We start from the raw sequence: 139751 nt of genomic DNA, 5'->3' as shown, positions 1-139751 counted from the left end.
TTCAAATTATCATTTGAACGATTTCGTTGAACATCGATTTCACCATTTTGTTGAAAATCATGAGTGAAGAAAAATTTTAATAAAATATATTTCGTTCTATCTTATTTGATGTATCATCCCTTTAATTGAGTTATGCATGCAGCATTATCTTCATATATACTATTAAAACCCCTTTTCTAATGGAAGACCACATGTTTCTTGGATGTGTTTGGTTATTGATCTCAACCAAACACATTTTCAACTTGCTTCATTAATTATTGTTATCTTTGCATAATTTGAAAATGTAGTAGCTATAATATATTGTGTTGAGTACCATGAAATATTTATACTTCCACTAGTATATAACTAACATGTTTGAGATCTAGTTTTATATGGATCAGATAAATATTCTGCATCTGTATAACAAATAAATTGATTCCACATTTTTTGATAAAATAACTCCATATCAATAGTTCCCCGAATATATCAAAATATATGTTTAACATCCTTACAATGTCTTCATATTAGAGAATAATTGAATCTTGCTAATAGACTTTAAAAAAATGCCATACTCGGTCATGCACATTGGTGTCATAATTGCACTTACATATGATACTTTTAGGACAAAGAAGTTATTCATTGTTTTCATGGGAATTAAAATGGAACTTTCTTTATGTTGAGTGATTTCATAATCATTGGGAACTCAATAGATGTATTTTATCTATATAAAATCACTTCAAAGCATTTTCTATGTAAATTGATTAATGAACGAATATTTTATTTGTCAAATATTTAATTTGCAAGCCAAGACAAAACTTTGTCTTTACAAAATCTTTCTTTTCAAATTCTTCAAATAATCTACTGCTTTTGAAAGCTCTTTAGAAGTTCCGATTATATTTACGTTGTCAACATGTACATTTATTATGACAAAGTTAGATATATATATATCTTTTAATAAAGAGAAAAAGGTAAATTAGGTCATTTTTATACACTTCCTTCAATAAATATTTACTAAAATGATTATACTAGATATACTTTGATTACTTTAATCCATATAATGATCTTTGAAGTCTTATTGAACAAATTTTTCCAAAATTCTTATGTGCTTCAGGTATTTTGAATTCTTTTGGGAATTTCATATAAATTTCATACTCGAGTAAGTCATATAAATAGGGTATAATAATATCCATTAGACGTATATCAAATTTTTAATGTACTGCCAGACTACTAAGATATCTGAAAGTGATTGCATCCACTATAAAAGAATATGTTTCCATATAATCAGTGCAAAACCTTTGCAAAAACCCTTGTGCCACAATCTCACAATTTCATTTTTTTTTCATTTTATATTTGCCAAAAAACCAATTTGTGTCCCACTAGCTTTTCATCTTCAGGTATTTGGACTATAGGTCCAAAAACTTTATTTTTTTTCAAACGAATTCAATTCTGTTTGAATTACATCTTTCTATTTTGGCCAATAGATTTAGATTCAAGGTCCTCATCTTGTTTCATTATTTCAACAATAACATTGTACACAAAAATGTTGTCGACAACTATAATTTTTTTGTTCCACCTTTTTCCTATAGCAACATAATTAATAAAGATCTCTTCACTTTTATTATTTTCAAATACCTGAACCTCTTCTAGGATTTTATAAAAAATCATGTCTTTTGAATTTTCATGAGCAATTGTTTCCATTCTATGACCATCTTGATAATTTTGTCTTTTTTTTTTTCTAGAATTTTTATCCATACAACCGATTGATCTTCTATTTTTCAAATGTCATTCTGGGACATTAGCCCGAATTGGAGCATTTGCAACTAGAATATGAAATTCAATAACTCTTAGCAGGTTAATAAATCTAGCAATTGATTTGTAATACTTTATAAAGACATTATTTTTTGAACTTCGGATTCACATTGTTTAGTGCAAGGATCTGAATAAGATAATGATAATGCATTTTAATCAATCTCTTTTTCAACTATTTATTCTCTCCCCCTTCCCCCCTCATGTTAGAAAGTTAATCCATCAAAATGATAATCAACAAGTCTTACTTTAAATAAATCTCCAGTTATTAGTAGGCTATTGAATTATAGAAGATTCATATCTAACATATATTCCCAATAGTTTTTGGAAACTTATCTTTGTGCACTTTGGTTGACCATGAACCAATTGTAATGAGAAGTATTTATGACAACTTGTTGGTTCTAATGTATACAAATGATGCTGCATATAAAGTAATATATTGTCATATCCACCCAGCCGGTACCCTAATTGCGATACCCGAGTGTGTTCCACAGCCCTGAAGATTAGTTCATGATAAGCATCCTCCCACATACACAATAATATAATCAAGAACAAGACTAAAATAATGTATAAATTTTATTAAGGAAATAATCAAGTAATGGTTCTCAGAAGGATTACAAATTTAAAATTAGAGTGTGTAAAATATAATATCAACGGAATAATCAGAGTATAGAGAATAGTGGAAAATCACTCTATAGTTACAGTGGAAAAGTAGATCAAAACTCATTGGAAAATACAACTGGATAAAAGAATATTATGATTTGTTCTAATACTAATCAAAACACATCTTTGTATCAAACAAATTATGTCTAAACTCAAAAACTTCCATAGTCAATTCCATAATGGGACTAATCAAGGTACGAACACTCATCACATTGGAACTCTTCACCGTGATGTTTGTAATAGCCAACACCTTGAAAACCATATGAGTCATCCATCACAACATCGTTGTCCTGATTCTCGAAGTCATCAGTATTTGCAGTAAGATCTAACAAACATTGTCCCCAAAGGATGAGCTCAAAATAACTCAGCTAGTAGTTCATTCACAAATAACACTTACAATGATTCAAAACAAGCAAGATAAATGAGACAGAAATGCAAGTATACTACTAACTCTATACATGCTAGTCTTTAATGGTAGACAAGCTTTAAGATAGAACACCATACTCCTCTGGGTAGCCTAGTCACTCTTCCCTCAACCATCTCGGTATCTTGGGTTCTTCGCATTAAATAGGGTCAAGGCATCCTTCTTGGACATTTTGTGGATGGGGTTATTGTCAACACTATCATCACCACCATTGGTATGAGTATTGACGCATGTCAAGGTTAAACATAGCCCAATACAAGTCATCTATTGGGTCATATCAACTTAGGGTCAAATACATCCCTTCTATGCACTAGACAATCTGTTCCGGTATCATAACCTCCCTTCCGTGCCTAGGCAGTCCATTCCAATACCTCCCCCTAAAGTCATCGTATCCTATGGCTCTGACCCACTCGAACTACGAACTCTTAACCCTATTGGCCATCCACAAATAATAAACGGGATGCTCTCATGTCCTCTCACGGGTTAGTTACCGGTCTTAAGCACCCATGAGCCCAAGTTTATTAAGTATGACCCTACCAATGAATGGCCCCCACAATGTGATTTGTGTCCTCTCACGGGTTGGTTACCGGTCTTGAGTGCCCACAAACACCCATTACTGCCACAAGTCACTCAATATTAATTCCCCTCCGATAAGGTCAAATATGACAGGGTTTTCTTAGCCAAACTCTGCTAGACATGCCCTAAGTATGTCAACCAGTAATTAGGGAAAGCGCCAAAGGGCACCATAGGAAAGCGTCCCATACCACCTCCAATGGTGTCCAAAGACAAAAACACCAAAAGGGCATTCCCCATTCCCCGGTCACAACTTAGGCAATCACATCGCAATCTAATCATTCATATTCAAAATGGATAAGCGATTCACATAAGAAATATCAAACTGTAATTACAACAGTGTTGCAATTATAAAACAAGTTCTAAGAACAGTAGTAAGATCATGCATATCAATTCCAAACATAAGTAAGAAAGTAAACTAGGTTATTAGCAAATGAACATCCATACCTTAACTTGAATCCCAAAGGATTGGAGATGAAACCAGACCAAAATAGTGATAGTTGTTGTCACTGACTCCGTTGGTCGCTTAAAGCAACCAATCTTGCTGTGTACGGAAAGCAAGCCCTAATTTTGGTCGATAACTCATCATCTAGGATTCAAAACACTCCGAAATTAAAAGGGAAGATCAATAACAGTAAAAGAAGACTATCTAGAATGATCTAAGCATCTTATATGGTCAACGGAAAAGAAATTCGATCGTATCATAAAATAGGCTTTTACTGATATCAGCCCGCGGATTTCACGGAAAGACTAGAGTGAATGGGAATTCACTTTAGGAAAGAGGGAACAGTAGATCATGGTTGAAAACTATCCTAAGAATAGCTCTAGCATGAAGTAGAAATCAGATTCTTCGAATGAATATACATTCGTGAAGATTACACTAAACTTCCTTTCAAAATCATCCTGTGTAGTTCTCGAAATGAATAAAGTGAATGGGGATTCACCCTAAGACTATGAGGATTGAAGGATAGGTCAGTAGCATGAGACCTTCCTCATAATCACTAAGGTGGGTAGAAACAAAGGAGAGAGTAGATTTAGAGAGAGTGGAGAGCGATCTCTAACCTTGAAGAAGAAGGTTCGACAGAAGGAACTTTAGTGAATGCTTAAGGATCTTCCTTGGCTTCGATGAGAGGGCTCAGAGGTGCTTCACACATTCTCGATGGCTTTAGAATATTATGAGACGAATTAGAACGAAAATTGAATATATAGGGCTTCAAAAGCCTAAATCTCCAAGGAGTGACCAAACTGTCCTTAGGAGGGTTGGTCACTTAAAGCAACCAAGGCTAAGCAACCAAGCTTGACAGTAAGGCCAAAATCAGATTTTTGGTCTCTGAAAGCCACAAGCTCCATTGGGTCCTTTTCCAGCTTACCAAAGGGTCTTACCTAGCATTGTAGGACCTTTCCAAAAGTATCAAACTTGAACTCAAGTTTGCTATTCAAACTCAACACCAACAAGCTACAAACTTGTTCTCAAAGTCAAACAGGGTCTCCGTAGAAGAAACTCCATCATCAATCTCCATTGGCTCTGGATCAGACTCAATGGGTTCAACTGAAATGGCCCACAACTATCTTCTACCTTCACTTCCGGTCTTCAAACCTACAATATAGATTTTAGGGTTAGGGTTTGAGCGGGATTTCACATATATTCTCATGCCGACATAAGAGGTTTTGTTCTCAATGTTTATTGACATATGCTATTGCTACATGATTCAAGATTGGTGCTCCCTTTCAAATTTATTCTTATTGGGTAGGCTGGAGTTTGCTTTGTGTATACTCCAACTTGATGAGGACTGTTGAATATACACTAGTTTTGGGTTGTTTTACTATTCATATGAACAATATTATGCCAGTGATGCTACTTTACTTTCTAATTCTAATGTAGGAATCTTACTACACAAGTTTTGGGAACTTTACAAAACATAGTTTTTATTTTTTGTTTACTAATTTCAGAACTTATTTTCTTCAATACTTTCTATTTTAGTCGACTTTAAGAGTTAGAAGACTAGAAAATAATGTCCATAAGTTGTACCATTTGTTTCCTTTTATAGAAGGCAAGATGGTTTGCTTCTCAAGTTGTAATCTAGACTATTGATATATATATATATATATAAGAGACTGCGATTCTAGGAGTATTCTACTAGAATTGCAAGTTTATGTGATTCCTATCGATTCTTCTTCTTCTTCTTCTTCTTTTTTGTTCTCAGTTATTCTCGTTATTGCACTATTTTAGTTGATTAAAGTTTACTTTTCTAACAATATAGCAAAATTCCTACATTAGAAATAGAAAGTAGAGTAACATCATTGGCATAATATTATTCATGTGAATAGTAAAACAACCCAAAACTTGTGTATATTTCAACAAAACCATTTTTGGTATGAACATAAGTAATAGACCATTCAACTATGATTTCAGTTGTTATATAGTAATCATTAAAAGACTTAAATGTAAATTCACCAGCATTATCAAGATAAATTGTCTTTATTTTATAATCCATAAATTGTGCTCTAGGTCTAACTATTTGAGCAAGCAATCTCGCAAATACCGAATTACAAGTTAATAAATATACATGTGACTATCTTATAGATGTCACTAATAAAATAATATATTATCTGAATAATCCACATAATTGTTGAATAGGCCCACATATTTCACCCTATATATGGTCCAAAAAACGCAGAGGATTCAATCCTAATTTTTAGCTAGTGATGATTTGTTCACTTGAGAACAAGCAACACAAGAAAATTATTGAATTGAAAAGTCTTCTAGTTCTTCAATAGATAACCATATGAATTTTCAATAATTTTTTGCATCATATTTGATCTGGGATGGTCTAACCAATCATGTCAAATAATAAAGCTATCGAAACCAATATTCTTTTAATTTACCAAAACATGTATTTCAAATAATTTTTCAAAATTGTGGTATCAATATAATTGACATTTTGGCAAATATCTTTGAAATGTAATAAAAAGAAAATTAGGCTTACTGTAACAACCCTCGTATTTCTAACCCGAAATCCGTATTACAAGTCCGATAACCTAAAGATCAAACCAGAATAGGTTGTGGAATATCCAACTTGAAGTCCATGATCCATATCTTGAGTCCATGGATCTGGATTCTCTTGATGAAGAACATGCCTTATTGGGAAAGTGGATCATTAGTAGGAGTCAAGAGATGTTTGAAGATGTCCGGATTGAAGGTAAGACATCCCCCACATGTTGATTAGGGTTAGGTTGGAGTTGGAGATCAACCCCTTGAGCAAAGCACCGCCAGATATGCTTGCGGGAGTTTTACCCTAATTTGCCCTCTGTTCCATAGATATAGCACACCCCAACCTTTTTATTCATTATTTTACTCGGGATTGCTGTTGTGGAGGGTTAGGAGGCAGAGAACACGTGCTGGAAGGTGAGAGAAGCGTGGATTGTGAAGTAGAACCAATCCTCCGTCTGTTTTGCAAATCTAGAAGAGGTAAGTGATCCTCACTCACTCCATTCTCTTCCCTCATCTTTAGAATGGTTTGGATCTATTCCCCTTTTGTTGGTAGTGACTAAATTGTATTGGTTCTATTCCCTATCAATGATTTTGAGAAGATCCTGTGCGAAAACCAATCATTGCATTCGAATAAATGATGGATCTAATCAAAGGAGATGAATTGAATTATGAATCTCTGAAATCGGATTAAATTGGATGACCGAAGGGGAAAAGGGAGGAAAAGGGGGAGAGAAAGGGGGGGGCGAAAAACCACCAACCAACCGCCCCAAGTGACTTAGCCTGAAAATGGTCTTTGCTCTGATTTGATTCATGTCTTCTATATATTCTTGCAACTCTATGTTTAGGTATTCTCTGAGTTTACTGAAAGTGTTGTGGGTGAAGTTCTTTTGCTTTCTAGTAAGCTTTTACATAATTACAGGTGAGGATGCACTTTCTTATTTCTATATGATGACATGCTATTAATTCTTACATTATTCATTGATCATGTAAATTTCTATAGTTGTATAAGTCATTAAATTATAGTTGAATGTATGCTGAAAATGATATTTTTATATATTTTTATATACTTTATCACTTTGTTATATAGATTGATCGATTATGCTACAATGGTTGATGATGTGATGTAGTTGTGATGGAAGGATATCCATTTGGGTATCCATTGCTTAGGATATCAGAGGGCTGTGGTATGTGACACATGCTCACTGATGCCCCCTACACTACCATGACTATTGGATGACATACCTAGGGAGTCTAGATTGCATGGCTAGGTACCCTTACATGCTACTACCCTTTCGGTGGGGAATTGAAGTCGAATGACCTATGATAATAGTGACATGATTCTGTTTCATCCTACAACGGTAACCAGTCCGTGCGGAGACTCAGTGGTCCACTGTTGGTCATGTATTGATAGGGTTGCATATGTTAGGGTTTGGGCTCATGAACATCCAAAGAGCGGCCGGGAGTCGTGAGGGGTCATGAGAGCATCCACCCCAACAATATGTGGATGACCATAGGGTTAGGGAATGGAGTTCAACAGTGGTAGCCAGTTCGTGGGTGTTCTTTTGATTCCTAGGTAGACAACGATACGGAACCGAGTTGGTTGGTGCCATAGGGGAAGTATCTGGACTTCATATAGTATGTTACCGTATAACCTTGCATTGGTTTTGAAACCCCGATATGCACTAGTACTCATACCAATGGTCGTGGTAAGAGAATGTTGACCTAAACCCCAGCAATGGTTGATTGACGAGGACTGAACCCCTTTACCGGGGATCCCAACAGAGGTAACCAGTCCTGAGGGATCAAAGTGACTAGACCTACCCAGAGGAGGGCTGGTGTTATATCTTAAAGCATATCAACTATCTAGAGACTTGCATAGTTAGATCTTAGTAACATTCATATACTTGCATATCATTCATTTCATATATGCATATCTAGATATGTTGTCATATGTATGTGAGATGTGTTACCCTTACTAAGTTTGTTAGAACTCATTCCTTTCTTTGTATGTTAAACTATATTGTACAGATGGTAGTGTGACGGAATCAAGAGAAATTCCGCGTGAGTGGAACAACCTCTATGAAGAAGATGTGGTACCATCAGTGGGAGACGGAAAAGTATTCCATGACGCCTCTTGCGGATGCTTGGAATGCGCTTATAGCACCCATTGACGGCAGAAGAAGACAAATTGTCAGACATTTTGAGAAGTCTTTGGAGAAGAAGTTGGAGAACCCCCTTTATTGCAAGATTAGAAGTGTAGTTTCCGGCTCAAGAGCGAGCTACTGGAAAGAAACTAATTTAGTTTATTTTATTGTTTCCACTAAACTCGATAATTTTTTAAACTTGATTACTTTAATTTGATTCTTTTCTTTGTTTCATTCTTGGAGTATTTGGACTCATGTAATCCTTTTTTATTAATTAATTGAACTTACTCCTGCTCCTGCTCTTGATTTCTATTTCTTGCATTTATTATTATTAATGGTAAGACCATGGATCTTGTGACGGATCGCACCCACGGGTTGTCGGGTGTAACCGATATCACGGGTGGAGTGTGACACTTATTATAAAATAACACATCATTTATAGCCAACTTGGTCTCCAAGTTATAGTTGATTAGTTCTTTCATAACCTTACAATTAACTTTATACTACCGATTATTGAATGAGCGTTGGCTTCCCCATCTTCAAATAAGAGATAATATGTGTCATAGCACATTAGAGAATATCCATATTCTTTTTTTGAAATGAAATAAATATATGAAAAAAATATGTGGAAAATCAACAAAAAGAAAGAAATAAAACTAAAAGGAAAAAAAATTACATTTAAAAGAAATAAACTAACAAAAAATCAAATTTATTTTTATTTAAACTCCAGTAATATAACCAAATTTTTAATTATTATCTTCAAATGACTCTACAACATACAAATGTGTAGTATTTGTGAGGCCATCTAAATCATCTATAAGCAAAATTTGTTTCAGTGTCATTAATTTGAAAAATTAAATTCATCTTCACATTATTTTTATTCATTTAATTGAAGTTTGACAAAGCTTAACAAAATATTGCGGAGTACGATAGATACGTGCCCAATGACTTTTTATATCACATCAATGACAAATATTTTCTTTACTCATTGAAGATTTACATTGAAAATCCTCAATATTCTCTTATTTGATTCTATTATAATGATGGTAATTACTATATCTTTTGCTTCATCTACATCCATAGTCATAGCCACAATTATAATTTTGTCTTCTTTTATACTTATCATAAATTGTTGTATTCACTTTAAATAATAGAGTAGAACTGATAGGACGAGCTTCATGATTTTTATTAATAGTCATTATTTTGTTCAGCCACAAAGATGTATGATATCATTTAGAGCATTTTTTAAAACCATTTTCACAATATTGTTGTTGGAACAACAAATTTGAAGCATGAAAGTGTTTTTCTCAGTAAGTCCCTCACTAATAGTATTTTTTTCATATAATTTCAATTGAAGACTAGTTTTAAAAACTGCAAAATTGTACTCATTTGCAGGTTTAAAATCTTTCAACTTTAAAGTGCATCCAACAATATTTGTGGTGTAAAAATAACAATCATTGTGTTAATGCAACTTATAAAGGGATGAATATGTTAAACTAGTAGATTTACCCAATTTTCAGTTTAACTATAAATACAAAATTAAGTATGCAAATTTAAATATAATTGAATAAATTGAACAAACACAAATTTACAAACACACAATCCACAACACTAGGATTTTATTGTGGTTCGATTATGCAAGTCAACATCCACTCCTCTCTTAACCTCAATAGAGATTTCTACTAATGATTTTTTTTTCTTCAATTCGATGGGTAAAGAATGAAACCCTTACAATCTTTATTACTGAGCAAGAATACCCTTTCCAATTTTTGTTCATAGGCAAGAGCATTTTCAATAGTCTTTGTTCATAGGCAAGAGCATTGTAAATCAATTCTAATCTATCTAGACTTAGAATTGAAAACAACAAGATACAAGAGATGAAATGATATTACCTAATAAGGGGTGTGACACTTTATCCTTTGTGTGAGTATGATGCAATAAGAGTTGTATGCTCAAATAATATGATATGTATCATCAATGATTTTCCAACAATAACCTTCAATCACCTCAAGCTTAGCTTCCACAAGCTTTTCTTAAAGGACTCTTAGTATGTTCTTCAAGAGTGAACTAAGGGTGAGAGAAAAAACACAATTGATCTCCTATAGTTTAGGAGCTTAAGAGTAGTGAGGGAGTAAGCGGTTAATTAGCAAAGTTGTTTCTCTCAAATTCGGTATTAGGCTTATATGGATGGCCTTCAAGTGCCTTAGCCCAACCCCTAACGGATAGAAATTTCTATGAAATTTTAGTCCAAACGAATCACCGACTGATTCAAACAAACGTCCGTAAAAAAATAGTTGTTAAAAAATATAGCCTTTGTAGCTATTTTAATCAGACAAATCTTTGTCTGCTCAGAAGAAAAATTCATATGAGCTTCTATGATCAAATAGATCTCTGTTTGCAGCCCAGAGGCACAAAATATGACTTTTAAGGGATTTTAAGTATTTTTAAGGTCTTATAACCAACCCTATGCCCTCATACACACTCTTAACATGTCGTAGGTCAATCTAACAACATGATGCAAATAAGTGCAATTATATATAAATGTATGTGAAGGTGTTCTAGGTCCTAATTTGCTAAGTTTTCTTTCTTGACTTGAGTTAATGTTTTGAATCTTCTTGGACTCCATTCTTCATGTTCATCTTGACTTAGTCTTCATATTCATATTGGCTTGGTCTTGGACTTGGCTTAGGTTTGGGCATCCAAAGATGAGTTGGATTTAATCCACTTGCTCTAGACATACACAATTCAATATAGCCATTATGTTTGTTATCATTAAAACTAATGGAGGCTAATGTGATAATGTTGACATAACAAATTTCCAACAATCTCCCCTTTTTTTATGAAGACAAACACATAAATGATGAAAAATATGAATCCTCATTAATAACAAGAATTCATTATTCGTATGCATGTCATCATATGTTTTCCATGAATTACCTAATTTTAATTCACACACTCACTCAATACAACCTAAAGGGGAGTGAATAGGTTACAACTAGTGGATTTTTCCAAATTTTTTGTTTGATTGCAAACACAAGATTAAGTATGCAAATTTAAATATAATTGAGCAAAATAAATTGAAAATAAACAAATTTGCAAACACAGAATCCACAATACACGGGTCTTATAGTGGTTCAACTTTACAAGTCTACGTCTATTACTCTTTTGGCCTTAAGAGAGATTTTTACTGGTGATTCTCTTTCAATACGGCTGATAGAGAATCAAACCCTTAGAATCTTTGTTATGGGACAAGAGTACCTCTTATCCCTTTTACAATATTTTTTTCACTAGCAAGAACATCCGCTACAATATTTGTTCATGGGCAAAAGTACACTCTACAATCTTTGTTCAATAGGGCAATAGCACCCAAAACCAATTCTAGTCTACCTAAAATTGAAAACAACCAAATATAATAGATGATTAATTACCCCTTGTGTAAAAGTGATGCAAATGGAGTTGGATGCCCAAATAGAGATGATATGCACCACCAATGACCTTTTAACAAAAGCCTTAATTTATGTTCTTCAAGGGTGGATTAAGGGTGAGAGAAAAATAAGTGATTTTTTGTAATTTGAGAGCTTGAGAGTATTTGGGGAGTGGTTTATCAATTTTTAAGGTTGTTGCTCTCAAATGTGGTGGTTGGGCTTATATGGATGGTCTTCAAGTGCCTTAGCCTAACATTCAATGGATATAAATTTATGTAAAATTTCAGTCCAAACGGACGTCCGTTTGAAAAATAACCGTTAAAAATATAGCCAATGAAGCTATTTTAACCAAACGGATCTCTGTCTACCCAGATGAAAAATACATATCTATAGCCTAAAGGCACAGAATCCCTAGCAAATTTCAGTCAACAATCATGCGAATTGCCGATGGATCTCCAACTATCGTCGATAAAAAATCTAGATCAAACTTAACTGAATAAACATTATTTTTGTTTTTTAAATCAAATTTGATTAGAAAGTAGACTTGCTTTTTCAAAATCAACTTTTTCATAACGTCTTCTATTATAAAACTTCCTTTTCAAGTTACGTTTCCTAAGGGTTACTAGAAAAAATTACATTTCCCAAGGAAAAAATTGATAATTAGAAATTGTGTATGACACTTTTTCTAACATATCACATCATTGCATAATACTTTCAATAAGTTACCCAAAAAAAAAATCATTCAAAAAGGACTATTTCTTCTTAATAGATTGAGGTCTTATGTTTTAAAGAAAAGATAAAAAAATAAAAAATAAAGAGAGAGAGAGAGAGAGAGAGAGAGAGAGAGAGAGAGAGAGAGAGAGAGAGAGAGAAAAGATTAAAAAAAAAAAAAAAAAAAGAAAGAAGGAAAACAAACTTCCTTTCTAAAACCTCTTTCTGCACATTCTACGAAAAAGAAAAATAAGACTGCACATCATTGATGTCTTTACCAAGAACAAAGAAAAAAAATATTATCTATATATATCTTTATCGTATTTTTGTTTGGATTTAATTTTTATGGTTCAAGAAAGAAAGGAAAAAAAAGTTTGCATTTATACATTACATCATTGTAGCCCTTGTTTTTAAAAAAAATCCATGTATGACTAACATGAATAAGATATAGCTTATAAAAAATAATCATATAACCAATCAAATTGATTCTAATTTTATATGGGACAGCTCTGATACCAATTGTAATAATAACCTTAGATTTTTCTCAAAACCCTAATCAAATCTCCATACAATAATTATAACACAATATAATATTTAATGAGGATCATACATACCTTATACCAGTGTCTATTGAAGAAGATTAATCCAAACCTTGAATGCCAAATCTAAAGAGTAATGAAACCTTCTCCAATCTTCTCATTTTTTCTATTGTATCTCTTTCTTGTGGAGAGAGAAGAGAACAAAAAATTTAAGTAATTAGGGAAACCCTATCACAACTATTTATAATAGCAATCACAAACCCTAGTCCACTTCCACAATGCACCGGTTTGGCCCATCTCAAACTAATAGGAATGCATCAGCCCAATGTGTTAAGACCGCTTAACCTTAGTAATTAATCCAAGCCCACATATTATTTAGGATAAACTTAATAATAAAATCATCATGTTGAAGTTGGTTAATGATAAATCACAATTATCAAAGCAACTCAATGTGTTACATGTCCGCATAGGGTACTATAAATAATAAAATATTATAATTTTATATGATTACGCTTATAAGTAATATAGATTCTATACCAATAAATATTGAATATTATATTAATTCAGATCTAATAGAATGGAATCAAACACATAATAAAATAAAGTATGAGATGTCAATGTAGGGTTGGTAGAGTGGTAAAATCCATATTTCTCAGTGGAGAGGTCATGGGTTCGACTATTGCAGAAGACAAAGCACCTCTCTGAGGATGTAATCAAGGTGCGTGTAAGCTGGCCCGGATAAACCTCAAATACTAAAATAAAATAAAAAATAAAAAAAATAAAGCATGAGATATAAAATATATGTTGAAACACATACACACACAATTAATAATTACTATGATATTTAATTTAATTACCAAAACAATGTGTCTAGAAACAGAAAAGAAAATATAAGAAATGATACTTGCTACAGAAAAATCTAAAAATTAAAACCTTGAATCATATGTCATATCTAATGAATTTTTTATTATCACATTGAAAATTTATACACTTTCAGCATACCACAAAAATAAAAATTTTAAACACATTATCAATAAAAACCTTAAATCATAAATAATAATAATAATAATGATAGTCACCAATCAACTAACTAAATAAAAAATAAAATAAAAAAAGATTCATGCAAGTGTCATAATATTTCATTTTTTTTTCAATTGATTCAGATATTAATAAAATTCTTAAAGAAATATAATTATACTAATAAAACTTAATAACTTAATAACTCATCATTTGTTTGACTCTACGATTTAATAGATCATCATAATTATGATGCATTTACATTGCAAGATTGAGAAGATGAACTCCATTGTTTTCAGAAAGCAAGCACATAAAGGTTGATCTTCCTTTTCACAATGGAATATAAAGCATAATAGTAAATAATATGTTGTCTTTCTTCTCAACATGCAATTACTTTGGGTGGAGTTGTACTAATAATGTGTTATAAAATTAAGAAGAAATATTAAAGACAAGCAAGAAAATTAAAACAATAAAAATCAAATTCAAGGCCTCTTTGTCGGTGATTGTGGGGTTTTTTTTTTTTTTTTGGTAAACTAAATTATATATTTTTAGTAATATTATCTTCGTTGATATGGAAATATCAAAATTTACAAGAAAATATAATATATGATTATTGCACAAAATAAAATGCTTTTGGTATGGAATGATAGATAGTTATGATCTTCAGTTAATATGAGAATGTGAATAGTTAAGATTGTACACCGAGGTGGTTAGATTTTCATTTGAAAATTACAATTTTTTATATTACCTTTTTGGGAGTGATGGACATCCATAATCAGTATCATTTATACATTTTGAACCATTATTAATAAATCTAATATGATAATATCTTACTTACATGTATAGCACAAAAAGGGGGGAAAAAAAAAATTTCCATACTCTTACTTGTTAAATGTAAAGAATTTGATATAAAAAGATAAAGAAAGAAAAGTAGAAAGAAAAAAATCTCATAAATAAACAAAATAACTTCCAAGTTGCAATTACTATCTAGGCCTTAATTTGTTAAATCTAATATGAACAATTTCTCAATTAAATGCTCATAAAAAATAGAACCTTCATAATCTAACCGTTGTTAAATTTGCATCTGATATACATTAAAAATAAATAACTAAAGAAGCAATAAAACTTCCAAGATGCTATTAAATATGATATTAAAAATAAAAATATCTTAAGTAAAAATAAATATAAAATGCACAAAAGTATAAAATGATTCAAATTCTATATTGTTTTCTTGTCCATAAAACAATAAAATAATTTATAGATCCATATTATTGTCTTAACCACAAAAATTAGAGTTAAAATTAGGGACAATATTAGGATTAGGATCAAGGCCAAAATCAAGGATAGGTCGGGACAGGTCAAGCGAGACAACACTAATCCTAGGCCTATCATTGGCCCTAATTCAAAGCCAAAATATATAATCCTTGATCCATCCTTAGTGTCACATCCCGCTAGCCGATACCCTATCTAAAATACCAGAGGTATGATTCACAGCCCCGAAGATCAAGTCTCAACAATCATCCTCCCACAAGCACAATAGTATAATAGTGAGCAAAAATAAATCATTGTATTAATGTAGTTAAACAAACAATCAAATAATGGATCTCAAAAGGATCTTTAAAGAATAATCAAAGTGCGGAAAAATGATATTAATGTATAATCAGAGGATTGAGTATAGGAGAAATAAACTTTAAAATCAATGCAAAATGTAGATCGAATTTAATGAATTTCAACTGAAGGAATAAAGAAGACTATCAAAACCAATCTATAACTTATAAAGGTTGTCTGCTTCTAACTTCGCCTTCTACACCTATGGCTTGTACTCTTGTAACTTAGGATCAATGTCAAGCTCCTAGTCCCATCAGCGGGCAAGGCATATTCTACCATTGTTGCCGTAATAGTACTCCTTACCGGTTCAAGGATCATACCACATGCTACCCTCAACTCCTATTGGCTCCTCAGTTATATCATTTAAGAAAGGGATCTCTGAACAGGAGCTCAGGATCTCTTTATCACCTGCAAAACCATCTAAAGCAAGCATTGTCCCCGAGGGGTGAGCTCAAAACAACTTAGCAAGTAGTTCAATCACAAATAACAACTACAAATAGTTCAGAACAAGCATGATGCAATATGATATGAGACAATATGTAAGTGTGCAACTAACTCTAATAGATGCTAGTCTCTAGTGGTGGACACGCATTAAGATAGAACACCATACTCCTCTGGGTAGTCTCAGTCTCTCTCTCTCTCTCACGGCTCTCCCTCCCCCCCCCCCGCACGTCTCTCTGGGTCTCGGCTCTTGCAAAGCTTTTGGGTTCTCCGCAGCAGTTGGGTCCTGGCATCCTTCTTGGACTTTTCATGGTTGTGGTTTAGGTCACCACTCTCTCACTCCACCATTGGTATGAGTACTAGCGCATGTTAGGGTTATACCTAGCCCAATGCACATCATCTGCTGAGTCACATTCACTTTAGGGTCGAATACTTCCATTCCTCACCTCTCGTGATCCTTTATGGTATCTTTCCCCCTAGAGTCATCATCTCTTTCTCGGACTACATTGACTCTTAACCTTATTGGTCATCCACATATAACAAATGGAAAGCTCTCGTGTCCCCTCATGCTTTTTGCATTCTTGGGCACCTATGAGCCTAGGTTTATTATGTGCGACCCTACCAATGAATGGCCCCCACGGCAATGTTGCGTGTCTCTTCATGCTTCTCGCATTCTTTGGCACCCACCAACCACTAGAGTGTGATATGATGGATTTTCTTAGCCAAAAACTTCTAGACAAGTCCTACGTATGTCAACTAGTAATCGTGGAAAGCACCAAGGGGCACCATAGGATGCGTCCCATACCACCTCCACTGGTGTCCAATGACAGAAATGCCAAAAGGACATTCCCCATTCCACAACCACAATGTAGGCAATCATATCACAACATAATTCCAAATATAACATCACATCTGAATCCATTCACAATCCATTCATTCACATTCATAATCAATATGCATATCATATAATGAATCACATACTACAATTACAGAGATATATCAATCATAAACAAGTCCTAAAAAATAGTAATAAGATCATGCATATAAGTTCCAATAGAAGTAAGAAAGTAATCTAGGTTATTTGTAAGTGAACGTCCTCATCTTAAACTCGATTCGTAAACTCCGAAGAAAGAGATTAGAGGGTAGGTCCAAAATCACCAAAGAAACCATAAACAAATAAAGTTTTGATCATAAGGAACAAACCCTAAAGGATCAGAGTCAAAATGGGGTCAAATAGGGAAAGTTGCTGTCACTACACACCCTTGGTCGCTTGGGGCGACCAAGGCAATCGACCAAGTAGAAAACCTAAGTTTTGATTGGAAACTCCGTTCGAGTTCTAATCACTCCGAAATTAATAGGAAAACTTTGAAATAATATAAGGCGACAATCTAACATGATTTAGACATCAATTATGGCTGAATGAGTGAAACGAATGCTATATTAGGTTTCTTTCGAAATCGATTGGTAGATTTCACAGATTGACTAAAGTGAATGGAGATCCACTCTAGGACTAAGAAAATATTAGATCTAGGTCAAAGAATAACTAAGGAACAGATCTAGCATAGATTAGAAGTTCACTCATTCAAGTGAGAATAAGATCATGAAGATTCTACAAGGCTTTTACCGAAATCACACCGTGTTGTTCACGGGAAGAATAGAGTGAATGGGGGTTCACTTTAAGACTATGATGATGAAGGAGAATAGGTACTTACAACAAGCATAGACCTTGAAGAAGGTCTACATAGTAGGTAGAAACAAGAGAGAAAGAGAACTAGAAAGAAGAGAGCGAATGCTAACCTTTTAGAAGAAGAATCAATGGACATAAACTCCGATGGATGCTTGGGGCTTCCTTGGCTTTGGAGAGGGAGCTCTAGGGTTCTTCTCACGTTCTCCAATGACTTTAAAACAATATGACAAGAATTAGAACGAAAATCACTTAAATAGGGCTTTAAAAACCTAATTTTCCAAAAAGTGACAATTATGCCCTGGATTGGTTGGTCGCTTGGGGTGACCAAGGCAAGCTGCCAACCTTAACTCCTTTTGACAAAAATGAGATTTTGGTTCCCAAAAGCCCTAAATTCCTCTTGGGTACTTTTCCAATTTATAAGAGGGTCTTATCTGGTTTTATAGGACCTTCCAATTGTGTCAATACTGCAATCATGGTCCATCTCCCCAATCCATCATCATTCAAGTTACATCTTCTTTAAAGTCAGACAGGGTATCCAATAAATCATCATCATCATCTACTTCCACTAGTTCCAAGTCAGATCCAATGGGTTCAATTGTGATGGCCCACAGCTGCCTTCTACCCTTGCACTCTATTTTTTCGGACCTGCTATATGGATTTCCGGATTAGGGTTAGGTGGGATTTCACACTTAGGGCCAAAGTCTTAGCCTAGGCCTTGAAAAGCTCAAGGTGGGATGAAGCAGGTCAAAACCACCGGGACCAAACTTGCACCCCCTAACAACAATTATATTCTAGCTTAATGTTTTCTTTATAACTTTAAAAGTGTTTCTCTTCATAGATTGAAAGAGTCGAGTAAGGATTCCCCCCACCCCTCTAGGGAGAAGGTAGCCTGAATAATATAAGAACAAGAGATACGATTTACATTCTGTAGTATAATTTTCCAAAAGCATCATTTCTAACAATCATCGCCAAAATGGGAGGGATTCCTCTAAGGTCAAATAAAACTCACCACCTATTTGGCTAAAGCCCGCAAGGAAGTCATCTCTATAATTTAGTTCACGAACATGGTGCATGATAATATAATCTTGATAACACCTCTCTGGGGCCCTAATGTCATCAACTACTCTAACGTACCGGGGTTCGACTCCTCTCCATTTGAGAGAATCTCCAAGGAGTGCCCAATGACTCACTAGATTCAGCCAAATGTCTTATGTTGATCCAACGGCTTGGACAAGATATCAACTTTTACCCACTAAAACCCGTCTTCTGTGAAACTCAGAAGAGACTTCCATTTAAACCTCAAACTTGATGGAAATGAAGATTAAAGCTCATTTATCTTCCTCAATCTAGGTTTTTATCCTTTTTCTTCTTGCAATAATGGTTTTTATCTTTTATCTTTCTGCAATCAGGTTCTTTATGTAGATTAGAGATGGAACCAAGAACATGAGCTGACCATAGAATCCTCCTACAACAACTGCTCAAGAGCATCAACCAACTTCTTATTATTTTGGTCTTGAACAATATCTAGCAAGGATCATTAATAGTCTCTTTCTTAAGCTGAAAAGGTAAGAAAGGAAGCACTTTCAACAAATTATCAAAAAAAGCTTATGGATGGAACAACAAAATCAACCCACTGAAGTTGATGGAGAACAAGCATGTGCGCATCAACCTCAAGTGAGAACATCCAAAGAGGCTCTTCAGGTTCAACTTGGATTGAACTTCAGACTCTTCCTCTTTGCCATCAATCTTCATATTTTTTGATAGCTTCGGCTTGCTTCTAAAAAACATTGTTCCCTCTTTTCTTTTTTCTTATCCAAGGAGAGTTACTAGTTCATGTAGGCCAAGAATAGAGAAGAAGAAAACCCTAATTGCGGGAAGATAAAGAGAAAAATCTAGATTTGGGAAGATGAAATTTTTATATTCAGTTCCATGAACGGAAGTCTCCTCTGAGTTTCACCGAAGATGGGTTCAGTGGGTAAAAGTGGGTAACTTGTCTTAGCCATTAGATCAGTACCCGACACGTGGCTAAATCCAATGAGTCACTAGGTGTCACATCCATCCATCCGGTATCACATCCACTTGAATACCCTAGGGTGTGATCCATAGCCCCACAGATCAGGTCTTAGACAAACACCAACCATTCCATACAATAGACCAATCATTAGCAAGAATAAATCAATGTAATAATGTTAATAAAAAAATATATTAAGTAATAAGGATCTCAAAACCAAATCAGAGTGCGGAAGTGATGGCAAAACTGAAGTAAACAACTAGAAGGAATAAAGAAAAGTCAAAAATTTCCTTAGTGTTCTAATGTTTTGCCTTCTTCTCTAATAGTTTGTACACCTGCAACTTAGGATCAATTTTTAGCTCATAGTCCCACAGGTGAATGAGGCTTCTCCTATCATTGTTGATCGGAGCCATAATAGTGATCCATACTGGTACTAGGATCATACCATGAGATACTGTCAGTTCCCATTGCTTCTTTAGCTATATAATAAATGGAAAGTATCTCCGAACCGGAGCTTGGGATCTCTTCTTCACCTACATAGTCATTTAAAACAACAATTCCCCAAAAGGTGAGCTTAAAAGAACTCAGCGAGTAGTTTACAAACAAATAACCAATATCACAGTCCAAATAAATACATCACATAGTGCAATATGACATGAGGTGAAATGCAAGAATGCAATTATACTCTAACAGATGCTAGTCTCTAATGGTATACACACATTGAGATAGTACACCAGCCTCCTCTAGGTAGGTCTCGTCACTCTGATCTCTCATGGGTTAGTTACCAGTCTTGAGATCCTGGGTAAGGGGTCAAGGCATCCCTCTCAGACTATCAGCATGGCTAGGGTTTAGGTCACCACTCTCTCACCACACCATTGGTATAAGTACTAGTGTGTGTCAAGGTTATACATAGCCCAATGCAAGTCAACTACTCTATCACATCAACCTAGGTTCAGATACCTCCCCTCATGCATCTCACACTCTTGGTTCAATATCCTCCCCTACTAGAGTCAACGTATCCTATGGTACCAACCAACTCGGACTATGCCTTTTCTTAACCCTATTGGTCATCCACATATAATGGATGGGAAGCTCTCAAGTCCTCTCACAGGTTGGCTACCAATTTTGAGCGCCCATGAGCCCAAGTCTATTATATGCAACCCTACCAATGAATGACCCCAACAATGTGGTTGTGTTCTCTTACATGTTGGTTACTATGTCTTGAGCGCCCACAACCCCACACTACTGCCATGGGTCACTCAGCATCAATACCCACACCGATAGGGTGTGATATGATGGGGTATCTAACCAAAATCCACTAGACATCCTAGTCATGACATCCAGTAATGGTGAAAAGTGTTGAGGGGCATCATAGGATTGTGTCCCATACCACATCCACTGATGTCACAAGACAAAAACACCTAGATAGGTATTCTCCAATTCAAAAACACAACTCACATTCACGTAACAAGAATGTTCAATCACATTCTCAATTCATAAATCAATCTAAGTCTATAAAGTCACTATTGATCCATATATCAATAGCATCATTAAATACTTATATTCTGTAATTTCAGAGTCATAATCATCACTCCTAAACCCTAAAACAACAACATATAAAAATATAAACAAGTTTCATAATAACCAAAAAAGTAACAATGGTTATGTGCAAGTGAACGTCCTCACCTTGCTATTGATTTGCAACCTTGTAAAATAAGTCAAAGAGTATGTTCACACTTACCAAAAAGTCCTAATAACATGTTTGTTCAAAGTTAGAAATAACCCTAGGTTTGACATTGAAAAGAGAAACAAACGACCAACACTGCAGGGTGTGGTTGGTCGAGTTGGTTGCCTAGGGCAACCAAGGAATCGACCAAGGCAAAGGCTGGTCGCTCAAGTGGATAGCCAAGGGCAACCAGGGTATTCAACCACCTTACAAGTACGGACATAATCTACTCAAATCGACAAAAGGCTTTCCAAAAGGGTTTGTGGGCGCTCAAGGCGGGGGGCCCCCCCGGGGGGGGGGGGGGGGGTCGGGGGGGGGGGGGGGTTGGGGGGGGGGGGGGGGGGGGGGGGGGGGGGGGGGGGGCGCGCGCCCCACCCCCACCCGGGGGGGGGGGGGCGGGCGCCCCCCTTTCTTGCCTGGGGGCCAGCCGCTCAAGCGCAGCGGTAAGGCCAAGGCGCGGAAGAGGACATGGATCACATTGTGGGCTAGGCTTAACCGTCATTCATCAAACGCCATGTGTGGAGGGTTGACTACCCTTAGTAGACCGGAGGGGTGGGACCCAATGGGCGCCCAAGTACCAAGATGGTTGGGGAGAGTGATTTGAGACCAACCCAAAGTGAGAAGGACTTATAAGCAGCTTCCAACAACATAGAGTTGGATTCATACATGCATTGTTTGTCTCATATCATATTGCATCTGTTATGTGTTGCCATCATGTTTGCTATGTTGTCATGAAATAACTTGCCTTGTTGTTCTTTTGAACTCACTCCTTTTTGCAAATATCTTTGTTAGACTATCCTGTAGGTACTGATGACTATGAAGCCAATACTATGAAGCACAAGCGGGTGATGCATACTACTCCCAAGGTGTTGGCTACGATGATTACGAAAGTGAAGAATTCTTGGGTGAAGACGTATCGCGTCAGGATTAGTCGTATCCACGTGCTTGTTACGTGTTATCCGAATTTTGAGAATTTTACTTTTAGAAGTTGTATTTATAAGCTAGAAGAGACCTTAGCTTAGTTTTGATTACTTCTTTTCTATTCCTTTTATTTTTGGAATCGGTTGTCAGTCTTTCTTCTGACTTTCGATCTACTTTTCCATTGTGATTGTGGAGTGACTTTTTCCGCTACACTCTACAATGATTATTATAATGGTATCATTTTCCGCACTCTGATTATATTGTTATTCTTTGAATCTTATCTTGATCTCTATGTTAATGTAATATAACATTGATTTAGTCTTGTTCTTGATTATGTTATCGTTAATGTGGGAGGTTGGTTTCCTTGATACTAATCTTCGGGGCTATGGATCACACACTCGAGAATGACAAGATAGGGTATCGGCTGGGTGGATGTGACATACTTGATCCATCTACCAAGTCTGTCAACGTCCTAGTTAGATCTCCTTCCAAATTCTGACAGAACTCCCAGCTCAACATCATCTACTCCACCTAATTCCATTGGTTTATAATCCAATCCAATGGTCTTTATCTGGATGGCCCATAGTTTCCTTTTTCCCACACTCTGGGTTTTCAGACCTACTTCCTATTCCATAGTATAGAAGAGTCCTACTTGATTTTCCGGGACCTTCTACATGTGTCATCATAGTATACTTGATCCCATCTACTAAGTTCGTCAATGTCTGAGTTAGATCTCCTTCCAAATTCTGACAGAACTCCAAGCTTTGCCCTAATTCCTATTCCATAGTATAGATGAGTCATATTTCGGGACCTTCTATACGTGTCATCACAATATACTTGATCCATCTACCAAGTTCGTCAACATCCAAGTTAGATCTCCTTCCAAATTCTGATAGAACTCCCAACTCAACATCATCTCCATCCAATTCCATTGGTTCATAATTCAATCCAATGGTCTTTACCTGGAAGGCCCATAGTTGTCTTCTTCCCGCACTTTGGGTTTTCGGACCTACAATAAGGATTTTGGGGGATTTCACACTAGGCACTTCTTGGGAGATTCTCTCCATGGAGAGGAGCCAAACCTAATGTACCAGGGGTCTTGTAAATTCCCAATGTCATCAACATAACCTCATGAAAGTTAGACCTAACCTGAATCTTTCGATTGTCTAGGCTATAAGCCTTTTGCAAGCCCTTTTGAAGAGTAGTATGCTCAACTATGAAGACTCGATTATCCTCAAAAGCACCAACAATGGAAAACATGACCTCACCTTTGTAGTTCTAGCCAATGCATCCATAACCTACAAACTCATGCCTAACAAAACTATCATAGTTCAAACACAATCAACTCGCATGTGGGAAGTTGAAGCTTGAGGACAACTTCAATCTTCCAGTTACCAAAGAAAGCACGACTACAGGGGTTGTCAAGGACATGTTTCTGCACATTAGAAAATCGATGGCGAGTGTCCACAATATTCCTCTAGATGAACTAAGAGGAGAGGCAAGAAGAATTGAGGAAGATACGTGAGTTCCTTCCCACCCAAATAGAATAACAAAAACTGAATTTTTGCACCTAAGCGATGAGATTATCTCCTTTGAAACAATTCACCACCCAATAAGGTTCATCATTCCATGAGACCTTAGCATGAAAAAGGAACCCATTGAGAGAGAGTTTAGTGGACTAGATAGAATCTATGTAGGTTCACCCAAAAAGAGGTGAGACTGAGACTCTTCTTCAACATTAGAGAAAAGGCATCTGCTATCAACTTGGCCATTCCAAGAGAGCACCTTAGATTTAATAGGAAGGCATTCTAAAGCTACAATCCATGCAGCAAAGTTGAAACGAGGTTGAGCAACCACATCTCCGAATGCCAATCTACTTCAGGTCCAACAATTGAGAACCATTATACGCAGAGGTGAGGGTGAAGCGTCCACTATTGTTGGAGGCAAACACCACCGTATCCACAATCAAGTTCATATCGAACCTCACTATGGGTAATCTACCCCCACTAAGCTATAATGATAGGATCACCCTTGTTAAAACACCAAGAAATTAAGGTTTCTGAGAAGACTCACCTTGTCAGAATGCCTTCGGCCAATGACTTCTATGATGGCGTTGTCATCATTCTTTAAGGGACCACCCTCCAACCATGGATCATGCCATAACCAAGTGCTATCACCATCTTTGGGGAGGACTCGAGAACTCTTCACCGCTATGTCATGGGACTTAAGAATGGCCTAAAAGGTTTTGAAGTACTAGCTTGAAAGGGGTGCCTTAAGGGAAGTTTGGGCTTTATTACATGAGAAGTATAGGGACTTCCTAATTTTTATTTTTTTTTGGAGCTGGCGAGTTGATATTATGGGGTGGGGGTAATATTACTAATATATGTGCCGCCAAATGGGTGCAAACCCAAGACCTCCCATGGGAGTTTGGGGTTGTTAACCGCTTGACTATCCTACCATTGGCAACAGGGACTTTCTATTGCAGTAGCATAAGTTTTCAATGGACTTTGATACTTCCCTTTTGGGTGATGCATTGGTAGGGGCGGCTAGGATTGAACACTAGGGTGTCGAATAATGAGTCCAAATCACCTGCCTGTTAGGGAACACTAATGTTTTTTTACCACACATATTGTGTGGGCCCAAGTATAACCCATTGTGGGTCCCACTTTTGAATTATTTTATCATATTCAAACATGGTGCCCTCAATAAAAATATAGATAAATTAATAGGATGATTAAAATATAGATAACACAAATTATAGGTAAACTATGAAAAATATATTAAAATAAAGCATAAAGGCTAAAATTGTGCGATTAGATTTGATACCATTTAAAACTTTGAAAAGTCATGAAAAAAAGAAGGTAGGGGAGAAATTGTGAGAAAAATTGTACTGAGAAAAGATAAGTTTGAAGTCAATTAACTAAATATGGGAAAAACAATCAATTTTCACAAATTAAGTAGAAAAAGAAATCAATGGTTATGATTACGTCTGATAAAATTAATGACTAAAATTGTAAATGTTCAAGTAATAAAATTTAATATCGAAAGTTTAGGAAATCTAATCCTTCATTCCAAGCTGCTAAGAGGGCTTCAATGGAGTTTAATGTCCTGATTCTTCCATTCCTCTGGCTGAGACATGTCTCTTCATGTATTACGTAGAATGCCCAACCTTGTCGGCATTCATCCCTAGTTCTTGTCTGCAATAAGAACCAGTAATATATGAATATAAGGAATTGATGAATCTAATTGCATTATATCCTCAATAGTTTCCTTGTTGGATTGGTTATTCCTTGCACACATCCAAGCTATCTATTTAGAAACCAATTTTAATGTTTCGATTTGGTTAGGTTTTGAACTTTTATGATTAACTTGGTTGTGTGCCTGCCACACATGGTAACGTGTGAAACCCAGCCCTAACCTTGACCCGGAAACCCTGTTGTTTGTAGGTCCGACAACCCAAAGTAAATGAAGAAGTCAGCTTCGGGCCATTTCAGTTGAAGACTTGGTGACTGGCTTTGAATCCATGAGTGTTGATGTTAGTGTTCCATTTATGGAAACTGCATCCTGATGAAGATCGAATTAGTTGATAGACTTGGAGTGCTCTCTGTCTTGGTTCGAAGGCATTTCTACCTACTAGGTAAGTCACTTGGTGTGTGTGTGCAAAACCCCATTATGTTTGGATTTGATCTGAGCCTTCATTTCCCTGGTTTGGACTTGCTGTCCTGATTGGTCGACTCATTGGTCGACTGGGACCAGTCGACCAATCCAATCGACCAATGGGTTCTGTTTTGCTAATTAGGTCTTTGCTTGCTCTATTTAAGTCCAGTCTCGAGTCTACTTCGTATTTTCTGCCTCCAAACTCTTTGGAACGTACCAGATCTCTCTGCAAGTCATCTCCCTTGCATCCTTGGTGATTATCTTGACGGATCTTCGTCAAAACTCATGCTTTTACACAAAAAGGTATGTGATCATCCTCTTCTGTGTTTCATCTTTGATTCTTCATTATTTTTATTTCCTTTTCTGATTGAGGATAGTAGTAGTGATGTTGTATCTCTGTTGCAACCATCACTATACTCTTTCCCTCTCTTTTCCTAAGGATCTAAAGCTTGGTGGATGATCTTCATCAAGATCATCACTGCTTTTGAAGGAAAACTTGTATTCACGTTTCCTTATTTAGATTCATGTTCTTCAGTCTTAGATCTAATTTTCTTGAAGATCTATGCATGTTATTCATGATTTCTTATTCACAATCAGTTATCCATCATCCTATTGTTCTTGTCCATGATTTTTACTATGAATTCTTCAAGAACCATGATTGATCTAATTATGGTAACTTTTTGTCTCCTAATTTATAACTTGAAGACTTGATTTGATTAGTGTTTTGAAGTCCTCTATATACTAGTATGTTGCCATTGTAGTTTCCCCTTTGTTTAGTACCCTTTTGAACCACCAAATTCGGTTTCATATTCTTAAAACTCTGATTTTTGAAGGCCACTGTCTCTGTTGGTCGACTGAGGCAGTAGACCAAGTCAATCGACCAATGAGTACAGTAACCTCATATTTGGTCTGTTTTGGATGTTTTGATATCTTTCCTTCTAGGTATCTTTCCTAATATGTTGTATACACTTGTTTAGGACTTTCTTCCCAAGTTTAGTCAAGGTCTTACTTGATTCCCTAAGATTCCTTTGCGAGTTATATAAGGTAAGGATGGTTATTTCCTTAACTACATAGATTGCATGTTCTAGTTTCTATATTTGAATCTTGTTAGTTTATTTCCTTAATTAGATTCTTACAATGATATACTACTGTTGCATAGTCTTGATTACAGTAGCATTACTCGTTTATGTTAACTTGATTCATGTATGATTTACTTACCAATTATATGCAAGTTATAAATTATTATTGATTTCTTTCCATATATGAAGTTACCATATATGTGATGTTATGGAATTCTATTTGTGTATGATTAAGTATGGTTTGGAAAGGAGAGGTGTCCTTTTGACACTTCTGTCCTTGGACTACTACGGGAATATTATGGGATGTTTTTGGAGATGCCCTCTGGACACCTTCCTAAACTGTTGGATGACATATTTAGGACTGTCTAGTAGTGTTTGGCTAGGATGTCTCGTTATGTCAGACCCTAATCGGAGGGGTATTCAGACCGAACGACCCGTGGTAGCAATGGGAATTCATGGGCGCTCAAGACCGGTAACCAACCCGTGAGAGGACAGGAATCACATTGTGGGGACCATTTATCGGTAGGGTTGCATATGGATAGACTTGGGCTCATGGGTGCTCAAGACCGGTAACCAACCTGTGAGAGGACGTAAGAGCTTCCCGTTTACCATATGTGGATGACCTATAGGGTCGATGAGTCCGTAGTCAGGGACTATGAGGACTCTAGTGTGAAGGATACCGGAAAGGATCGCCAGGGGCGAGGAATGGACGTATCTGGATCTGACTTGATGTAACTGATATCTGGATCTGACTTGATGTAACTGAGTAGGAGACTTGCATTTGGCTAGGCTTTGACCCTGACATGCGCCGATACTTAGACCAATGGTGATGTGAGAGAGTGGTGACCTATACCCCCAGCCATGGAATGTCCCGAGGGATGCCGGACCCACTACCAAAAGGCGTTGTATTATGAGACCTTCCTAAAGAAGTACGGTGCTATGACTTAAAGCATGTCTACCAATAGAGACCAGCATACATAGAGTTAGAATCATATTGCATCATGTGTTTCATATCTTATAGCATTTTACATTGCTTTGAAATCCTGCCATTTGTGTTGTTATGGATTAACTGCCTTACTGAGTTTCTTTGAAACTCATTTCTTTTGTAGAATGTTTTGTTAGACTACTCTACAGGTTCTGAGTATCATGACTGCACGTATGAAGAAGCGCAAGGAGAAGAGGCATATCTCCAGGAAGGTGATTGCAATTACGACAATTACACTGAAGATTCCACGGGTGGTTATGCTGCGTACGATGCTTAGTCCGACCATAGAGTGGAAGCGCCCTTGTGCCATTTTTGAGATTTACACTTATAGAGATGTTATCTATAAGATTGATAATGATTTAGTTACTTATTGTACCTGCTATTGGGATTAGTTTTCATTCTTTTTCCTTTCCTTTTAGAACTACTTTCCGCTGGTTGTAGAGTGGGATTCCGCCTCACTTTACTTATTGATTTAGACATTCCGGTTGTCTTTCATACTCTGATGATATATGATTTAATCTTTCCTTATTTGGATCTTTTGTTTATCTTTTGCACATTGATTATTATTGTTCATGATTATGTTATTGTCTATGTGGGAGGTTGATTACCTCGATACTTGATCTTGAGGGCTGTGGATCACACACTCGAGTATGCCAGGTAGGGTACCGGCTGGGTGGATGTGACATAACGAGTGGTGGCAAGTACTGAAAAATACCAATTGGTTCACTCTTTTTTTTTTTGGCCATTGAGAATCTAAAAAATCCATAGGAAGGGAAAGGATCGAATTAGGATGGAGGGAATCCGTTTCTCATACCAATGGTCCTTTAAATCAAATCCTTTTGATCCAATTGCATGTCACAAAAAGATGCCATTCTGATTTTACAACATTTGGCCATGCAAAAACAAAGTGATAGACCCCTATGAAATAATCTTCGCATGAAAATTTTGTGTCTTGGAAAAATCTCCGGTTTTCAAAAGAAATGTTGGGGTAATTGTATTACAAATTCTCCAAACACACAAACATGAAATTACAATACAATTGAGAGATGAAGATCTTTAGCCAATCCGGAGAGCTTGAAAGTTGCAACCAAATGAACCACCAATCAATGAGGTTGTGTCACACCTTGAGTGCTGTCTTTAAGGTAATTGATGCACCCTACTTCCAAGGGTTCTTCGCACCACCACCTCCAAGATAAATCAACCTCCAACTAGAAGATGAGGTAGTTCTTCTAGTCCCTTCAACGAGCCAAAAGCTAGAGCAATACACTTACACAAATTCAAAGAAAGAAATTAACTTTGTAACACAAATTATGCAAGTGTGAGGAGTGTCTCAATTGCCCACCACATGCAAGGAAAGGTTGGGTTTATATAGGCCCAAACCTCACCTTACACCCCTTAGGATTCTTAAGGCAATGAATTGGAGAATCAATTCTCCACTAATGGAGAATCAATGGGCTTGTCTCTCCTCCACTAATGTGAATAAACCCCCTTGACCTAACCTCCCCACTACTTGGAGAAGTAACTCTCATATTCACTTCTTTGGAATGAATTGGATTTAATCCATTCAAAGACCTTAACCCCACTCATGGTAATGGCCATGAATGGTCATAAAGTTGAAATGAGAAATGAAGGTCAAGAGTTGAATTTGAGTAAATTCCATCATTCAAGTAAGCCCACCTCATCACCATGATCAAGATCTTTAAGACCCATGACCAATGTCATGAAGAGCCTCATTACCAAGGTCATGAAGGGCCTCCTTTACTCATGATGCCTCATTACCACCCTTACCTCATGGGTCCCACACACTAACAAAATAATTAAATAAAAGAAATGCAAAAAACTAATTTTGAAATTTAATATAGATTTTAATAAAAAACCTAACAATCCCCTACAAGTTTCAAAATTGAAAAAATGACTTGTGTTGTGACTGTATTAGACACTAAAGGACACATCGTTATAGGTGTCTTCCGGACTTGAACCTACACTAGGTCTAATGAGACGCGCTACAAAGTACGGGTAGAGTCAAACTCCTTGAACCTTTCCTTATTAGCGTAGCTGACCATCCCATCATCCATGTCCTAAAGGTCGACTTTTGGAGCTACCTTTTATACTACACATTGGACTTTTGAACCGGCCATGTCCCTTATCCTGGATTCATGAATGTTTAAAGAACTCGCCTATAAGTTCTCATTGGCGGCGGCCAAACCACCTACATCCACTTAGGTTAGTCTCTGATGTGCACCACAACTAACACACCCCCACATTCATTGGGATTAGACTAATTAAGAGCTTCGCTCAACCTTACCCTTGTGGTAGTACTATTACCTTCATCTACACCCTAAAATGGAATAACTTCCTATGACTTCGTTTGTACCCCTTGAACCTAATTCAAGTATTTAGCCTCTTCACATAGGTGAGGTATCCATCATGTGACCGAGGATTAGGTATTAACCCCATTCCTGTAGATGCAACACACAAGTTTTTGACAGACATAGCCTTTGTGAACATGTCAGCTTGATTCATTTCTGACTTCACATAATCGATAGCTATCATTCCTTCATCTATGTACTATCACACAAGATTGTGTCTAAGGCGTATATGCCTCCTTTTACCATTGTACACCTTATTCTTTTTTAAAGATAACAAGATGTCAACATGGCTTCCCCCCACATATCAAGTGGTACATTAGAACTCAACAACATGGAGTTCATCATCTCTTTAAGAGATCTACTTTTCCTTTCCGCTACCCCATTTGATTCTGGTTGGTAAGGAGCGGTCGTTTCATGGATAATTCTATTTTCCTCACAAAACTTATCAAGATTAAAATACCCAGTCCCTTTATCGGTTACAAGTCTTTTAATCTTCTTGCCAAGTTGATTTTCAACTTCCGTTTTGTAAGATATAAATGTCTTTCCGGCCTCATCCTTTGATTTGAGCAAATATATCATGGTATATCTAGAACGATCATCTATGAAGGTGAAAACATAATTGTTTCCTCCCCTTAACTCATATGACTTATAGTCACTTAAGTCACTATGAATCAATTCCAAGAGATCACTCTTTCTATCCATGGTCTTGTGAGGCATTTTGGTTAACTTAGCCTCCACACAAGTTTTACACTTGTCCTTGGGAGATTCCATCTTATCGGTGATCATCCCTAACTTGTATAGTTTAGTAATATATTTCACACTACTATGGCCTAACCTACCATGCCATAAATCAAAGGAATTAAACAAAACAACAAAGTAAACAGAATAAGAGCTAGACTTTTCAATTACAACATTTGAAATACTAAGAACAAACAAGCCCTCACTAAGGTATCCCTTTCCCATAAATACATTTTCATCATTTGAGCCTATGGAATAGGAAGAAAACATCTTTTCAGTTTTTTCCCTTCTTGAACCTACAATCTTTCTTGAAATGGCCAACCTTTCCACAAACAAAACAAGCCAATTTCTTCTTCTTAGAAGACTCATCATAGTCTTGATGACTTTTCCTCTTCTTGTTTTGCTTATTGGTTTCCACCAAATTCACTTTTAGGCGACTTTCTCCAAGGTCTTTTTCACCTTTGTCTTTGAACCGGTTCCTTTCTTCAATCTTGATCCTTACACCAAGGTCTAAGGTCAATCCTGTCTTCTTATGTTTCATAGACAGCTTGAAAGCATTCCATGAAGGTGGAAGTTTCTCAATCAAGGCACCGGTTACAAATTCTTCAGGTAAGACCATTTTCTCTTTTGCTAGCTTCCCAACCACAATTTGAAATAAATCAATTTGGGTTGATATTGTGTCACTATCTTTCATAGTAAAATTTAGAAAGCTAGCCACCAAGTATTTCTTTGAACCAGCATCTTCAAGAGAATACTTTTTAATCAAACATCCCAAATCGAATAGGCATATTCTAATGAACTATACACATGGTATAAGTCATTAGATAATGCATTCAAAACTCGATTCTTGCATTGGTAGTATGCTTGAAACCAAGCCACCCTTTTGCCCTCCTTAATAGGATCATTACTTTTTTCTGGCATGGGTTCAGTCAAGGCAAATGCCACCCCAATTTGGGCTAAGGCAAATAGCAACATTTGCCTCCACCGTTTGAAGTTTTGACCTCCAAATTGTTCGACTTTGTCAAACTCAGAGACAATCCTCATCTTACCCAAATTTGGGATAAGATCTGCAACTGTTGGAATTACATTAGTGGGGATTGAATCATGAGTAGCAAGGAATGGATATTTCATACCATCTATGGCAACGAATGTGTCATCACCTTGTTTGTTGATGTTGCCTTCAACGGTATTGTTTGAAGGTTCTCCTCCGGTGTTAACTCCATCAACAACCTCAATGTTGTTGTTCTCATCTTTGTTGAAAACGCCATCTCCAAGACTTGCAATTGGATCTTTCAGAAATCAATTACCTTAAACTTGTTGGGGTAATTGTATTACAAATTCTTCAAACACACAAAAATGAAATTACAATACAATTGAGAGATGAAGATCTTTAGCCAATCCGGAGAGCTTGAAGTTGCAATCGAACAAACCACCGATCAATGAGGTTGAGTCACACCTTGAGTGTTGTCTTTAAGGTAATTGATGCACCCTACTACCAAGGGTTCTTCGCACCACCACCTCCAAGATAAAGCAACCTCCAACTAGAAGATGAGGTAGTTCTTCTAGTCCCTTCAAGGAGCCAAAAGCTAGAGCACAACACTTACACAAATTCAAAGAAAGAAATTAACTTTGTAACACAAATTATGCAAGTGTGAGGAGTGTCTCAATTGCCCACCACATGCAAGGAAAGGTTGGGTTTATATAGGCCCAAACCTCACCTTACACCCCTTAGGATTCTTAAGGCAATGAATTGGAGAATCAATTCTCCACTAATGGAGAATCAATGGGCTTGTCTCTCCTCCACTAATGTGAATAAACCCCCTTGATTTAACCTCCCCACTACTTGGAGAAGTAACTCTCATATTCACTTCTTTGGAATGAATTGGATTTAATCCATTCAAAGACCTTAACCCCACTCATGGTAATGGCCATGAATGGTCATGAAGTTGAAATGAGAAATGAAGGTCAAGAGTTAGAATTTGAGTAAATTCCATCATTCAAGTAAGCCCACCTCATCACCATGATCAAGACCTTTAAGACCCATGACCAATGTCATGAAGAGCCTCATAACCAAGGTCATGAAGGGCCTCATTTACTCATGATGCCTCATTACCACCCTTACCTCATGGGTCCCACACACTAACAAAATAATTAAATAAAAGAAATGCAAAAAACTAATTTTGAAACTTAATATAGATTTTAATAAAAAACCTAACAATAAACTTCACCAATCCTTGAGACACCCCAGGCCCACCCCCAAACAAGGAAAAAATTTTGGGGAAAAAAAGGGATTTTTTTCCCCAAATTTCCACCATTTCGGTGAACACCGAACCGAAACAAGGGGCAATGTTCGAGATTGCAAAATATTGTTGAATTGAACATTATATCGGCAAAATCTCGATTTTTTGTGATATTTTGGCGATTTCTCAAGATTTTTAGGTGATTTCTTTCACGATTCTATAGTGGAATCTCCAAGGTCAATGGACAATCTTACTAATTCTGTCTCAATGATATAAGACTCAAAAGACAATGTGCCAGATGTGGTTAGGGAGGATAATCTATATAGAATAATGTTTGGAAATAATTCAAATTAGACAAACATTTTGTAGCAAAATCTTCAAAATTAATGAACAATCTTATTAATTATATCATAGTGATTCATGCCTCAAAAGGCAACGTGCCAAATGTGGTTAGGAAAGAGTATATACATGAAAAAATTATGGAAACAATTTAGATTATGAATGGATTCTGTAAGGGCCTGTTTGGTTACATGAGTCTGGAGATTTCAAATCTATAGACTTCAAATCTATGGAGTTATAATTTATAAAATTAAGTGTTTGGTTGTGGAATGAAATCTGTGAATTCATCCTAAAAATTTATTTGATCGACATGATTTTTGTGAATGACAATTGTATAGCTTTTTGAAATCTCTGGATTTCACCCCTTACCCATAAATCTACAGATTCACCTTTTTACACTAAAAACGTGAATCTGTAGATTTCATGAATCTATAGATTTTTACAACCAAACGGGTATAATTCTTAGATTCATGAATCCAGAGATTTGAAATCTCTAGATTCATGTAACCAAACAGGCCCCAAAAAAAACCACCGGGGCGGGGGGGCCCCACCCCCCAAACGCGGGCGGGATGATGCCCGGCGGGGGGGGAAAAAAAAAAAGGGGAAAAAAAAAAAAAAAAAAAAAAAAAAAAAAAAAAAAAAAAAAAAAAAAAAAAAAAAAAAAATAAAAAAAAAGAGGGAAACAAAAAAAAAAAAAAAAAAAAAAAAAAAAACCCCGGGGAGGGGGGGGGGGAAATCTACCGATATTTGGGCAAAATCTCGACGAAATATGGGAGAGATTTCGCCATTTCGGCCGATTTATGAAACGAAATTTTGTTCCTTGTCTACAAGGCCCCAAGTCACATAGGAAAAGAACAGCTTTTTTAGCCAAAAATTTTCAATTTTTTGAGAGTACACAATAGCAAGAAACAGGGTAATTTGAGATGGGAACTTGGGCTATTCTTGAAACATAATGGGTAGGAGCTGCATTAGGTGAATCTAAGTAATTCCCACCTCCGGTTTAGATGAAATTAGCCACTGGTTTGTATGGAGAGGTGGTGGAAGAAAGATTGGGGTTGAGCTGGGCTAATGGAATTGATTAATTTCTAGGCAAAGGGACCCAAGGGTTATGTGAGAAATCTGTATGCTGGCCATTTTTGATTTTTTGTAAATGGAATTAATGCTATTCCAAGTGCGAGATCCTCTAGATTTGAGGGTCTTGGGGTTGAATATGAATGAATTGGAGAAATATTCTCCTCTAATCACACGAGCCCAAAGAGAGTCTGGCTCAGACAACCATTTTAAGTGCAGCTTATTAAGCATAAAATGTCTTATCCAAGGTTTAAAGTATCGGTATCGTCGAGTATTGTATCGGTCAAGTGATTTTAAGAGACACATCCCCTTGTATCGAGTTTGTATTGCTTATGCTAATGTATTAATGTATTTTAATGTAATTCATTTGAGAAACCGAGGTATCAATATTGCTTGTGATACCTTAAACCTTTGCTTTATTGGAAAAAAAAAGAAAGAAAAAGGAAGATCCATGAAAATTATATTGAAATATCAATTTTATTGGTCGAGAGGTTTTAGTGAGGTTTTAGAGATACAAGGGTTGTGGGGAGGGGTTTAGGTGCTTTTTCTCCGTCAAGGTTCCTCGAGTGATGAACAGGAGATATGTACGCGCGTAACATTCTCTTTCCAATCCCCAAAACTGTGAAAACAAACGTCTCGGATGATGGAATTTGCATTTGGAATCACTCATGCAATCTTCGATTTCATGTAAAGAACTATAGTGCTGTCAAATCCTCTTCTGAATTCGGTATTTCTTTTCGCCGTCTCCAATGTTCTGATACTCTTCGACGAGCTTCCACACTCGAACATTACGAAAACTCCAATGATGAATCGTTTATTGAAGCACAAGAGGCAGTTTCGGAGATTATTCAAGAAACTGGCTTATCGAAGGAGGAGTCGGTTGAGATTGCTTTAAATTCGCCCAATTATGTTAAAATGTTGATGGATGGTGTGCGTGATTTGGATGAGCATGCGCTTTGGAAGTCATTGAAGATTGAGGATGAAGACATGGCTAGCCTTCCTTTCAAGAGGAAGGTATTTTATATTGCCAAGGAGAAAGGAGATAACGGGTTACTGCCTTTCTTGGAGAGCATTGGTCTGAACCTTTCATCTTCGACATATGTCGCTCGGTATCTATCAAGGGAGACTCTTCCTGAACTCATTCCTAAGGTATCGATTTTTAGCTTGTTACTTATTTTTTAATTTTTGCAAGCCTTGATTTATGACAATTATGTGATATGTCATTTTGAAAGAAGATACAGGAATGAGCTGTGGAAACTACTTTAGTAATTAATTTATGTTTATGGTGATGTAAAATATTTTCCAGGAGTTTTTTGGTCGATTGAACAATTTACGACTTTGTGAGAACTTCTTGAGCATGATTTTGTGACTTCCTTTTCTAGGATTAGGAAGGGACCTTTACTAGTAAGTAATCAGACACTGTGTTCATGACATTGTAACGGGAGGTTATTTTATTCATACATTGCATATCTGTCAATTTAGATTCTTTTTATGTGCAAACTCTGGAGATTTTGACAAGTTTTTTGTTAATAGAACTTTATTTGTAGTCATTGCATGGAGAGTTTTTGCTATTGGGAAAAGATTTATTCTTTTTATGTTATTCAAAAGTTATATTTTTTAATTCTATTTTATGAGAGGGTGATATCATTATTGAGAAGTTTAGTTCAACTGGTATACTGAATGCCCAGCACTATTGGATAACTCCAAATTTTGCCCTTTATCATGCTGGGATTGTGACACCAATGCGCTGCTGCAGGATATCTTGGTGGACTTCATTCTATTGCAGTGTGGGTGCTGCCTGGAGTAAGTAGCCAATTCCAAGATAGTCCTTTTCTGTGACTTAAACCTGAGATATATAGATTACACTTTGAACGATTTGACATTGTCTAACCCAGGAACTAGAAGCCCTGTTGCTGTTGAAATTGAGTAGAAATCTCATTATCTTAAGATCAAGCTGTGGTCCAATAGTTTGCTGCTCTCATGAGTGTACATTCTTGAGGCTTTTATGGAGGATACAAAGATCAATCACTTGTCTTGGCTTTTGTCTTCTCATCGTTGTTCCCCTTCCTGCCTAGTCCTCCCTTGCTTTTCCCCACCTTTAGGGAAGTGTTTTTTATCTGTCTGCTATGGCACTATGCTCTTTATCTACAACACATTTATCAGGGGAGTGATTTCTTCAGTTGAAGAAGAAGGTACCAAGTGTTAGCATGCCAAACTCATCCAAATGGCTGGTGAGCTCTAAGAGCAGTATGAATGAGCCAGCTTCAACACCCGCTTGACTCCACATCATAGATGAACTCCAATCCATGTGAGATGAATGACTGGGTTTCTATGAGACCGACCACAACGCACTATAACTTAGTTTTATTTCATAGACCTTAATCATTTTTGAAGTGATGATTTGATTAGTAGCTTGGAATCTGGGTCTAAATAACTCAGTTATCTTATAAAGCAATTGCTGTTAACCATTCTTTTTATTTATTTATTTATTTATTTATTTTTGGGTATTTGGCTTCTAGGTTAAATATATAAAGGAAATGTTCTTTGGCAGCGATGTTGAAGATTCAATTGGGAAGAATGCACGCCGTATGATGATGTACCTGTCAATTGCTGCTGATGAAGATATTCAACAGACTTTGTCATTTTTTGAAAAGGTACAATGTGTTGCCTCTTATTGCTTTTAGGGTAATTGTTTCTGTTCACTGGGATGCCAAGCATAACGGACTGCCAACCTTACTCATCTTACTTTCAAAAGCTGTACTATGTTACAAAAATGTCTTGCTTTTATGATAGTTGTAAATGTTTCTGCTTTGCTTCCCCCTTTTGCTCTTCAGATCATTTAACTCAGCTGACTATTTCTTTAGATAGTACAGTTTTTTTCTTTGACTTAACTTCTAGTTCTATGCCATACCATTTTAACGTTATGGCATTTTATGAGTTGATGTAGATGGAAGCTAGGCGTGGAGGTTTGAAGTTTTTGGGTTCCATGGAGGCCTCTTTCAGATATCTCATTGAATCATTTCCACGTCTTCTTTTACTATCAGTAGATTCCCATTTGAAACCCCTGGTTGAATTTCTTCAAGATGTTGGAGTTCCCAAAAACCACATCGGAGTGGTACTTCTGTTATTTCCTCCTATTGTTTTCTTTGACATTGAGAGGGACATTACTTTGAGAGTACAGTCTCTGGAGAAGGTAAGTTACATGTTGTGTTTGCATGTGTCAATTTTGAGGTTTATAATGCAGATTTGCATAAAAAGAAATGTAATCCCATGATTATCTTTTGTACACGCATGAGTCAATTTCATATTTGGAGATAAGGACGTCTGATCCCATTATCCATGTCCAGAATTTTATTGTCTTTTTCCTCCATCTAATTATGCACTCTACTTCTATTAATTTATTTGTCACCTGCATCTCATTCTTTTTCAGATGTAATGGGATTCATTACCAAAGCAAAGAAAAAGAGAAAGGGGGGGGGGATCTACAAGCAAAACTACAGAAGACAGTCACTAGACCTTGCTGAAAAAGGAGAGGGCATGGGCCTGCAAGGGAAAGAGCCCCAACCAAACAGAGCACCATAATTGAGGGGGGAGGGGAATGGAGGGAAGGCGACAACTAATGGCAATCACAATAGGAATGCACTTATTACGATCCATACTTGGCAATTGAAAATTATTCATCTGACGTGGATAGAAAAAAAAGGAAATGGCATCTGTCTTTCTGGCCGTATAAAAATGAATGTCTCACTTGACTTGAGAGTAGACAGCCAAAAAACCTCCTCATCTATCGCGCCTTGGGATAAAAAGCTACTCAAACTGAACCGGAAACAGATGAGCAAGATACAGATATCTATAATTGAGAGCCATAAACTATTCCCCATCTCAATCCCTCCCTTAAGGGTATCAAATAAGAATTTGCCCGCCGACCCACCCAGAATTCATGAGCTGGAATTGGTTGGTTCTTTTGATTCCCTTTCCCCATCGGCTTCTTCAGCAGACTAAAGGTGGTCCAAAGGAGGTCAGAATTGTGTTCAAATTCATAAAGGAGGATGAAACGGTTTTGTACGATGTGGTATGTGGAATGTGGATAGAGACAATTGTCCTTATGAACCCATGAATGCATAAGGTAATAGATTACCTGAATTGGAACATTCCTTACTCCTTCGAAGTGAAGCTATCTCGAAACACAAGAAGAAGGGCGGTAGGTGGGGAAGGAAGCTAGAACGGAGGCTGAAGAGATTTATCACCCATTCTTCACCTATATTTTGTTGAATTTGAGGATAGGATTGTGCGTGCTGTATGAAGAGAAAGTCCGATTCATTAGAGAGATTCCCAAGAATAAAGTGTTTGGCCAAAGCCAAAAAGAAGTTGTACAACTGAATGATGTCTGTCTTTCTGCTGCCTTGATCCCTATGCGATATTCTTAGAAAAGTGATACCCATGCATCTATTCGAATCCATCTGCTTGCCCTCTCTGTGTCCACTGGTGAAGGGCATGCCCTTTGATATCCATGCTTAGAGGCAAGGCTTCCCACATTAGGAAAGAAATACATAATGTAGGGCCGTTTTTTCAAATCTGAAAGAATGTTGGTGTGTGCCAATGATAAGCATCAAAGTAGGGAAGAGGGAAAATAGGAGATTGGGGAGGATCAGAGGAAGAAGGACGGTCAATAGGCTGGTCAGCAGTAAGGGTCGACCATAGGGGAAAGATAAAGCCCAAGTTTGGTTGAGCCAAGGAGAATGGGTGAGGCGACAAGGTCGCTCGTTGAGGCTAGTAAGGTCGGGCATTGGAGAGGGAGTGGGTTGAGAAGTAATGTGGACAAATGGGACCTGACAAAACTGTAGGTAGAGGCAATCTACAAAATTTTGCAGATCTCACTGAGATTTTGCAAAATTTCGGTTGTCTCAACCTATCTAGGATGAAATAGGGGCTGAAATGAAATTGAGTTAGTTGATTGAATTTTGACAAAATTTCGGTGAAATTTCGGAAAGTTCGTTGAAATTTCAAGAATTTCAGGGGTTATAATTGTAATTGAGATTTGACTGTTTTTTAATAACCCTTCTTGTATTTTAATGGAAGTTTCAATGTTCTCTTGTGTATCCTTGTTTACATTTGTGAAAACACATGATCTAGTTTTGTTTGCATACAACTGGGCATGTCCAAATTTAGAGCACTACTTTGTGTTAGGTTTAGTAAAAAGTAACATTGCCATTGTGTTTATTGTCCTCAAATTAGGCTATGCACAAAAAAGTAGACCCAAAAAGCACCTAAAACCCACCTAAACATTGCTGAAAGTTTCGGCAAAATCTTGATATCTCAGCTGTTTCAACCTTGTTGAGATGCCGAGGCAAGATGAAATCTTAAACATTGGGTAAAGGCAAGAGAAAAGAGGGCCAGGGGGGGCTGCATTTGGTTACAACCAAAAGCATTTCTCACGTGTTTGATGTAACCCAGATTCTAGGGTTTAGGGATTTTGATATCAAAACCCTAAAATTGGGCTCTCTCTAGGAACCTCTCATTGTGAGCCAGCAATCAAATAACCAATCCTTGGGAAGACTGCTTCAATTATTATAACCCACGATGTAGTTTGAGGATTGTGTGGAGTGGAATGGAATTGGGGAAACTTAGGATTTAACTACCGAACAACAACCAATATGGGATGGGATCACTTGAGAAACTAGCAAAGGATCAAATTCAGACCAAGGGGAAGGGCTAGGATCTCGTGGCAAAGGGGAAAAGCGGTTGGAAATCTTGCGGTTGGGTCTTGGGAAGGTTTAGGGATAAATAGGATGAAAATATGGGACTTTACTAAGGTTCATGAATGATTCTTGAATTTCTTCTCTCCCTTTCTTGCCTTTCTTGACCTTTCTTGAAATTCTGGCCTTCTTTTCTTCTTCTTCTTTTTCTTCTTTCCCCCCCCCCCCTTTTTTTCTTTCTTTTCTAGAAACTCTGCACTTGTGTTTCTTGGCTGCTGCAAATTGAAAAGGGGAAAGAAGAAGGAAAGGGAAGGGGGAAGGGGTTGGGGAAGGTCTCTGGCTGGGGGGAGGGGGTTGCTAGAATTTCGTTGTTGGGGTGGGGAAGGCTTGTGGGTGGGAGAGAAGAGGGGGAAGGGTGGGGTGCCGCTGCCACAACGGAATGAAGAGGGAAGTGGGGGCTTGCGATGGGGTAGGGGAGGGCCAGAGGGGAACTGGGTTGGGGACTGGTGACTGAGATTGAGTTGAAGAAGGCTGTTGCTGGCTTGAAGGAGCTGAAGAACAATGCTGAAATTGCAGAAAACTCTTTAATCCCTCAACCCAGGTCATGGGCTAGCTTCCCACAACTCCATGTCTCTGAAATTCTATTAATCTTCAATTGATTTGTTTTCAACACGGTGGGGGCTTTAAACAGCCTTACCCTTGAGGGTAATAGATTTGGTCTTAACCTAGGAAACTTAATTAGGCTCAACTAGGGAATCTGGTTAGATTCCCTTTGCAACTCATCAATTTAGTAATTTAGTAACAAACTAAAAAGGAATCTGTTAGATAAAAAACAACTTGCAAAATTAGAGGTTGTATGGCAACATAAGAAATGGGCGAGAAACCATTTTTCATGTTTTTGTGCCCATTTGTCATTTCTAGGTGTTGAAATCTTGTATGGTTGCACCAGAATGGGCACATTTTTGAGATGAAAAAGAAATAGAAACTTGTATGGCATGTGTAAAATGGGCACATTTTCCTTTTTTATAAAACCAAATAAAGAAGGTAGACACATTTATTTAAACTTAAACAAATTACACACAATGTGGTTAAACCCTATATATTTAAACTTACAAAAAATGACATACAATGTGGTTAAATATTTAAACTTCAACAAGTTCATCTAATGAACATGCCTCTAGCTGTGTCGAAATGTGCCTTGTTCATAAAAGGCTGCATAACCATGGAAAATATTTATCATATTGGCAAACTTGACTTCTCATTCCTTCTATTTTCCCTGCTACCAAAACAGAGCACTGGATTTGAAAAGTAAAATAGACACTACATCTGAATAATATCATTGCCATTTATGTAAGAAATTTAAGTGGTTTATTCAATATATTGAGTAGTTGTCACAGAAGTTCCTATTTTCAGTTTGAAAGCTAGGTGGGAGAAACCTGATGGATCGAACCATCATCCCCTGGATAATATCTAGGTGCTCTTCCACTAGAGCTTAGGATTCAGCTAAAAAAACATTACATGTTCAATGTAATATCAGGTATCAAAAGTTTTGTTCGACAAAGACAGTTTATAAGAAACTCTTAGGAACCTTGACCCCATAATATAATTTTACCCTTGTATATATAATATAACAAACCCCAAAAATCATCCAAACTTATAAAAACAGCAATAATGGGAATCCATGCAGAGAGATTGGAGATCACTGCATATGGAAGTTCTAATAAGGCTATGGTTGGCCTGTTATGTGAAACCCATCAATGATCATGGTCTGCCTATTTCACATTAGAGGAGAAAGTTGCCTCATTGAATGAAATTCCTTCTAAAGTTTCACATATAAGCATATTGCCCAGTAAAACTGTTAGAAATCAAGCTTTAAACAACCAAAACAGTTTTTGAACTTGAGAAAAGAAAAGAGAGAAGAAGGAAGAAAAGAGAGAGAGAGAACCACAAAAGAAGCCTACGATTCTAGCTAAAGTAAGCTTCCTTTATTTATAGAATTCAAGTGCTTAGCATACAACTTGAGAGACAAGAAACTTGTCCTCTAAAAAAGAAATTAAGAGAACAACTAATGGACAGAATTTTCTAGTATTCTAACTCCTAAAATCTTTCCAAAATAAAAGGTATAGAAAATGAAAGTTCTGAAATTAGTAACTATCAGAAAATAGAAACAATGCTTTCTAGAAACTCCTGAAACTTGTGTTGTAAGATTCCTACACTAGAAATAAAAAGTAGAGTAGCATATCTTAAAAAAAAGAAGCAAGCATCAAGGCATAATACTGTTCACGTGAACAGTAAAACAGTCCATTACTTCAATACTCCCCCTCAAGCTGGAGCATACAAGTCTCCCATGCCCAGCTTGCAACAAATAGAATGGAAATTGGGTCAAAATAGAGCTTTAGTGAAGAGATCAGCGACCTGGTTGGTAGAGCTAACAAACGGAGTCTCTATAAGCTTTTTCTTGACTGAGTTATGCAAAAAATAACAGTCAACCTATATGCTTCGTCCTCTCATGGAACACTGGATTACTAACAATGTAAGTGGCAGTCTGATTGTCACAAAACATCTTCATTGGAGCAGAAACTGCGAACCTCATCTCTTCGAATAAGGAACGAAGCCACATTAATTCAGCAGTAGTGTGGGCCATGGCCCTATACTTAGCTTCAACACTAGACTGGGCAATAGTGGATTGCTTCTTACTCCTCCAAGTCACAAGATTTCCACCAAGGAAGGTACAATAACCTAGAGTAGACTGGCGATTAGTGACAGATCCAGCCCAATCTGCATAAAAAAAGGTGACTAAGTCCATACTTTGATTTGGTTAATAGATGAGCCCTTTCCTGGGCGCACTCTTGAGATATCGGAGATTTCACATTGTTGCATCCTAATGAGCCTTCCTAGGAGATTGCATAATTAACTCAACATACCAACAAAATAAGAAATATTAGGACGAGTAACAGTAAGATAAATAAGTTTCCCATTAAGACTCCTGTAATGATGGACATCATCCAACAAATCACCATCATCTCGTCCTAACTTTAATTGAGGGTCCATGGGAATGTTGCTAGGCTTAGAAGCAAGCATGCCAATCTTAGTCAAAAGATTTAAGACATATTTTCTTTGTGACAAACTAACTTCTTGTTTACTGCAAACTGCCTCAATCTCCAAGAAATACTATAGATCACTCAAGTCTTTGGTTTGGAAACACTTTTGTAGGTTTGCTTTGACTACATGAATGGCTTCGACGTTATTGGTTGAAAGAATAATATCATCAACATAAACTGCCATAATGATAACACAACCACTTTGTCGTCTAACAAAAATAGAGTGATCAGAATAGCATTGTACAAATCCAAAAAGACTCCACAGTCTTGCTAAATTTCTCAAACCAAGTTCGTGGAGATTGTTTAAGGCCATAAATTGCTTTATGAAGTTTGCAAACACGAACACTATCCTCCCCTTGAGCAACATACTCTGAAGGTTGCTCCATATAAACATCTTCATGAAGATCACCATATAAGAAGGCATTTTTTTATGTCAAGTTGAAATAGAGGCCAGTCATAATTCATAACTAAAGAAATCAAAACATGAACATAATTAAGTTTAGCCACAGGAGAAAAAGTTTCAAAATAGTCCACACTGTATGTTTGAGTATAGCCTTTAGCCACCAAGCAAGCCTTTAACCTTTCAACCGTACCATCAGAATGATACTTAACAGTATACACCCACCGATAATAGACCACATCTTTTCCAGGAGGTAGATTTACCAAGTACCATGTATTACGAGATTGTAAAGCATCTATTTCCACATCCATGGCAGCCTTCCAGCCAGGGTCTTTAAGGGCCTCGGTATGATGGGTTGGAATATGAATAGAAAATAGAGAAAGTGCAAGGCAACGGACGTGAGGAGGTAGATGAGAAATAGATTCAAAATTGTAAACAAGGTAAGCAATGTCAGAGCGTAAAGTACAAGTACGAAACTGTTCCTTAAGGGCCTGTTTGGTTACATGAGTCTAAAGATTTCAAATATCTAGAGATTTCAAATCTATAGATTTCAAATCTATGGAGTTATAATTTATAAAATTAGATGTTTGGTTGTGGAATGAAATCTGTGGATTCATCCTAAAAAACTATTTGATTGACGTGATTTTTGTGAATGTGCAAATGTATAGGTTTTTTGAAATCTCTGGATTTCACCCCTTACCCATAAATCTACAAATTCACGTTTTTAGTGTAAAAAGGTGAATCTCTAGATTTCATGAATCTATAGATTTTTACAACCAAACGGGTATAATTCTTAGATTCATGAATCTAGAGATTTGAAATCTCTAGATTCATGTAACCAAACAGGCCCTAAAGCAATTGGTAAGTCATTTGAAGTCGGCATAGGATCTCCATTAGAAGAATCCACTGGCGGAGAGGATGAAGTGGAAACATCTATAGAACCAGCTTTAATCTCCACTAGGGGAGAATCACTAGTAATTACAGGAGGAGCAGTACTATCCACAAACCACAATGCACTTTGCCAACTTACGTCTCCGCTGATAAACATGTAGAGGGACACTGTCAATGGAAGGAACCACAAAAGGAATATAAGGAATAGTGGGAGCAACATCTAAAACACGATTTTCAATAGATATAGATGGACTAGGGTAAAGTGTATTTTCAAAAAAAGTCACATCCGTACTTACAAATTGTTTACAATGAACATGATCATAACAACGAAAACCTTTTTGAGTACATGAATACCCAAGAAAAGTACAAAAGAACAGGGGGAAAGCTTATCCAAAGGATGTGGTATATGAACAAAACAAACATAACCAAAAATTTTGGGTGAAACTAAGAAGGTTCTCCATTTAGGAAAACAACTGAAAAATGAGATTTTTCAGAAAGTACAATCATAGGCATTTGGTTAATTAAATGATCAGTAGTCAAAACAACATCACACCAGTAATTCTTGGGAACATCATTTGAATCAGAATAGCTCGCGCAACCTCCAGGAGGTGGTGATTTTTGCATTCAGACACTCCATTTTGTTGGGGAGTGAATGAGCAACTAGTTTGATGAATCCTTCCAAGGGAATTATAGAGGGTGGATATATCATGTTGTATGTATTTTAAAGCATTATCAAACCGAAAAATTTTAATAGGAAGAAAAATTGAGTTTGAATTTCATGAATAAATTTTTTAAATGTAGTTAAGAATTTTGTTCGATCCTTTAACAGATACAACCATGTAAGATGAGAAAAATCGTCCACAAAAGTGACAAAATATCTAGAACCATGTCTATTACTAACTCTGCAAGGACCCCAAATATCAGAATGAACAAGAGAAAACAAAGACTCACTAAGAGGGACCGAGCGTGTAGGATAGGTGGCATGATTATGCTTCCCTAACTCACACGCTTCACAATTTAATCTAGACACTAACTTAAAAAAAGGAAATAAAAGCTTTAATCTAACTAAAGACAGATGACCTAAACGATAGTGCCACTGGAGAGCATTTACACCATTGTTAGAGAGAGCTGCAACAGGGGCAACATAGTTCTGAATTTCTGATAGTAAAGTCCGTTCCTTTCACACCCTCCACCAATTGTCTTCCTTGTGTGAAGGTCTTGGAAAACATAAGAAGTGGGAGTAAAGGTCACAAAGTAGTTTAATGCTTTAGTTAATTGACTAACAAATAATAAATTAAATGAAAAGTTTGCAATATGAAGGACAGATGACAAAGTAAGAGAAGCTGTAGGAGAAACACTTCCAAAGCCTAGAATAGGTGTGGAACTCCCATTAGCTATGACAACGGAATTATTAGATTTAGAAAAAGAGTTAAAAAGCGACAACTTACCAGTCATGTGAGAGTAGGCTCCTGAGTCAATGATCCAAGAGGTTGGAGTAGAAGTGAGAAGTGTTGTGTTCCCTACGTGAGAAAGTGTCGCAGCAGAAATACCAGTGGATGTGGAAGCGTCGGTCTCAATATTTTACAGTCGGTGAAGGATTTGGCTTACATCATCTCTTAGAGTTTTAGACAAGTCTCTTGAAGAAGATATAGAACCTTTATCGTTGGTTGCTACCAATATAAGTACTACCATTCGGAAATGGCATGATTGGCAAGTTGGTTTGCCCACTCTGGCTTTCCATGTTTGGCCCAACAAGCTTCCACTAAGTGCCTTGTTTTACCATAATGAATACATAACCGTGATGTCTTGTTGGAGGATTGAATACCACGACCTCCAGAAGATCTACTAATTCCTCCACGACCATGTCCCTTTCTGCGAAAGGTAGTAAAGGCTGAATTTTCTCCTTAAGAACTTTTTTCTGGAGAAATTCCTTCTAGTTTGATGGAAGTAATTTGAACATTGACATGATCTCCTTGAGGTCCTTTAGATTCAGCCGTACTCATAGTTGAGTCACTTGTAATTGAAGACATTAAACTGAAGTAGATATCACTTGAATCAGCCTTCTAGAACTTGAAGTAGAATGTAAAAAGAACTCTGCAAACCTTAGGTCTGAATAGAGGAAAGGGGATTTCAGGATGCAGAAAAAAAAAAGTAATGCAGGTAGGAAGCAAATCTGGATTTAATCCAAGTTTTGGAATGTGTAAAGGTAAGGTATTAGGTAGGAAGATCAGTTCATGAATAACCTGATCTAACAGTACATTAGATACAGCATTAGGTGGCTGCACGCCAAGGAAAACTGAAAAAAAAAAGTGAACTTCAGAAGAGAACACTGAGAACAACACTGTTTTGATTCAAAAAAGTTCTGATGCCATGTTAGAAATCAAGCTTTAAAGAACCAAAACAGTGCTTGAATTTGAGAAAAGAAAGAGAGAAGAAGAAGGAAGAAAAGAGAGAAGAGAGAACCACAAAAGAAGCTTGCAATTCTAGCTAAAGTAAAACTAGAATTGCAAGTTTCTTTTATTTATAGAATTCAAGTGCTTAGCATACAACTTGAGAGACAAGAAACTTGTCCTCTAAAAAAGAAATAAAGAGTACAACTCATGGACATAATTTTTTGTTTTCTTCCTAAATCTGTCCAAAATAGAAAGTATAGAAAAATGAAAGTTTTGAAATTAGTAACTAGCAAAAATTAGAAACTATGCTTTCTAAAAACTCCCAAAACTTATGTAGCAAGATTCTTACACTAGAAATAGAAAGTAGAGTAGCATATCTAAAAAAAGAAGTAAGCATCAAGGCATAATGCTGTTCATGTGAACAGTAAAACAGCCCATTACTTCAACAAAAACAGTACTGAAGAGAATAACAATGAGATAATATATTTGCTTTAACAAGTTTCTCTGTGCAATTAGTTCTTAAAAAATCCCAATACAAATGGTGCTGTATAGGATGAAACAATGTGATGCCAAAATCCAAACCAGACCACCACACCATGAATGAGACTGCCAAGTTCATAGATGATCTAAAGAGATGTAGACGACCCAATTCTAGCCAGCATATAAGAATGGACAGACCACATAGTGAAAAGTAAGAGCAAAGGCAACATCTATCTATTTATATAAATGGAGAATGCATGATTGCAATGTATCAAGAGGTTTAATTTCACCCAAGAATTCAGGTAAATTAAGTTATATTAGATATACACCATAACTGAGTCTAGAGAAAACAGCTCTTCCTTCCTGCTTTGAGATCTTTATCATTCTGAATCAAGATACCACCAAGGTTCTGACCTTCATTTGTAGTTTAATGCAATTCCAAGGCTTGGTCTCTTATGGATGTTTAGATCCAGTTTTCCTGTTTTGGCAGTGATTGACAATCCTTTGTCAAGTTGGATTAGGAATCTGCAGTTCAGTCCTGTTTTACATGTTTTCTTCATCAATGTAAAGAGTCCAAGGTTGATTAAGGACTTCAATCAAATTTGTGGACCCTCTCTACTTGTTATTGCTGATGGGGTATCAACTAGTAGTAAGGATAGGAAGGAGATGAAGTGTTTTGGGCAGTGTGACTAGTAGATAACTATCTAGCAGTGTGACTAGTAGATAACTATCTATCTATCACATAGCTAGAGTGTGGACTCTGTTACCTTTTCTTTCTTTCTTTCTATTCCCTGAAGAGGGAAGAACTTTGCTTCACTATTAAGACATCAGACCCCCCACTCCTCTCCCTCCTCCCCAAGTCATTATAAGTCAAAGAGGAAAAAAATGGATCTGAAAGTGACACCTGTCATCTAGTTGGAACCATCTAATCCAGAGAGAAAAGACAAAAAAAGACAAATGGAAAATTCATAGCAAGAAAAAAGAAAAAAGAAAATAGAAGAAGAAGAGAAATCATAGTGATCTGTAACTGAAATGGCTGTTTTACTCAATTGAGAAAGGAGAGAAAAAAGTGCCTGGATATCCAATATAAGTAGAAGAAATGGCTCTGATGGTGACTTGAATAAGAACCCATTTCCTCTACCAGACATATTACAAGTAGGGGAAATGGTTGATGGTTCACTGTGAAGCTTTGATATGCACAGATACCCTTACAGTTGTATCTTTTTGGTGGATGTTTATGGTTGGTGAATCAAATGATGGTTCTTTATTACTGCCAAAGCTTGTGTTTTCTCCTCCTTTTCAAAGCTATTACCACCCAAATTAAAAAAATGCTTTCTGATGTAAAATTTGAAAGATAGAATTAAAAAGAAGGAAGGTTCCATTGATGCAACTTGATAGAAACAGTGACAACCTGATCTAAGGAAGCATAAGTTTTCAGAGATTTGGCACACCCAGCAACTAACGTGGAAGGTCCTGTGGAACTTATTATTCTAAAAAGAGAAATTCGTTTACAGAGACCTGGAACAAGAGATCGATCACACCTTCGATCAACCCGGAACCCTATGGTCCTGAGCAACTACATGGAAGGCCATGGGAACACGTGCATATTTTCAAACAGAAGTAAAAAAACAAAACCAGAACCCTACGGTTGTACAATGAAACAAAAAATTATCTTCTTATGCTGAAGAGAGCCAAGATGATCAGATCTGAAAAGGAAGGTAATCAGAGCAACACGTAAGAAACATTCATGAAACAAAGATCGAACCAACAGCTGCTAGGTCTTAACTCAGTACCCATGAATGAAGAGCACTTCCCTGACAATGTTTCTCCTGCGAATTTGGTTGAATGAAATGAAATGAGATGAACAAACCTTTGATTCTCACCGTTGAGATAAACAAGCCTTCTTCTTCTTCATTCTCTAGAGCAAGTTCTCACTAGTTTGCGCACAAAACAAGAGTTCAATGGAGATTTAGGCTTACAAAAGGGGTTTCTATGTTTTTGAGTCAAATAACTCGATTGCTCCCAGATAACGCCTTGGCCAGCTTTCAAGCCCATGTGTTTCTGCGCCTTTTGTTAAGAAGTGTGCCCAATACAAAAAAGCTTGAATTTGGTGTTTCTTAAAGGTTAAAATAGAAGAAAAGGTGTGCCAAGTGCCGGTTCATCCCATTTTTGAGAAATGGCACACTATTTTTAAGGGCCTGTTTGGTTACTTGAGTCTGAAGATTTTGAAAATCTATAGATTTCAAATCTATGGAGTCATGGTTCATAAAATTAACAGTTTGGTTAGTTTGAATCTTTGGGATGAAATCCGTAAATTCATCCTAAAACAACATTTACGAAGTGATGGTTCAAATGTTTTAACGCTTTTATAGTAGGGATGAAATTTTTGGATTTCACCTCATACCCATAAATCTACAGATTCACGTTTTTAGTTAAAAGGTAAATCTCTAGATTTCATGAATCCAAGGATTCACACAACCAAACGGTTATAAAACTCCCATTTGTGAATCCAGAGATTTCAAATCTCTGGATTCATGTAACCAAACAGGCCCTAAACCACTTTGCCATACAAGTTTTTAGCTATTTATGTGCCCAAAATGGAAATGTCACACAAAAATGAGAAACATGATGGTTTCCATACAACCTCTTACTAAGCAATTATCCAGAAGGAATCTTACTTTAAAATTGATTCCTGCTTAGACTCCCAACTCTTAACAGGACTCTAACCACTAATTCAATTGAAAAGTAGAAAGTAGATAGGAGTTTTGAGCATCTGGAAAATTATTTGGAACCTGTTTGTGCTCAAAGTAGGCGGGGAAAAGGCCAGAATACCCTTCTGATGGTTCGGCCAGCCTTTTGGGTGCCATCTGGCTTGGCTCCTAGGTTAGATTTTGATGGTTTCTTGAGAAGGCTGACCCTGGTTGCATCATCATTTGTGTTCCACAAGAACCAAAAATATTAAAAAGAAAAGAAAAAGAAGAAGAAAGCTGCTTGGTAGGTCTGGTTCATTTTCCTTTTTTTCTTGCATTTAGAATACCAGACCCTCCTCACCCCCAACCGCTGACCTCACCGTCCCACACACCTACCCCCCACCCTGGAGAGGGAGAGAGGGGAAAAAAAAAAAAAAGAAAAAAAGAGAAAGAGAAGAAAGAGAAAAGAGACAAAATGAAATGTGTTTCTGTTTTATATACAAAATCACAAATAGAAGGAAAATGAGGAAGCAGTCATGCAAATACCAACCTTCCGTCTATGCCCCCACCAATGCCCAATTGAAAAAGTTCTCTGTTGCCTCTCTGCCTAGGATTCCTTCATTCACTAATTCCACAACAATATCTAAACCTACATTCATACCGGTGGTGGTTATGGCAGATTCAATTGCAAATTTCCTGCTGGGCTTCTGAAGGAAACAACCCCATTGTTTCTCTTGGGATGTTAAATACCCATCCACTTCCCAGATATTGGATTTGCTTTTTCAATGAACTTTCAGCTAATGGACCATAAATTGGTGTTTTAAGTCGATAGGAAACAGTTTATACAGTCTTTCAGCACAAATAGTTTGTCCATAGTAGACACATGACTGTTTTGAGATGGTTTGTGACTGTTAATTGTGGTTGAAAAAGTAGGATCTGTTATAAGATTCTGTCATACTTTGGATAAGAATCATAGTTCAGCATCTTTATTTTGTAACTTTTTATGTACTTCTTTATTGTATTCACCTACGCGCTCTTCTATACTTGAAAATATTTTCTTATGTTCCCTTTACTCCTTTACTTTGATGGTAGGGAGCCAGTGGGGCTGGATATTCCCTCATCTATCTATTTGTAATGTGTCTCTTTAGATATAAATGAGGGCTAGAATAAAAAACCCTGATACCTGAGAAATAATTGTCAATGCGTTGCCTAGGAGACAGCTTGGTGCGCAAGGGCGAGGTGCAATTTTTTCATGAAGGGTGTGATCCCAGATTTGAACCTTTTTGTCTGTGCTGACTGTTGATGCTTTTCACCATCGACATTGGGATAGCCCAGTGCATAGTCTTGTTAACTGATGAAATGGGGAAAATAATAGTGTTGGATGTTTCTTGTGTGTGTGTGTGTGTGTGTTGGAAGAAAAGAAATAATGTGGTTTCACTTTTTTTGTGAGAAAGATAACTTGAAATGTTTGGTTCAAAGGTGGCTTCTGAACTAATGCCAACTAGGACTTTTACGAAAGCTTGTGTTGAAGTTACTTAGGGGGCACATGGAAATTTTATCCCTCTCTTGGTCACTATCTATCAAGTTTAGGTATTTTCACCATATTTTGAGTGTCTCTATACCATCAGTTCCATTGAATTCCTCTTTCACCGAGGGGCAAACTTAGGAGTTGTCAATGTAACCTTTTGCCTATTCCCTTCGCATGTTCACTTTTAAATTTTTAGTGTCTTGAGGTTCTGCCTTGAAAGGGATCAAGGCTCCAAGAGCATATGCCTTTTTTGCTTTTTCATTTTTACAATTTTAAGAAGATGCATGAGATCTTGATATTTATGAGTCAAAAAAAGAAGATCAGGTGGAGAAAGGATAAGTTCTTATTAAAATGCTCTATTGATCACCAAAAAGAAACACTGTATAGGATTTTCAGTTTCTTCCCTTCAGTTAATAGAAATGTCAATATCAAATGTTTTCCTGAAAGGTTTGAGTGATTGGGGGTGGCTGGAACTCATTTATTTTGAGTATTTCATCTTTGGTTTTACTTTTATAGTTGATAATCATGCAAACCCTAGTGTTGGTGGTAGAGATTTTTTGAATCACCTTTAATGGTCATATGAATAGCTTTCTTGGCTATTGTAAGCTTGAAGCATGAGAGTTTTTAGAATTTTGGACTGAGCCGTGGAGGAAGTTCTCAAATTATATATTACCCAAGGATATTAAATGGAGTCTTGTTGTTTGGTTTTGAATATGTTGTCATTTTTTCCGATTTATTCTGATATGTTTGTCACTTTTGCTTGGGGCCTTGATCAATGCTCTTGCGTGGAATGCATGTTCTGTTTTTAAGTTGCCATTAATCATACCCATTAATGACATTTATCTATTTCTCTATTCTGAATCTTGGTATGTTTCATTCTTGTTTTCTAGATTGGTGTCGCCAGCAAAGATATTGGTAGGATGCTGCTAAAATATCCATGGATTTTGTCAACAAGTGTTATAGAAAACTTGGAGAAGATTCTTTCTTTCCTGGATATGGAAAAGGTACACTATTTGATATGGTTCCATTGTCCTATTATATGGATGTAAGTACCAAGACCCAGTTGTATGACAGTAGTCATAATTTTCTGCTTGCCCTCTCCGTATCCACTTCATGATATGTGCTTTTACATGAATAACAAACTTTAAAAGGTTTGTATCTGCATATATGTTAGTGTGCTGCTTCTGGCTTGATGCAGGTCCTGCACCAAATTGGTCAATTTCCCTTTGAAATCTTACTTAGGGTTGATGATATGGGTGTTAGGCCTTTGTTCAACATGTTTATCATTGACCTACTCTATGGGCCATAAGTTTAGTTTTTAGGTCAAGTACAAAAATAGGTTTATTTTAGTTTAATTGGTCTAATATGTAAATTCTGTCCAACTTAAGTTATAAGGGCAGAATAGTCTTTTATGTTTTTATTTTAGTTTAATTAATATTTGAGTCAGTTAAGGATATGATAAGGAATCCTTTTAAGTTTAGTTATAAGAGTCCTGTTTGAATGTGATTATTATTGTTGACTACAACTAGGAAAGTCAGTTGCTGGGTCCTAGTTTTTCTATGACTTCTTATCAAGGCTATAAAGAAAGCCCTGGGCATGTAACAGATGAAAGATTTGAGGATACAATTAATAAAGAGTGTGTTGCTGCTAAAGGTCAAGGTGGTAGTAGAGCTTCTCATCAATAATAAGGGATCTCCATGTAATTGAGTAAGCAACCTAGGGTTTTCTATTTGAAGGATCTTCGTTCAGGTGTGCTTGAAGCCTGCCTCCCCTATTCCATCTCCGTCTCAGCCCATTACAAGACTTGCATTACAAGTAAGTAACAAGTCAGCACTTAATTCCGTTCCCCTTCTCAAATCACCCTCTTATTTATTTTTCTTTTTTTTTCTTGAACTTTCAAACTTTTCTAGAGACCCATAATTCAAGGTTAGATCTAGACCAATCTAACCGTTAGATCTGTCCTAAACTTTAGGTACATCATCTGTCAGTGACCTTAGATGATATTTTGACGCTATTTTGGCCTTCCAATCTCAAGATATGAATATTTTGTAAATTTTTGTTCTCCTTCAAACCCCTAAAACGAAAAACATTTAGCGGTCCAAACCCAACCAAACTTTTTTTTGGGGGGGGGGGGGGGGGGTTCATACCCCTGTATCATACCTACAGTCTCTCCACGTTTTGCCCTATTCCTATAACTCATCCCATACCTCACGAACCTGCCCCATCCCACCAGATATTCCCCTGTTTTAAATTTCTCCAAAACTAACACCCCATTATCCTTGGTATTCCTCCTTACCAATTAATCCAACCAGGGAGATATAGCCACTAGTTTAAGGCTACATCATGGCTACTACGGATTTTGCTCATACCCAAATGGGGTTTACAATTGACTTTTGGTTGAAGGTCAGATTCTAGTCACTTAGACTAGTATAGCAATGGTCTTAATGATGCAAGCAACAAAAGGGCCCCCAAACAAGAGTCGCAAGACGACCTAGTGGCACAAACCCCTGGGGGTATTTTTGTTTATTTTCTTTTATTTTGTCATGTTTCTTAGTTGGTTTCTTATTTCATTACAGAATCCCAATTAATCTTTTATTTTTCAGTTGTAGTTGTCTAGTCTGAGTCGGAAGCCAGTCTAGTTTGGGTCTCCTAGGTAGAGCCTTATTTATAATCTTTGCAAAGGCTATAAATTCACATGCTCATGGCTGTAATAATCAGTTTTGATCAATAACAGTACAGAATTTACAGCCTAGGAGGTATTGAGTGGGAACTTTTGAGGAGGACCCTGCGGTTGTCTAAAGAAGCTCTCTTGAAGCCTGTGATCTGCCCTGTACACTCCAGCAAGTAATTCCAGCCTTCTATCTCTTCAAGATCCTGCAAACCAGTAAGTTAAGCCCCTCCCAACCCGCTCTAACCCCTCTTCTTTCCCCTCATCTCCCTCCACCCTGTGGCAGCCGTTTTCTGCAGTTTCAGATCAATAAACTGTCAAGAACATTGCTGTCCCTATTCTCAGTCCAAGAATTCAACCCCATTTAGCCTTTTAGACCACCCAAACCCTTTGACCAGCATTACCAACCCCCTTCCCCCCCCCCCCTTTGAAGTCCAAGAAACAATACCTCCAATGTCAGGCCTTAGTTTCTTAGGCCTAGTAGGGTCCATGACACTGTAGTCTAACTGGATACGTGCAAGTAGTCCACCATCTTCTAATCACACATTTTCTTTTGTAACATGTGGAAGCTTACACTAATGAAGTTTTACATAAAACTTTTTTTTTCCTTTTCTTTATTCATCAGACCAAAAGGTCTTACAATAACAAAGAATACATATTTGTGGTCAAGGACTAGGTACCTGTTAACACAAACCAAAAACCCCAAAAGCACATGCAAGGTGACGATGTTGGCATCTGAAGCTTACTTTACAATACACCAGAGGTCATTCATTCTTACCTGCGCTAATAACCCCTTCTACCCTCCTTTAGTATTTGTGTCTGGAACAATTAATGAATTTTAATGAGCATTTAGCTCAGTAAGTGAAACTATCCCTAAACATACATAAAGTGGCAAGAACTATGTCATAGAACATTAAGTTGCAATAGGAGTTCACTCATAGAAAGAATACATGTACACAACACAATATCCTGTAGGCATCTAGGCATCTTTTCCTTTTTTCTTTTTCCTATATATTGGCCCTTTAGTATGGACCTTTCATTTAACATAGCACTTTAATAGGGAGTGTATAATGGAAATCCACACTCTTTCATACTTCCCTTTCTATTTATATGAATACAATAACGATGGCCTTTTATTATCCTTTTTCAGTGTGTGAATTCCTTAGTCTCGACTTATAGCGGAACGGATCCCGTTGCATAAACTCCCTTCATGTACCGGAACATATCATTGTTGTACTAAGAAGGGTTGAGAGTTGAGACCTTTGAATTCACCTGTCCTCCATTGATCTTCCTTCCTACATAAATCCTTCTTTTATCTTGGTTTATGCCGGAACAGATCTCTTCGCATAAGCATTCCCTTCTTGTACCGGAACGAATTTGTTGAAAACATGGACTGAGGTTTTCTAATTAGAATAGGATTATGTTTCCTAATAAGTCTAGAGATTTATTTCTATTTGTTTTATATTTCCTTTTCCTACTTAGTAGTAGACTTAACTTAGGTTGTAACTAGCTAGGTGAAGATCCACTGACATTGGGTGGCGGGCGGAGTGGAAGCAGAACGGGAAAAGGCTGCAATACTTCTGCTCCACCAGCACCACTTCCATCAGTCTAGAACATAGTTTTTGAAAAACAATATGACCTTTGGGAAGAACATTCACCTTGCTTTAACATTAGCTTCAAAATCTCTAGATCTTTGTTGTAGATGTGCTAAAAGCTTCTTGATGCAATGTAGGTAGAGATCCGACCAACTGTCTAGTGTTGAGATAGGTTGAGCCAAGGTCTTGCAAGATCCTAGATCTCAAACCGAGATCTTGAGTTGAACTGAGGTCTTGGCCAAGATATTGTATTTTTTTGGTAGTGACTCAACTTGTATGAGATCTCGTCTTCAGGTCTCCAAAAAAAGAGACCTTGCAAAGATTGCGGGATACCTCAAACCATTATTTGGTTATCCATATTCTCTGTTTTAGAGGTCATGAAGGAACCTTGTTATATATTGTTCATTTATATTGTATTTTGTTCCAAAACTGTATTTCCATATTATCTTGATTATTTTCATGTGTATTTTTTGAATCGATACTCTATATCACTTAAAATCACCTGACTAATATGATAACTGAACCAATATTTGAAAAATTGGTCCTTCCACTAAACAGTATCACATAATGGATTTGAATTTACAATTGCCAAACCATGGCCCAATTTGAACATGCTTGTACAAAGATTTCTTTGGACCAAAGCATCTTCTAGACTTTTTTTTTGGGTAAATACTAGTAGTGAAATATCAATAAATAATATTAGTCCCCAAACAATTTGTAAACACTTCAAAATTTGATACTGAGTCCTGATTTCTGTCCTATCGTACACAAACATTCTTTCTTGTTGATATTCCCAGCAGGGCAGTGGATTTATGAGCGTCTCTCTCATTTATGATTCAACAGTCTAGTACTCTGATATATAGTTAGAGAGTCATCAACAATTAGTCTCACCAGGGAAACAGAAATCATCTTAGAGGAAATTGAACTAATGTACTCTCTAACTTGCTGAGGTAAGTTTTGGTCTTATCTTAGTAATTGTCCCAGATCATTGTTAACCAAATTCTTAGCTTGAGGTTAACCATCCCTTTGGTCTTTTAAACTGTAAAGGCTCCAAAGTACATTCATTCTTTTCTTGCAGTTGAAGATTCTTAATTTTATTAATCATGCTACTTTGTGCCCTTATAGAATGCTGAGGGGCTTATTCATGCCAGGTACCAAAAGCATCTGTGAAGACTGCAATCAAGAGTTGGCCACATATATTGGGATGCTCAACAAGCAAAATGAAGTATATGATAGAACAATTTGAGGAATTGGGTATTAAAACTAAGAAGTTGGGTCAGGTTATTGCTTCAAGTCCTCAGCTGCTACTACGAAAGCCTAACGAGTTTCTAGAGGTTGGCTGCCTTGCTCATCATATGTTTACTAGCACTTAGACCTCCACACACAATGCTTTTGTTGATCGTGCTGCTTTACGAAAAAGAATCATCTAATTATGTGCCAAATAATTTTTCTTGTTTGGACTTGTGGGAGATTCTTTTGTCTAAGTCAAGCATGCTAAAAAGTGATTAAACCCAACACTGGGTTTGATTCTCTATAAGAATTAAGTCAAGAAATTCTGTAGTCAAGAATTCATGAGTTTATTTGGTTATAGGACTCTCTATAAGAAATTCTACAGATAATATATATTTTTTTGGGCTAAAAAACAAGATAATGTTTGTCGGATAAATGATAAATCTTACACATTTTCTCTGCAGCCTGAACTAGGCTATAGGAGATATATCACCATGTTGATTTGCAAATCTCACATTGGAGTATATATAACTTTCAACGTCAAAGCATCTCTGACATGGTGACGGTATATTTGAACACTATACTCTGATCATGTTTCATGTTCTCATTGGAAAATGCATTTTCTAGCATAGAATTCTGACTATCATAGAACATCAACCTATGCTTATGAATTGGGGATCACAGTTCTTGCATGAGAGATTTTAACCACATAAGCTCACATAACTCAAGCTGTATGTGCTATAACTGTATTCTTAGCTTTGAGACTTGATCTGCCCCCTAGTTGTCTACTTTATATCATATAACCAACTTATCAACAGTAAAGGTACAATAACCAGTTGTTAACATACTATTTAGCCTCAGTTCCAGCTAAATTTATCTGTATCTAACCCACAACATCCACAACATTAAAATGATGATGGCCCTATAGGTTAAACCTTTATCTGGCTATGGCTTAAACTTACCCAGGAATGCACTTTTAATGTAAATGCAAGTTCAACTAAGGGCCAACACTTCAGTAGGATCGATGTACCATTATTCCCAGGAATCGAACATCAATGCCGATACCTGGCTCGGTCTTTCAAATGGTATTCAGCATATAAGTAACTTTAAAGGCAGACCGATATTCTCAGCCCTTGATGCACTGAGAACATTAAAATAAAAGATAGGGGGTAAAAATAAAAGGATGTTTTGGATTTTTTATTTAAAACAATAAAAATAAAAAGTTGGTCGATCCCGGTTGGGCACCCATTGGGCTACGGTCCTGCACCAGGAATAGCTGATTGCTATTCTGTTGGTTATTAGCCAAGCAGGTCTACTTCACAGGTTGGGTCAGTTTTGGGTTTAACCACATCGGCCCAGTTGAGTAAAACTGCATGTTCCTTTACTTGACGCCAATGGATCACGGACTGTTAACAGATTTCACTGTGGCCTTGAAATTCTCTCTAGAACCCCAAACTGAACTGTATCCACTAACATGATATCTATTTGTGATTCTTGTCAAATCAGCACCACTGGCATTAAAGTGCATCATTTTTTTGTTTGTTTGATGGAACTAGTTTGGTAAACTTCAACTTTTGATTGCATAAAAATAATTTTTGTGTTACAATGCATCTTCCCTGGTTAGAGCATTGTGGTTTCTGTCTTTTGTAGCATTTAGTAGTAAATCTCTTCACTCTTCTCCTATAATAGTGATCTTTTAATTCTGTTGGGTTTTGATTGGTTTGTCAACTAATTGTAGATGTGCATTTTCCTTGTTTCCCTATTGATTATAATCGTTCGGTCCTCTGCCCTTTCCTTTTGGGATTTATAAAAAAGTAAAATGAGAGACTGCTAATAAATGTGTCTTGATGCTTATGATTTAGTTGCTTAATGGGTCCTCATTGCTTTTCGGCTGTAGGTGGTTGTCTTCATGGAAGAACTTGGCCTTGATTCTGAAACCATAGGAAGGATACTAAGCCGTTGCCCCGGAATTTTTGCATCCAGCATTGAAAGAACTCTCAAGAGAAAAGTTAAATTTCTTGCTGATATTGGCATCTCTAGTGACCACCTTCCTCGTGTTATTAGGAAATATCCAGAGTTGCTTGTATCTGATATCGATAGCACATTACTTCCACGGTAATGCTCTGAATTCTGAATATTGCTTTACGTTTGGCAGCTTAATTTTCATATAAAGGAAACAATAAACTTCTATTTTATCAAATGTATGGAGTATCAACTTGACACCCTTAAATCTTGGCCCGATCTGAAATTTCAGAATCATACTGCAGACTGTGTAACTGCATCACTATGGACAGTTGACCAACTTGTTCCTTAATTATGGAAGCACACTAAGTTCAATCTGGGTTTGGTTGGATGATGCCCATCGGTTAGGGCTTGGAAACCAGGCATTTGATGATGTCGAGTTCTTGTCCTATCGAGTCATGTAGTTGGCAGTCATGGGTTTATATCCATAGTTGTAATGCTAACTCTTACTGTCATAGTTTTGCTTACTCTGAGGGATTAGTAAAATGAACCCATTTGTTGCATAATATATATATTTTTTGGGATGAATATTGCATAATATGTTCAACTGCACCGTTTTATAAGTATTTTAGTGTTCACTCTGAATTGATTTTTCGATCCGCATGATGACGTGAGTTAAAAATTCTGCAACTGTTTTAGGTCCATACTAGTCCTTGTTTTAGGTGTATGTGAATGCCTATGGCACAATATCCTAATCCAGTACATCCTACCTGGCAGTCTTCATATCAACTGCCTTGGATTTTCAGTGATGCAGGTAGCATTGGATTGGTGAACAAATATGACACTTCCGAAACTTAATGCTAAAAATAATAGGCCATTCTAGTCTGGTGGATGGAAGTAGGATGAGTTTTTTGTAATTCTTTGGTTGTATGGGATCTCGTGCAATTTTTTCTTTTTGTTACTTCAGTAGCTAGCTGTCAAAAGTTGTGGGTTCCCAAGTCTTGTGGCAGGGTTGGTTAGGATAAGTACCTTATTATTTTAGGAATTCTATTTTTAAATTGTTGACTGTTTTACATTGTAGGATGAAGTCCATTAAGCCTCCAGATTATGTCAACTCCTTGGGGGGGGGGGGAAGGGTGGGGTGGGGTGGGAGAGATCCCAGTATTGACTTCTGAAGTTGTTTTTTCTGTTCTCATATATATGCTGAGTTTGCTTCTTTCTATTAGATTCCTATACTGAGTTCATTATCTTGACTGCTGATTTTCTGGGCTGTTAAATTCTTGCTTACCATTTAGGTTTGATCTATCCATTTCTAAGTCTGTAATTTATATAGACAGCCACAGATTTCAAATTATGTACTTTTATACCTGGTACTATCAGCATCTTAATTAAGGATTGCATTATACGATAAGTATAGCTTTTGACATACAAATTTGCCCCCCCCCCCCCAAAAAAAAAAAAAAAAATCCTTTCTTGCTCCTCTTTTTTATTGAATTTTTGATGTTCTGATATCCTGAAAATCTATTGTCCAGAATCATGGAAAAAAATTTGAGGGAAACTCAAGTTTCAACTAGGTGAAAAAGGGAAATTTAGGTGTAAACCTGAGAAATTTTGTTGAAACTTATAGGACGTTTTAGGGAGTATTTTTGGGTGAGACTCTGCATTTAAGCTAATTAGAATATAAAGAACACATTAACACATGCATTTTGCTAAAATAGTCAATATTGATGTGTCATTCAAAGTACATGACATCAATGTAGAGTTGTCCGAAAAGTACACTATAAACTTAACTACTTAAGTGCATAACATTTAATATATAACTTCTAAGTTCAATTCAAAACATCAAATACAATATAAATGACAATAAAAATAAAATGGAAGTACAACTCACTAACTCAGTGCCAAAAGGAGTGCCTTGGCGAATCCATCCTGTGACTTGAGTAGTACTGTGCCTGTAACATCTTGTCCTTTGACCAATAGACATAAACATCCCATGACATGTAATGCTTATGGTTGTTGAGGTAATCGACTACTGTAGCTCTATAGGTTTGGTCATCAACATGCATAAGATATTCATTACGAGGGAATACATAGTTCAGATAGGGAAGTCCTGATGGAGGGGGTATTGGTGGTGGTTCCACGCCAAAGATTTGCTCCACAAATGTTTGTGCCCTAGAGTTAGCATCCACATAAGTTGCACCCTTGTGCACATATACTGTTCTATTAGGTGCTGGATAATACATCCGAGTCTGACCCATTAGTGTATGTCCCCTATAATCCTGAGGAAATCCATGACCATAAGGTGCATCACCGTAAGCCCTAGAAGAAGATGCAACACTCTCCATACCACTCTCGTACGAGTTGGATCTGTTGCTATCAAGGTTATTAAAGCGGCAAAGCGACTGGAGCTCCGTCTTGGCGTTTAGGCGACTAAGCGGCGCTTAAGCGGCAACAAAGCGACAAAAGCGGTTTAGTCAATATTTTTAATATAACTACTTTTAAACTACTTTTAATACAAATACTTTTTATAATAAACTAAAGTACTAAACAAACATTCAACAATCACATTCATAAAAATAAAAATAAAAATAAACATTCAAGAATCACAATTATGAAAAATTATTCAAAAAAAGATTAAAAACATAACTTCATCTCATCAAGAATGATAAGATTCATAAAAATAATTATGTATGTACTATATCAGTAATCAATGTGAAAAATGAAAATGAAAGTAATAATTTTACATTCTTACTTACCTCTATGATAGTGTGATGCCAAATAAGTGTCTTGTACTCTTGTGCATAGATTAGTAATCAGAATTGATGTATCTATTTTCCCCTTTTTTTAACCAAACAGTGCCGACATGATAAATTAATAGATCTCATTATTTCGATTTCCAAGTCATTGTTTATTTAATGATTCACTGATTATCAATGTTGAATATGGCTCATGCTTCACATTCTGTTGCCGACATGCACTTTGGGCCTTGATTCCGAAATGGCTCACATATTTAAATTTATATATGGCATTGTAGAATAAATTATGATTAAAAAAAAAGGAAAAATAATATGCACAAATTACAAAATGTAAAAAAAGCGGTTACTTAGCATCTAGGCGGCAATATGGCGCAAAAGGCGGCAAAGTGGTAGTGCCTAAGCAAAAAAGCGGCAAGAAATCAGCCCGTTAGTTAAGCGGCAACAATTTAAGTGGTTCAAAAACCGCTTTGCCGCCTAGGCTGCCGCTTAGGCTTGCCTAGGCAGACACTTTGATAACCATGCTTGCTGCTGGTATCTAGTAAACGACTATGGAGGTTCTGGACTCATCTAGACTTATAAATCCTAGGGAGCCCCTCAAGCTACCCACATCCATCGGATGGTAAGACTCGTATGATGAGGTGTCATCCTTATACCCATGTCTATGTTGCTTTCCCTTCCCCTTTCAGCTATAGGTGGAAGTACGACCTCTAGATGTTGCTCCACCGTGATCGGCATCCTGGGTAGTTGAAATGACTCTCCCTCGTGAACCTCAATGGCCCTCCTTGTTCCTTGACTCTCAAGTAGGGCCGTTGTTGGCTCTGATGGTGGTGGTCTCTCCTTAGGATCAGTCAAATCCGGATCACCAAGTCCATCATCATCATCACTCCCACAGTCCTAGTATCATCCCCACTACCAGGTCCAACATCATCATCATCATCTAACCACACAATATTATCCTCACTGACACTAGATGCATTGGGGTGTGGTACAAAGGGATGGCTAGGCTCGGTGTGCACTCTCCCATCTGTCGCCAGAAACTCATCCACATTAGCTCCCATTTCTCGTGCAATATGACTGCTGGGTTGACCTATAATGGCTCTCTGACCCACTCGAATAGGGGTTCTCCTCCTCATCATTAATGGCAAAGGTCTCAGCCAACTTAATCTTGTCCCCATTACCTCATCGACCGCAGGCCCCCGCAAAAGGCACAAACAAGACCAACCGCCACCCCAACGGCGGCCCAGAAGTACAAACGAAGGCCAGACGCCACCCGGGGCAAAGGCCGGAGAGCACAACACAAAGAACAAGACGAGCAACCCAAACGCCACCACCCACAAGAACAACCAACCCAAAAAAAGCAAAAATAAGATAGAAAAAAAAAGACGAGAGGGACAAGACAACCAGGGGACCGAGCGAAAGCCAGGAAGCACCAGACACTCAAAGCCCAACACAAAAAAATTACAGTACAAAAAGAGAAACGCGCACCGCCCTCCTGTTTCGGATCCGGTAACCCCACACGAGGATGCCCGTCGTCGCCTCATCCGGAGCCTTCGGGGCAGGGATTCAAATATTAGGGTCAACAACCAAAAATGCAATGGTAGAAACCCACATATTAGTATTAAGTAGTAAGTTTGAAAATTTAATAACTATCGACTTACTAGCTAGATGCAGTGGATGTTGCAACTGCCTCTCACACCTCTCCTAGATGATATCAAGGAATTTTTGATTGCCCGTAGGATATACTTTCCCAACCATATCCTTCATCATCTCCATTGCAGCCCATATATGTGGTAAAGTTGGTTTCCTTTGTTGATCTACTAACTTCAGGATTGTCACCATAGGGTTTAGAAGCTTCACAACAACTTTCATATTGCCCGAAAGAGATCACTGGATATGGTGGCTTGTGGTGCTCTCCTTGTTGGTGAATCTGAGTATCTGACTGGGGCCAATAGAACCACTCCTGTGATGCAGACATTGCACGTAAGTGGTTTTTCTTCTTCTCAAAACTCTTTAAGGCAATTCAATTTGTAACAAATCTGGTGACCCTAGGCCTCACCAAGTCACCACCACATATCTTCCTGAACATATCCAATGCATTTCCATGGTTATATACAAATGTGGTCACGTGTCGAACCCGTGGAACAACCTTCTTCACAAATTTGATTTGCCCTATGTTCTTCGGCATGAAGTCAATACAATGTGCCGCACTAGGAGTCTAGAAGAGCCTATACTTGGGATTCTCAATCAACTTTATCCCAACCTTCGTGAAGTTGGGGCTATTTTCTGTCATAATCTACACCACGTGCTCAACTCCAACCTCTTTCAGCACACTTTTCAACAATCCATATATGTATTTCACATCCTTCTTGTGACCGGATGCATCAATAGATTTGAGGAACACTGTCCTCCCCTCACAATTCAACAAAAAATTGATGATAGACTGTTTAGTGGGACTAGTCCAACCATCACACATCACTGTGACCCCATAGTGCCTCCACATCGGCTTAAGACCATCAATGTAGGTCTTCAAGTCTTCCTTATGCCATGGTAGATATACATTATATATCTCTTATGAGGTTGGCCCAACCATCCTATGTCCAACACCATTGATCTCATCCACCATCGCCTTATAATAAGGCGCCTATGTAGCGTATGTAGTATTACTATGATACAATGCCCACTTAGAGAAGGCCATCCCCACCTTCTCCTTCACATCACCCCACAAATGCTTTAATTTCTTCTATTTTGTTTGTGGCCTCCTAAACAAGTTGGGATCAATGCGTAGTATTTGGACATTAGGATTTGTAACATTGGGTTTAAGTGGAACAAATGTAGCACTAGGTCGTGGCCGTGGGCCTATGGTAAGGGAGCTGACTCTTTGACACTTTGGGGGCTCCCCATACTGGAGTTGCCTCCCCCTCCCCTCTCAAAATCCAAAGTTCTAGATGACCCTGCGGCCTGCACCCATGGTCCTCTATGTCCTCCTGATCTCATTGAGTCTATGAGACTCTCTACTCATCCTTTGTACTCTTGCCATCTCTGTCTGTAGGGATGATGCATCAAGGTTTGGCTCATATGGATCCACATCCTGCTCTCCCAGCTCCTTTAAGCATGCTGTGTGGAACTCATCCCTCTCTGCCCTTTTCTCTTGCCCTTTCACATATTTTGCCGTTGCCACTTTAACTTCATAAGGGATATTGGAGCATCCAAGCACATTGCGGTCCCCTCCTGTTAGATGGACCTTTAGTCGAGTGGCCTTACCTGAAACAATATTTACATTTTGACTTCTTCTTGTCATCCGTCAGAGGCCTACCATGTTGCCAAGTTATGTTTGACCTAGTAGTTCCTAACTCAAAAGTAAATTCCTGATACAAATATACATAATAATCATCGTTAAAACACAAACCCAACACTTAAATTTTAGCCTAAACACCTGGAACACACATTACTCATAAACTAAGGTATTCACAAACATTGGGAATATTTTTTAATTAAAATATTATTTATAGTAATTAATAAATACATGAAAAATCGGAAAACATAGTGAACACTCCAAAAATTAGGTTCAATCAACTAAATTTGCAAATCTACCTACTAGAGACAACATATAATAATTTCAACTCAATCCAACATCAGTTGAGCAAGCTCTAAACACCCTTATACGCAGCTGCCGTTGAGATCATACACCTGCCTTCACTTTTACACAGCGAGAACACGAAAAAACAAACAAACAAAAAAGAGAAATGTAAATTTTTAGGTATTTTTGAAAATCAGAAAAATAAAAAAAACTAGAACACTTTAGAGATCAAATCCATCGACATTCACTTGTAAATCTGCCTACTAGAGACCATGAAATGTTTTTTCAAAACGATCAAACACCATTTGACCATGAAAGAAAGAAAAAAAATCAAAAAATTGGGGAAACTTAGGTTACCTTGCAACAGAGCTTGAAAACCTTTGAAATAATCCACCAAGAAGGGCTGAAATCAACAAAGGAGTCCTTAAAAGTGCTTGAAATGATCCAAAAACATGTGAAAATGGTCGAAACTTGGGGAAAAAATGAGGTGGAAACACTCCACTTCCACCTCTATATTGTGTTGGAAACTTTGTGAATAAAAAGAATTTAAAGAAATGTACCTGCTAGTCCAGCAGGTTCAAACCAGGTTTTTACATGGTTGGGGTTTTTGAGGTTTCGACAGGTTTCTTCGAAATTTCCTAGGTTTTGACTGAAACCTGGGACATTTTTTTTATTCCCTCATGGTTTCGTTTTGAGCTTCTGGAAATTACTTAGAAATTTTTCTAGGGTTTCGATCGAATTTTGTTCCATGTCTAGAACTTAAATCATGCCTCAAAAGACTATTCATGGGGACTGTTCACAATCCGTAAATGGTAGCCTGATTTGCCCCCATCTCCCAACATTGGTGGATACTGGTAAAGTGATCCAACAACCAAGGTAGTTTTTGGTTTTGAGCCTGTTTTCATCCATGCTAGACCAAATATTTCAACCATGAGTCCATGACAAAAATTTTATCTGGAAGATTTGGTGATAGGTTTTGATGTCAAATGGCCAAGGTAAGCCCTCAAAACTTCTAGGAAGCCATAAAAAAACCTAGGTAGTTATCGTCTCACTTTATAAGTACTACGGCAACTCTCCCACTTCTTGGTAATCTTGTATTTTGGTAACTGTGATTTTAATAACTAGCTACCTGAAGTTGGGGGTTCTAGTCTATGATGCATTTTTCCTGTCTTTGTCTGCTAATACTAGAATATGTTTAGGCAGAATTAGAGATTCCCCCTACATCAATCCCTACACTAGCACTGGAATCATGGGAATAGGTATGGAGAACATAAAATTTTATATAGTCTTCCATATAAGTTTATTTTGGGCTTACGTTTTTGAGGATTTGACAATGAATTCTAGTATATGCTTTTGCTGAGTCTGAAGCAATTGAATCTCAGAATGTATGGCATATTTACAGCCCTCTAGGGGTATTTATGGACATTGGTAATGTAGATACCGAATTTGATTGATCAAAACAATACCCAAATAGGACCTTTTCACAGGGAGTCAATTGCAAATATGATGGACTTAAGGTGAAACAGAGTTTAGATGGGAAAGAGGGCTGAAACTAGAATGGTATTATAAGGATAATAGCATATATCGAAACGGGCTGAATAGATCTTCAAATAGGGGCAGAACGATAATGAAGAAAGTGACAATACTAACGTAACATGTAACATCCGGGCTTCACACCGCAAGGTGGATCGATTGGATCAAACACCAACCTTCCTTGATCAAACACAAGGAGTCTTAACACCTAGGCTTCACACCGCAAGGTGGATCGATTGGATCGAACACCAACCTACCTTGATCAAACACAAGGGTTCTCCAAAGAGGAGGAATGCTAGCAAGCAATTTGATTTCAATTCATAAGTTGTGTCTTCACCTCTTACATAAGTCTCTTTATATAGCATTCTAAAGAGACATAAACACTAATGGTAACATCCAACCACTAGCTAACACCACCTACCGATTAATAACTCAACTACACAACACCACTAGTCAAAACAATAATGGAAACATCCACATACTACACCCCACTACTAGCTCCTTTTATTGACTTTTCAAAGCTAGACTTGGGCTTAGTTCAAAATATGTGGGCTGGTCTTCTCCCACTAAAGTAATCCAAGCCCATGAAACCACGGGCTCATTTTAACCCACTACAATAGTCCTAGCCCATACAAGCCATGGGTTGTTTTGGATCATACCTTTAGGCTTTGATGGGCTTGACCATTGGGCTTTTCTCTTCCTTGTATATGTCTTCAATTCTACATCAATTGGGCATAGTACGAGATATTGCCGAAATTTTGGCGAAACTCACTGAAATTTCATTGTTTTAGTAATTGACGAAACGAAACCCAGGTAAAAAATGAGAAGTCTAAAAAATCATGGAAATATCAGCAATATAGGGGAGGCCCTTGTGTCAATTTCTCGACGATGAAATCAATTATAAAAGGCAGCACAAGGTCGACATTTCGCTTCATTTGGGCGAAATTTCGACCTTGTTTACCAGAGCCTTTCTCTCTTACATGATTGTTCTTGCTCTTTTTGTGTTGATCTTTGACATCTGGGGGTAGTTCTTGCATGATTTAAACACGTGCATTGCGTTCACCACTTGCCTACACTTGTATAGTTGTACATGATATATACCTGAATACTTGTACACTTGTATAATGAATTTTAGCTGTTCTCTTTTTTCATGTAATTTAATGAAGATCTTGGTGTTCTCTTGCATCATTTGCATATTTACATTGGTTAAAAATTGATGTTCTAGACTTCCAGTTTTACCCGCATACAGCAGGACATGTGCCGACCAAGAACAACATGGTTTTAGGCAAAAATAACACTCCTTTGTGTTTTTTGGCTTCAAGGCTAGAGACCAAAAACCAGCCCAAACTGACCCAAATATCCCTTGAAATGAGAGGGGGGGGGATTTTGTTGTTTTGGTAGTTTCGCTGGGTGGCAAAATGACACGTTTTGCTGAGATTTCACACTAAGTTTATGGGATTTCATCTGAGGAAAATAAGAAAGACTAAACTAGGAAAGAGAAAGTGGAATCTAAGTAGGATTTAACAACATAAAGAGGAAAGGAGATGGAATTGTCACTCTTGAGGCAATCCCAAGAGATATCACTCCCTAAACTACCCTTGACAACACTCCCCCTCAAGTTGGGGGCCTGGGGCATAGATATCACAATGCCCAACTTTTCCTTGATGAAATGTTGGTCAATCTCCACATGTTTTGTCCTGTCATGCTGTACTAGATTATGGGCAATGCTTATAGCTGCTTTGTTGCCACAATTGAGCATCATAGGATGAGGAAGTGAAGCACATAGGCCTTCTTGTTGATCACGTAGTATTAACAACTTGTATATTCCTTGCACCAGAGCTCGAAATTCTACTTCAGCACTAGACCTTGCAACCACATTTTGCTTCTTCCAGTGACAAGCAGGTTTCCACCAATAAAAGTACAATATTTTATTTTTCGATCATGTGAGCCTCCCCAGTCAGCATTTGTATAGGTCCCAGTAAGGAGATGACATGTGGGGATAGCAGAACTCCCTTGTCCTTTATCTTCAGATAATGAGGAATACAAAGAACAAATAGCCATTTGAGTAGATAGAGGATCTTGCATAAATTGACTGACTAACCATACTGACATCTGCAGCAATGTGTGGTCTATTATGAGATAGGTTCATTTTCCCACTAGTCGCTGATAATGACCTTTATCAACTGGTTCCCCTTCTTTTTCTTTTAATTGAGTAGCAGCTCCCAATGGAGTATCACATGGATGACAACCCAGTTAACCACTTTCAAATAATAAATATATGACATACTTTCTTTGAGATAAAATATACCTTTAGCAGTTGACTGACTTCAGTCCCTAGAAGGTACCTCAGCTTTCCTAGATCTTTTTTCTCAAACTCATGACTTGGGGAATTTTTTCAGCTTTACTATTTCACTGTCATGACTAGACTATATCATGAATATAGAAAGTTATGATGGTTACCTTAGAAGCTGTCTTTTCCCTGAATAGGGTATGATTGGCATTCCTTTGTATCCCACTGACACCATAGCCTTGTCGATTTTCCAAACCATGCTTGAGGGCATTCCTTTAGCCCATATAATGCACGTCGAAGTATGCATACTTTCCCTTGGGTTTTTTCATCAGAAATTTTTTGGGGGAATCTCCATTTAGGGAGGCATTTTTTACATCTAGTTGTTGTAGGTCACATTTCCCAAAGTTCAAAAGCACATGCAAGCTACTACTTGAACTGTGTTCAATTAGTATGTGAACATCTCCTGATAGTTGATTCCAAATGTTCAAGTGAATCCTTTGGCTGCTAGTCTAGCTTTGTATCTATCTACAGATCCATCACTATTATGTTTCACTTCCAACACTCATTTGTAGTCAACAGGTCACTTGCTAGGAGGAAGGATAACAAGCTCCCAAGTTGCATTCTTGTCTAGTTCATCTCTTTGAACGCCGCTGCCTTCCTTTTGGGATTTGCATAAGTCTTTTGCTGTTTTTTCGGAATAGGTATAGAAGAAGGCGAAGACACAAATCTACAATAGGAAGGTGAAAGGGGATCAAGGCAGACAATATGATATATTGGGTAAGTACCTTTTACATTACCCTTTTGGAGAGAAGGATCCTTACTGGATGGAGGAGCAAGTGTAGATCCAGGTTTTGGTTTTAGAGAGGATTCTTCTAATGGTAAAGTGCTACAATAGGGATCTCTTGTTACTGTTTATGAGGTGTGCAGATATGTCTTCAAGGGACCTTTATTGGAGGAGCCGTCTTCCTAGCTGGCTGCTCTCGCTCACTTGCTTCTGGCTCCAATGTAGGTGTCTGCCTCCCCCTCACTTGAGACTGTTGGATTAACATCCAAGCCAGTGAAATCAGAAACAGACACTGGTTCTCTAAAAGTGCTCTCCCTGAAGAAGGTGTTGATCTAAAGTAGGATAATGACTCAAAAAGATGGCATCTATGAAAACAAAAAACTTTTGCGATGAATGATGGTAGAAATGAACAATAACCCTTAGGCATGGAGGATAACCAACAAAGATACAGTAAAGACTCCTTTGATCAAAATATGAGTGATGATTCCAGACATGACAAACACAGCCAAACACCTTAAGGAGAACCGGAAAAGGATTCATACCAAGGACAAATTTACGTGCTTTAAGTTTAGTATCCGAAAAGTCATACAATTGATAGGAATCTAGGATATGCGGTGATAACAACATCACTCCAGTATTGCGAAGGAATGTCACAAGGGAAAATGAGAGAACAGACAATCTCCAATAGGTGTTAGTTCTTTTGTTCAGCCAGTCCATTCTGGGCAGTGGTATGAACACAACTAGTCTAATGAGGAATGCCAATTGTCTGCCAAGTATGTTGGAAAAGTATGACCCATATATTCTTTGCCATTGCCAGTGCAGAATGCTTTGATCTTGCTGTTGAACTAGGTCTGAATCATCTTATGGAATAGTTGAACACTAAAAAGCTTTATTCTTTAGGTGCATCAAGATCAAGTACACTTAAATGCCACACAAGTGTGACAATTTATCAGTGTATCAACCACTGCTGACCAAAATTAGGGATACAAGAAGTTGGATCCATGTATCAAAATGAATTAACTTAAAAGGAAAGCCACTACTTCTATTAGAAGGGAAATGGCTAGACGAGTTTGCTTAGCAAAAATATATGCCTCAGATAATAGCGCGTCTTTAGAGGGGAAACTAATGTTTTGATAGGAGGATGACTAAGTCTTCGATGGAGAAGCTGAATCTAAGTTGCAAACGAATGAATCTGTGGTGTCAGTGGAGATGTTTAGGCTGGAGGGGGTATACAGTTGAGCAAATAGAGACTATCTTGCACCTTACCATACTTTATCGTCCTCTCTGTCACCTGATCCTGTACAATACAATAGGAAGTTAAAAAAAAGGTAATTTTGTATTTCAAATCCTTAGTTAAAACTACTAATAGACAATAGTATTGTAGAAAAAGAGGGGATGGTTTGAGGTCTTGTGAGATCTCAATATTTTAAAGGCTGAGATGAGACGGCCTGCGAAACCTAGGAAGTTTTAAATCTTGGGTATGATCTCGGTTGAGTCACCCCTTGATTAACCCCTGTCATTGAGTCAAGATGAGATATATTGTCTCATCTCGCCTCCTTTTGGCCCTCTCTCAACACCTCATTTTTCTTCCATTTCTTGCTGGATTTTTCACTGGAAATTGCTTAGGTTTTCCCCATTACTACATCAACTCTCCATTTAGGTTATCTAGAATAAGTAATCAAGAAGGATCAAGTGATTTTGAAACCATTCTTTAAGGAAAGCGAGTTTTCTTCCCTAAATTTTCATTTTTTTCAAATAAATAGGTTATGCATTAGGTGTTTCTATATGAATATCATTACCCAATCTACTCTTTCATGGAATCAAATTTATTTATTTTTATTTTTATTTTTTGAATTTTTGGAATTAAAAAAATATGTTTTGTAACTCATTGATTTCATTTCACTCTTATATTCCTGTGGTGTAACTTGTATTAGTACATCGATGTTGTAATCAAGGTATGAAGTTTTGGCGAAATACTTAGCGATATTTTGTTGTTTCAGTAAAGGGTGACACGACATGTAGGGGCAAAATGTATTCTACAATAAGTCGCCGATATAGAAATTCTCGAAATATCATCGATAATTTTGGTTTTATAACGAAGTTTGGGTGAAATTTCACCCATTTTTGGATGAATTCTGCTTTGATTCTTTTTATTTTTTATTTTTTTACATTTACGATTGATTGGCTCCTATAATTGGAAACCAAAGATGTGATTGAAATGCATAATGTAAGGTTGATTGACCGAAACACCCCAAATATGTGATTGAAATGCATAAGATAAGGTTGATTGATTGAAACACCCCCAAATATGTGATTGAAATGCATAAGGTAAGGTTGATTTGTTGAAACGCATAAGGTGAGATTGATTCACCGAAACACCTAAGGTAAAGTAAGGTTTGATTGACCTATAGTTGGAAATCAAATTATAATTGAACTGCATACGGTAAGATTCATTGAAATGCATAAAGTAATATTCATTGATATATATAATTGGAAACCAAAGACGTGATTGAAATTATAAGGCAATGTTGATAAGGTTGATTGGTATTATAAGACAAGATTGATTGGAATTATAATTGGAAACCAAATCATAAGCTAAGGTTGATTGATATATATTTGTAAGGTAAGGTTGATAAGGTTAATTGAAATACAAGGTAAGGTTGATTGGAATTATGATTGGAAACCAAATCATAAGATAAGGTTGATTGAAATGCATAAGGTAAGGTTGATTGACATATAATTGTATCAGACAAAAATACCCTTGGAAACTCGACATTTGGGTGGGGTTTCGGTCAAATTTCGCCCCCCAATTTCGAGGGTTATCTTAGCCTAATACAATTATAGGTCAATCAACCTTACCTTGTGCATTATGGTCAATCAACCTTACCTTATAATTATAGGTCAATCAACCTTACATTGTGATTTGGTTTTCAATTACAATTCTAATCAACCTTACCTTATAATTTCAATCACATCTTTGGTTTCCAAATATAATTTCGGTCAACCTTACCTTATGCATTTCAATTAACTTTACCTTATGATTTGGTTTCCATTTATGCATTTCAGTCAACCTTGCCTTTTGCATTTCAATTATAATTTGGTTTCCAATTATAGGTTAATCAAACTTTATGTTACCTTATGTGTTTCGGTCAATCAACCTTACCTTATGCATTTTAATCACATCTTTAGGGGTGTTTTGGTCAATCGATCTTACCTTATGCATTTTAATCACATCTTTAGTTTATAGGAGCCAATCAATTGTGGATGGGAAATGCAGAAAAATCAAAGCAAAATTCGCCTAAAAATGGATGAACTTTCGTCCAAACTTCCTTATAAAACTGAAATTCTCGACGATATATTGTGAATTTATCGCCGAATCAGTGATATATCGCGAATTTCTAACCAATATATCTGCGACTTACTGTAAAACTCGTTTCACCCCTGCATGTTGTATCGCCCTTTACTGACATGGCAAAATATTGCTAAAACTTCATAGATTGGCTGTAATGTCATAATGTGGAATTGGAACAATTGCACATTTTTGATGTATCATTTCACTTTAAACATAAGAGTAACAAATAATAATAATCAAAGTAAGTTATGTTTGCTTGGTAAATGGTCAAGGTGATATTTTGGACCAATAAACAATACTAGTGCATAACTGTGAAATGATGCTAGCAATGAAGGAAAAAGGGAAGGGGGCGGGGGGTTTGATGTTGGCAACAAGATGAATGGTAGAGGTAGTTGGATGTGGAGACGTACGTAGAGGAATGGGAAGCGTTGACAAGGGGTAATTTAGGGAATTAGATTTAATAATGGAAACATAGAGGTAGATAATTATCTTTTATTGTGAGGATTCATGAAAGAAATTTGGCATATTATAGTAATAGATACCATAAGATATTGGTATTATAAAAATATACACATTAGTATTACACTTATGAATATACCAAGGAAGAAATTTCGATCGATATGAACATTTCGACCTTGGAAAAGGTCGAAATTTCGACCGAAACTGGATACTTTTTTCTTGATTCTTGAAAACTCAATTTCGAGCCTCAAATGCACTCAAATTGATTTGGATTTTAGCATACTAGCTATTTCAAGCATAATAAACACTATAAAACTACTAGTTTACTAAAAAACTACTGAAAATGTAACATCCAACATTCCAAGTATATAGTACATGAATCAGAGAAGAAGCGGGAATGTTATTACTTACAAGTCTATTCTATTCAAGCCTCAAGGTCTCCCTCTTCCATCTGCACCCCATACAAATGATTAGGCAAATACACATTATATATCTCATATGGAGTGGGGCCCTGTACACCACTCCCAGCCTTGCCTATCTGCTCAATCATATCTCTGTAGTAGGGCCCCTAGGCTGTATGTGCTGGAACACTATGGTAATGCGCCCATTTGGAGAAAGCCATCCCCACTTTCTCCTTCACACTCCCCCATAAGTGCTTCAACTTTCTCTGTTTATGCTCAGGCCTCGCAAATAGCGCCGGATCATTGCGAAGAATCTCAAGATCCGGATCTGTAGGATGTGCTGAGGAAGCTCAACCCCTTATAGGGGCCCGTGGGATAGGAGCCTCCTGCCTCACACTCTGAGACCTCCTCATAGGGACTTGGGAGCCACCTGTGCCTCCCATACCTACTGGCTCTTTAGAGGACCCACAACCCAGACCCCTCTGTTGCCTCCTCATGTCATCAATCCTCTGTTGCTCCCTACTCATCATCATCGCCTTCCTCAGCTGATCAGCCTCTGGATCAGGGTCATTGTCTCCTAGCTCATCCCTACCATAACCCTCAGGATCTGGAAGGTCATCTAAGCAGGCATCCTCAAACTCATCCCTATGTGTTCTCTTCTCTTTCCTCTTTTGCTTTGTACCAGTAATATATGAGGCCATTGCCCTCTTGACCTCTACGGGCACCTTTGGGCACCCTGTTACCACCAGCTAGATGCATCTTCAATCTAGTGGCCCCACCTCCTCCTATTTGTTTCTTACAATAATTACACTCCCTCTTCCTCCTATCAGTTGTCAGTGGCCTCCCATGTTCCCAAGCTATGTCTGACATCTTTAAAATAGAGTGCCGGATACAAGAAACACACACTAAGTATCTTGAAAAGCTCCACAATATGCTCCAAAAATGACATACATGCTTCTAATAATAACCTCCTATTTTTAAATATAAAAAAAATATATGTATAACTATATAAGTATTTTTTAATATATAAATAATTAAAAAATATATAAAATACACAAAAATTATCTTAAAAATATCCACAACATGCTCCAAAAATTGCATACATGCTTCCACTAATACTCCGCTATTTTAAAAATTTAAAACAGAAATTAATTAGTTTTTTTAATATTTAAATATTTTTTAATTATTTAAATATATATTAAATACAGTAAAATTACATAATTAACAAAAAAAAAATTAATTCAACACCATTACAGCAATATGGTGTCTCAACTCTCACATACATTCATTTGAAGCTTATACATGTATATACATATACATTTTTAGCAATATACATAATTTAGTAAATAATTTTTAATAACAGAAAAATTAAAAATAGTAAGAAGAATAAAAAAATAATTTTGACACTTCAAATTCATAGATCAACACTCTAAAGTAAACATATATAAATTTGGAAGCAATCTAACATGATTTAAGGCACAAATGAAACAAAAATAAAAGAATGAGGAAGTTGATTACTCACCTTGCAAGATTTGAGAAAATGCACAAATGGAGGAGCAAATCAAGTGTTTGATGGAAATGGAATACTAGAAATTAGGTGTAGAAGGGGATGAAAACAAGAGAAATTAGCAAAAAATTCAAAAGGAGGTCGAAATGGCTTGGTAGGTCGAAATAGCGTCGAAATGTCGAAAACTGGGTTGATTTGGATATTTTAAAGCCTACCCAGGTATCATTTCGGCCCGATATGGTATCGGGCCGAAATATCGACTTGTATCGACCGAAATATCGGTCGATACGAAACGATACAAGATACATTTCGTGCCTATACCTGTATTTCATTTCGATTTGGAATTTTGCAGGCATTTTGGTCGAAATTTCGACCATTTCGATCAAATTTTTTTCCATGGAATATACCGTAATATATTGTACATTATACAGGGAGAAAAAAGGCTAGTTGAATCTATTGGAATAAGGCTGCTTGTTCTTTTTTTTTTGGTTATTTATTTATTATTATTTTATGAGGTTCATCTAAATCAACTTATGTGGACCTCGATAGCTTGACTATATCGTCAGGTATTCATGTATAATTTAAATATACTGCGAAGGGAAATTGAACATGACTTCTCCACTAAGAAGCGTTGGTTATTACCAACAGGCCAACTCTTTTTTCTCCCCTCTCTCTCTTTTTGATGATAATGAAAAATATCACATGTTATGATGTAGTACTAGTATTAGAAATTACAAATACCAATTGTTGTTTGACATGTAGAACAAAAAAATGGCGGTTATAAAAAGGCCAAGGAATCTTTGGTTGAGTTGGAACTCATAGGTACACTTGTTTCTTTTGACAAATCTAAGGCCACCACTGTTTTTAGAAAGCCTAAAATAAGCTAAGTACCACATGTCAGCCCAACCTAAGCCCAAAAATCTACCAAGATGGGTTCTTGAGTTCACTCAAGTTGAGCCTGGAAAAATACCAAATCTTGGTTTTTTGGCTGGCCGAGATTTGGGTCAAGAATGAGATCTTAAGCCATGAAAGAGGGAACATGCAAGGTTGAAGATAAGCTAAGGGTAGGAGAACAACAAATGGAACCTTTCCTAGAAGTAGAGGGAAAAGATCCATTTGCCACACGAACTATGTATCTCCCAAAGAGAGTTATATTGATGGAACTGGGTGGAAGAACCTGTCATATGATCTATAGTCTTGGAGTCTATCATCCAAGAATCAGATACAGGCAAAGCATAAAAATGTGGGGTTGAAATACTTGAGTGAGCCGATGATGACCAGAAGTAGCAGAGCAGATGCTTAGAAGTAGTAAGGGCAGCTTGTAGTAAACGTTGGAGAGCTTGCAATTCATCAGCATAGAGCCTGAAGGCTTTATGAATAGAGTAGGATCTGCTCCAGTTTGATTAGGTTGAGTCTTTCCCTGGTTGTTTTCACAACCAGCCTTTTGTTTAGCCTCAAAATATGTATGCTTCCTGTGCAATTTCCAACATGTTGCATGGGTATACCACAGTTAACAACATTGTTCATACTTTTTTGACATCTTTAGTTGAGGTTGTAGCTTCTGTATTGGACCTGTCTGAGTCTGGAGGGATGATATGTCAGGTGCAAAGGGAGGAAGCATAGCTGTAAGGCGACAATTTTCTTTGTGTACAGAGGCATATGTCTCCTCTAGAGAGTGGGAAAAGGATCACAGCTAAGAACTTCGAGCTGAATGGGATCATATTCCACATTGAGACTAGCCAAGAAATCATACACCCGAATCTCATCTAGGTGTTTGTGATATGTTGGAATATTATTAGCATCGGTTGCTGAAAAATTTTGTAGCAGTCATCAATTTCTGCCATTGAGACTTGAGTATTATAATATTGAAAGATGACATCCTCCTTTGGTGTCATGAACTTGCTTGCGGAGTTCATAAATCTGAGCCCTATTTCCAACCTTACCTTGTGTCTTTTTAGCAGCAGTCCAAGTACTAGCAGCAGTTTCCAGCAAGATAAAGGTTCGATGTAAATTGGGTTTCATTGACCAAATCAAGAAGGGCATCATGAGAGAGTCATGTGCAAGCCATTGATCTGGAAGTGGACCAGGGGTTCTTGGCTTCACAGTGGAGCCTGTAATATGGCCTAGAAGTCCATGGCCAGTAATGGTAATGTAGGCTGATCTTGTCCACATTAGGTAGTCGTTTTTACCATCAGAGTTTTCAGATGTAGTTTGTTTGGGCCCTGCTGTTGTAGTTCATTCTGATGTAGTCATCTTAAAGGTTTGTCTACAAAGCTAACGATATTTGAGGTACTTTAACGTGCAGTATATGGGTCAAATATTTAGTGCAATCTATAATGAATTTAAGAGCTTTTTCCTGATAAGCTTGATCCACTACTGCTGGGTATGCAGTGAATGGAACTCTGATTTGCTACAGGTTGAGATCTCCAGAGGGGAAGATCGATTCTTAGATTTTTTTTTTTTAATTCGAATCTTCAGGTATTGAGGAGAACAATTAAAGGGCAGAATTATATCTGAATTCTTTGTTTTATCAAGTGGGAAGAAGGGGGGTAACAACTAGTCCATCATTCTCCCCATAGCAGTCGGATTCAACCAAATTAAGAGAAAAGGAGAGGGAATTATTCCTGTTGAGAACTTGCACCAGATGCTGTTGTGAAGAGAGTAGAGCTGCAGAAGGCTTGCGGATTTGGATCAAAAGAGCTGTAGCTCTGATACTGTACAATCTGAACCAACTGAATCTCAGAATACATGTCTCATTTGCCGCCCACTAGGGGTATTTAGAGGTTTACATTTGAGGAAAATTAGAAATAAAACTATAAGTCGGAGAGAGGAAGTTGAACTCTAAGTAGAATTCAACAAAACAAAGAGAACAGGAGAGGGAATCATCCCCCTTGAGAACTTGCGTTAGCACTAGCTGGCGCAATCCTGAGAGGGATTTCCCTTCCTAAGCTACCGCCAACGTCAGTTGTCTAGTTCCATTTTGGGTTCTGTTGTGGGGAGTAGCTTCTGATTGGGAATCCTGGTATTGTTTCCTAATTAGACTTTGAATTTCTATACCTTTTCTATTCAACCATTAGGCACTACACAATTTATTGAACGAGAACCTTGTTTCGAGTATTCCTTCGTGAGAGAGCTGTTCTATCTCCCATCCCCATCTACCGAATTCTTCAAGCGACCCTCAAGTTTGTGATATTTGATCCCTTGGGCTTCTTCTATTTGCTGGTTATGCTTTACAACAACTCAAGGATTTCTTATCCATTCATGCTGTTGTTCAAGAGGATCTTCAACAAAAAGTAAGTTGAATCATATCACAACCTTGATTCTTCTCATAATTTTCTAGAACATAATCCTAGCTTTCCTTCCGTCTCTGACCATTCAGTTAGGACCATTCAGTTAGAAACCGTGAAATCTTTACAGACGTATCCAGCCTTCAGAAGTACCCCATTATTGGATTGAATTACCTCCACAGCCGTAGGAGTACTCGACCAAACACCTGCCAATATTCCATTTCTAAACCCTAGAATCCTTCATTCTCTTTCTTGAAACATGGAAACTAAACCCTAATTTGCTGTTACTTCAATTCCAACAATCTTCCACCATCAAACATCATCAAACCTTTGTTGTTAGTTTCCACTACACTCACATGGCATAACCTGATGAGGACATTAATCCTATGGAGTGACAGTTTCGAGTTAATTATTGGCACTGGCATAGAGATTAGGCTACTAAAGCACATATATGGGTGGATGACAAGCGCAGAGGTTATCAGACTGTTGGGGTCCTTTGGTCGATGAAGAGCATAGCTTCTGATGATTACAATCTGTACTACAGTCTTTTTCTAGCCTATTCCGTCAACGTATTTCTACATGCATCAACAAAGCTTGTGTGCATCTCCTGCATGGATTGATGGAGTTGTTTGGTTTGATGGATAACTTCATTTAGTGCAGCAAATAGGTTTACTTGATTTTATTAGGGTTAATTTCGGTGTATTTAATTTTGTTTCAGTTTTGGTTCCATCCATCCGTTATAATCAGCCTATGTTGCTCAAGCGTACTTTGAATTTCCAGATTCAGCCTTAGGAATATTCATGGAACAAAATTCGACCGAAATTATCGAAATTTTGGTCGAAATGTCTGCAAAATCACAGATTGATACGAAAGGTAAGGACTTGCTCACGAAATGTAGCATATTGTATTGTATCGACTGAAATATCGGTCGATATGATATGATATTTCAATCGATCACTGAAACAACACAATGTTAAGTTATAAAATGTAACTTTTTGACCTATCATCAGTTTCGAGCGATATCGCCTCTTACATTTCAACCATATTTTCAATCTTTTTATTTTTATTTTTAGTTCTCTTGGTTTCATCCCTCTTTTCACTTAATTTCTACAACTCCATTTCATTCAAGCACTAGATTTGCTCCTCCATTTGTGGATTTTCTCAAATCTTGCAAGGTGAGTAACCAACTTCCTCATTTTTTGATTCTTGTTTTGTTTGTGCCTTAAATCTTATTGGATTGCTTCCAAATTTTAGTATGTTTTCTTTAGAGTATTAATCTATGAATTTTTAGGGTGAAAATTAATTTTTGATTCTTCCTACTATTTTTTTTTTGTTATTAAAAATTATTTTGTAAATTATGTATATTGCTAAAAATGTATATGTATAGTAGATGTATGAGCTTCAAATTAATGTATGTGAGATTTGAGACACCATATTGTTGTGATGGTGTTGAATCAAAATTTTTTTTTTTTTTTTGTTAATTATGTATTTTTTAAATTTAAAAATAGGAGAGTATTAGTGGAAGCATGTATGCAATTTTTGGAGCATGTTGTGGAGCTTTTTAAGATAGTGTGTATTTTATATATTCTTAAATTATTTATATATATTAAAAAAATACTTATATATATATATTTTATATTTAAAAATAGGAGATTATATTGGAAGCATGTATGTAATTTTTGGAGCATATTGTGGAGCTTTTCAAGATACATAGTGTGTATTTCTTGTATCAGGTACTCTCTTGCAAAGATGTCAAACATAGCTTGGTAACACGGGAGGTCACTGACAACTAATAGGAGGAAGAGCAAGTGTAATTACTGTAAGAAACAAATAGGAGAAGGTGGGGCCCACTAGACTAAAGGTGCATTAGCGGGTGGAAACATGGATATAGTAGGGTGTCAAATGGTACCCTCAGAGGTTAACAAGGCAATGGCCTCATATATTAGTGGGGGAAAGCAAAAGACGAAAGAGGAGAACACAAAGGGAGGTGTTCGAGGATGCATGCTTATATGACCTTTCAGATCCTGAGGATTATGGTCTATATGAGCTAGGAGAGTATGGATGTGACCCTGATCAAGAGGGCGATGATGATGAGTAGGGAGCAACAGAGGGTTGATGATATAAGGAGGCAACAGAGGTCTCTGGGTTGTGGGTCCTTTAGAGAGCTAGCAGGTATGGGAGGCACAGGCAGCTCCCAAGTCTCTATAAGGAGTCAAAGTGTGCGGCAGGAGGTTCCTATCCTATAGGTTCCTACATGGGGTTGAGCTTCATTAGCACATCCTACAGATTCGGATCAGGAAATTCTTCGCAATGATCCGGCCCTATTTAGGAGGCCTGAGCAAAAATAGAGAAAGTTGAAGCACTTATGGGGCAGTGTAAAGGAAAAAGTGGGGATGACTTTCTCCTAATGGGCTTATTACCATAGTATTCTAGCACATACAGCCCAAGGGCCCTATTATAGGGATATGATTGAGGAGATAAGCAAGGCTGGGAGTGGTGTACAAGGACCCACACCCACTCCATATGAGATATATAATGTCTATTTTCCTAAGCATAAGGAGGAGTTAAATGAGTATGTTAATGGATTAAAGCCCATGTGGGCTCATTATAGAGTGACTGTGATGGCTGATGGTTGGATTGGTCCCACTAGACAGTCCATCATCGATTTCATGTTGAATTGTGATGGGAGGACAATGTTCCTCAAGTCAGTAGCTGCATCCGGTGATAAGAAGGATGCAAAATACATTTTTAAATTATTAAAGCAACTGGTGGAGGTAAGAGTGGAAAATGTGATCTAAATTGTGACTGATAATATCTCCAAGTACAAGAAAGCTGGGTTGAAGATGCAGGGGAACTTCAGGTATCAAAACATATAGTACTAATTTTCATTTTTAAATACATATATTTACATTACATATACACTTTATGACTTTGTATTGATGCCTTGATGGATGGACAAATATAGGCTCTTTTGGACTCTATTTGTTGCTCATTGCATTGACTTAATGTTGAAGGACATCAGAAAGGTTAAGCTTGTGAAGAAGACTGTGGAGCAAGCCCAACAAGTTAGCACCTTCATCTATAATCACACACATACATTAAAGATGATAAGGGACAAGTGTCAGGGTGACTTAGTGAGGCCAGGCATAACCAGATTTGTTAGTAATTAGATAGCACTACAGAGCTTTGAGAGTAGGAAGATTGGCCTTAGGAGCATGTTTGCATTAAAGTAATGGTTTACCTGGGGCGGTTCTTCATTCGTAGGAGGAAAGAGAGCACAATTGAATATACTCGATGAGATTTTTTGGCATAATGTGAGGATAGTGGTGAAGATGCTTGAGTCTGTGGTGCATGTGTTGAGGATGGTAGATTAGCAGAGAAGACCTACTCTAACACACATATTTGCTGCAGTAAAGAGGATGAAGCAGCAAGTTGCTTAGGTCCACCCACATGGCAACAAGAAAGTCCTTGAAATCATCTAAGTTAGATAGCAATCTATGTTGCAACATCCACTGCATAAGGCTAGTGAGTTGTTTAGTCTAGTTTAATTTTCATTATGTTATCACAAGTTAGATGGCAATCTATGTTGCAACATCCACTGGTGAGTTGTTGAGTCTAGTATTCAATTTAATTTTCATTATGTTATCATACTATTAAGCATTAACTATTGCCTTTTATGACATTTTCTTACACAACATACTATTTAAATCCCAAGTACCATTACAAGGACAATCTTGGGATGAGACAAGATTTGATGTATACCGTCCAAACTGTAGTGGAGAAGTTAGAACCAGATCATCTAAACAAGCAATTATCCTTATGGAGGTGAGATAGTGATTTGATATTCACAATTCATAGTTTTATATTAAGTTATTATTCTAGTAACTATTTTTTTTTTCTATATTAGATAAAGGCATTTAGGGATGCCACTGGGAGCTTCGGTCGTTCCGTGGCTGTATCGAGACGGGAATCTGCCCCTGGTGTAAGTTCTTTAATTTATTTCATTATATATTTAAGTATTGAAATGACTTGGAGTCTATGTTTGTTGCAGCTGAGTGGTGGTTGCAATTTGGACGTGACTCACCCCACCTGAGTGCGATTGCAAGCAAAGTGCTCTCCCAGACATGTTTTGCCACTGGTTGTGAGTGAAATTGGAGCACCTTCAGCCTCATTCTCTCAAAGATGCACAACTGATTGGGTGTGAAGTGTCTAGAGGACCTTGTCTACATACACTATAATATGAGACTGAAGGAGGATTATATTAGACATGGGATGGACAGAGCGTAACAATATCGAGTTAGCCGACATATTTAATGGATGATGATGATAACCCAATAGTTGACTGGATCAAAAACAGTGGAGAGCCATTGTTGGATGAAGATGGAGGTCGTCCCAGTAGACAGATTGCAGAGGAGATGGGGCTGATGTGGAGGACTTCACGGCCCAGGAGGGGAGTGCACATGCAACGCCCAAAGTTTAAAGTATTCCACGATACCCTACGATATTAGCCGATACATATCTATATTTGACCCAACCGATACGATACATCTTGATACGTGTCTCCATTGAATTATACTAAAATACATTAGCCAGAGCGATATAATACTCAATACAAGACAATACGTCTCTTAAAATAATCTTACTGATACAATACTCAATACCGATACTTTAAACCTTGGCAACGCCCACCCGTCCCTTCGTGCCACACCTTAGTGCATCCACCCAAAGTGAGGATTTGATTGTCTGGTCCGACACTAAGGATGATGTGACTTAAGCCTCTGGCGATGACGACGATGGTGATGATGATGACGACGACGATGATGATGGAGGGGATGAGGAGGGTGTTGGACCTCGTGATTAAGATTCAGCTAATCCTAGGGACAGACCACCACCAAGGCTACCAGCACCAGCACCAGCATTACATGAGAGTCAGGGGGGAGGATGACCACTGAGATTCACATATGAGATTCAGTTTACCCACGTGACACAAGATTCAGACCATACTGGAGTTGCATCTCTAGGCCAAAATGTTTCCTCTACATATTCGAGGAAGGGGAAGGGGAGACATAGCACGGTTATAGCACAGAGGGCACGCCATCTTATGGGTCCTACCGTCTGAATGATGCCAAGAGCTTGGTGGGATTTATAAGATCGATGAATATAGATGATTCTAGAGACTCCACCTCTAGATGATCCGGATGGCATAGGCCTGTAGAGTCATCATATGATACTGTTGTGGAGAGTATTGGTTCTACTGGGTTGACTTATGGAGCTTATGGTTATGGACCATATGGTGTCCCTCCTGGCTATCAGACTCTGGGTTAGCTACTAGTGGAGCCTTATGGTTATGGAGCTTATGGTGTCCCTCCCACTGTCACCTATCGAAGTTAGCTACTGGAACCTTATTGTCAGTATGGACCTTATGCTGACAAACAGGGTGCTCCTTCGTTTGTTGAGCAGATCTTTCACTCTGTACCACAACCACCACCAGCCTTTTTATATGCAATTGAGTCAGTTCCTTATCCGAAGATTCACAACTTCCCACCGTCTAGAAATCTTAGGCATGTGGATGAGGCGACGTACAGAGCTTTGCCAACTATATGGGGTAAACATCATGGGACTTGTATTGTCATTTGTATGGGGTGCAGACGGAAGAGAGAGACATGGAATAGAATAGACTTGTAATTGGTAACATTCTCGCTTCTTCTCATATGTAGTATATACTTAAATGTTACATTTTCAATGGTTTTTTTTGGTAAACTAGTAGTTCTATAGTGTTTATTATGCTTGAAATAGGTAGTATGCAAGAATCCAAATCATTTTGAGTCCATATGAGACCCAAAATTGAAGTTTCAAATTTCAGAAAAAAAGTGTCCAGTTTCAATCGAAACATAGAAATTTCGGCCTTTTGCAAGGTCGAAATTCCTGTTTCGGTCAAATTTTGTTCCTTGGCTTATTTTTACTTTTAAAATGAGATGTAACTCATTATTCTGATGGAGGATTAGATATTGTATTAAAAGAGAAAATGAGAATGCTTCCTTTGGACTCTCTCTCCCGGCCATTGTACAAAATTTGGTCAAAATTGTCGAAATTTCAGTTGAAATTTCGCATTTTTGAAACCTAGAAACAAAACTTTGGGGACCCAAAAAAAGTCCTGAGTTTCAATTGAATCTGTCAAAATTTTGAGGTTGGATCGAAACTTGGCCTTATTCTTAGGTTGAACTAGCCGATTTATAAGAAAAAATTGGAGGGAAGCCTGAGAAATTTCATGGAAACCGGACTTTTTTTCTACCAGTGTCGTGGTTTTCCCAAATTTTCGATTTTTTTGTTTCTTTCATGTTCCCCCAAATACCACAACCAATACCCCCTCCATCAAGACTTCTTTATCCAAATTGTTTATTCCCTTAGACTGGTTATCTTAGGTATGTTGATGACCAGACTTATAAGGTGGCAATCGTTGATTACTTTGACAACCATAGGCATAACATGTTATGGGATGTCTATGTTTGTTGATTGAAGGAGAGGATATTACAGGCACAATACTACTCAACTCACGGGATGGATCCATTGAGGCACTCCTATTGGCATTGAGTTGTACTTCCCATTTATTGTAAGTTATTTTTTTTTTGGATGAATGAATAATTAAATTAAACCAAAGAAAGAGGACAAATACAAAGCCTACTATCAGACATGAGGCCCAAAGGAGGAGCTAAGATCGTAGGAGACAACAATAACCCTATTCCTTGGGGTATTAACAACAGGGGGGTGGGGAATTGATAAAAGCCTAGCAAAGATATCAAAGCATATGCCCTTCCAAATCATGTCAATAGGGCGGGATTTGGAAGTCCATCTTCTAAGATTATACTCCCACCATAGATGATGAACAATAGCACAAAAAAAAACGAGCTTGCCCAATCCTATCACAAATGGAGGAGCTTGAGAAATTTCCCAAGATCCAAGACCAATCCAAAGCTAAGCCAAAGGAACGCCAGCCAAATAGAAGATAGGGCTTTTCTCCATAGGGCACTAGAGAAGAAAAGGTGGTCAAGGTTCTTAGAACTATTCCAACAAAAATGCAATTTGGGTTAATAGGGATATGACGAATAATGAGGGATTGGGTGGGAAGGGCTAGGTTAAAAGCCCTCCAAAAAGTAAGGGAGTGACGGGGGATGTGACCTTTGAACCAAACCAAAGGGGGCCAGGGGGCTGATGGGAAGGGGTGCGGAGGAGGTCCTAAGCTGAAGAGGTGGAGAATGTTTTGGTGGGAGATGGAAGCCAAATGGTAAGGTCAGAGGGGGAGTTTAGGAAGGTAGGAAGTGAATTCCATACTTGTGTGAGATTGCGGTGAGGGAGAGGGGACCAGGAGCCATTTGGGATGAAGAAAGAGGGGTGGACTTGGGGATACAGGTATCATAAACAGTGCGAGGACCAAGGAGAGTGAAGAGGATGCCCATTGGATGCCATGGGTCAAGCCAAAAGGAGGTGGAGGAGCTAGTGGAGATTGCAGAAAGAGCGCGCGGTCTCAGGAGGAGGAGCTTTCTCCAAACCCAAGACGAATTGGAGGGGGTGGGGCAGTCTAAAAAAAGTTAGACTTAAGGAGGTATGAGTGGTTCTAATCAACCCAAATGGTTATTGAATGTCATGTACTTAAGTTTATAGTGTACTTTTCGGCCAACTCTACATTGATGCTATGTACATTGAATGACATACCTACATTGACTTTTTTAGCAAAATGCATGTGCCAATGTGTTCTTTATACTTAAATTAGCTTAAATGTAAAGTCCCATCCCAAAATACTCCCTAAAACTTGTTGAAACTTGATGTCAAAACATGCACTAAAAAGTCCCTAGGTTGCTCGAAATTTCCTAGGTTTCAACCTAAGTTTCCCTCGAATTTTTTTCCTATGCTCCTAGCATGAAATTTCTTCTCTTTCTCAGGTAAGTCCTTTTTTCTGTCTTCTCTCTTCTCTCTTGCGTGAAATCTTCCCCCCCCCCCCCCCGCTCTCCGTTCTTTGTGATGATATTCTCTTTTCGTCTCAATCTTTTCTTTCTCTTACAGAAGCGATTTTACCTGTCTCCTTTTATTTCTTATTGCAGATTCTTCCCACAACCGTTGGTTATTGTGTTGCTCCCTTACCCCTCACATGCTGTGATTTTTTATTTTTTTTGAAATTTCATCTATTTCTGCTTTGCAGTTGATCCCAGAAATTAGCATGTATACTTACATCTCTGTTTTACTAAATAATTCCTGCCTCTGTTTTGCTAATGTCACTGTACATGGTGCTGCCCAGAAATTTTAACCTCTTCTCCTTTTACTCAATTTATTTTCTGCTCTTTCTACAGAAGGATTTTAGTTGCACTACAATTATAGGATTCTTTTACATTGTTATATGTTGTTCTCTGTTGCTAGCTGCATATTGTAGAACTAAGGAAGCACCTGTTATTTTCAGAACTTTTAATAGATTTGTGTTCAATTATGTTTTAAGTCGTAATGACCCACCCATGTTTCCCAATTGAATTTTGTGTTGCATATTATTTCAGGATGATAGTTGATCATTGTTCTATATTATGTCCAATATGTATGTTTATTAATTATTTGTTGCTGCCCCATTGTTATTTAGTGCTTTCCTTTAGGACTTACCTCCATCTAGAATACACCTAACCTGGCCTTGTAGGATCTCTAGTCCCTTGGCTCCCCCCCCCCCCTCCCCCTACATCATATCCGCATCATCAAACCCTAGTTCAATCACCCTTTTGTTCTCTGAGGTGTTCTGAAATTCCTGGCTTGGCACCAACTCTACTGATCCTTTATATGCAACACCCTGCTTCTCTTTTTCTGCAAGACTTGTTCTCTCTCTGCTGAAGCAGGTTCTCAAGTATCATAGTCTCTGTGATAGAGTAAATTAATTTTTGTGTTCTATTAAGGGGAAATTCATGTTGGTTCTTTTTTTTTTCTCGCTAAATCCAATTCCGTTTTCTATCTTGTGTTCCTTTTTAGTTGTCAAAACAATGTAACTCAACTCTGTGTACTGTTGTATATACCAGTCCACTTTTTTTCTTCCTGTTAAATACCTCTTCTGAATAAGTGCTTTTTGTTAAAATCTGTTAGATCCCTGCATTTTATTCTGTGTTTGATCTATCATTTGCTAGTATAAAATTTAGGGAAAATTTCAGGAACACCCAAAGATAATATTGTTGAAAACCAGGGACATCCCAAAATTATGCCGAATTGGTAATGACATTCCAAAATGTCTTTTAAATTTGCACAATAGTACACTCCATCCTCAAATTCTGTCAAGTCATGGTTAGATAACTTCATAATTCCTAAATTACCCTTAATCTTTTGTGACTTTACAGTGTTACCCTTAGTAAAACTCTTGAATTTCATCTTCTTTCTTCTTCCATGAGTTCATTTTTCTCTGTTCGTCATTTTATATTATGAAATAGAATAATACAAAAATGGGTATATTTGTCATTTCTTCTAACCAACTAATGGTTTCAGGGAAAAAGGGGTGACTGCCAATTTGACATAGTTTTGGAGTTTGTATGCTCTTTGTCAATTATCTTAGGGTGTGTCTGAACGTAAAAATTATGTTGCGAGTGCCTAGTTTCACAATCTCACACCCGTCATAATTCTAATTTCCTATCTGGGAAATTGGTGTTAATAGCTCTGTGGTAGTCTAGTAAAGATCTTCTCCTGTTACATACCTAAAGTTATTATAACAACTTTTTTTTTTTTTGGTGGTGGCAGGATGAGGTATTTGATGAAGAGTGGGCTGTCAAAGAGGGAGGTATCATCCATGGTGCGAAGATTCTCCCCCCTACTGGGCTACAGCATTGAGGAGGTGTTGAGGCCAAAGCTTGAATTTCTTGTGAACACCATGGAGAAGCCTGTTAGGGATGTAGTGGAATATCCTAGATATTTTAGCTACTCCTTAGATAAGAAGATAAAACCCAGGTTTTGGGTGCTCAAAGGCCGAAATGTAGACTGTAGTTTGAAAGACATGCTGGGGAAGAATGATGAGGACTTTGCAATGGATTTTATGGGTATTGGAAGGATGCTTGTTCCCCCTCCCAATTCTGGATAACGTTAGTAATGGAAATTGGAGGGGGTATTTCATTTTTTAAATAGTGTAAAGGATTTTGTAATTAGAGGGGTAGTAGTTATTTCAATTTATATTTGTGGTTATGTATGTTTAGTGAAATTACATGAAGTCCTTGTTTAGTTGCAAGGGGAATTAAGAGAAGGGAAGTGAAAAATTTTCAAACTTTGGAAAAGAAATTTTGTAATCATTACCCTAAATTTGTGAACCGTTCACTGTTGTTACAATTTCAGCCATCTCTGGACTATGAGTGAGGTGTCTAACTACAATGCTTGTAAATCAAATGTGCATGTAACTTTAAGAGTTGGCTCAGTTGGAAAAAGATCTTGTCTTATAGTATGGCATCAAGAGTTTGAATCTTTTTGGAGCTCAGGGTGAAATTCTATCCGATATTTAAATTATACATAAGAAGTAAGAACATAAGAACGTAAAAGTCAAAGTCAAAGTCCTGTCATTTGATTCTCAATCGTTCGATCTTATTTTGATTATGTGGCGCGATCACCATTGGCGGCAGCAATCAGTAGTGGCTTCTGCAAATAAAAATACTGATTAGGCAGCTGTAAAGAGGCCCCCATGGATCGTAATTAAGACACCCATGACATCCTTATTTTGAACCTGAATCCCAAGCTGCATCTGAGAATATCCTTCTAACAATGGTCCATATTGGCAGGGGTCCTTGAATTGAAAGAGATGGACTTAGGTAGGCTGCAAGCTGTACGCTTGCTGTGCATCACCAGATTGAGAATGGATGTCATCTAACAATTTATTCAAGAGAGAGGTTGAATTAGGAGGGAGTGCATGACACCATTGAACAGAAATGAATTAAAAGCGCTCTAGATAATCCAACAAAGAGTAATGAATAAACTAGCTCTAATTGACCAGAGCCACTAAATGAGATTCTAAATAATCCATGCATTCTTTGATAGTCTCACCATTGAAATTAGAGGTATTTAACTGCAATTATGAAGCTCTCCACACACAATGGAATCAAATATGAATAGTAGTTTGAACATGTGACATGCATAATAAGAGGAGATTGACAACCATTCTGCCAAATGGAACTTTGTGACTTGGGATTACATCATGGGACAGATTTCCATACAATAAACCAAACTACAAGGGATTGGTTTATTTGACAAAGACCAATGCTTCATCATACTGAGGTCAAGATTTTGAAATTTCTTTGGACCTGGGCAAAACTTCACTATGTATTGAAATACTTATATAAAATTACCCCTGAATATGTAATCGAGGTGTACATCAGTTGACTTGGACAAACCTCAGTTAAAAAAAGAAAAAAAAAAAAAAAGAGAGAACCTTTTAAGTTGGAAGGTTGACCTGAAATGCACTAGGGTTTCAACGAAGGGATATTTTGGGTGGTGAAAGGGATAAAAGAGATGGGTAGGTTGCCTTAAAAGTGATGGATGATTTTCTGAGTGGGTCAAGTCTTAGGGTTGTTAAGTTTTCTCTCCATCATTCAAGGAAGAGTTTAGTTATCTCCTCCATCATTCAAGGAAGACAAGATCAAGGTAGCCAAACCATCATCCAGAATTTCTCTTAGATTCAAATTTAGCTATGAGCCTATGACAGAACGGAATAGATAGTTTTTTTTGTCTTATATTCACATAAATCCTTATATGATTTTCCATTAATCTCTGATTTTGATGTCCTTCCCAATTTAATATTATGTTATCCATATGGACAAAAATTCCATTATGGTTCACTTGGAAACAGTATTAAGGCTAGGGCTTTGCAATATTTGGACTTAATAAATTCTATATATTCCATTTACTATAAATGTTCCCAAGGAATTACAAGCCCTCCATATGAAGGTGTAGCATCGGCAGTAGCCTTAATTGGTAGAGGCTGATTTAATATTGTATTATCCATATTGTTGCTCCAAACACCTAATTGCAGCTGTCAGCGGGTGTGAACCTTCAAAACAACGTGCCTGAATAAGGGTGGTTGGGGGAACGCCTTTGACGATCAAGTCAATGAAGGCGAATAGTTTGAAGGAAGACTTAGTGAGGTGATTTGTAGAGCCTCAAATTCAGGACTAGGATCGTGTGTATGCGCCTTGTGCTTAGAATAGCTAGATTTATACAGCTGATAGGAAGCTACCTTAACCGTTAGATCAACCAAACGTATTTAGTCCCTGGTCCTCGGATGTAGGGCGTCCCTACCTATGATGGTGGTTGAGTCCTCCCCAATTATGGTAAGTGGCGTTCAACTTTGATCAATCCCTACATATCTGGGATTTTACTCTGAAGATTTCAGGGTGCTTGTCGTGATTCCCATGCACCTATCCAATTTGATCTCCTTTCCTAGTGGCACCACCCCCTGTCAGTTTTTTAGTTCATGTCCAGTCCAACCTTATCACACATCGACAAAAATTGCATTATGGTTCACTTTGAAAACAATATTAAGGCTAGGGCTTTGCAATTTTTGGATGTGATCAATTCTATATATTCCATTGACTTTAAATGTTCCCCGGGAATTACTAGTAGGGGTGTGAGTTTGGCCTTGGTGGCCCTGACCCACCCTGAGTCCAAATAGGGTTTGAGCTAAAGATTTTGGTCCTAAGGGTAGGTTAGGATGTGAAATCTTGCAAAACCCTAATCCGAAAATCCATAGTGAAGATCCAGAGGCCCGAAGTGAAGGAAGAAGACAGTGGTGGGCCATTCCATTTAATCCCATTAGGTCTAACTTAGAACCCATGGATGTTAATGATGAAGATCCCATTTTGGAAACCCTAAGTGAGTTCAGAAGAAGTTTCAATTTGAATGTTGATGGCCTTGGAATATGGGCCATGAGTACAATGTTGACACAATTGGAAGGTCCTATAGAGTAACGTAAGACCCTTTTTTAAGTTGGAAAAGGACCCAAGAAGAGTTGGGGGCATTAATTTGGAGACCAAAACTCAGCTTTTGTCCAAATATTGCTGCTTTGGTTGCCAAGCAACCAAGCTAGTCCTCGAGATAGATTTGGTATTTTTGGAAGTTTAGGTTTCTGGAGCTCTATATATACAAACTTCAATCTAATTCGTACCACTTTGCCTCTAAGCTATTGGAGAACGTGAGAAGAACCATAGAGTTCTCTCTTCAAGGCCAAGGAAGATCCCCAAGCATCCATGAGAGTTTCTTCCGTCGAATCTTCTTCTTCAAGGTTAGTAATCGCCCTCATTTTCTCTCTATTCTCTCTTCTATTTCTACCCATTATTGTGATTGTGAAGAAGGTCTTATGCTACTGTAATGACCTACTTTTTCATCCTCATATTCTTAGAGTGAATTCCCATTCCCTCTATTCTTTTCGTGAGTAACGCGGTGTGATTTTGGTGTTTAACCTAGCAGGTTGACCATGATTTTATCCTTATTTGAGCTGTTTGATTTCTAATCTATGCTAGATCTATTCCTAGGTTGTTTTGTGATCATGATCTACTAATTCTTATCTATAGAGTGAATTACCATTCACTCTAGTCTATTCGTGAGAATCTGCGGATTAGGCCTATTATGTGATTTGTTAGATCTTCGCTTCAATGACCATGTTAGATGATTTGGTCATGATAGATAGTCTCCATATACTATTTCAAAATTTTCCTATTAATTTCTGAGTGTTCCGAACTCGAACGATGAGTTTCTGACCAAAACTGGAGTTTACTGTCCGTACACAGCAGGCTTGGTCCCCTCCAAGCAACTAGACCAAGCGACCAGAGGGTACTTTGACAACAACTTCCTTCGTTTTGGCCTCTTTTCCTCTATGTTCAGTAGGGTTTATTCCTTATGTTTTATACTTGTTTTATTATGGTTATTTTGGTGGCTTTGGACATACCCCTCTCTTTTCTTTGGAGTTAGCGAATCAGATATAAGGTAAGTACATTCACTCACAATTAAAACAGTTACATGTTTTGATATGTTAGAACTCGTATGCAGGTGTTAGCTACTGTAATGGTACTTTTTCTATAATTTTATAATTCTGTAATTTCAGAATATGTTTCATTATGTAAATTGCATACTTGTATGAATGTGATTGATTCAATCGTGAGTTGGGCTTTGTTATGATATTTATGGAATCATGATGTGATGTGATTGCCTAAGTTGTGGTTGTGGAATGGGGAATGCCATTTGGGCTTTTCTGTCATTGGACACCAATGGAGGTGATATGGGACGCATTCCTATGGTGCCCCTTGGCGCTTTTCACAATTACTGGATGTCATACCTAAGACTTATCTAGGCGGGTTTGGCTAGGAAACCTATCATATCTAACCCCATCGGCAAAGGTATTGAGGCTGAGTGACCAGTGGTAGCAATAGGGATTATGGGCGCTCAAGACCGGCAACCAACCCATGAGAGGACGCAGTCACATTGTGGGGGTCATTCATTGGTAGAGTCACACATAATAAGCTTGGGATCATAGGCGCTTAAGACCGGTAGCCAACTGGTGAGAGGACATGGGAGCTTCCCGTTTATTATATGTGGATGACCAATAGGGTTAAGAGTCCGTAGTCTGAGTTGGTTGGAGCCATATGATACAATGACTTTAGGGAGGGAGGTACCAAAATTGACTGCCTAGGCACAGAAGGGAGGCTATCATACCAGAATAGACTGTCTAGTGCACGGAAGGGAGGTATCCGACTTTGAGTCGATATGACTCAGTAGAGGACTATGCATTGGGCTAGGTGTAACCCTACACGCGCCAATACTCATACCAATGGTGGATTGAGAGAGTGGTGACCTAAACCCCAGCCATGGAATGTCTGAGATGGATCACTGACCCCCAATTACCATGGAGAACCCATGATACTGAGATGGTTGAGGGAAGAGACTGAGACTACCCAGAAGAGTATGATGTTTTAACTTAATGCGTGTTTGCCACTAGAGACCAGCATATATAGAGTTAGAAGCATACTTGCATTATTGTCTCATATCATTTGCATCATGCTTGTTATGAACTATTTGTAGTTGTTTATTGTGATTGAACTACTTGCTAAGTTCTGTTAAGCTCACCCTTCAGGGACATATTTATAGATGATTTTGCAGGTTCAGAAGAGATCTGAAGCACCAGTGCTGAGAGGACCCTTCCATATGTGATGCAGCTATGGACTTAGTGGGAGAAATTGGTGACCAGTGGTACGACATGTACACCGGTTTGGACTACTATGATAGCTCCTATTGATAGCAGTAGACACCGTCTTATTCGTCGTTGGGAATGTGAGTTAGATGCTAATCTAAAGATGCAAGTGCATAAGCCCAAGGTGAAGAAGACAAAGGTCGAAGAAGAAGAAGAAGAAGACGAAGAACCTATGGAAGAATTAGAATAGACTTAGTCTTTCCTTTTTGTTCAGTTGTAGTACATTAGAGTTTGGTCTACATTCTGTGTTGTTCTATAGAGTTATTTTCCGTTATACTCTATAGTTATTTCTTTGATTGGTATTATTTTATTCCACACTCTGATATTCTTTGAGATATATTCTAAGATCTTTCTTTGATTGTTTCTTAATATCATTATACAATGATTATTGTTTGCTTTTGATTATATTATTGTGCAATGTGGGAGGATGATTGCTGAGAATGGATCTTCGAGACTGTGGATCACATCTCCGGGTATTGCAGTTAGGGTACTGGATGGGGGGATGTGACAGGTTAGGGCAAAATATTCTAGCCCTGAACTAGGGCCAAGGGTGCGTTTGGGATTATTCTTTGGCCTGCCGATCCCATCCCAACCCGTCCTTGAGTTTTGGCCCTGACCTAGGCCCTGATCCTGATCCTGATTTTGGCCCTAATCTTGGACCGGATTTTGCCCTTATCCTAGACCTGATCTTGGCTTTGATCCTAACCTTGATTTTGGCCCTGATCCTGGCTCTGATTTTGGCTTTCATCCTAGCCCTGATTAGGCCCTAATTGTAGTCTTGATTTGAGTCTGGATCCTCCACCCACATGCAAAGGAATTAATTGCAATCTACATGGGTGGATGCTTGACATGTGCCAAATTTTAAAAACATGAACTTGTTTTGTAGAAAATTAACAAAAATAAATTATAACCACTTTAACCAATGTAGTAAGCATCCATTTGATTTTAGCCTTGATCTTGACCCTAATTTTGGCCCTAGTCTGAATGCTAATTTGACCCTAATCATGTACTAGAATTTTACCCTGGTCTTCGTATTAACCTTGATATAAGCCTTGATTTTGACCTTGAGTCATTTTGATCATATTTTTTGGGTAATTTTTATTTGGACCCCTGGAGGTTCAACCTAAGTCCTTTTAGTTCTCAAAAATATTAACTTCTTTGTTTTTTTTGGACCAAGGCGAGAATATGGCAAGTAATAAAAACTAATATATAGAGAATTAATATCTAACGAATCTACGACCCAACTTCTCATCATGAATATATATACAACAACAACAACAACAAGCCTTGACTCAACTAAATGGGGTCGGCTACATAGATTCTTGTCTTCCAATCAATTATGTTTGAGGCCATGCTAGATACAAGGCCTAAGCTATGTATACATTCTCACTACTTCTCATAAGGTTATCTTAGGTCCTACCCAAGTTTTTTTAGTTCCTTTAATCTGGATTATATCACTTTTCCATAAAGAGCATTTATAGGTTTCCGTTGAACATGGTCGTGCCACCTCGAATGACTTTTCTGACTTATCACTTATGGGAACAACTCTCAGACTGACTCTAATATGATCATTCTTTATCTTATCCTTCCTAGTTTTGCCACTCATCCATCTTAGCATCCTTATTTCTACTACACTAAGTTTTTCTATATGATTCTTTTTAACAGCCCAACACTCTACGTCAAAATTAGTCAAATGGTGGTCCTATAGAATTTTCCTTTAAGCTTTAATGCAATACGTCGATTACACAAGACCCTAAACACACCTCTCCACTTCATCCACCCTATTTTAATTCTTTGGAAAACATCATCCTCTATATCACCTATTTTATTTATGATCGAACCTAGATACCTAAAAGAATCACTCTGAGGAATCTCGTTATTGTCAAGTTTCACTACCTCATCGTTACCCAATCATGGCTCAAGTTGCAAACTAGATTTTATGTCTTCGTTTTACTTAACTTAAAGCCTTTTGATTCCAAAGCTGCTTTACATGATTCTAACTTGGTATTAATCCCCACTTGAGTCTCATCTATCAACACAATATTATTAGCAAAAGGTATACACCAAGGGACCTCATCTTAAATGTTTTTGGTTAATTTATCCATTACAAGTGCAAATAAATATAGGCTTAAAGTTGATACTTGATGTAGCCCAACTATAATTGGAAATTCATTACTTTGTTCCCCCACTGTTCTTACACTTGTCACTGAACCATCATACGTATCGTTAACTATGTCTACATATTTACTTGCAACACTTATTTTCTCTAGTACTTGCCAAACTAATGCTCAAGGAACTCTATCATAAGCTTTTTATAGGTCAATAAATACCATATGAAGGTCTTTCCTACACTATCTATACCTTTCAATAAGTCTCCTAATTATGTAAATAGCCTCCGTTGTAGATCTTCCCGGCATAAACCCAAACTGGTTCTCCGTAATTATGGTTAGGTGTCTCAAACGGATTTCAATTACTCTCTCATACTTTCATAGTATGGCTCATCAGTTTAATGCCCCTATAATTATTACAGCTTTGAATATTTTTCTTAATTTATTTTTGTAAATTGGAACCATGATCTTTCTCCTCCATTCATTTGGCATTTTTCCTATGCTCACAATCTTATTAAACAAATTAGTCAACCAAACTAGCCCTTGGGTTCCTAAGCTCTTCTATCCTTCTATTGGGATTTCATCTGGACCTTGTGTCTTGTCTAGTTTCATCCTCCTTAGTGCTTCTTTTACTTTGGACATCGAAATTCTTTGGAAAAATGTTTAAAAATGGGTTCCTTGGTGAATGGTGTAATCGTCTGAATTACAGGTGCTTGAAGCATGCTCGTTTAGTAGACCAGAGAAATATATTTCATATCTTTTCTTAATGTCCTCATCACATACTAGTACTTTACCATCTCCATTTTTAATACATCTAACACGGTCAATATCTCTACTCTTCCTATTCCTTATTTTAACTATCTTATAAATAGATTTTCCCCCCTTCCTTTTTGCCCAACTTATTGTATAAAATACTTCTCCTTTGCTTTTCTCACAAATTTTTTAGCTTCATTTCTAGCCAACCTGTTCCTTTGAAGATCATCAACATCCTTAGTTCTTTATCATGTCTTAAAGCTAGCTTTCTTATTCCTAATGGTAGCTTGAATCTCACTATCCCACTACCAAGTCTCTCTATAAGAATGAACTTTTCTTTTTGATTCACCTAATACATATTTAGCCACCTTCTTGATATACATAGCCATCTCATTCGACATTGCATTAGTTTCCCCCTCAAAATCCCACTTTCTTTGTTTGACTACTTCATTAGTGAAGGATTTCAAGCACTCTCCTTTCAAGTTCCACCATCTTATCTTGGGATAGTTAACCTTGCATTTTTTATGAGTTTTTCAGGTTAGGCACATATCCAAGACCACAAGTCTATGTTGTGCAGCTAAGCTTTCCCCTGGCATCACCTTGCAAATTCTTGCACATCAATCTTTCAATCCTTCTAGTTAGGAAGAAATCTATTTGGTATCTACGATGTTCACTTTTGAAGGTAATTAAATGCTCATCTCTCTTTTTGAAGTAAGTATTTACAATAGATAGATCAAAAGCAATAACAAAATCTAAAATTGAAATACCTTCCTCATTCCTCTCTCCAAAATCATATCCTCCATGTACGCTTTCATAGCCTCTGATCTTTTCCAATATGTCCATTTAGATCACCTCCTATGATAATCTTTTCCCCTTGACGAATACATTGCATTAATACATCCATATTTTCCTAAAATTCTTACTCTAGACTTTCATCCAATCCTACTTGAGGTGCACATTCACAAATTATATTTATCATCTCTTTCTCCATTATAAACTTGAAAGCAATAATCCTATCACCCACTCTTTTAACATCCACCACATCATTCTTAAAATCTTTATCCACTATTATTCATACTCCATTTTTATTATTTTATCCCCAGTATACCAAAGTTTAAAGTCATCCAACTCTTTAGCTTTTTTACCCTACCATCTAGTCTCTTGAATGCAAGTTATATTAATCATTCTTTTTCCTCATAACATTTATCAATTCTAAGCGCTTACCTATTAAAGATCATATGTTCCAAGATGCCAATCTAAACCTATGCTTTTGGACTAGCTTCTTTACCCACACTTGTCCACGCATAGGAACCCTTGCCTACTTATCACCGCATCCGGGCGCTGATGTGATACGTCACTTACAAGGGACGTCCTAGGTAACCGTTGCACACTTATTACTACACCCGGGCCATAGTGTAGTGCGTCGCTTCTTTTTTCAGGGAACGCCCTTGCATAGTGTTTATCATATAAGATTGAATCCATGAAAAAAAGTTTAGCTAGATTTTTTCCGGTGCCGGCTACCGACTTGACGCACAAACCCTTCTCCTTTACCCGAGCTTGGGACCAGCAGCAAAACACTGATGGAGTTTCATCATGAATATATCATGATGGGAAATCTTTAACTGGTGGAAGATTAATAGTTTAAGATTTCCCAATCATAGTAAAATGGTCTGAGACATTTTGCTAATTCTGGTTTCCGTTGTAGCTTCAGAATCAACTTTTAGCATTGACAGTCGGATTCTAGACTAATTTCGCAACTCATTAAAACCACCGCTTATAGAAGCTTTGGTGTGCACGCAAGTTTGGTTACGGTAAGCACCATTATCTTGCAATATTGAAGAAAACTTAGATGACCTTGAGAAGATTATACCAGTTAATGATTTTTTAATTTATTGCTTTATTTTACTTATACGTATTATGCATTACAAATTGGATTATTTTATTAATTAACATTTTACATTGTTAATATCCTTAGACTTCAATGAAGACAACATAATTGCAAGTTTGAATTGAAGCATAATATTGCATGGTTTCTTATTTTTCATTTGAAACTAAGGACTATTAAACCTTTCTTCATTTTAATGGTGACACCTACACTTTTTGGTGATTTCTTTTAATTTATTGTTGACTGAAAATTTAAAACTTTGTATGGGGTTTTCAATTTCCATCATCAAAGCAATAGGAGACTTTAAGAGCTCAATATGGAATTATGGAGTGTGAATCTATTTATGTTTAATGCAACACTATAAATTTATTGACTATTTTATCATTTTGTAGGAGCTTGAATCATCTTACATTCCTATGAATTTTATATTCAGTTTACTTAGTGATACTTTTATGTATTTTATTTTTTTATGAATTTAGTTTTGAAATTTTAGGACCAAGGATAGGGCCAAGAAAGGGCCAATCAAGTCTAGAGACAAGGCCAATCATGGCCAATCAGGGCCAACCAATTCCGACCCGGCCCTATTGTAACCCTAATTGTAACAACCCCCGTAATTCTAACCCGGGATCCCTATTGCAAGTCTGATAATTCGAAGATCGAACTGGAATAAGTTGTGGAGTATCTGGATTGAAGTCTATGATCCATATCCTGAGTCCATGGATTTGGATTCTCTTGATAAAAAACCCGCTGTCTTGGGGAAAGTGGATTTTCAATCGAGTGAAGAGGTGTTTGAAGATGGACGGATTGAAGGTAAGACCTCCCCCACATGATGTTCAGGGTTAGGTTTGAGTTGGGGATCAACCCCTTGAGCAAAGCTCACAAGTACTGAAAGTACTAGGGGGCGGTTGCTTAAGGCGGCTCCAAGTGACCGTCAGATCTGTTTGCGTGGTTTTGCCCGACCTTTTTACTCATTATTTTACTCGGGATTGTTGATGTGGATGGTTAGGAGGCAAAGAACACATGCTGGAAGGTGAGAGAAGCGTGGATTGCGAAGTAGAGCCAATCCCTCGTCTGTTTTGCGAATCTTAAAGAGGTAAGTGATCTTCACTCACTCCATTTTCTTCCCTCATCTTTTGGAATGGTTTAGATCTATTTCCTTTTGTTGGTAGTGGCTAATTTGTATTGGTTCTATTCATCAACAATGAATTTGAGAAGATCCTGTCCGAAAATGGATCCTTGCATTCGAATAAAGGATGGATCTAATCAAACGAGATGAATTGAATTATGAATCTTTAAAATTTTAGGTTGCTGATTCGCACCTTTGTTATAGACTTCTTAAGAATGAAATTTGGACTTAAATCATCCCGAAATCGAACTAGAATTGGATGATCAAAAGTTAGAATTTAGGACTTGCAGACTGTTTGTAATAGGGTAGTCACTTGACCCAACCGATCAACCCAAGTGACCGGCTGGGTCACAGTAGCTCTGTGAAGTTTGTCTTTGCTCTGTTTTGACTCATGTCTTCTTTATATTCTTGCAACTCTATGTTTAGGTGACCTCTGTAGTTTGCTAAAAGTGTTGTGGGTGAAGTTATTCGCACTTTAGTAGGATTTTTACTTAACTACATGTAAGGACACACTTTCTTGTTTATACGTAATGACATGCTATATGATAAATGGTATACCTCTTATACTCACCATTGTTCATGTAACTTGCTGTAGTTGTATAAATCATTGAATTAATATTGAATGTATGTTGTAAATGATGTTTTTTTATATACTTTTATCACTTTGTGATATAGATTGATTGATTATGTTATAATGATGGATGATGTGATGTAGTTGTGATGGAAGGGTATCTTATTGGGTATCCATTGCTTGGGATATAAAAGGGCTATGGAATGGGACTCATGCTCACTGATGCCTCCAGCACTATCATGACTGCTGGATGACATACTTAGGAAGTCTAGATTTCATGGGTAGGTACCCTTACATGCTATTACCCTTTCGGTGGGGGAATTGAAACATGATGACTCGTGATAATGGAGATGTGACTCTGTTTCATCCTACAGTAGTAACCAGTCCGTGCGGAGACTCAGTGGTTCACTATTAATCGTACAATGGTAGGGTTGCATATGTTAGGGTTTGAGCTCATGGACATCCAAGGAGCGGCCGGGAGTCGTGAGGGGTCATGAGAGCATCCGCTCTAACAATATGTGGATGACCATAGGGTTAGGGAATGGAGTCCAACAACAGTAGCCAGTATATGAGGGTTCTCATTCCTAGGTAGAGAAGGATACGAAACCGAATTGGTTGGTGCCATAGGGGAAGTATCTGGACTTCATGTGGTATGTTACTGTATGACCTTGCATTGGATTAGAAACCCTGACATACACCAATACTCATGCCAATGGTTGTGGTAAGATAGTGTTGACTTTAACCCCAGCCATGGTTGATTGATGAGGACTAAACCCCTTTATCCGGGATCCCAATAGAGGTAACCAGTCCGTGAGGAATCAGAGTCACTAGACCTACCCAGAGGAGGGATGGTGTTATATCTTAAAGCATGTCAACTGTCTAGAGACTTGCATAGTTAGATCTTAGTAGCATTCATATTATCGTATATCATTCATTTCAGATGTGCTTATCTAGATATGTTGTCATATGTATGAGAAATGTGTTATCCTTACTGAGTTCGTTAGAACTCATTCCTTTATGTGTATGTTATAATATATTGTACATACGGTAGTGCGTCGGAATCAGGAGAAGTTCCATGTGACCAGAGCAACTTTTATGAAGAAGACGTGGTACTGTCAGTGGGAGATGGAGTTGTATTCCACGAAGCCTCCTGCGGATGCTTGTAGTGTGCTTACAACACCCATTGACGGCAGAAGGAGGCAAATTGTCAGGCATTTTGAGAAGTCCCTGGAGAAGAACTGGAAAACCCCCTTTCTTGCTGTTCTAGAAGAGAAGACTTTTGTTTTAGAGAAAGCTACTAGAAAGAAACTGATTTAGTTGTTTATTTTATTGCTTCCGCTGAATTCGATAGTTTTTAAAACTTGATTTCTTTGATTTGATTCTTTTCTTTGAGTCATTCTTTGGAGTATTTGGACTCCTGTAATCTTTTTTGATTAGTTATTTGAACTTGCTTTTGCTCTTGATTATCTATTTCTTGCATTTATTATTATTAATGGTAAGACCGTGGATCCTGTGACAGAGTGCACCCATGGGTTGTTGGGTGTAACCGAGACCAGTGAGTGGGGTGTGACACTAATTACAAGCCATCCATAGGAAAGTCTAGCATCAACAACATCCTTAAATGATAGAGGTATAAAGGCTGATCTTTTATGTGAAGAGTGTGGGGAAGTTGAAGAGGGCATTATTCATGCTCTTCTTCATTACCAATTTGCAAGACAAGTCCGTTTGGCTGCCCTTTAATATGGAGAAGTTCATCTCTATGCTCTAATTCTACGGCCAAAGGTAAGAAGCTGAGAACATATGAATGCTGATGGAGGGAGAGAAGCCGACTGGTGCCTTAGTCTTACTGCCTTTATGGTTTGGATTTTCTGGAGGGCAAGGAATGATCGGGTGAAAGGGAGGAAAAGGTGGTTAGTGGAGGAGGTGGTTAACAAAGCGTTGAGGGTTCAAAATGAAAATTAGCATTATGGGAGGAAACCACCATTAGTGAAGACCACAACAACAGAAAATTATAGAAGCAAAAATGGAATGTGGTTGCCACAACCTCAGCCCTTTGTGAAACTCAATGTTGACACTTCATGGATAGAGAAAGAAAGGAGGGGAGGTTTGGGCATTATTACAAGGGATTGGGAAGGAAGACCACTAATTGCTAAATCGGTCCCAACTCATTTCTAGTCGGTGATAGAATGTGAAGCATTTCACTATGATAGGGATTGTCGGAGGTCTTTGCAAATTGCAATGAGTATGTCCAAGCAGGATCTAATGATCAACATCCTGTGAGGTTTATCGTGGGAAAATCAGCCAATTGTCCAAGATATTTATGGTGGTGGCTAAATTTGAGGGTCGTGTGTTTTCTTATGTACATAGGAATGCTAATACAATAGCAAATGTCCTAGCAAGGAAGGCGTTGTGGGTACCAGACTCAACAAAGTGGCCTTGTTCCACTTTGTGGTTGTTAGAGCTTTGCTCGGCCATGCTCTAAGGCTTTGAATAAATTATTGGTCTATCAAAATATGTTCCTGGAGAATTCATTCAAGGAATATGTAAGAAAAATTGTTTGATCTTGTATATCCCTATCAATTCTCAAGATTAGTCCTACAAATATGTCCTCTTTTTTTTTTTTTTTTTTTTTTATTTTTTTTTATTTTCTAGATAAAGCTAAAAACTATAATTACTTAAAATATACAATTATTACCAGAACAATTCATGATGTGAAACTTTCCAAGATAGTAGCTAAGGGTGATAAGCAAAATTTTGAGAGAATACTACATGTGAAGCTATTAAACCAGATATTTCTAGGAGATAAGGAACCATGTAATAGGGTCATAGATGCCTATGTCTCTTATATGGCACAAATAGTGCATGGACAATATGGATTCATACTTTCCCTCACCATTCTTTTAGCCCTGAGTTCATTTACTTGCCTTCGAAGCTCCTTATGCTCCTTAGGACTCATTCTACAGGATACTTTTCTAAGATGATAGCTTTTGAGAAAAAAATCAATACAATCTTGGATGTCTCTTATTGGTGAAAGTCTAGAAGGAATCTTTTCAGAACAACATCCTTTAATTTTTTGAAGTTCTTCTAGTTGAGTTGGACTACTAACATCCTCTCCATTTTCTTCTAGCACGACAAGCGCATAAGCCCCCATGGATCCCTCCAAGAGTTTATTAACTTTAGATTTAGAGAGTAAATTGTTTCCATCCCTATTTGATGGTTTTGGAATTCTCTCTATTTTGGAAGGACCCAATGTGACCTTGATTTTATCTGTTGTTGTAGAATTCAGCCCTTCCTGGTCAGTTGCTCGAACTTGCAAAAACGTGCTCAACCGGCGTGGTCGAGTATCGTCTCCGACAAGCAAGTTAGTTTACAAAATAAGCTAACTCTCTCAATTCTTAGAATATCAAGAATGCATACCTTCTATCCTCGAGGATAAGTCTTTATTTCTATTTTAAGGTCGGTTACCTGCGGCACTCTGCCTTTTAGAAGTGTCTTGGGATTATGTCTCTTTCAGACTAATTGAACTCTACTTGAATAGTGCTGATGTAGTTTGACATGGACTCTTCGTCCTTTGTTGTTTCCCTTCCTTATAGCAAGAGTTAGTCATCACTATGAGACTTAACTTAGTCTTGGTGTATGATGGTCAGGTCGGTTTATCTACATGATGATCTGGTCGGTTTATTGGTCCGACCATTGGTTATTCTGATTCGACCATAACATAAGCCCCCCTAGTCTCTCATGCTCGAGCATTTAATTTGTTCTGTATGTGAGACTCAATCCTTCCCTTATTCTGGTCATGAATTCTAACCAGATCGTACGAAGATCTTCTCGAGAAAGGGAACATGAATGACCCTGTCGGCGGTTGCATAAATGATGCCTGCAGCCCGTTCTTCTAAAGCCTCAGGGATTTGCCACGTGACCGTGCCCTTAATCATGCTGTTGTTGTTCCTTTTTACTTCATCTTCTTCACTCCTTTTCGTTTTTCATTTTTCATTTTCCAAGTGTTCATCTAGAGCTTCGTGAAGAATTGCCTAGCTCTATGTTTCCGAGCAAGGGAGTTTCTTTTTGAAGAATTGCCCTGCTCTATGTTTCCGAGCAGGGGAGTTTCTTTTAGGAAGAATTGCCCTGCTCTGTGTTTCCGAGCAGGGGAGTTTCGTTTCTGAAGAACTGCCCTGCTCTATGTTTTTGAGTAGGGGAGTTTCTTTTTGAAGAACTGCCTTGCCTTTGTTTCCAAGCAGGGGAGTTTCGAAGAACTGCCCTGCCTTTGTTTCCGAGCAGGGGAGTTTCTTTTTTAAGAACTGCCATCCTTTATGTTTTTGAGCAGAGGAGTTTCTTTTAGGAACTGTTCTACTTTGTGTTTCCAAGCAGGGGAGTTTCTTTTCTGAAGAACTGCCCTACTCCATGTTTCCGAGCAGGGGAGTTTCTTTTTGAAGAACTGCTCAGCTCTATGTTTCCAAGCAGGGGAGTTTCTTTTTTGAAGAACGCCCCAGCTCAATGTTTCTGAGCAAGGGAGTTTCTTTTTGAAGAACTGCCCTACTCTAAGTTTTAGAGCAGGGGAGTTTCTTTTAAGAACTACCAAGCTTTGTGTTTCTGAGCAAGGGAGTTTCTTTTAGGAACTGCCCTGCTCTGTGTTTCCAAGCAAGGGAGTTTCTTTTAAGAACTGCCTTGCTCTATGTTTCCGAGCAGTGGAGTTTCTTTTAAGAACTACCAAGCTTTGTGTTTCCGAGCAAGGGAGTTTCTTTTAGGAACTGCCCTGCTCTGTGTTTCCAAGCAGGGGAGTTTCTTTTCTGAAGAATTGCCCTGCTTTATAATTCCGAGCGGGGGGGTTTCCTTTTGAAGAACTGGCTTGCTCTATGTTTTCGAGCTGGGGAGTTTCTTTTCGGATATGCACTGCTCTGTGTTTTTGAGAAGGGGAGTTTCTTTTCTAAAGAACTGCCATGTTCTGTGTTTCTTAGTAGGGGAGTTTCTTTTTGAAGAACTATGCTGCTTTATGTTTTCGAGCAGGGGAGTTTCTTTTAGGAATTGTCCTTGTCATATCCCTCCAGCCAGTACCCTATCTGAAATACCCGAAGGTTTGATCCACAACCCCGAAGATCAAGTTTAGGAACGATCATATCCACTTAGCACAATAATATAATCAAAAGCAAGAACAAATCATTGTATTCAAGTAATTTAATAATAGAAGTCAAGAAAGGATCTCAGAAGGATCACAAAAGAAACTGTAGAGTATAGCGGAAATATACCCCACAACAAATGCGGAAGGTAGATCCAAATCTAAAGCAAACTCTAGGCTAATACAAATAAAAGGTAAGGTCTAGAAGAAACAAGAGAAATCTAATCAACATCTTCTATCTGCTCTTCTTCTTCTACTTCTTCACCGTTGGGTCATGCTCTTGTAGTTTCAGGTCAGCATCTAACTCACGATCCCATCGGTGAACAAGATGATGCCGGCTTCCATTAATAGGAACCATCAGAGCAATCCAAACCTGTGAGCTGGCTGGCCCATTGGTCATAACCTTCTCCAGAGTCTTCTGAAGTTGTACCATATGAGGATGGTCCTCCATACCGTAGCACGGGTTCTCTTTCGAACCTGCAAAGTCATATAAAAACAAGTCCCCCAAAGGGTAAGCTCAAAAAGAACTTAGCAAGAATCCAATCACAATAAACATCTTCACACACACATTCCAAGCAAACATAAATGCAATGATATGAAACAGTAAATGCAAGTATGCTTCTAACTCTATATATGTATACTAGTCTCTATTGGTAGACACGCTTTAAGTCATAGCACCATACTCCTCTCGGTGGGTCTCAAATCACTCTCCCTCAACCTTCCCGATCTTGGGTTCTCTATTTGGTAAATGGGTCCTAAAACCTTCCCGGACCATGGCCGGGGTTTAGGTCAACACTCTCTCACATCACCATTTGGCCTGAGTACTGGTGCGTGTATAGGGTTCATATTAGCCCAATGCATGTCATCTACTGAGTCACATCTACTTAGGGTTAGATACGTCCATTCCTCACTTCTCGCGATCCTTTCCAGTACCTTTCCCACTAGAATCATTGTCTCCTTCTCGGCTACATAGACTCTTAACCTTATTGGTCATCCACACATAGTAAATGGGAAGCTCTCGTGTCCTCTCATGCTTCTCGCAATCTTGAGCGCCCACGAGCCCAAGTCTACCACATGCAACCCTACCAATGAATGGCCCCCACAATGTGATTCATGTCCTCTCATAGGTTGGTTATTGGTCTTGAGCGCCCACAAATCCCTATTGCTGCCATGGGTCACTCGATCTCAATTCCCCTTCCGATGGGGTCAGATATGACAAGGGTTTCCTAGCAAAAAACTTCTAGACATGCCCTAGGTATGTCAACTAGTAGTCAGGGAAAGAGTCAAGGGGCACCATAGGAAAGCGTCCCATACCACTTCCACTGGTGTCCAAATACAGAAACGCCAAAAGGGCATTCCCGTTTCCACAACTACTACTTAGGCATTCACACCATATCATGATTCCATACATATCACATTCACATCATAGTCCAAATCACATTCACATTACTCCATAATCAATTCTAATATGTAAATCATAATATGAACATGCTATTGTAGTTACAGAAGTAATATAATGTAAAGAAAGTCAAACTACAGTAGATAACTCATGCATTCGAATCATATCATAACAAGTTATGTAAATATGCACATTACTCCATAATCAATTCTAATATGTAAATCATAATATGAACATGTTACTGTAGTTACAGAAGTAATATAATGTAAAGAAAGTAAAACTACAGTAGATAACTCATGCATTCGAATCATATCATAACAAGGTATGTAAACATGCAAATTGTGAGTGGAATACTCACCTCATAATCCAAAATTATAATCTTCAACTAAGAGATTAGAGGACAATTCCAAAATCACCTAAACAAGCTTGAAGAAAACATGTATAGGTCATAAGAAGTAATTCTAAAAGATCGGAGTCAAAAAGGAGACAAAACAGGGAAAAATCTGCTGTCAAGAACCCTTTGGTTGATGGTCCTTGGTTGATGGGATCGACCAAAGCATTGACCAAGAAAATTCAGTACGGACATAATACGCTAAATTGGTCATAACTTCTTCGTTTGAAGTCCGATTACTCCAAAATTTGAAGGGAAGTTCCACAACAACATACCAAGACTATCTATGAAGGTTTAAACATCTAATAAGGTCAATAGAATAGAATTTAAACAAAACCCCTATTAGGCTAAAACCATGGATCAATATGGAAAGGCTATAATGAATGGGGATTTATTCAAAGAGATAGAAAACAGTAAATTAGTAATAGAAAACTAATAAGAAACAAGTCTAACACTGACTAGAATAGAAAACTACAGTAAGAATAGATCATGCTATCAAAACTAAATCAAAATCATGGGGAATCACCATATGGCGTTAAGGAAACATAGAGTGAATGAGGATTCACTCTAAGACAAAGGAGATCAGATGTTGGGTCATTACAGTAGTGTAATACCTTCCTCATAATCAAAACAATAAGAATCAACAATAAGGAGAAGAGATTAGAGAAGAAAGAGGTTGAATACCAACCTTGAATGAGAGAAATCAAAATAGAAACTTGGTGGAATGCTTGGGGATCTTCCTTGGCTTGAGGAGGAGGCTCTAGGGTTCTTCTCACATTCTCCAATAGTTGAGAGGCCAAACAATTAGGTTTAGAACGATGTTGCAATATATAAAGGATCGCAAATCCAAAACTTCCGAAAATAACAAATTCTGTTTTCGGAGTTGCTTTGGTCGATGATGTTTGGTCGATGGGATCGACCAAGGGATTGACCAAAGGGTCTCCTTTCTTCAACTTGCTGAATTTTGGATCTCCAGGGTCAAATCCGACACTTAGGCTTTCAACCAACTTAGGAAAAGGTCTGACCTGACTTCCTAGGACCTTCTAAAGCTATCATTACAGAACTCAAGGTCCACCTTCAAGGTCAAACCCCAATCAAGTCACTTCTTCATCCAAAACAAATAGGGTGTCCAGGCTAGGGTTTGGGCTGGATTTCACAGTCCTGCTTTGTGTTTCCAAGTAGGGACTTTCTTTTCTGAAGAACTACCTTTCTCCATGTTTTCAAGTAGGGGAGTTTCTTTTTTGAAGAGCTGCCCTGCTCTATGTTTCTGAGCAGGGGAGTTTCTTTTCTGAAGAACTGCCTTGCTCTATGTTTTTGAGTAGGGGAGTTTCTTTTTGAAGAACTGCCTCACTCTATGTTTTAGGGCAGGGCAGTTCCTTATGTTATGGTTGAATCAGAATGACCAATGGTCAGACCAATAACCGACTAGACCGTCATAAACTAAGACTAAATTAAGTCTCGTAGTTATAACTAACTCTTGCGATAAGGATGGGAAATCACAGACAAAGGAAGAAGAGTCCATGTCGAACTCTATTAGCACTATTCAAGTAGAGTTTATTCAGTTTGAAAGAGACATAATCCTAGGACACTTCTAAAAGGCAGAGTGCCGCAGGTAACCGATCTTAAAATAGATAGATAAAGACTTATCCTTAAGGATAGAAGGTATGCATTTCTTGAGTTATTCTAAGAATTGAGAGAGTTAGCTTATTCTATGAACTAACTTGCTTGTCGGAGATGATACTCGACCACACCAATCGAGCACGTTTTTGCAGGTTCGAGCGACCGACCAGGAAGGGCCGAATTCTGCAGCAACATTATCTTTAACAAAAGTATAGGTATGCTTGAACCTATCAGGTTTGTCCTTTTGTCATATTGCCAAAGCCTCCCAAGAACAAATGACAAGCATCCATGGGTACAACATCACACCACACTTCATTCAATTCAAAATGGAATAAGACATCTTTTATCTACCCCATACCTCATTACCTTTGCGAAGCCAAGAGAGCTTATAACGATGAGGTTGTTTTTTTGTCTTGGTTTGTAATTTGTTCACAATTGTTGTTGCTACAAAATTTTGGCAAAGGATTAGAGACTCTTGTTGATTTCCTTAGATGACTTCATCACTTTGATCGAAGCCCTAATTAGAGCTAGATTGCTCGTCGCTTCTCTCTTCTTCAAGATCTTCTTCTATCAAAGAGACAAAAGGATTGATATCCTTTTCATCAAAGTGAATATCTTTTGAATCATGATGCAGATCATCATGTTTCAAATCTTTGAAGTGTTGCAAATGCTCTTGGAATTGTTGCGCCTATCTCCTTTACTCATCTAACTCCATGCCTCATAGGTGTTTTCCTCGAGCTGTAAGAGAAACAACACTTGATCCATGTTGACAAAGACCAACCATGGACCCTTGAACTCTCATACTAAACTTGACATTAGAAAGATTAGAGAAGTATGAGGAAACACAAAAGAAAACTTAAGATAGAACGCTCGCCACCCAAAGGAAATCCACCTAAGGTGAGCAAAATTAAAAGAAATCCTTCTTGTAAAGCCAGAGGCAAAACTCAATTTTCATTCCAATATCTTGTCAAATAAATCCACAATAGAGAGCTTTAATAGATGTATATTGGACCATCTCCCCATGCTTAGGCAATTTTTAAACCCTTGAAAATGACCACCTAGTTTGATTGGTTAACTTCCACATTAAACAAAACTCTTTAAAATATAAAATCACATTTACTAGATGTTGGAAGTATAAAGAGATAGTTGATTTGTGTATTATCCAAGGTAAACTAGTCCCAATATGGTTGGAACTGGAGAAGTGGTCTTGAAAATAGAGTAGAGCTAGGAATCCCGTATAGATAGGTAGATTGGACCTCCTTCATCACAAAATAACCATAAGAGATAGTTAATTGTATATTATCCAAGGCAGACTAGTCCCAATATGTTTGAAGTGGAGAAGTGGTGTTGAGAATAGAGTAGAGCTAGGAATTCCATATAGACAGGTAGATTGGACCTCCTTCATCACAAAATAACCATAACTCCCTCTAGGAAAAAAAATGACTCACCATTGGTGTGGTAGGAAATAGACTTCCAGAGTTTTCCATCCATTTAAAAATCTTGTGGCAATTCTTTCAAAAATTATTCAATTTTATTCAAAATTGACCCAAAACTAGTGACTGTGCAGCCACTTACTGCTTCTAGATATTTCATTTAGGCTTGTGGGCCTAGTGGGCTACTTTCTTGGGCCTTAGGTAATGCTCTGACATTAGATAATGTTTCACCTAGTAGTCTTTTTTTTTTTCCCTCTCTTTTTATGTTTGGGTTTCTTACCAAAGATTGATGAACATAAAGAACTGACCAATTTTATTGAGGAAAAAAACACATCTATTTAGGTTAAGGCTATGAACGAAGGACTTGATGCAAGTTCGAGTATTGAAGCACAAGAGCAAGCCATTTACACGTGAATTGACTTGGCTATGATTACTTCTTCAAGAATTGGTTCATGAAAGTGCCAAGTCCCCTATGAAATTATTTTGTGACCAAACAGCCATCAATATGTTGTCTAAGTTGGTTTCACTGGATATATCTGCCCCAACTTGAAAAGGGAGTGTTGGAGGAATTTTCAAGTCGCCCGTAGACTATCAGACAAATCCTATAAACAACAAATATAAAGGATTCCAATTTCTTATTGATGAGGATAAAATAATATTGAACCGGGTCAAACCGCGGTAGGGTCAAGGATTCCGGGTGGAGACGGGCTCGAAGTCAAATCAGTAATTAACATGAGGGCAAAGGAACCCTAAGGTTATAGAGATGAACATGATCTCGAAGAATCTGGATAGGAGATCAAGTTATAAGGGGGAACTACCACTAATGCAAGGTGGATGATCGTGCCCCAAAAGGTAACTACCACTAACTCCGAAAGAAGGGTAAAAACCCTAACATCTGATGGCCACCAAGAAGAAGCACAAACGAATCCAACGGTCAAGGAAGGGAGGTAAATCCTATAAAAACTAAAGCCTTACACCCAATAGAGGTATCTGAATCGTTTCCCTCCATTATCGTTTTCAATTAAAGCTCTACAACTAGCAAGAGCTCGATGGTGATACATAATTGATTTAACCTTCAAGAGGTGGCTTCCGACTGTGCAGTCGGCCCACATCTAACCTTGTTTTGTAGGCAAGCTTCAAGGAATCCTTAGGCAGAATAATTTTTAGACGCATCACTTATGTAACGAGTCTTAGTCCATGTGTAATCCAACCTCTAAAAAAGTATTGTTTAAAGATAATGATATACCTCACGAGTAACATGATGAGATTTGGGATTTACCATCATAGATGTAGGTTCTAAAGCTAAGAGACCGAACCATGTAAACCCCTTTTTGTTTTTTTCTCTTCTTTCTCTTCTAGCTTTCCATTATTGCATGTGAAGATGAGTCATTTGAACACCAATCCATAAATTCATGGTCCAATTCCTTCCTAGTTCTGTGAAATCTAGCTCAAAACCTAAATTAGACACCCTATTTGTTTTGGATGAAGAAGAAGTTGTTTGATGTAAGACCTTGAAGTTGGACCTTGAGTATGGTGTTGATATGTTTAGAAGGTCCTAGAAAGTCAAGTCGGACCTCTCCCTTAGTGTAGATTCGAAAACCCATAGAAAAATTGATGATGGAATTCCCTACTTGAAGAGCTTGGTTGATTTAGAAAAGAGAATGCACCTTGATGAAGAGAAGATTGGTTGATGACCTTAGAGCATGGTTAGATATGATTTAAAGCCATTTTCCTATGCTAGGTAAGTTATAGTTGTTGTGTTTAAAATTTCGTTTCATTCCGATAAGAGAAAGGCCCTCAAATCCCTGTTTTAGGCTATGCTGCCAGCCTAGGTCGACTGGCTGGGTCGACTGGGCCATGCTACCCACCCACTCGACCCAAGCAACCAGAATTGGAGCAGAATCTTCTGTTTAGGTCTTTATTGCTATATATACCTCATAACTTCGTGTTTTTAGTATCCCTAGCCTCCAAAACACCTAGAGAACGAAGGAAACTCATCTACAAGCCTCCTTTGGTGTAGAAGAAGATCTACATTCAATTCTCAAGCTTTCTCTCTCTTGTTCTTCAATTAAAGGTTTGTCACACCCCGCCCGCCGGGCCCGGTTACCCGCCCGACGACCCGTGGGTGTGATCCGTCACAGGATCCATGGTTTTAGTCTATCAATAATAATAAATACAAATACATGAATCAAGAGCAAAAATAGTACAATAATCAATAAAAAGGTTACAGGAGTCCAAATACTCCAATAAATATCCAAGAAATAATCAAAGGAAAGAATCAAGAATCAAATGTAATATCGAGTTCAACGGAAGCAAAAAGAATAACTAAATAATCTTTATCTTTAGGAGGCTTCATGCTCTGCAAGTTCATGTATCACTGTCCGTGCCACATCAGCTTCAAACGAGAAGGCTCTTTCATACGAATCATCTCCAACTTTCGACGTTGTGCAACATCTGTACAGTTTATATAATACATACAATGAAAGGAATGAGTTCCAACGAACTCAGTAAGGAACAAGCAATTCTCATATATATGTCAATACAATCCACGAATGCACATATGAAATGATATGGATGATATGCAGAAATATGAATGCTACTAAGATCTAACTATGCAAGTCTCTAATAGCTGACATGCTTTAAGATATACACCAGTCCTCCTCTGGGTAAGTCTCATCACTCTGATCCGGCAAGGACTGGTTACCTCTGTAGGGATCCTGGGCAAAGGGGTAAGTCCACACCTGGCTCTCAAACCATGGCTGGGGGTTAAGTCAACACTCTCTCACCACAACCATTGGCAATGATTACTGGCGCATGTCGGGGTTTCTAATCCAATGCAAGTCATAATGGTAACATACTATATGAAGTCCAGATACTTCCCCTATGGCACCAACCAACTCGGTTCAGTATCCTTCGCAACCTAGGAGTGTGAATCCTCACGGACTGGCTACCTCTGTTGGACTCCACTCCTTAACCCTATGGTCATCCACATATTATTGGGGCGGATGCTCTCATGACTCCTCACGACACCCGGTCAGTTCCTTGGACGTCCATGAGCCCAACCCTAACATATGCAACCCTACCATTACATGACCAACAGTGGACCACTGAGTCTCCGCACGGACTGGTTACCGCTGTTGGATGAAACATAGTCACGTCACCATTGTCACGGGTCACCCGGCTTCAATTCCCTTGCCGAAAGGGTAATAGCATGTGGGGGTACCTAGCCATGCAATTCTAGACACTCCTAAGTATGTCATCCAGTAATCATGATAGTGCTGGAGACATCAGCAGGCATGTGTCCCATTCCACAACCTTCTGATATCCCAAGCCAAGATATCCCAATGGAATACCCCTTCCATCACAATCACACTACATCACTCTTTATCATATCATAAACAGTTGTGCAATATCATAAAAGATGAAGTACATCAAGGAATACCACAAACCTCGAGTATACGATAAGATTCACATGCTTTATACAATTACAGCAAGATACATGATCAAAGAATAGTAAATAGAACAACTGAATCATCATGTATATGTAATTGCATATAAATAAGAATGCATGTCCTTACCTGTAATTATGTAAAACTCCTCTAACTTGAATTCCAGAAACTATTATAAGACTTCTACTTGAAACAGAGAACACCTAGGCATAGGGTTACAAGAATATATAAGAGTCAAGAGTCAAAACAAATCCAAAATCAAACTTACACAGACACTGGAAACCGGCCGGTCGCTTGAGCCGGTCGCTTAGGTTGAGCGACCGCCACTAGTGACCGCCCCAAAAACAGAGAGTTTCAAATCCGAAACTCAGGCTTCTGATCATCCGTTTTCAATCCGGATTTCGAGTGATCATGGCCAAAGTCTTGAATCTAACACTCCAAGAGACACTAGGTGAAAAGAAACCTAACAATTATCATAAATGGATTACCCAGAAACTCTCCCCTCGACTGGATTTATCCATTAACAAATACAGGGATTCGTTTCTGGACAGGATCTCATCAAGAACATTGGAAAGGGAGTACAACAAGTCAATTGGGTAACCACTAACAAAAAGGAGAATGGGTTCATATCAATTAGAAGTTAAAAAGAAGAGAATTGCAGATGGAGATTCATTACCTTAATCAGAATCACCAAGAATAGAAGAGAAAATTTTTCATATCATTAACAACACTTCAGACCTGAATCCTGCACGATTCCACTGCCGCCTAATCGCCCAAAATAGCAATCCCGAACATAATAATGCGTTAATAGGGCGAGGGATGCTATTTATAACGAACAGGGGGCAAAATAGGGCAAAATCCCGAAAACAGAACCGGGCGGTCGCTCCAGGCGGTCGCTTGGTTCAATCGATCGCCACTAGCAACCGCCCCCATGTATATTGCTATACAAGGGTGCTTTGCTCATGGGGTTGAAGACCAAGTACAACCTAACCCAAATGAAGACATGGGGGAGATCATAGTCCGAAAAATCAATCTCAATAGGTCAGTAATAAAGGGGTTAGGGTTTCATCATAACATATGGCTCATGAAAAGGTTATGATCACGGAAAGAGAGGGAATGATTGTTATCAAGAAAATAACAAGAAATCATAGGAAATCTAGTTTAGGTTAACAGAAACATTAACCATGAGGTTTCCCTCACATGGAAGGTTACAAGAGGTTTCCAGAAAGATCATAAAAGGATTAGGGTTTAAAGGAATTTATTTGGCTAGGGTTAAGATCATGATGATGATCATAGATCTCAAAGAATAGGATGAGATCATGGAATAGATGGTTGCAAGAATGCATCATCTTCTTCCTGATCTCAAACAAGAACAAGAACGAAGAAAGAATAATTAGAAATCCTAATTAGGTTAAACATGGATCATGAAGAAAATATAGTGTGATCAAGGATAAAGAATTAGAGAATGATAGGTTACAATTTTAGTAAAGAAAACACATTGATTGGTTGTTAACAAGATCAAACTAAGGGTTCTTGGTTTGATCCAAGAGGTTAGGATTTCACCCTTTTTTTTTGGCTCCCAATGAAAAGGTTGAGAGCACCGGATGAAGGGAAGTAAATTGATAGCCAATAAAACAAGAAAATATAGATGATCAAGTTTAGGTTAACACAAATATCACCCAAGGGAAAGAGAAACAACAAATCAAGATTCACCCATGGGAAAGAGAAACAAAGAATGCACAATCTGAAAAAGTGTTGGGGAGTTTCCAACAGATAAAAGAACATTAGGGTCTCAGATATGGTTACCTCTCATGAGAGTTGGTTACCTCCCATGAGAGTTACCCATAATTAATTCTCACAAAAACAACCCAAGATAGATAAAGGAACATCTCATTAGTATTTCAAAATAAAGAATGGAATTAGGAAGGGTCTACTAATGAGAGAAAATAAGGTTCTCAATTAAAGTGAAGGGAAAGAAATTCAAATAATACAATTAGGGATTACTAACAAGAATCCGTTTATCCCACGAAAAGACTAGGGAGAATAAAGATTCACCCTTAGGGCAAAGAATTTACAATCAAGAAAGGTTTTGGGGAGGGTCCAATGAATTAATAGAAAATAGAAGGGTTGCCAATTGTTCCAAGGAAAAAACAAGGATCAACTCCTCAATCATGAGGACACAAGGGAAGGTCATGGTAATAATATGAGACATTCCCCACAATTATAAAGATAGGTAGAAAATTAGGGAAAGTATCATTAAGAGCTTTGGTAGAATCAAATTCAAGGATCATCGCCATATGGCTTCAAGATCATAGAGTGTGAATTGTGGAATTCACTCTAGGGCTAAAAGAATTAAAGAAGAGGTCATTACAGGAGTGTAATACCCTTCTCATGATCAGAAAATCAGAAGTAGAGAAGAAAGAATGAATTAAAGAAGAAGCGAATTGAATACCAACCTTTTAGAAGAGAAACCGCTGAAGAAACCTGAACAGATACTTGAGGATCTTCCTTGGCTTCGAAGGAGAGGTTCTAGGGATCTTCCCACGTTCTCCCAAGGCTTAGAAACAGATTGAGAGGGAAACACATGGAGTTCCCCCTTTTACATATCACAAAGAGTTCAAGAGTTACTAGGGTTTCACCAAACTGACCAAACTGACCCTGGTGGTTGATTGGTTGCCAAAGAGGAAGTTCAAAGGTCGATCCCATGCTATCAAGAGGTTTAGAAACATGGTGGAAATAGTTTACCACGAAATTAAAAGAAATAAAGCTTTTGAAAACCTTCAAAACAGATATTTACCAAAATGCCACTGCTTGGACAGCTTATTCAAAACAAAGGATTTAATGGGCCTAACTTCAATATTTTTGGATGGGCTTCTTTCAACACATCATACTACTTACCTAGTATGGAGGGAAGTCTTCAAACCAGGTCCAACTAAGCTTTAGGTCCATCAACCAAGTTCTTCATCACAAATAAATAGTTCAACTCCAAATCAAAAAAGGTTTCCATAAGGAAACACCATCATCAATATCCATGGGTTTTGGGTCAAACACCATATCTTCTACTGAGATGGCCCACAAAGACATCTTCCTAAGATTTTCAAAGATAGTAAAACTGAAATCACGGTCAAACTTCGAAGTCAACATTAAACAAAACCCGACTTCACCCAAAACAGATTGGGTCTTCGGGCTAGATTTGGGCTGGGTGTCACAAGGTTAGTATTCAATCTATTATGCTATTGATTCATTCTTACTATGATCATTCTCTTCTCTGTTCTGAGATTATGAAGAAGATATTGCATCTCTGCAATCATATTTTCTACAATCTCTTCTCATTCTATAAGCTATGATTTCATATTCATTCTTTACATGATTTTCATGATTTCTTCTTAAACTATGATCATGTTCTTATTTCGATTTCTTCTAGCATATTAGATGCATCTCTATGATCATTCTTACTCTTGATTTACTGTATTCATGTACTAGAATGAGGTCTCATCATCTCTAGTTCATCTCTTTCATTCATAGCTTGTTTTCAATGAAAACAATGTTGTTTTCCAAATTAGAAAGTCTTGTTTTCCAAAATAGAAACTATGATTCTAAATTGGTAAGTAATGGTTTTAATGGTGGTTTGATGTCTAAATTATGCTTTTTAGTCTTAGACTACTGTGTTAAACAATCTCTCCAAGTTTCGTCGCATTCCGGTTTGTGTAGCATAGGTTTCGGATCAAGATTCTCTTTTTATTTTCGGATTTGCTCTTGGGCAGATTGCCTGGGTCGACTGGAGCACTCAACCCAGCCAATCAACCCGCAAGAACAGCAACTCTGTTTTTGATCCGTTTCGACTCCAATCTTTTGGAATCACTTCTTATGACCTATACATGTTTTGTCAAGCTTGTTTAGGTGATTTTGGATCTGTTCTCTGATTTCTTATTTGAAGACTATAAATCCGGATTTCGAGGTGAGTATTCCAACTCACAATATGCCTATTTACATGTCTTTATGTATTATGACATGAATGCATGATTTAGCTATTGTTATGTTAGTTTCCATTATGATATGAATGCTGTAAGTACAGTAGGATCTTATTTCCTTATTTACTTTATGTACTTGATCATGAATGAATACTTATTCATGTATGTTTCTTATTCATTTAATCTTGTCTTATTATACTCTTCTATTTGATGAGATATCTGTCGTGGATGATATGACTGAATTGTGATTGTGATTGTTTAGGTATGATTTGGGATTGGGGAATGTCCTTTTGACATTTCTGTCCTTGGACATCATTGGGGATAGTATGGGATATTTCCAATGTTTCCCTTCGACACTTTCCCGGATTATTGGCTGTCATACCTAGGACTTGTCTAGCAGTGTTTGGCTAGGATATTCCCTGTTATATCAGACCCGATTCGGAAGGGTATTGAGACCGAACGACCCGTGGTAGCAATGGGGATTCATGGGCGCTCAAGACCGGTAACCAACCCGTGAGAGGACATGAATCACATTGTGGGGGCAATTTATGGGTAGGGTTGCATATGGATAGACTTGGGCTCGTGGGCGCTTAAGACCGGTAACCAACCCGTGAGAGGACATGAGAGCTTCCCGTTTACTATATGTGGATGACCTATAGGGTTGATGAGTCCGTAGTCTGGGACTATGGTGACTCTAGTGTGAAGGATACCGGAAAGGATCGCCAGGGGCGAGGAATGGACGTATCTGGATCTGAGTTGATATGACTAAGTAGAAGACTTGCATTAGGCTAGGCTTTACCTTGAAATGCGCCAATACTTAGACCAAACGGTTATGTGAGAGAGCGGTGACTTAACCCCTAGCCATGGATTGTCCAAGATGGATGAAGGACCCTTTGCCAACCAGTGTTGTGAGATGAGACCTACCCAAAGAAGTATGGTGTTATGACTTAAAGTATGTCTGCCTATAGAGACCAGCATACATACATAGAGTTAGAAGCATATTTGCATATATTGTTTCATATCATTGCATATATGTTTGCTTGTGAATACATGTGAAGATGCTTATTGTGTTTGGTTTACTTGCTAAGTTCTTTTGAGCTTACCCTTCGGGGGACTTGTTTTTAGATGACATTGCAAGTACGAAAGAGAACCCGTGCCCCAGTACGGAGGACCTTTCCTTACATGGTACAGCTTCGGATGTCCTTGGACAAGGTAATGAACAGCGAGGCAGCCAACACTCGGATTTGGGCTGCATTGACGACTCCCATTGACGGAAACCGGCATCGTCTTATTCGCCGATGGGATCGTGCGCTAGATGCTGATCTGAAGCTTCAAGAGCATGACCCTAAAGTGAAGACGATGAAGACTGAAGAAGAAGAAGAGCCGACTAAAGAAGTGGATTAGATTCTCTTGTTTCTTCTAGACTTTTATTTTACTTGTATTAGCTTAGAGCTTGCTTTAGATTTCGATCTACCTTCTGCATATGTTGTGGGGTATATTTCCACTATACTCTACAGTTGTCTTTTGATTTGGTATCTTGTTATTCCGCACTCTGATATTCTTTAGTGATCCTTCTGTGATCATTTCTTGACTTTTACTATTAACTTATTAGAATACAATGATTTGTTCTTGCTTTTGATTATGTTATTGTGCTAAATGGATATGATCGTTCCTAAACTTGATCTTTTGGGCTGTGGATCACTCCCCCGGGTAACCCAGATAGGGTATAGGCTGGGTGTATTTGGGCGGGATGTGACAAGTTCGACTCAGTATTCACCATGAAATAGCTTGGAATCGTACGGTTCTTGAGCCAACTTTGGTTAGATACCTATATGACTGCTTTCGTCCTTGACTTCAAGTTTTAAAACCTTGAATTACAAAATGCAAATAGAAATTTGTGAGATCGAGCTCATCTATTTCCCTAGATTGTTGGTGGTGGCTAACTATAAAGTCATTTGGCACTCTAAAAATGAAAGTTAGCCCCTAATCCACAAATGAGCATTTTTGCTGGGGTGACACACCCACAACATATGGAGCATGAGAAGGGTCCATGATGACTAGAAGTCATGGAGACTTTAAAGGTTTGTGAAAACTGTGAAGAAGTGATTTGGCTCCTTTTCTCTCTCTTTTATATGAATCCAATGGAATTAGATGGATTATTTATTTATTTATTATTTTCTCCTTTCTCCCTCTTTTTTTAGGAATCCATCAAAGGAGAAATAGTCAAGCATGTTTAAAATTTTCAGATTTTAATTATAAAACCCATGCTCTAATATTTTGCAACTCTCTCTTGGTACCTTTGATTTCTGTAGTTGGCCATGTCACTAATTTCTTCTAAGAAATTGAGGTTAGTCCTAAGCCCTTGTTCATTTTCCTTCTCCATATAGGTTTGATATCTCGTTGACCTGGCCAAGACCTCAACTGGGGCCAAGGCTTCTATTCCGTAGGCCAGGTGGAATGGTGTTTCGCCTATTGGAGTTTGGGTGGACGTCCGGTATGACCACAGGACGCTAGGGAGTTCTTCTACCCACATGGCCTAGCTGTCTTCCAATCCATCCAATAATGTTCGGTTCATGACTTCTACTTGTATGTTACTCTGTGGGTATGCTACCAATGAGTATCGGTGTTCAATATGGTACCTCTTACATAACGTCCCGAACTCGAAGCCTTCAAATTGCTTGTCATTGTCGGTCACCAAAGTTCAAGGTATCCCAAACTAGTATATGACCTTGTCTTCAAAGAACTTCTCCATTTGCTTTTCTGTGATGGAGACTAAAGGTTCTGCTTCTACCCACTTTGTAAAGTAGTCAATAGCTACGACAAGATATTCTCGACCCCTTGTGGCTTTAGGTAATTCCTTGACTAAGTCCATCCCCCACATAGCAAAAGGGGTCGGGCATAAGATCGGGGATAGTGGTACGGCAGATCCTCTTGGGACAGTGGCATGCTTCTAATATTGTTGGCATTTGCGGATGTAGTCAAGGGTGTCCTGTTGCATGGTCAGCCAGTAGAGTCCAAACCTTAAGATTTTTTGAGCTAGGGCTTTCTGGCCCATGTGAGCACCACATTTTCCTTCGTGGACTTCCGCAAGGGCGTACTTGTCTTGGGATGGGCCAATGCATTTTAAGAGGGGTTCGGAGAGTGAGTGTTTGTATAGTTGGTCATCCGAGATGGTGAAGTGTGATGCTTGGTTTATGATTTTCCTGGCTTCTTTTTGGTTGGCTGGGAGTTGGCAATCCCTTAGGTAGAACACAATCGGGTCTATCCAACTAGGCTCTTGCCCGACCTCCATGATTTCAGTTTCCCGTATGCTCAGGTAGGTGAGTTCTTCTATGTAAACTGTTGAGTCGAGGGTTTTGTACTTGGTCGTAGACAGCCGGGACAACTCATCGGCCTCTTCATTTTCTTTTAGGGGGATCTGTTTAAAAACGACTAGATCAAATTCTGCCTTGCACTGTTCGACCTTTGTGAGGTACTTAGCCATCCGGCCATCTTTTGTGTCATACTCTCCTTTGATTTGGTTTATGACCAACTAGGAGCCGCTACTTTTTTCTAAGTCCTGAGCTCTCAAAGCCCAGGCAACTCGGAGGCCGGCCAGGACCGCCTCATACTCAGCCTCATTGTTGGAGGCCTTGAAGTTAAACCTTAGAGAATAACTCACTTTGAAGCCATCCGGACTCCTAAGGGTTAATCCTGCCCCTGATCCTGAGTTACTACTCAAACCATCCACATGTCACAACCATAGGTCCTCGGGATCGTCATCATTCATTGTCTGAGGGGGACTATTTTCCACGATGAAGTTAGCTAGGACTTGGGCTTTTATGGTTATCCTTGGCTTGAGTTTGATTTAATACTCATTTAGCTCGACTACCCATCAGACCAATCTTCCGGCCACGTTTGGTCTGTGTAACATCTTTTTGAGTAGGAAGTTGGTTGGCACGATGATTTGGTGCACCAAGAAGTAGGGCCTTAGCTTTCGTGAGGCTACCAACAAGGCCAAGGCTTGCTTATCAATGTCTGGATACCTTGTTTCTACATCGATGAGTACATGGCTCACATAATAGACTGGGTTTTGGATTGTATCACCTTTCACCAAGACTTCACTTATTGCGATCGAGGAGATGGCCAAGTAAATGGTGAGATTTTTTCCAGGCGAAGGTCGGGCCAATGCCGGGGTCGTCCTGAGCAACCTCTTGAGTTCTTCGAAGGCTTGTTGGCATTCTTCGGTCCATATGTTTTCTCCCCGACCTGATGTGGCTTTTAGTGCTTTGAAGAATGAGTTGCATTTTTCCCCAGCTTAGGATATGAAGCGGTTCAATGTGGCCATTCTCCCGATCAAGCATTGAACATCCTTTATTGCTTTGCCTTGATTTTTTCAGGGTTCGCTTCAATTCCCCGTTCGGATACCATGAAACCGAGGAGAATTCCCAGAAGACATCTAATAGGTCCACAATACGTCGAACGCCTCTTCTAAGTCTGCTAAGTGCTTTGCCCAGGCCAGGCTTTTCATGACATGTCGTCAACACACACTTCCACATTTCTCCCGATCTGTTCTTTAAAGATTTTGTTTATGGCTCTCTGGTAGGTTGCCATGGCATTTTTCAACCCAAATGGCATTACCCGAAAGAAGTAGCTCTCCCAATCTGTCATGAACAAAGTTTGCCTCTCATCTTCCCATTCCATTAATATTTTGTTGTGCCTGAAGTACGTGTCCATGAAGCTGAGTACTTCATGGCAGGCAGTTGCGTCGATGAGTAGGTCTATCCGGAGCAATGGGTAGCAGTCTTTCGGGCAAGCTTTCTTGAGGTCCGTGTAGTCGACGCACATCCTCCAATTCCCGTTTGCCTTGTTGACCATTACTACATTTTCTAGCCAAATCAGGCACTCAATCAACTTGATAAAGCCAAATCGCTCTAATTTATCCACTTCTACTCTAATTGCCTCGTGCTTTTCTAGTGAAAAATTATGTCTTCTTTGGATGATTGGGATTGCATCTTTCTGAATCCATAACTTTATTTAGCTACCCTCCTGTCAATCTCGGGCATGTCGTTTGCCGACCAAGCGAAGACGTTTGAATTGTCCTGTAAGAACTTGGTCAACTATTTCTTGATGGGCTCAGACTACTCAGACCCAATCATAGTCCCGTGCTCATGGTTATCCGAGTTTAGTTGAATCCTCTCTAGTTTCTCTACTAGTAATGCCCTTTGCATGTTGTCTTCATCCCAATCATCTCGGATTTCAATAGTTAAGCACTTCCTGATCTCTTGGACCTGCGCTTTTGTTTCAAGTATTTGACATAGCACTGTCGGGACATGGATTGGTCGGATTTACACTCCCCCACTCCAACGTCGGTCGAGAATCTAAGCTTCATTTATGTGGGTAAGATCATTGCTTCTAACATGTTGACTGTTGGGCGCTCGAGTATTACGTTGTATGCTAATAGGTCCCAAATCACCATGAAATTAATCAGAACAAGGGAATCTCAGGGGGATGTCCCAATCTTGAGGTTGAGCTGGATTGTCCCCTCTACAATAGCTGAAGATCCTGCGAAGCCCTAAAGGGGGGTTACGGAGGGAGTCAACACTTCATCGTCCAGTTTCAATCTCTTGAATGCTTCATACGCTAGCAGATCAATCGAGGAGCCGGTGTCAATCAGGACCCGATGAACTTCTCGATTGGCTAGTTTTACCTTGATTATGATTGTGTCATCGTGGGGGGTGGCTATCCCAACCAAGTCCTCATCAGTGAAGGTGATTGGCTCGGGACAAGCTTGGTTCCTCCTTTTCCTCAGTAGGTGTACGGCCCCCACGAACCAGGCCTTCTACTTTTCCTTTCTTAATGATTCCACGGTCGGAGCTCCCATTATGACGTAGATGAGAGTTTCTTCTCATTCTTTTCCCTTTCGGTTTTCTTCATTGTCTCTCTCGGGCTATCTGACCAAGGCCTCTTCCAGGGTTCGGGTGGTTCGTCTCAAACTCATCTCGACCCCCTTACGAACTGGCCAAGTTTGCCTCTTGTATCAAATTTTCAATTTTCGATTTAAGGCTACAATTGTCATTGGTGTTATGACCGTAGTCAATGTGGAAACAACAATATTTGTTCATGTCTTGGTCTTCAGGTCGGGAATGCATTTTCCCGAGCCACTTCAAGGATTTCTTATCCCGGATCTGCATGAGGATTTTCGAGAGTTGGTATTGAGAGGGGTGTAACTGTCCCGATTATGCTCCCTCTTCTATTTTCCTTTGTTTCCTTTCTCCCAGGCACTGGAGTGCCTGTCTCTTTCCCCGTCCGGCTTGCGTTCCTTATCAGCCTTCACCCGGGGGTCTATCACTTCGTATAGACTGGCTCGCTTTTGGCACTTAAGAAGCAGAGCCCCGTAAGTCTTTGGTTTATCTGATAGCAGAACCTCCAAGAGCCTCTTGTGGGTGATGCCACTCTATAATGCGTTGTATGCCACTTTGTTGTCCAACTCTTCAATTTCGATGGCCACTTCATCAAAATGCTTCTAGTAGTCCCGTATGCACTCGTTCTTGCCTTGCCTAATGGCAAATAAGCTATCAGAGGGTTTTTTGCTCCCGATTGCACTTCTCCAGGCTATGAACTTCCTAGCCAGTTCTCTGAAGTTATGATAGAACCCGACTTCAAGCTACTGAACCACTTGATTGCCGGTCCCTTTAAGGATGCCGGGGAAGCAAGATAGATTAGCTTGTCCTCCCGACCCAAGACAGTCATTACAGACTTGAAGTAACTTATGTGTTCCTTCGGGTTGGTTTTCCCTTCAAACTGGGTGAAGGTCGGCATGATGAAGTTGAGCGGGAGGGGCATGTTCATTATCTCGTCACATAATGGTTCCTGGTCTACGACATCGAAGTCCTCATCATGGTCCCGATCTTCTAGCTTCCGTTCTACTTTTTCTACCCTCCTTGGCAGTCAAATCTGTCCCGATTGATTCCTCTAGGATGACATGGTACTCGCTCGAAATGGTAATGACTTTATATCGACATTCTTGATCGGGATCTTTGAGGTGACTTCTCCTTCTTGGTCATTTTGGATCGGGCGACTTCTTTGGGGGAGATCTTGCGTCTGTCTAGGTCCTAAGAGTTGGTTGAAGGCGCTGACTCTTGTTCCATCTTCGGGTCTTTTACTTGCCTGGGTCTCAAGCAGCGTCTCTCGCTGATCGTCAACCCTGTCATTGTTCCTGTTAGCTCCTGGTCGTCTGGTGCTCCTTGTTGCTCGGGCAGCCTGCTGTAGCCTCCCTGCCTGGGTGTTGGGTGAAGGTCCTTGTTGGATTCCTACTTGGTGCACCAGCACTTGCAGTACTCCTAGTAGCTCAAGCATTCCTCTCCGAATGTCATCCAAATCTGCAGCGGTGGCTGGTCCTTGGAGCTCTGCCGAGATGCCTTCCCTGGGAGGGTTCCTAGCAACTCGGGCTTCCTCATCTCGATCATCTCTTGATCAGAATGCTTGACACCATCCTCCCGAAGGATCTGATCGTTCGGGTTTTGTTCCCTAGTTGTAGTGTTTTGTTGGGTAGTTCTCCTGGTGTTGTTTGTTCATGTCGTCATGACTTGCTTTCGTTTTCCATAGATGGCGCCAAAGATTGCTCAAGGATTCACTAGAAAATGTTCGTGTCTTACCTAAGGAGCAAGTCCTCGTTAAGTAGTGTATGAGTTACCTTACTTAAAGCCGACAGGATCCCGATTACAGGCCTGCCTAGTAATTTCTGAGATGGACTAGCCACTTATGTCGTCATTACCTTCTTTGCCTTTGTGTAAATGGAGCATTCTATATTCACCTGGTGTGATCGGGATGAGTCCTGACCACATAGCCGAGTTTCTAGCCAGATATATGTCTCAAGCAAGGATCCAACCCAATCAGCCGCGTATGTATCCGCACGTTCGTATTTCTCGTAACACCTATAGAGAACAAATATAAAGGATTCCAATTTCTTATGTAACTGAGTCTTAGTCCTTGTGTAATCTAACATCTGAAAGTAATGTTTAAAGATAATGAACCTCACGAGTAACATGATGAGATGTGGGATTTCCTATCATAGATGTAGGTTCTGAAGCTAAGAGACCGAACCATGTAAAACCCCTTGTTTTTTCTCTTCTTGCTCTTCTAGCTTTCCATTAATATTGCATGTGAAGATATCGTTTGAATACCAATCCATATATTCATGGTCCAATTCCTTATAGTTCGATTCAATATTCACCATGAAATAGCTTGAAATTGTTCGGTTCTTGAGCCAACTTGGGTTAGATTCCTATATGACTGCTTTCGTCCTTGACTTCAAGTTTTAAAACCTTGAATTACAAAATGCAAATAGAAATTTGTGAGATCGAGCTCATCTATTTCCATAGATTGGTGTTGGTGGCTAACTGTATATTCATTTGGCAATCTAAAAATGAATGTTAGCCCCTAATCCACGAATGAGCATTTTTGCTGGGGTGATGATGTTGTAATATTAGTCCCACATCGACTGATGTGAGAATATGTGGAGAGGAGGAGGCTATAAAAGAAAGCCTCCTCCTTCTTCTTTAAGCATTATAAATATCTTTCATCTTGTATATTTCTTTATTTATAGTGGAGTTTTCTCTCTTACCCATATATTCTTGTGTTCTTCTTTTCTCTTATTTGCTGATTGTTCTATTCGGTGGGTTTTTTATAACCCGACAGTGGTATCAGAGCGAGGTTTCTCCGAAGTATGTTCTGTGGTTGCAGCATAGTCTTATCTTCCACATCAGAAAAGGAAAATTCCTTAGGGGTCTGTTTGTTTGGTTTAGGGTGTGAGTATCTACTTATAGTATGCTCTGTGATTGCCACTTAGGTGGATTCTTCACATCAGAAAAATAAGTAAGATATTGTCTTTCTTTCTACGGAGGTGCTGTAGAAGTCGCAATTTCACGTGGTTTCTTTTCGGGTATCCTAGAAAGGCGTATTGGGTGATTAAGTGCATGTTTAAGAAAATTTTGTCTAACGAGTCTGGTATTTAAGCAGACCACTTGTGTCCCTCCAGTCTTTCCTGGAAATTTTCCTAGTGCATTTTGGTTCAACCATATACCAGTTGGAGATAACTTGAGAAGACAAGTTTCACGTGAAATAGTGGAAGTTATTCTGCAGCCAACAACAGTTTGTGATAGAAGCAATGGCAGCAAAGATCGACATCGGCAAGTTTGACGGCACGAAATTCTCATTATGGAAAATGAAGATGAAGGCATTATTGATAAAAGATAAATGCCTGGAAGCCATCAGTGTTCGACTAGCGGAGTTCACAGATAACGAAAAGTGGAACAGAATAGATGCTATCGCCCTTTCCAACTTGCATCTAGCATTATCTGATGATATTTTAGCGGGCATAGAAGAAAAGAAAACTGCTAAGGAGGTTTGGGATCATCTCATCAAATTGTATGAAGCCAAATCACTTCACAACAAAATCTTCTTGAAGAGAAAGTTGTATACCTTACGGATGTCAGAATCTACATCAGTTATAGAGCACTTACATACTCTGATTTCGTTATGTTTTCAACTTTCAACGTTGGGACATAATGTTTCACCACAGGAACGTGCTGAAATTATACTCCAAAGTCTTCCAGATTCATATGACCCAGTCATCATCAATTTAACCAGTAATATCCTCTTTGATTATCTGGTGTTTGATGATGTCGCTGCTTCAATTCTTAAAGAAGAAAATAGACAAAAAAGCAGGGAAGATAGACAGGCAAGCTCACAATAAGCAGAAGCTCTGTCTATGACGCGAGGAAGGTCAACGGAACGTGATTCCAGTGGGAGTCACAATCAAGGGAGGTCAAAATCCAGGGGTAAGAAGAATTTCAAGTGCTACAATTGTGGCAGAAGGGGACACTTAAAAAATGAGTGTCGATTCAAAAAGGGTGTAGATAAAGCAGAGACATCTCAAGGGTGCATTGCTGAAGGAGATATTCTTTACAGCGAATCAGCAATGGCAGCCAAGGATAGATTGGAGCATACTGATGCTTGGATCTTGGATTCAGGAGCAACATGGCACATGACCTCTTGCAGAGATTGGTTTCAAACTTATGAACCTATCTCTACAGGGTCTGTGTACATGGGAAATGATCATGCCTTGGAGATTGCTGGAGTTGGCACCATCAAGTTGAAGATGTACAATGGTATGGTATGCACTATTCATAATGTGCGGCATGTGAAGGGCTTAAAGAAGAATCTATTGTCTTTGGGACAATTAGATGAAATTGGGTGCAAGACATGCATCCAAAATGGAATGATGAGGATCGTCAAAGGAGCGCTAGTTGTAATGAAGGCTGAAAGAAGCGTTGCAAATTTGTACAAACTAATGGGAGAAATGAGTCTGGAGGCAGAAGCATCAGTTGCATCAACTGGTATGCTGGGAAGAGATGACAAAAGTGTGGCATCAAAAATTGGCCCACATGTCAGAGCAAGGGTTGAAGGTTCTCGCAGAACAGAAATTACTCTCGGGTCTCACAAAGGTTTCATTACCCTATTGTGAGCACTGTGTTACAATTAAACATCATAGATTGAAGTTCAATGCATCTGATTTCAGGAGTAAAAGTATTGTGGAATTAGTTCACTCTGATGTATGGCAAGCACCGGTTACATCTCTGGGAGGAGCAAGGTACTATGTATCTTTCATTGATGATTATTCCAGAAGATGTTGGGTGTTTTCTATCAAGAAGAAGTCAGATGTGTTTTCAGTTTTCAAAACATTCAAAGTGCAAGTTGAACGAGAAACTGAGAAGAAAATCAAGTGTCTCAGGACGGACAATGTCGGTGAATATACATGGGATGACTTCTTTGAGTTTTGTAATCAATAAGGCATCAAGAGACAACTCACGGTGGCTTACACTCCTCAACAGAATGGAGTAGCGGAGCGGTTGAATAGAACTCTACTCGAAAGAATGAGAGCCATGTTAAGAACTGCAAGTATGGCTAAGTCCTTTTGGGCAGAAGCCGTAAACAATGCCTGCTACGTGATTAATCGATCACCAACAAGATCGATTGATCTGAAGACACCGATGGAGATGTGGACTGGCAAGCCAGTTGATTATTCACGCCTACACACATTTGGGAGTCCTGTGTACTTGATGTATCATCCCCAAGAAATTTCGAAATTGGATCCAAAATCCAGAAAATGCAGATTCTTGGGAAATGCTGATGGAGTCAAGGGGTATCGATTGTGGGATCCCACTGCCCATAAGGTCGTCATCAGCAGAGATGTCATTTTTGCAGAAGATAAGCCGCAAAAGGAAGATGTGAGTAGCATTTCAATAGAAATTCTGGAGAGTACAACAGTTCAGGAGGAAGAGAAGTCCAATCCAGAAAATTCTTCTAGAACAGAATCAGAAAATGAGGAACAAGTACCAGTTGAGTCTACAACTATAGAAGTTCGACGGTCACCTCGTGAAAGACATACACCAACCGACCAGTCTGATTATATTATGGAGAGCAACGTTGCATACTGTCTTCTAACAGAAGATGGGAAGCCATCAACATTCAAAGAAGTGATTGATAGCTCAAAAGCGTCACTTTGGATGGCAGCTATGCAGGAAGAACTAGAAGCTCTTCATAAGAATAAGACGTGGGAGCTTGTACCTTTACCGCACGGAAGAAAGCCCATTGGTAACAAATGGGTTTACAAGATCAAACGAAACAATGATGATCAAGTAGAGCAGTATCGTGCAAAAATGGTGATCAAAGGATATGCTCAGAAAGAAGGTGTCGATTTCATAGAAATCTTTTCTCCAGTGGTTCGGCTTACTACTGTTCGGATAGTTCCGGCACTTTGTGCTACGTTTGATCTACATCTTGAGCAGTTAGATGTAAAAACTACATTTCTTCATGAGATCTTGAAGAAGAATCTATATGCTCCAATCAGAAGGTTTTGAAGAACCAGAAAAGAGGAACTTGGTTTGCAGGTTGAACAAATCTCTATACGGCTTAAAACAGGCGCCAAGATGTTGGTATAAGAGATTTGATTCCTTCATATTGAGCCTTGGATACAACAGACTTGCTTTAGACCCTTGTGCGTATTACAAGAGGTTTGGTGTTGATGATTTCATCATTTTACTGTTGTATATCGATGATATGTTGGTGTCAGGGCCCAACGAAGATTGGATCGTAGAATTAAAGGCTCAATTGGCTAGGGAATTTGAAATGAAGGATCTGGGACCCGCAAATAAGATTCTAGGGATGCAAATTCACCGAGACAGAAATAACAAGAAGATTTGGCTATCTCAAAAGAGTTACTTAAGGAAAGTCTTGCGCCGCTTCAATATGCAAGACTGTAAGCCAATTTCTACTCCTCTTCCTGTTAATTTCAAGTTATCCTCAAGTATGTGTCCTAGCAATGAAGCAGAGAGGATGGAGATGTCTCAAGTACCGTATGCATCAGCAGTGGGAAGTCTAATGTTCGCTATGATATATACACGACTGGACATTGCACATGCAGTGGGAGTGATTAGTCGGCATATGGCGAATCTAGGACAAGAGCATTGGATTATAATGAAGAGGATCCTAAGATACATTAAAGGAACCTTGGATGCTACTCTATGTTATGGAGGATCTGAATTTACTGTCAGAGGATATGTTGATTCTGATTTTGCAGGGGATTTTGATAAAAGGAAATCCACTACTGGCTATGTGTTTACAATTGCAGGAGGAGCTGTGAGCTGGGTATCTAAACTACATACAGTTGTAGCACTGTCTACAACAGAGGTTGAGTATATGGCAGCTACACAAGCTTGTAAAGAAGCAATCTGGATAAGAAGATTCATGGAAGAACTTGGACACAAACATGAGAAGATTCTCCTATATTGTGACAGTCAGAGTGCCTTGCACATTGCAAGAAATCCAGCTTTTCATTCTAGGACTGATGCGTCCAAAATCTGCTCAGCCCTTGGATCTCCACTTGATGTCCTTCAAAACGAAAGCGTCAGATGTGGCCCGACCGCTGGGGTCGGGAATCCACCTCCGAAGGCTAAGTCAGTTGATGAACTTAATCACAAACGGCTCTGCTAGAAGCACAGAGCTAATGAATGAAGAAACGGGAAAGGTGATCTAGATAGCAGAACGCTGATAGTTTTAGGTCTATCAGTATGTATCTGAACCTGAGTCTCAGATAGTATTCTTTTTGATCGATTGATCCCTCCCTCACCTTGTATGGTAGTGAGGTTTATATAGAGTGTACCTTCGAAACTCCTTCGTTGGATGCACTTGAGCCTTCTTCGGGTAGTCGTGGGATCTCATCAGTGAGATCCGTTGAGCGATAGACTTCTACTAGTTTGGGCTAGTAGAGGACTCCTGAGATAACCGTTAGGTTATGCGATAGTTATCCCTTTGATGATGATTATCCGCAGCCGTCAGTTTGAGTCTGCTGTCATCAGGGTGATTACCCTAATCCATAAGTAAGATTAGGGGACGCTTGCAGCCGAATGAGCTTTCTTCTTCAGCAAGCCATCTTCCGGACCCGGTTCGCTCGGGAGCGATTACGTTTTCTCCGTCTCGACCGGGGTCGAGGGTCCGACCAGGTATGAACCCGGTCTGATCATAAACTCTCCATATCACGAGCCCCCCAGACCAAGCGTTCGGTCGATCCCGAGGGCTTGGTTTTTAACTGGGTTTGTCCTCAGGTGATGATCTCTGCGTGCTTCATTAAATGTCATATCACATTTAATGCGGTTGTCACTTTTTCTCGAGCGTTGTGAGTGTAAGGCCACATGTCTTCGTTGCAGTTGATCTGTCGTGGCTCACGTCATCCAAGCGACGGTTTCCGAACACCTATTTCGGATTCGTGAGTTCAAACTTTCAAAACGTCTTTCAATCTTGATCGTTGATTTTGAATCAATCTCGATCGTTCAGATTCCCGAACACTCGTGCGGGAGTTTTAAAAGCGGTTCGTTGTCTTCGTAAGTTTCATTCTTCCTGTCTGGAATTTGAACCTTTGTTGTCTGCTTCGCGCCTTCCTGCTCTCAAGCTTCCATCTCACTGAATCAGTAAGTTTACTGGTCTTTTTCCTTTTGTAGTTTCTCGAAACGAGTAATGGCGGACGATAGGGCTTCTTTAGTACCCCATGTTGGTGATAGCGAGTGATGCTTTTGCTTCTCCTGCTCCCGAACAATCGGATAGTGATAACAAAACCCTAACCGTCCTCCGCGGGGAGTTCGCTGAAGTTTCTCAAAAAGGTTTTGAAAGAAAAACCGAAACTTCTCCCTGTCCTTCTCGAGTCTGGATCTTCCAAGATTGTCGAGTCTTCTAGGCAGCCTCAAACCTCCGGGTCCAATGGTGGACTGGCTGCGTTCCTTCCATTTACAATGGAGAAACCCTTCTTTCAGCTGTCCAAGATTTTGATCTCCCTTCCTCATATCAGGTTAGGGCTCCCCATCCTGATGAGAGGGTTGATTCATCCCTTTCGGGTGAATTTTCTTTGTATATAGATGCACTGGAAAGCGGGGTTCGCTTTCCCTTTTTTAATCCTTTGTTCTCCGCAATTTTGAATCTCTGGAACAATTGTCCCGGAATGCTCCTCCCCAATAGCTGGCGTCTATCGTCGTCTTCTTGGGTTTGTGTTTTGAGCTTGGCATTACGCCATCTCTTTCTCTTTTTGTACATTTTCATGTTCTTTCTATCTCCCATCCTCCCGGATGGGTCTTTCTTTCCAAACGCAATAAGGCTGAACTTGATTGGAGGGGCAGCATCCTTGTCAAAGGAACTTGCCCTTCTAACCACAAAAGATGGCGCGAACGATACTTTTTCTGTCGAGCGCCTCCATCAGATCTTAACTTCCCGACCACCTGGAGGAGGTTTACTTCTTCGTCCGAAAGTAACCGGGGCCTTCCCTTATCCAGAGAAGACGAGGCAGCCATCAGGAAGATCAAATCCATTCCGTGGTATCAAGAGATACATGGATATGAAGTGGAGTATAACTCCATCCTTCAGTACTGGGGCTTGGCTCATTGTGAGCTTCTAACCATCATCCTTTGATTTGACTGAAGTGATATGTTTTGAATTTTGATTCTTGTCCTTCTTCTTTGCAGTGCTTCCCAGAACGAACCCTGAAAGCCTGCTGGTGAAGGCCGCTAGGGCCGTTGTGACAGCCGAGCAACGATCGCCCAGGGTCTTGACCGTAGATCAAGAGCCTTCTCTTCCCTCTCCAGACCCCTTTTACAGGGGTATCAGGAATATCAGGCCTGTAGCTGATGCTTCGGGAAAGGGGAAGAAACCAATGGTGGAGAGGGCTAACGTCTTTTCCTCCGTCCGAACCAAGAGGAGGCATGACACAATTGATGTTCCCTCCAACAAAAAATCCAAAGCTTCGACGGATGGTGAGGAGGTCTTCATCCCCCAGTGGACCCTGAAGATGACCGACAGGGTTACTCGGGATCCTGAGAAAGCTGCAGAATGGAGCTCCCTCAGTCTTGCTCCTTCTGATCGCCAGGAGTTTGAAGCCCTGGATGACACCTCCCTTGTTAGTCAATCTACAAGGTACCGGTCTTCTTGCTTACTTATGTTTTCATAATTTCTTATGACTTCTTCTGATATCTTACGTCTTCCCAGGAATGTTGTGTTGAGCTTTTATCAACACATGGAAGCATTGAGCCGGGTTGGTCGCACCGGCTCCTCTTTGCAAACTTGTGAAGAGAAATTGGCCAAGGCCAATTCTGAAATAGACCAGCTGACTGCAGCTACCTTGGAGCTGCAGAAAAAGCATGAGGAAGAAGTGATCTCCCTCAAGGAAGCCCTTGAAGCTTCGAAAATTCGTGTCTCTGCTGCCGAGCGCGAGGCCAGGAAGCAAAAGGTAGCTGCCACGTTGTTTGGTGACAGCCTTGAAATCAAAAGTAGGGAGCTCGAAGAACATCTGAAGTTGGCGATCCCTAGCAAGCCTGAGCATATAAAGCCAGACCTTCGGAAGGAGTGCATTCGGAAATACCTGAACAACGTACCTTTCTCCGAATTGCTAGGTTTCTACAACATTCAAGCTTATCGCATGGGGCAGAACGACGTTTGGGAGCAGATCCTTGGAACGATCCCTGACTTCGACACTGCTCCTTTTCGTGAGGTACAACATTCAAGCTTATCGATGAAGCTCATCCTTTGCTTGGTGTAGTTCATCCTTCTCATCCTTCGCCTGAATTAGTGTCAAACGAGTTTGACAGAGTGTTGGAATGGTGTACTGCTGCTCAAATGACTTCTGAGAGCGCAGTTCTTTCCAAACTTCCAGATGAAGTCTTTACGAAGTCACTGGTGATGTAAGTCTTTCTTCATTATCATCTAATTTTGAAAAAGTACTTTTCTGCTCCTCGCTAACTCGGAAGTTGTTTGCAGGAGTCTTGCTGGTAACTTCCACAACCAAGTGGAAGCAGTTACTAGACTCAGTAGGTTGAGCAATGAAGTTTCTAGGCTTCGGGAAATCTCTGAAGCTAAAGATGTTGAGATTGCTCGCCTTCGGAATCTAGCTTGGGAGGTGGCAGGAGAAAAAATTTCGATGATTGGTCGTCTTCGGTCGGACTTGGATGATGCCGGGGAGAAGATCCAGCGATCGGAGCGAACAGTTGGAAAGTCGAGAGCCAAAGGATCTGAAATGTTACCCGGAAGGCAAGCGTCGTTCCTTTGCCCAAATCCCTTCCAACCGATGTTCGCAGAGCTGCGTCTTCAAGTATTTACACAGTAAGCCTTTTGTTGATATGCTGAATGCTTATAACTTGCAGGCGTACCGGGATGGTGAGAACGAAGTATGGGAATCAATATTAAGGAAAGATCCTCATTTTGATACGACTCCCTTCAGTGCTGTTTGCCATCCTGAAGTATTTACCAACCTGGGTATTCCTCCTCCCGACTGGACCAAGGATAAGATTGATCCTCCACCTTCCGATCCAGATATTATGCATTATCTGGAAGATTCTCCTGTTTATTCTCCGCTGGAAGAAGTCAATTATGACGAGCTTGTACCGAATGCGAGTTTGGTCGAGGACCATTCTTCTCCTGGACAAGCTGGACAAAGAGTATGAAATTGCGGAGGATTTTATGCATACCGAAATATTTTTGTAATCCTCATTTCTTCTCTTCTTTTCCTTGACTTCCCACCAATGGTTGATTCATGTGTTTGTTCTAGCAAAGTCGCGTCGATCTTGCATAACTTGTTAACAGTCACCTGTAATGACTTTCTTCTTTGATCAGAGATTGTATCCAGCTCTTGTAATTGTTTTGACTTGGCCTCTTTGGATCTTCCCGAAGAAATAAGAAATTATTTTATCTTGAACTTTGCTAGCCACTTGAATCGCCGTTGTATTAGGTCTTAGTTGTCTGAAACAATGCCTTTACTTAAGGATTTCCGGAGAAATACAATAAGTCTGAGAAGGAACTCACTCGGGTTTTAAACTGACGCCTTATTGATGCGTCCAAAATCTGCTCAGCCCTTGGATCTCCACGTAATGTCCTGCAAAACAAAAGCGTCAGATGTGGCCCGACCGCTGGGGTCGGGAGTCCACCTCCGAAGGCTAAGTCAGTTGATGAACTTAATCACAAACGGCTCTGCTAGAAGTACAGAGCTAATGAATGAAGAAACGGGAAAGGTGATCTAGATAGCAGGACGCTGATAGTTGAGGTCTATCAGTATGTATCTGAACCTGAGTCTCAGATGGTATTCTCCTTGATCAATTGATCCGTCCCTCACCATGTATAGTAGTGAGGTTTATATAGAGTGTACCTTCGAATCTCCTTCGTTGGATGCACTCGAGCCTTCTTCGAGTAGTCGTTGGATCTTATCAATAAGACCCGTTGAGCGATAGACTTCTACTAGTTTGGGCTAGTAGAGGACTCCTGAGATAATCGTTAGGTTATGCGATAGTTATCCCTTTGATGATGATTATCCGCAGCCGTCAGTTTGAGTCTCTTTGTCATCGGGGTGATTACCCTAATCCATAAGTAAGATTAGGGCACGCTTGCGAGCAGAATAATCTTTCTTCTTCGACAAGCCATCTTACGGATCCGGTTCGCTCGGGAGCGATTCGGTTTTCTCCGTCTCGACGGGGTCAAGGGTCGGACCAGGTGTGAACCCGGTCTGATCATAAACTCTCCATATCACGAGCCCCCCAGACCAAGCGTTCGGTTGATCCCGAGGGTTTGGTTTTTAACTGGGTTCGTCGTCAAGCGATGATCTCTGCGTGCTTCATTAAATGTCATATCACATTTAATGCGGTGGTCACTTTTCCTCGAGCGTTGTGAGTGTAAGGCCACATGTCTCCGTTGCAGTTGATCTGTCGTGGCTCACGTCATCCAAGCGACGGTTTCCGAACGCCTATTTCGGATTCGTGAGTTCAAACTTTCAAAACGTCTTTCAATCTTGATCGTCAATTTTGAATCAATCTCGATCGTTCAGATTCCCGAACACTCGTGCGGGAGTTTTAAAAGCGGTTCATTGTCTTCGTAGGTTTCATTCTTCCTGTCTGGAATTTGAACCTTTGTCGTCTGCTTCGCGCCTTCCTGCTCTCAAGCTTCCGTCTCACTGAATCAGTAAGTTTACTGATCTTTTCTTTTTGTAGTTTACTGAAACGAGTAATGGCGGACGATAGGGCTGAACTTGATTGGAGGGGCAGCATCCTCGCCAAAGGAACTTGCCCTTCTAACCACAAAAGATGGCGCGAACGATATTTTTTCTGTCGAGCGCCTCCATCGGATCTTAACTTCCCGACCACCTGGAGGAGGTTTACTTCTTCGTCCGAAAGTAACCGGGGCCTTCCCTTATCCAAAGAAGACGAGGCGGCCATCAGGAAGATCAAATCCATTCCGTGGTATCAAGAGATACATGGATATGAAATGGAGTATAACTCCATCCTTCAAGATCTTGGGGCTTGGCTCATTGTGAGCTTCTAACCATCATCCTTTGATTTGACTGAAGTGAAATGTCTTGAATTCTGATTCTTGTCCTTCTTCTTTGCAGTGCCTCCCAGAACGAACCCTGAAAGTCTGCGGGTGAAGGCCGCTAGAGCCGTTGTGACTACCGAACAACGATCGCCCAGGGTCTTGACTGCAGATCAAGAGGCTTCTCTTCCCTCTCCCGACCCCTCTTACAGGGGTATCAGGAATATCAGGCATGTAGCTGATGCTTCGGGCAAAGGGAAGAAACCAATGGTGGAGAGGGCCACCGTCTCCTCCTCCATCCGAACCAAGAGGAGGCATGACACAATTGATGCTCCCTCCAACAAAAAATCCAAAGCTTCGACGGATGGTGAGGAAGTCTTCCTCCCCCGGTGGACCCCGAAGATGACCGACGGGGTCACTCGGGATCCTGAGAAAGCTGCTGAGTGGAGCTCTCTCAGTCTTGCTCCTTCTGATCGCCAGGAGTTTGAAGCCCTGGATGACACTTCCCTTGTGAGTCAATCTACAAGGTAACGGCCTTCTCGCTTATTTATGTTCTCATAATTTCTTATGACTTCTTCTGATATCTTCTGTCTTCCCAGGAATGCTGTGTTGAGCTTTTATCAACACATGGAAGCTTTGAGCCGTGTTGGTCGCACCAGCTCCTTGCCGCAAACTTGTGAAGAGAAATTGGCCAAGGCCAATTCTGAAATAGACCAGTGTGACTGCAGCTCTTTGTAGAGTTGCAGAAAAAGCATGAGGAAGAAGTGACCTCCCTCAAGGAAGCCCTTGAAGCTTCAAGAATTCGCGTCTGCTGCCGAGCGCGAGGCCGAGAAGCAAAAGGCAGCTGCCACGTTGTTTGGTGACCGCCTTGAAGTTAAGAGTAGGGATCTCGAAGATCATCTGAAGTTGGCAATCCCTAGCAAGCCTGAGCATATCAAGCCAAACCTTCGGAAGGAGTGCATCCGGAAATACCTGAACAGTGTACCTTTCTCCGAATTGCTAGGTTTCTACAACATTCAGGCTTACCGCATGGGGCAGAACAACGTTTGGGAGCAGATCCTTGGAACGATCCCACGACTTTGACACTTGCTCCTTTTCGTGAGGTATGCCACCCAGAGGTCTTCGGGAAAGTTGGTATGGATCTCCCAGACTGGGCCCAGGGAGTAGATGATCCTTTTCCAGCTGACCCTCAATATGAGGCATATCTAGATGACGAGCCGGCACTTCCAGAGGAGAAATCACAAGCCGAGTCTCAAGTTGTTGCTGTAGAGGATTCAGCCGATGACATTCTTGAGGAAGGCTCTTCTCAGGATCCTGAGAAAAGTCATCCCGACCAGGGTCCTTCGGGCAACAATGAAGAAAAGGCTTAGGGCGTTGTCCTTTTGTAAAGATGTACCCTCATTTTAATGAATAGATATTTCTTTACTCATATTGGTCTCAAAATTTCCCCATCTCTTGCCGAAGTATTGCCTTGAATATCAAAGTATTAATGATAAAACTTATCACTGAACTCTTCATTCCTCGCCGAATAATGATCTTGTAGAAATATTGTGAAGATGCGTTTCGGGAAGATGCGTTAATCTTCCCCACTACTTCATTTATTGCAAAGTCCGCAAGTTTCCCTTCTGCGAAGTTCAAACGTTTTCCTGGTTTTGTGTTCCATTCACTGTTTCCAATGAATCGGAAATACCTCCATTATTTTAATGGCAGTGCGACGATTGGAGGTTTCTCTGCATCAAGTGCTCGCTTCCACATGTTTCCATGTGGCATCCCTTCGACCGTTGATCTTGCTTTTTACGGATTTCGAAGCGTCGTTTCAATCTGGGTCGTCGGTTGTCCTTAGCCTTCAACCGTCATCTTATACCTGAGGCTATTTAAAGCCTTCGTGGGTACCCTCCATCTATCCTGACTTCTGCAAGATAGATTTGCTAAAGTGCCAAAGCAACCTTTCGTCCTTCGGCCTGCCTCCGTATTCCTCGTACTTCAATGACAGCTCTATCCATTTCGAACAAGTGAGTTTTTTGATTTCTCATCTCTTTCCCCTCTTCCCCCCAAAGTAAACTGCACAGTAGTTATACTTGGGGTTTAGTTTGTTGGTGCCGTCG

General features: G+C 38.6%; 1 protein-coding gene across 2 annotated transcripts; it reads left to right on the top strand.

Annotated features, from left to right (window-relative positions):
* Positions 1–35659: 35659 nt before the first annotated feature.
* Positions 35660–90138, top strand: LOC149018770 (Mitochondrial transcription termination factor family protein). 2 transcript variants are annotated; one of them, XM_089152917.1, is made up of 8 exons: positions 35660–36294; positions 36902–36948; positions 37697–37799; positions 38093–38338; positions 53215–53328; positions 57739–57921; positions 59715–59932; positions 89476–90138. In XM_089152917.1, the coding sequence occupies exons 1-8, from the start codon at positions 35728–35730 to the stop codon at positions 89810–89812; spliced, it is 1815 nt and encodes a 604-aa protein (XP_089009043.1). In that variant the 5' UTR covers positions 35660–35727; the 3' UTR covers positions 89813–90138. The 2 variants fall into 2 exon arrangements, with proteins under 2 accessions (XP_089009043.1, XP_089009044.1); XM_089152918.1 differs by lacking the exon at positions 36902–36948 and having other exon boundaries at positions 37665–37799; positions 89476–90136.
* Positions 90139–139751: the final 49613 nt, after the last annotated feature.

This window comes from Hakea prostrata, chromosome 4 (assembly GCF_041222555.1).
Source record: "Hakea prostrata isolate BN-2017 chromosome 4, UWA_Hpros_2, whole genome shotgun sequence".
NCBI lineage: Eukaryota > Viridiplantae > Streptophyta > Magnoliopsida > Proteales > Proteaceae > Hakea > Hakea prostrata.
The sequence above is the reverse complement of the archived record's forward strand: the minus strand, read 5'-3'. Positions and strand labels throughout refer to the sequence as shown.

What these genes read in the sequence shown, in the direction of transcription:
- LOC149018770 (XM_089152917.1), top strand. Translation starts at nt 35,728, where the DNA reads ATGTACGCGCGTAACATTCTCTTTCCAATCCCCAAAACTGTGAAAACA. An exon ending in GAGTACAGTCTCTGGAGAAG is followed by an intron (nt 38,339 to 53,214) that starts GTAAGTTACATG and finishes CTTGTTTTCTAG; the next exon opens with ATTGGTGTCGCCAGCAAAGA. An exon ending in GATAGCACATTACTTCCACG is followed by an intron (nt 59,933 to 89,475) that starts GTAATGCTCTGA and finishes TGGTGGTGGCAG; the next exon opens with GATGAGGTATTTGATGAAGA.